This window comes from Centroberyx affinis, unplaced genomic scaffold, assembly GCF_046629955.1.
Source record: "Centroberyx affinis isolate AG114_WGS23_722 - 3 ecotype Tasmania unplaced genomic scaffold, CSIRO-AGI_Caff_v1 ptg000646l_1, whole genome shotgun sequence".
NCBI classification, from domain to species: domain Eukaryota; kingdom Metazoa; phylum Chordata; class Actinopteri; order Beryciformes; family Berycidae; genus Centroberyx; species Centroberyx affinis.
The window spans coordinates 1-111,035 of NW_027279272.1; the positions used below are offsets into that span (position 1 = coordinate 1).

General features: G+C 42.1%; 6 protein-coding genes across 9 annotated transcripts; 2 read left to right on the forward strand and 4 right to left on the reverse strand.

The window, feature by feature from the left end:
* Positions 1-503: 503 nt before the first annotated feature.
* Positions 504-4,134, reverse strand: LOC139643719 (ras-related protein Rab-15-like; the record flags this gene model as incomplete). Its single annotated transcript, XM_071518961.1, is given in 6 exon segments — positions 504-593; positions 800-877; positions 1,013-1,073; positions 1,179-1,239; positions 3,942-3,978; positions 3,980-4,134. Coding segments are annotated over 6 exon segments (414 nt in total), but the record flags the coding sequence as incomplete, so codon positions are not given.
* A 1,086-nt stretch (positions 4,135-5,220) lies between these two features.
* LOC139643717 (protein max-like) lies at positions 5,221-11,321 on the reverse strand. 3 transcript variants are annotated; one of them, XM_071518954.1, is made up of 4 exons: positions 11,187-11,321; positions 7,495-7,602; positions 7,141-7,264; positions 5,221-6,546 (listed from the first exon to the last, which is right to left on the reverse strand). In XM_071518954.1, the coding sequence occupies exons 1-4, from the start codon at positions 11,220-11,222 to the stop codon at positions 6,359-6,361; spliced, it is 456 nt and encodes a 151-aa protein (XP_071375055.1). In that variant the 5' UTR covers positions 11,223-11,321; the 3' UTR covers positions 5,221-6,358. The 3 variants fall into 3 exon arrangements, with proteins under 3 accessions (XP_071375055.1, XP_071375054.1, XP_071375057.1); XM_071518953.1 differs by having other exon boundaries at positions 7,141-7,279; XM_071518956.1 differs by having other exon boundaries at positions 7,141-7,281; positions 7,416-7,602; positions 11,187-11,222.
* A 2,857-nt stretch (positions 11,322-14,178) lies between these two features.
* On the forward strand, positions 14,179-22,403 carry LOC139643724 (hepatic sodium/bile acid cotransporter-like). The gene is made up of 6 exons (XM_071518969.1): positions 14,179-14,287; positions 16,204-16,646; positions 16,942-17,146; positions 17,981-18,159; positions 20,606-20,805; positions 21,969-22,403. Exons 2-6 carry the CDS (start codon positions 16,252-16,254, stop codon positions 22,022-22,024), a joined length of 1,035 nt encoding a protein of 344 aa, XP_071375070.1. The 5' UTR covers positions 14,179-14,287; positions 16,204-16,251; the 3' UTR covers positions 22,025-22,403.
* Positions 22,404-22,624: 221 nt separating this feature from the next.
* On the reverse strand, positions 22,625-30,929 carry LOC139643721 (sushi domain-containing protein 6-like). Of its 2 annotated transcripts, none has more exons than XM_071518965.1 (9): positions 30,736-30,929; positions 29,940-30,081; positions 27,633-27,824; positions 26,758-26,949; positions 26,038-26,229; positions 25,182-25,376; positions 24,903-25,035; positions 24,140-24,552; positions 22,625-24,052 (listed from the first exon to the last, which is right to left on the reverse strand). In XM_071518965.1, the coding sequence occupies exons 2-9, from the start codon at positions 30,055-30,057 to the stop codon at positions 24,027-24,029; spliced, it is 1,461 nt and encodes a 486-aa protein (XP_071375066.1). In that variant the 5' UTR covers positions 30,058-30,081; positions 30,736-30,929; the 3' UTR covers positions 22,625-24,026. The 2 variants fall into 2 exon arrangements, with proteins under 2 accessions (XP_071375066.1, XP_071375067.1); XM_071518966.1 differs by having other exon boundaries at positions 30,732-30,929.
* Positions 30,930-31,206: 277 nt separating this feature from the next.
* Positions 31,207-56,140, forward strand: fsip1 (fibrous sheath interacting protein 1). Its single transcript, XM_071518941.1, has 11 exons — positions 31,207-31,368; positions 31,495-31,546; positions 31,664-31,833; positions 31,969-32,050; positions 32,144-32,233; positions 32,910-33,049; positions 33,260-33,379; positions 36,067-36,228; positions 47,329-47,495; positions 48,312-48,411; positions 55,943-56,140. Exons 1-11 carry the CDS (start codon positions 31,207-31,209, stop codon positions 56,138-56,140), a joined length of 1,443 nt encoding a protein of 480 aa, XP_071375042.1.
* Positions 56,141-58,469: 2,329 nt separating this feature from the next.
* Positions 58,470-67,898, reverse strand: LOC139643713 (thrombospondin-1-like). The gene is made up of 22 exons (XM_071518947.1): positions 67,733-67,898; positions 67,521-67,604; positions 66,646-67,205; positions 66,338-66,416; positions 66,078-66,167; positions 65,861-65,970; positions 65,403-65,528; positions 64,810-64,906; positions 64,511-64,684; positions 64,240-64,416; positions 63,959-64,132; positions 63,589-63,869; positions 63,268-63,486; positions 63,055-63,162; positions 62,459-62,618; positions 62,232-62,350; positions 61,537-61,771; positions 61,134-61,361; positions 60,727-60,998; positions 60,527-60,624; positions 60,285-60,424; positions 58,470-60,177 (listed from the first exon to the last, which is right to left on the reverse strand). The coding sequence occupies exons 2-22, from the start codon at positions 67,582-67,584 to the stop codon at positions 60,170-60,172; spliced, it is 3,519 nt and encodes a 1,172-aa protein (XP_071375048.1). The 5' UTR covers positions 67,585-67,604; positions 67,733-67,898; the 3' UTR covers positions 58,470-60,169.
* Positions 67,899-111,035: the final 43,137 nt, after the last annotated feature.

Here is a 111,035-nt window from a genome sequence, read left to right on the forward strand (position 1 = left end):
GTGACTAGCATTATCCAAAATAAGAAGACTCACCTTTTAGTAATAAAACATAAGTAGTTTTTTATTATATGGTCTGTAGATTTCATACATTTTTTAAAAATTAAAATATAAATTTCAATATAGCGGATGTAGCTGGGTTCATTTTTGGAACTATAGGTGAGCCACTGTGCAGTGATTTTTAGCTGGACACAGTCTTGTAAACAGGGAAAGTAGTCCCTGGTAGTTTTTTACACAGTACAATATTTTTGTATCACATTTCCTGTAAATTTGACCAATCTCCTGCATCCTTTAAGATTATATACCATTTATCTTACTTTTGAGATAATGCTAGTTGCATACTATCACTCAACATAGTACTGGAGAGAATGATCTCGCGGGGACCACTCAACATAGTACTGGAGAGAATGATCTCGCGGGGACACTTGGATGATTTTCGTGTCTACATTCTCATCACATAGTTGACCAACCTCCCAAAAACTGCATAGAATGAGAGTCAAGCAAACCTTGCTTGCTTGTTCCTTGGTCACGTGCCTGTTCAGCTCCTCGTCAGACTTGTTCCCCACCAGGATCCTCTGCACCTTGTCAGGGGCATACTGTGAAAAAAAAAGACAGTTAAGATGGGGATAAGAGACTTCACCAGCTTGTCACTCACACTAAGCCGCTGGGTAGGGAGCAGGCCTCCAAAGTTCACTGAGAGAGAATGCAGATACTGGGCCACTCAGAACAATGAGAACGTGGAAAAAAGGAGAGTGAAGGACAAGGAGAGAGAGAGAGTAAAAAAAAAAAAAAGAGCACTCACTTCATCCACATCACTGGCCCACTTCACTATGTGCTGAAAAGACGGCTCATTTGTGATGTCGTATACAAGGATGATGCCCTGGATATGAATCAAAAGAAAAATACGGGACAAGGACAGATTCAAGAGCATATCACTGTAAAGCATTCATGAATGAATGCTATAGTAACCATAATGGTAACTTGACTCCAGTGACTGTTATTATGGAGGGATCACCTGTGCCCGTCTGTAGTACTGTTTGGTAATGGTCTGATAACGTTCCTGACCAGCCGTGTCCCTGCATATAAGACAAAATACATGTAAACAACTCAATATCTGCATCAGCATACATGCAGTAAAACACTACATAACATCAAGCCATAGTCAAAGCCATTTCACTTACCATATCTGCACTCGCACTTTGATTCCATCTATTTCTAATGTTTTCATCTTAAAATCAACTCCTACAAAACAGAAAGAAACAAATCAAAAACCTAAATAACAAGTTCAAACAAGATTCACAATCACTTAACCCAGCTGTGCCAAAATAGTAAAAAATCCTATTCAAGTTGCTTTGGGGGTATTTTGCATGGGCTGTTGTGTATTTGTGAGCTCTTGATGAGAGTTGCTTGGAGACGCTATTATCCCTAATGAATAGTATCTCAATCACTGCATAGTGTTCACTTTTAAATCATGTTGTCTCCCTGAGGGAAGCTGAATTGATGTCATTTACGATAGTGTTTTCCTTCTGGGTAACAGGACAAGGAGCAAAGAATGTGACTGCACAGCACTGGCTGCTGAAGAAAGAAATGCATCACTGACAAATCACATTATTAACAGTGTTGGGGAGTAGTGAACTACATGTAATTAAACTAGTAGTTTAACTACATTTTGCAGTAGCTTGCTGGTAGTTCAACTACATTCATATTTGCATAGTGATTCAAGTAGTTAAATTACTTTTTTTTGCCATTTTTTGTGTAGTTAACTATTGAAACTACAAACTACTATGGCACATTATGGTGGGTGGTGCAAAAATGTGCCATAGTATTGATAATTCTTACTTGGTTACTTTCTACTGTAATTATTGTGTACATTACTTTTTACTTATTGTGAGAATCTATGTTTAGATTTTATACTGCGGCAGCGAATGGGGAGTAAGCATTCCATTGTACTTGTTACACATGGCAATAAATGATTATTGCTATTTATTAACAAATGTTCAGATAAGTTGTTGCATGCTATTTTAGAAGTTACCTAGCTAACTGAGTAATCCTGCTTGCTGCAACACCCCCACCTGGACTCTAGCTCCTGGAAGGCAGGTGTCTGACTGATGGACATTGTATACAAAACCAAAGCTGACATTCCTTGCACTTTCCTGTGAATAGTGGGGTATTTTATTTTTTGGTTTATGTATGACCTGTGAACAAGTGGGCACTTTTTGCAATAAACTCAGTTGAGTGGCATTTTTTGCTGGCATGTGACTTTTTTGTATTATATTTTGTTATAATTTCATATCACATGTACATTGTCAATTTGATCATTTTTTTTACAAAGTAGTTTGAATTACTTTTTCTAAGTAGCTTTAGTTAACCAAACTATATTTCTCCCTAGGGTAGCTTTGCTGTAGTTCAACTACTTCCAGTGTTGAAGTAATTGGTAGCTTGCAAAGCTATGCTTTCAAAGTAGCTTCCCCAACACTGATTATTTAACAGTTAGAAGGTCATAGGTTTATATCAAAGCAAGGGAAAAAGAAATTGATTCCTGTTCATTTTTACTGCTGGCACCAGTTGATGGCTATCATTAGAGAAGCAGCCATAGAGTAAACATTAACATTTGTAGTATTTAATATAAAAAGCAGTGCTTCAAATTGTCCTTTCTAATGTATAGTTGACTTGAATATGATAACAACATGTACAGTAGTCGCCAATCAACTCAAAAGCCTTTCTAACATCTTGTCACTGACTGACTTGCATGCATATTAAAATCTGACAAGTTTTACATGCTTCACTTGCGTGGCTTGTGTGTGTGTGTGTGTGTGTGTGTGTGTGTGTGTGCCCTCAACAGGTCTGCCTAAGATATAGACCTAGTTATGCGACTACTTATGAGAGATGGTGATGCAGGTCTGGCAAATGGTTGGAGGCATCTCATGTTCACCATTAATCACAATATCAGAGATTGTTCTGTGGCACTAGTCTTTCTCTAAATAATCTAACTAATCCCCTGTAACTAAGTCCTTCCACCCAACACACTTCCAATCAGGAAGAGGAAAAAAAACACAAGCTTCCTTCAAATTCAGCTGCCCAGCTTACAGTCCACAGAGCTTAACACCCCTAAACTAAGCAACAGCATTTCACAAGCATGTTCTACTACCTTCACATAATCAACAAACTATAGCCTGCCATAGTGTTGATGTGCTGCTGGAGAAGAGAGTTACCAGATAAACAGAGGAACTTTATTTCTTCACTTCACTTTATTATGTGACACTGGGATATCACTTTCATCCAAATCATTAGCTTATCACATAGACAGGAAAACAGACAGCAGTGATATGGAGAACTAATGTGTTATGGTGCATATCAGTCCACACATTTGATTTTAAAGAAAGAAAAAAAAAGACATGCATGATAAAAATCAAACAATTTGAGAGCAGAAGAAAAATAATACATTTCCTGTTCCTTAAGACTTTCCTTCCCATCATTAACCTGACCGTGACACAGTGCACAGACCTGCTTTGACTCACCCAGCGTGACCGAGTCTACATGCACTGGTGTCTGCACACACGTCAATGATTTCTGTGTCTCCATTAGAGGATTTAATCATTTTATGATATGGCCCTAATCTGATTATTGACAATAGCTTCATGAATAATGCGGACATATTTTTAAAATCATTTTCAGAGGGTGGGATCTAAACGCCTAATTATGGCCTGGGGCAGTATCCACTTAATCTCATTAACTTCAACACTTGGGGCCAAAGGGAAAATTACAGGAAATTATGCTACGAATTCAACATAGAAGTTGCAGCCTCTGCATTCGTTTGGAAAACGTATTTTTGTTGCTGATATAAAACCTCCTTGTGTTTATCATGTTCAGACACTGTGTAGCCTACACGCACTCCCTGGCACTTTTGGAACAAACGTCATCGAATAACTTGTTGGATGGCTTACCGATTGTGGAAATGTGCGAAGGATGAAATTCATTTTCCCGTGAACCTGCGCAACAAACAAGTCTTCCCAACCCCGGAGTCTCCGAGGATCAGCAGTCTGAGCAAGACGTCGTACTGCTTAGCCATGGTCAACGGCTAAAATATAGGAGAAAGCATGACTCTTCCATGTAAATGTGGGCTTTTGGCCAACGTCTTTTCTCGCTGGTGCCATGTGCTGCCTTCACGTGCTCTACGTAAACTCCTACTTCTGAGATCGGAGTAAATGCCACTAGTTAATTCAAGTGCTTTTGGTCAGAAACAATGGCAACATGGACCGTGTAGCCGGTCAGAAGTAGTTACTGGTGACTTGGTTAAATTGGTTAAATTTTTAGAAATTTTGGTGCATTGGCAGAGAGGAGGACATGGTATTTGATGTTTTCATTAAAAACACAAATATATGATAAATAAAAGTTAAAGAGAGTGAAAATAGAAACAGAACAAAACGTTTGGACAGAATGCCAAACAATAAGCATACGTATGGGCCTGGCCTAATAATAATATACATCACTTTTACCATCAGTGTTGTCATGGCGTCATGGTCTCCCTAAACATCACATCTTGGAAACTTATGTATCATAGAAAATTATGACTTCGGTAGTTGTATTTACCACGTCGTTGGGTCGTTCATGTGCGTTCAACTCACATTTGTAATATTTCCTACGGCACATGAAGGCAGCATCAAATCTCCATCCCGGTCAAGGGGTTGGCTCCTTGATTTGTGGCCAGCAGCAGGAGGGTCAGGTGACACACATCACTGTAACAATGTGCTGAGCCCCTGTTAGTTTAAAGATGTAAACAAACGATAGGCACCAAATATGTCTGTCTTCAAGCTTTCCATAACAAATGTATTTTTAATTTCTGAAAATTAAGCCGAGTGCAAAAACAAAGACAAAATCAAAACCAATCGTTTTTTTTAATTTTTACTACTGACACCACAGTTGAGGGCAGTAAATAATCTATAATCCGTCTTTACCTAACTGAAAATGCAGAAGTTCCGTGTCTTCTCACAGTCCAGAAAATTTACTGATTGAGCTTTTGGTCTCTTGAATTTCATGAATCGTACCAGATGTAAGAATAGGGTATCCATTGACACTGCTGTTTATCCATCAAGAATAGAGTTAAATATTGCTCAATTAACAGTACAGTTAACTCCCTTTAGCAAGTCTACTGTACTTAGCCTATGATGACATCTTATTACATTCAAGTCATGTGAAGTCACAAATAAAGACATCCCAAAAGGATAAAATAGTTTTATTTATAGTCTTATAGTAAAGGTACGCCTCAACTTGCAAGACAATCGTTGGCAGTATGTACAACATACCTGTAATTTCCATGGAATGGAATAAACAAATATCAATTTCGTACACACTAATTTACCTCTGCAAAAAGGACAAAAAAAAGAAGAGAAACAAACGTTCCCAGCACAGGCAAATATTTCCAGGAAAGGTTTTTCTTTGCAGAACTGACAACATTTAAGAGTATACAGTGTTAAGTACTACACACTGATATGGACTTCTTCCATTAACAAAAATAAAGGTTACTGCCTTTTAACTGCATTGTGTAACATTCAGTATCCATTTGGGGAGGGTTTTTTTTTCTTATACCCACGTTTTATTTAAGAATATTAAAAAATAGAGGAAAACAAATAGTTGAACCTGTTAAGTGAGAAATGTACTAAAATGAGAGGTCAACTTGTTCATCCTCCTGCGTCCACAGAAAAATCTCAAGCCAAACAACAAAGTACAATATGGGATAAGAAATCAATTTCATCGTTTCACTTTAAATATAGGGATTCATTTGATTACACAAACATTTCAAAGACAAAAACTTCAGCCATCTACACTGAATCAGGAGGGTTGCAACTTGCATGACATACATTTTTTTCCAAAGCAACTTCACATTCTTTTCTGGAAAAGTACGAATATTAAAAAGGTAAACTATTTCTAAGGATAATTTCTTAAAGGTCTGTAAGTCTCAAAACTCTTCCAACAGGTTGCAGAGGTTGTCCAAAACAACAACGAAAAAAATAAATCAGGGTATTTGTTGTAGCTTTACTAAAGCTTTACACCTTGTCATCTCCACATTTGATTATGAATGGTTATTATGAGGTTTTAAAAGCATTAAGTCCTTCAAAACTGCAGAGCTGCCTCACTTTGGGGGGGGGGGGGGGGGGTCTCGAGAGTTGTTGCTGCGCCACAAGAGGAGTGGCAGGATGTTGGCCAGGAAAGAGAAAGGTAGAAGCGTTTTATACATAATAGCACCTCTCTCACACGGTCTCCACCTTGTCTCCTGGACTGGCATAAGAAGGCTGGATCGAGTGTGGACAGGTAAGAGGAGTGGGGGCTGGTGGACAAGAGAGTCTCTGGTGGGAGTCCGGGTCTAGCTGGGCTCCACGCGCAGCTTCTTTCTGTTGGGCGGCTCCTCCGGCTCCGACTCGGAGCTGGAGTCAGAGCCGCCGTCGAAGGCGGACACCGCGCTCCCTTTTCGGTTGGTGTACAAGCTGCTGTCGGGGGAGGAGTAGCTGGCCTGGAGCTGAGTGTTGCCCTTGGCCTTCTCAAGCGCACGGACTGCAGCGGCGCCCGTAGGACCGACAAGACAAAAAACAGGTAAGCACCACTCTATATATAACTGTAGGGATGGGACGATATATTTAAATTTAATATATCGTAATATAAAAATGTGACAATGCGTATCGTGAGGTAGAAAAAATAATCATGATATTACCTACTTTTTATTCTGCTGTAGCAATAACAAATGAGACCGCTTGCCCATCACAATTTCACAAACTCTCCATTAAAATTATATTATTTGCGCTTTGAAATTACATTTTTAAATTATTGTTTACATTGTAGTAAGCCAATGCCATTGAAAGATTTGTGGCTCAGAAATAAACATAATTCTGCACAGTCATAGTTTGTTGTCATTGAACTTTTATTTATTACATCGTTGATGTATCGAATTGTGAACCCCATATCGTGTATTGAATCGTACTGTGAGATAAGCATACTGTCCCATCCCTGTATAACTGTGTAAAACAATACCTCACTTGGTCACAAAAAGACATCCACAGAATCAACAAAACACACAAGGATTTCCTTCACCCTCTGCTGTGTATCACTCCTCTCTAGATGCCTGTCCCATCCTGGAATGGCTCCACTTACCCTGCTGCTCCAGCAGTGCGTTCTGCTTCTTCAGGTCATCAATGTCTTGCTGGTGGGTGTGGTTTTTTCGCCTCATATACTGGATGTACTCTGTGGCTTTATCTAGAATCTGTGCTCGGGAAGCCTGTTTGACAGAATTCTGTCAGCAAAAATTACAGAACTAAGCCATTGGGCAATGTTGCAGTTGACAGTAATATCAATTTGTACATTGACTTATAGCTATGTTTTCAGTCTTGATAATAAACAAAGGTTAACAGCCAAAGACAGACCTTCATGGAGTGTTTCCAACCAATTTCCTATTTCCACTGCTAGTAGGATTTTGGAATGTAGAAAATTAATACTTTTGCCTCTCACCTTCTCCCCTTGTAATGCAGGCACAGAGTCTCGTAAACTGTGGAAGCTGTCTTTAATGTGGTCCCTGCGTTTGCGCTCCAGCGCATTGTGATGTGCTCGCTTGTCTGCCTGCAAAAGGAGTCAGAGGTTATACTAGACATGGACAGTGCCAGCTACACAAAGATACACAAGAGAAAACAACAAGGAAGTCACAAGAAAGTTGCTGACTTTCTATGTGGTTCTTTTTGTAACACATAGGAAACAACACACACAGCTATTTAATGCTGCATTCTGCAACTGTTTTCAATATAAATGAGATATATTATACATTATCAGTCTGCGTCTGTCTGTGACCAGGTGTATACATGCCTAAGTCTCCCCATTTGCCTGACATTGGCCTTTCAATGGTGTTTGGGATGTTTTGGGGTGTAAACCATTTGCTGAGCGTGTTGTTTGGGCACGGCCAGTGATGAGTTGGGTTGTGGCTATCAAAGTGAGGCTAGTGGCTACAGAGCATGGAAGACATAGCAACAATGACTGAAAGCAGTGAGAAAAGAAAGAACAGCTAGGCTAAATGTGCAGCAGACAAGAGGCAATTGAGCTGCCTAATGTCCCGCTATAATCACCATGATATAGTAAACATAACCACATATGCAAATGAGGTTATTAAGTGAATTGGTAAATATTTCATGTCAACATACTTGTTTTCACATAACACATGAGCAATATTAATATGAACTCTGTATCTTAAAGCATTAAGCCGTTATAGTAGATTTAAGAAAATCTATTTTTCGTAATAAATATGTAAATTTCTGCAGCAAGGTGCTCCAAAATCTAATCAGATCACCTGTTCTATAGGGGGAACCTGTGGTGTCAGTATGAAGTTTCTATCATGTATTGTTCTGAAATTAGTGTGTTCAAAAGAATATGTCGACGCCTATGGTCGACGCACCGACAGACAGACAGACAGACATGACGACATAATGTCCCACATAAGGCTGCAACTAACAATTAATTTCAATGAATCGATTAGCCTAATCAGTCTATAAAATGTCAAAAAATGACAAATGTCCATTAGAAGTTACCAGAGCCCGAAGTGATGTCTTCAAATTGTGCACTTAGTCTGACCAGCAGCCAAAAAAACCCCCAAAGTATTGATTTTATGATATGAAATGGAGAAAAGCGAGCAAATCTTAGCATTTAGAAGCTGTAACCAGCAAATGTATGGTATTTTTATTTGATAAATGATTAAAACGATTAGCCTAGTAGATTATAAAAATCTGTTTATTTTCTGTTGATTGACTAATTGTTGCAGCACTAGTCCCACGTGCCGTATACCATGGTGGAGAGATATAAACACAGAGTGAACATCAGCATTGTTTTTTGGGGTTTTTTGCAGACTGCCTATGTTTGCCATCTGCTTCCTCAATGCCTGCGGTGGCTTTACTGATGCTGGTTACCTCAGCCTCAGGTTAGTTCTGTTTCAAGGTAGACAGCTCATCAAGATGACTGACAAGTGCTGCGGCAGGAAATTGACCAACTCAAGCGGAGGAGGGCAGGACTAACAAAACACTTCCTGCCTCAATGTGAAAAGTTGCATATTGTAACTTTAAATATCAAAGAGACTCAATTGGTACTCAGTGTGTTATACAAGTTATTCTGTTACTTAGACCTCAACACCTTGATTAAAGCCATTATCAGATTTTTTTTAAGGTGATCAATTACGTATGCATACACAAAGATTCTTGTATTGTAGGTCTTGTAGATTAAATAATTATTTCTTTGCAACTTTCAGGTCACATGTAACTCAAAGTATTGGTCCACTTGGCCACTTTACCAATTTTTACAAACATGCCAAACGTATATGTATGGCTGAATGGAATGAATAAACAGATTCGTTTTTATACACTCCACATGGTAGCATAATTGGGTACTCTAAATTACATGTGAATGATTTGTCACAATTATCTTCATGAACCAAACAGCATGGTTCTTTGGACTAAGAGCCAAATGAAATTTTGATGCTTTGCTTGTCACTCTTGTAATGGCCATACAACCATTAGCAAAATTTGCCAACTCAAATGTTAAATTAATGAGAGTAATAAGGGTAATTGCAAAATATGTAATTTTTTCCCCCATCATCTTATTAATTTAGCATAAAGAGATGTTGATATCAGTTGATCTGATCAAGAACTATGCATCACGTCACTGTTGCCCTTGTGACTCATATTCATTTAGCACTAACATGAGCTGACTTATCTAGGGTAATAATTACCAGAGAAAAAACATCCCAATTCACACAATTCTGAGCCTGCGCTCAGAGTAAGAGCCACTTGAATATTACATGAAAAAAATCAGCTATCCTTTAACATTACACAGCTTCACCAATGTAAGACTACTGCACCACTGTAGGCCAATATTGCCTAACACAGTAATATATCACAGCTCTGATCCAGAGCTGGAGATCCAGCTCCAGCTTAATCAAACGGGGGGAGGGGAATCCCTTGCTCTGAGAAATATCTGTCCAGATCAAGGATCTGACATGTTTTCAGATGCACACTCAAATAAAACATAAGAGATTTATACTAAATCAAACCCTGCAGGGACGGACAGCATATAGCTTCTAAATAAATGTGTATTTCTAAAGATGTTTGTTTGCATTTGGCAAGGACTATTATATTACATGCAGTGTACAGTCTTCTCGCAGGCAGCATTGGACTCTCGCTGTAGATGAACGATAACATATTTTTAAAGATCCAGAGGGTAACAGAGACACCACAGGCAAACTTGGCAGGTCTCTAACCCGCACAGCTAAACTGGCTAATCGACAAACATGAAAACATAAGCACAACCTCTTACATTTTTCTATTTTGGTTACAGGAGGACGCAAGTCCACAGTACTGACTGAATAACTAGTGTTTGGCAGCAACAACACATGGTAGTAGCTACACGATCAGAAATGAAAGGAATACGAACATTTTACCCAGCTAGTCTGCTAAATATAGCTTGGACGCGCTTAGGCTGACGTGATGGGATTACCCTTTCATGCGTTAATATAATATAATAATATAATATTTTCAGAGCTACGCGGTCTCATTACAACATAATTACAACTAACAAAACGTTGGGGTAGCCAAATACAACCTATCTTGGTTTTTATTCAGAACAACTTCGTGATAACAGCCACCTCGGTGTTCACCTCAGATGAGCTGACCTTGCTTGCGGTAACAGCTTACTGATTGTTTATGGTTGTCGCATCGCGTTTCAGATAATATGTCTGCAACTTCAACTTCGACATATTATTTCCTCATCAAACAGGTTTTACTAGACAAGCGACTTTCGATATAGCAATATCGACGACCAGAACTAAAGCTGTCAATTTATGTAGCGAGCTGGTTGTTGTCTTATACTGGGCTGTCCCATAGGAGCAATCAATGTCGAACGGCTAAAACCCAGGAAAAGCGAAGAAAACCGTTCATCAGACTTTTCTGCATAACTTTAATTTGCAAGCCAGCTAGCTAGCTAGCACTCTAACGCATTTTTGTCTGCCAGCTCTGTATTCTGCTTGTCCTGAAAGCTAACATTAGCCAAGCAGCCTAGCTAGCTAGCTAGCTCACTCAGCTAGCGTAGGTTGACAGAAATGTGAAAACACCGTTTGCTGTTTAGCTAACTTAAACTGGCTAGCTATTTCTAGAGATAACTGAATAACATACATCGCTGTCGACTTCGATGTCATCGTTGTCGCTCATTCTTCGGTGAGGGGTATGAGAAAATAAAGCAAACCGCTGTCAAAACAAAGTGTAGCAACAACTGGAGGCAAATAATGAAACCTAGCACGGAGTATAGCTGCTACGGCAGGGACATGACGATCAACGGATTCTCTACACGTGATTCGCCTACACATGGACGGGAAAACATACACTGCGCAGGCGCAACAAAACAAGGCTTTGTGGGCAACGAAGTTCCTCGCCTACACGCAGCTCTATTTGTACTTGTGCTGTTTTTGGTATTTGAACTATATTCCCCACAAGCCCCCGGGCTTGGACGCACCCACAAAACTCCACTGATATCTCCTGCAAGTTGCAAACACACCTTTTTAGCCTCAGGACCTTCAGTGTTATTATTTCAGGGGGATGATATTGTAAATGCTTTACAGTTGTAAAAATTATAATACAAAAACAGCAGTTAATGAAGTTGTTTTGCATAAATGGGTGACGAAATATGGCAGACATCCATATTTGTTGTAAGTTAGTCTCTGCAAACAGGCCTTCTAAGCATAGGCCTACATAATTCTATGTTAGTAAGCCTGCAGACCAAAGGGCCATTATGCTAAAGCCTACTTTTTCAGTGGTCATTGTCAGCAGGATAGTGTTAGGCCACCATAACTAGGCTTCTCTCCCAGCATATGATTATGAGGCCAGATGGTGGCCTAGCTTCGGCAGCCCTCCCCCACTCACCATCCTGGTAGCACACTTCCCTCCCTATAGGACCTTTAAACAGGCTATTTGGCTGTTTATGGAGTAGGCAGCACTACAATGATGTGCTTTATCAGTAATTTATGTTGTTTGGTTTGCAGAAAACTAAGCTCAACATTGGTTGTTTTGTGGTCTTCAAAAAAAGATACATTCATTTACACATAATAGTATGGTGTTTGATGTATGCACTGAATGCTGTAACATCAGGCTATCTGTCAAGTACTTCTGAAAATAGACACCAGAGGGTGCAGGCAAGGAATAAAAGCTGACAGGCTGTGTTTTTTAGTGTCCTCAGTATACCTTTAAGAAAAAATGGTGTCCCTGTTCTGCATCCCACTCAACCTTTACATCTGCAGCATTATGCATCACCTCCACTTTGATCATTATCTCTCTTCTCGCTGCTAGAAATATCCCCTCTTTGAATCAAGCCTACACAAATCTAAACAGAAAAACTGAGAAAAGTGTAGCCCAAGCACAGAAATGTGCTGTTCACATGATCAATAAAAACAGTATCTTAATGCATTTATAAAATAAAAAAAATAAAAAAGCAGCAGCAGAGGAACAAATAGCACAATGTTATGTTCACATAACACAGTTGGAGACCGCCTGTGGATACTGGTCTCGTGAGCTGCCTGCCTGGATCAGCTGACCTGCAGGATAGTTTTCCAGATGCACATGCCTGTTCAAGCTGCACACACTATGATCAGCCAGCGAAACTCAACTCCACAATTATCACAAGCAAGGGGAATAATACTGCACATTTTAAGCAGTGGAGGGTGAACATATAATAGCAGTGCCAGTAAGGAAAATGTGACTCTATACATGGTCTTCTGCAAAAGACTGAATCATTTATTGGCTTGTTTATGTGCAGAATAGATTCACGAAAAAAAAAGATTTCTTGTGATGGTGAGATGGTATTATCTTTGTAAAAACATAGAGTAGTTGTTGCAGAATTACACATAGTGATACCCATTTTGTGTCAGTGTACAATCACAATTCCATATTATAACTTTGTCATTACAGCATGAGCAGATTAGGAAAAGAATGAAGGCTTTACAATAGTGTACAACAATAGTATCAACAATAACAGTATAACAACATGTACTGTATTGTCGCTGTCAGGTAAAAAAAAAAACTTGTATTGCCCAAATGTTAGCTTTTTAGGAACTAAGAAAATCTGCCTTGGTTTCATATTGACCACGATGTACTTTTGAGTTTATCCAGTGGGGTTTTGAAAGGGTTTCATAAGCCCAAGCGGTCGTAGAGTTTTCTCAACCCATAGAAAACCATGTGGTCCTTCAACTTAAGTTAAAACATGAAAATCACCAAAATTGGAGTTACAAGGTTTTTACACAACAACAGCGGTATAATTCCCTGAAATGACAGGATTACCCATGTAAAGGATGATCACTTTAACCATGGCATCTTCAACAACATAAAACCTGCTTAAAACAGATTATAACAGGATGCACAGAACTCATATTGTTATGAAACATGACTTCTGTGCTTGGCATTTAGAGAAGCAAGTGAACATGAGTCAGGCTGCTGGTCCTGTATGGAATTCAGATTTGACAAAGTCTGCACATGAGGTACGTGGAGATTAAAATACACATGGCCCCCATGATCTAATCTGTACCATACTTTTGAAGATTAGGGCAAAGCAACATTTTAGCCTTATATACAGTATCTGGTCCAGTGTGTGAGTAGTGACTGGAAGGTCTTGGTTTAGGTAGCCCAGCCCCTTTGAGATGACTGATAGCATTGCCAGGCAAATTGAACCCTCTTCCTGGTTGCATAATATTCATTGATGGCCTGTTTACACGTGCAACTGCGACAAAGTGAATAAAGGGCCTCTTTAGTACTAGAGCAACAATTACATTCTGTCTACCTAATCAAGCCTGCTGATGCTAAACAGGGCTTTCCCACGGTACTCTGTGATGGAGAAAGAGGAAAACCAAGGAACAAGTAAGTGAAGATAGGAGGCAACACTTCCAGTAACTGCCGAATTCACTGAAAACAGACCCTTAATTAGAAACATATTTTTACTTACACTGGATGATGACTAATGTGTGACGAGGTTCCCAATACAATTCAGTGGAATTGATGCACCATTACCCATGCATCTGAAGGAGTCTATTGCTCAAACATTTACACCTCCCATGTGATCACGATCCCATGTGACAGGGGGGGTTCTAGACAGAGAGAAAAGGGGTTACAGAGAAGAATGTGCAGCGGGATGGGGAAGTGTGTATAAGAGAGGAGAATAGAGAGAGAGAGAAGGAGAGGGAGCAACAGGCAGGACCACCGATCCACGCAGCAGAAGCTGGCACACAATGGAGGTAAGAAAATACTTTTATCACTTTCAGTAATAGAAGTCGTCCTGACAATGAGTGTAAATGTTTTAAATGACTCTGAACTTTTACATTATTTACAATTGAATTATAATTTCAGTTCAGAGCAACAATTTAATCATTACTTATAGCTACTCTGGACTTATATGAAATATGAAAATAGATTTGTGTGCAAGGATTATCTCCATCTGCAGCGGTAATTTTTCATTGACCTGAAAACCAAGAATAACTCACAATCATCTTTTGCATTGTCTTATAAAATCATACATAGTTCTGTCAGTGAGAAAACACTTGGGGTACGGCAGAGACACTTTTCAACAGAAAAACACTTTCCCCAACTAAGGGCCTCTTTGATTGCATGTATAATTGGATTCCTTACTGTGTCTATTCTGTGCATCTGTGTGTTTGTGGCTGCCTGAATGCCACCATATTGGATGAGAGGCCCTACCAGTGGCTACCAAGGAAACAAGACAAGTACTATAAGCCTTGGGGACAACACAGACTTTTTCTTTGCCTCCAATCAGTCCATGTTAGTGTGTTTTCTTCAAGTGAATGATGTAATTTGCAATCATTATTAAAGTGAGCCAACCAAGTATTTCAGTGCTATTAGCAGCTGAAGGGTAACATTTAAATTTCTCGGGAGGAAAACCATTTGTTCCATTACTTTTATGGCTATAAGTGAATCATTTGTTGAATTCCAATAATCAGAACCTGTGAGAAGTGAATTAACAGAATGTCATTCACAGTGTGTTTCACACTGTGAATATTTCACTTTTGAAGTGTTTCACTTTTGAAGTTTCAGTGTTTCACTTTTGAAGTAAATCAGACTGTGAGTTTTACCAGATATAAAAGTTCAGTTAAAAATATGAGACACAGCAGGAAAGGATCAAGATTGTCTTCTCCAGTAGGTTTTTATATATATATATATATATATATATATATATATATATGCCATCCAACATATTATAAACATCAATAAAAGTGACGGGTCTAAAAGAGAATTTACTGTCAGTATGAAAAGAAGGATCAGACAAAGCTCCTTCTGCTGGGCCAGTGGTGAAACTTTATGGGGCCATAACAGCAGAAAGCTTGTCAAATAAAAAGCCAGAGGAAATAAAATGATGATTAAAAGCTTTAGCCATATCAGATTTGTTTACGATGGGACCAGTTTCACAGCTGATGTGAGGAGGGAGAGAAGTAATGCAGTTGTTTTTTTTAGAGATTCCATGACATTCCACAAATTAGTGGCGTTGCCACAGCAGCTTGAAAGAGATGTCAGGTAATAATCAGACTTAGCTTTCCTTATACACTGATTCTTCAGATGAAATTCTGCTAGTCAGCCCGAGGACCTGCAGTTCTAGCTATGGACCATGCTTTGTCTCTGATGTGAATGGTTGCAAAGTCTAACAAGACAAAACAAAAACAAAAACTGGACTAATACTATCTCATCTACTTGTTGTTTATCTCTTTATTGTGTGGACTATTGAGACAATTTGCATATCACTTTGCACTGGACTGTGTGGGCTGTTAATGTATTTGTCACCATGTTAGTGCTCCTTTTTACATGCTTTTCTTTGTCAGACTAGTCGTCTGAATTCACACATCTCTCTCATTCGCTCTTTAATAATTTGTTATTGTTTATAAACAATAATTATTACTGTTTATATTACAAAATACCTGTTGCAAACATATACAAAATACCTATTCTGAACTTTCTCATATATACCTTTACAAAAACCACCCCTAAAACTACAGCTGAAACTACCAAACCTTCACTGAAAAGTAAATAAAACTAAACTGAAATTGAAATAAAAATTGGAAACTATCTAAAAATAAAAACCAAATGAAAAATCCCAAACTGCATTAACCCTGCTGTATATGTATGTGTTTGCTTTGTGTGACAGAGCGAAGCCACAGTACAGTAAGGACACAGCTTTGGGACGAGTGCCACAATGAACTGGACAGAAGGACTCTCCACAGGAAGCCCCAGCCTCTATAATGGAGGAAACATCTCTCTCAATGGGAGCGCAGGTTTCCAGCTCCCCATCTCCCCCACCATGGACAACGCCATTAACGTCCTCCTCATCATCATCCTCCTTGTCTCCATGGTGTCCCTTGGCTGCACCATGGAGATTTCCAAAATTAAGGCCCACGTCCTCAACCCAAAAGGAATGGCCATCGCATTAATGGCCCAGTTCGGCATCATGCCTCTGACCGCTTTCTGCCTGGCCAAGATGGTCCAGCTGGGGCCCATGGAGGCCGTGACTGTGCTCATCTGCGGCTGCTGTCCAGGAGGAAACCTGTCCAACATTTTTGCCCTGGCCCTGGACGGTGACATGAACCTGAGGTAAACACTCATCGACGTATTGACCCCTGCTTCGTTGGAAGATTACAAATACTTGCACTGACTCGCAGCTGGAGCTGTGTCAGCACATTTAGCTGTTAGTCCACAGTCCGCAGACTGTGTAGATAAACAAAACAGAAAAATATATAGATCTTGTTTTAGATCCTAGTTTTGAATGCACATTTGAGTGCTTATCAATTTTATGAACTGCACTTGGGCAAGAATGCCAGTCAAGATTACATACTCTCTCTCTCTCTCTCTCTCTCTCTCTCTCTCTCTCTCTCTCATATCCTTCCAGCATTGTGATGACCACATTCTCCACTCTCATGGCCCTGGGTATGATGCCTCTGCTGCTGTTTCTCTACTGCCAAGGCTTCCCCAATCTGGAAAGTGCCATACCATACACTGGCATCACTATCGGCCTCATTATGATCCTGGTGCCTTGTAGCATCGGCATCGCCATTAATCACCACAAGCCAAACTATTCACCGTACATCATCAAGGTGACACTCACTCATGAATAGTTGGCCCTTTTAGTTATATCAAAGATTGTATGTGTTTTGGCGGATGAATCACTCAACAGTGAAAAACTGGCCTAACTTCTGGTCTGCAAGTGTGGGCGTTAACCACAGAAGCTGAATGGATAGCACGGTGGCCATTTTTATGAGTATCGTTGAGCTAGCTTCCATATAAACCGACTTACAGCAAGTCGCTGAGGCGAAAGGTGCTTCTTCGTCGCCTTGCTGCCATGGATAACTAATATGCTAATGTTGACTAGAAGAGCTAGTGAGAGAAGTACAGTCTTTGATAATGCTACACTAACCTCATTGCTAACGTTAGCTTTCAGTTTGCTAAGCACTTGTGCAACAGACACATCTGCAACGTTCTCAAGCATGTGTGATGGACTTTACGGCCTTAATTCCCAGGCTTGCACCATAGCAACTAACCCTTAAAATTTCAGAATCGCCATTTTATGCTGTACCAGCCAAATTACCATGGCAAACAGTGGAAGGACCGTTCTATCCATTCAAGTTCTGTAGCGTTAACCCCCACATTGTCCTCCTGCAATTTTGCCTCACAAAGTGACGGCATATACAAAGCCATGCATAATGCCACAGAAACTGATCTGTTACTGACCTGAAACCTGAAAAGTTGTCTGCCACAGTATTTCACAACTTTTCCTTTAATGCTGATTCATTGAGAGCAGACTCTGGTGCTTTGAGATGACATTTGCAGTTTCCAGCTTCACATTTGGATGTTTCAGATTCAAGTTACTTTTAATGGGGATAAACTGACTTTTGTGATATATGCTCTCACTCAAAGTGCCCTCTCCACAGGTTGGTCTCAGCATCTCGCTAATTTCCAGTGTGGCGGTCGCCATCATGTCCGGCATCACCGTTGGGGGGACGGTGTGGGTGATCCTCTCACCCCAACTTATAGCTGTGGGTGCGCTGATGCCACTGATTGGCTATACGCTTGGATATCTCATGTCCACCATCTTCAGAGTCAATCATCAGTGAGTGAAAATGCACTGATACACCTATCCATGACTTTATAAACAGTGGAATGCCTTTATCACTCATCACCCCACTATCAGTATATTTTCCCATCAACATTATCAGTATTTCTCCATCAGTATCTTTACTGATTTGTTTGTTGCATTCTCATTATATTTGATTGTTGTATTTACTTGTGCAAATGATTGCTGGAGACTATTGCTCAGGTCCAGTTTCTTTATTAGTAATAATACACTGGTTTGGAGTGTAAGCTACCAATTTAGTTCTGTTTTGTTTGTGAAAAATACACAACTAAATTAAATACGACCAAGGTTGCTCTTAGGCAATGTAGTTCCATAAAATAAACTAAAATAACCAAATCAGGCAAACAAAGGCTATTATAATGGATTACATTGTTTTTCACTAGAATTTACTCCACTCAAACATTTCAGGAGACCCAGATGTGCTCAGTCTGCTCAGTCATCTGTGCAGCATTTCATTAGTCATTTAACAGGCCCTCCTTCACTTCCCCTTGCTGTTTATAGTACACAGCACCATACGTCACGCGAGTGGCCACTTGCAGAGCAGGGGGGCGAGGTCCGAGGGGGAGCAGGGTATTTGAAACAAAACGTACTTGACCTTAAGCAGGCCTAATTATTAATCATAGTAAATAATAATAAAAAATACACAGAACAATGAGTAATAAAATATTGTAGATGAGTTAATTTCATAAATAGGTCAAAACTTATATTGTTCGTTTACTTACACTCATATATCACTTGTTCTGCCATAGAAGGTGGTGCACAGGAAATGATGAACTATCACAATGCATTCTGGGCAAGATGCGCTCCTGAAAGACCCCATGAAATGGCATCTTTACTTCCTTGATTTGATGCATTTCCTGTTCCTGGGTGGGACATAATTCAGTGAGGGATCATTCAAAAGTCTAAACCAATGGAATATGAGTCAGGGAGAGAAAAGCAATTTTATTTCATGGGAGGGGTGGAGGGGTGGGATTGTTAAAAAATCTGATGGTTTTATTAGTTAGAAATTTATATTTGCGCCTGCTAGTGCAGCATGAGGTCACCATGAAAGATACTTTTCCAGGAAGTAAAAGTTATTGGAGTTCATTTCATGGGGACTTGAAGTTTACATCGTTGTTCACTCGCCCCCTCGGCCCTCGAAGGGTCGATCTCAGAAAGTTCACTTGACTTCTCAGAGAAATGGAACGGCACTGAAGGTGGTGGTGGGGAAGTCAGTGAGGGCATGTTAACACGACTAATGAAATGGGGGTGCTGTGTAAGAAGCAATCTTGGGATTTGGGAGGGTCTTTAAAAGGTGGGGTTGGGGTCATGTGACCTTAGGGGAGCTGGGATTGGGATGACCTGACTGAAGGACGGAGTGTGGGATGAGAGTAGGGAAGTTACTTTACTTGATGCAAGGAATTTCCACAAGACAGTGTTGTGGAGATCTGAGCAATGCCCTTTGATAAACAGAATTAAACCATCTTAAATAGTGAATCTATTTCTTGGAGAAAATTAGGTCAAATAATCCCAGATGTTAATGAATGCTCTGAATGGTGGACAGTACGCATAGTTGATGAGGTGTCCTGTAGTCTGTCATACAGTAGCAGGAAAAGTGTGAAAGAGACATGATGCAGTTATTTGCAATTTCCCATCTCTCTCCTTATCTAGAACATGCAGATTTATTTTTTTCCATCAGACTACTTAAGTGGACAAGATGGGCAACAAGCAAGGGAGCTGGTCTGTATGTGTGGGTGTGTGATGGCAGAGACTGAGACAGCAGACCCAGTCTTGATAACCCTTGGCTTTACTTTATATTTGGCATGGAGTTTGACATGTGGCATTTAAAATATTTCATGATTTTCACAGTAGGACCTTTTGCACTGTGAATGTTAGATACTTCTGCTTAGACATGATGGCTAACAAAAACTGGGCATGTGGACAGGGTCATGCAAAACCTCATGAGAATTGGCTGAGCATGGAGAAAGGGGTATTAAAGCTGTTATAATGAATTAGATGAACAATTGAAAACTGAAAAACTGACACCCATCATGTTAGAAACCCGTAGCAAGCAATTACTAGCAAATCACTGCAGTGCATATTTAAAGCTGTAATAAAAAATAGTAAAAATACACCTATTGTATCAGCGTAAATTACAAAGTAGGGCTGCAGCAGAGAAGAGCGTCACATCCCCCCTTATTGAGATGCTGTAAATTTGCCCGATTTGAAAAATAAGTTCTAGTGTCAGGTATGAATATTTCTCTGCACACAGAAAGTGACGAATCTAAATGAAATGCACACTGTGTCTTGGCACTGAAGGACAGTTACCTCTCGCTGCCATTTGGAACCGCCAACATACAAAGTAGCCCAGTGCAATTAATTGAATAGATAATGTCCTACTATAACTAATAAAAAATGGCTCCCTTCACCATATCCTGTCTAGATGCAGGAGGACCATCGCCATGGAGACAGGGTGTCAGAACATCCAGCTGTGTGCCACCATCTTGAAGGTGGCCTTTCGCCCTCAGGTCATCGGACCCCTGTTTCTCTTCCCCCTGATCTACATCGTATTCCAGGGAGGCGAGGCCATTCTTTTCATCCTGCTCTTCAGATGTTACCAAATATTCAAGCCACCAGCTGAGGGTAAATGTCACAGCTGCCTGTGTTATTCTAGTATGGAGGCTGGGAGGTGGTGGGTTCAGAAGAGCGCACTCTCGCCACACATTTGTAACAACTGAGGCTTGTCTCATGAAGCAAGTTTAGTGGTGGCTGGTGGCTCACTTTTAAGTGGCGTACATCGCCATGGTAACGTAGGCTGCACACCTAACCTGCTCCAGGGCTGATTATGATCAGGCTATCAGATCAAAACGTATAAAAACCTGTTCCCTCACCAATCAGTGAGGGAAAAATCCTAGAGGATCCCATGGACTTTTGTAATAACCTTTATTGCAAAAATTCCATCTACAAATCCCTGTATGAACAGAAACATTGCATTCAAATTAGTGAGACAAGAAATATAAAGAACTGTGCAGGGGGATGCTATTGAATTAACAGATAGAAGGGCTGGTAGCCTGTGTCAGAACCCTTTTGCTTTCCATGATGATTTATTAGACCAGAGATATATTTGGATTTGATCAGGGGCGTAAGAGGTTCTCAAGGGGCGCGGGTGCAAGAATCGCTATGGGGCCCCCCTACCCCAGCCACATTACAAAATGAACTGAATGCAATTCAATTTCGTAAATAATTAGTACTAATTTTACACGTTTACGCTTTACAGTGAATATAAAATTGAAAGTTGTAAGGATAATTTTAACATAAGCACAGAAGAAAAATACTTCTCAAACAGTGCAGTATGCAGCCCTTCACATGCACAAACACAGAGATCTACTGCTACACACACTTTTGCCTTTATAAAATGGCCACCCTCCATTAATTCAGCAGCGCTTTTCAGATCTCTAATAAGGAGTCAAGACTGGTATGGAGTGAATATGTAGCATGAATTGATAATACTATATATGCATAAACCTGTATTGCATGGATGGACGAGGGAGAGAAGTAACTTCAGCCACACCCCCTGCACCCCTGGGATTTATACCAGTGGATCTGATAGCCTGAACATATCCTGCTTTGGCGCAGGTTAGGTGTGCCCCGCTTAAAAGTGAGCCACCATCGTGAGACTGAAAAAAGCCACGGTTAAGCCCAGTTAGCTCGCTAACCCACTAATCTTGCTTCATGAGACAGGACCCTGGTCCTTTGAATTCAGATCAAATAAGACAGCAATGTAACGTCACCCTTCTCTCACACAGAAAAGCCAGCATCCGGGGATGTTGATGGTAAACTGATGGAAGTGAAAGAACCTTAGAGGCTGGAGGGCAGCAAACCAAACGGAGAGGACATCACACACCACAGCCCAGCACTGGAGGGAAAGGAATCCCACATGAATATTCTTAGAATGGAACCAAACAAAACCCTCAGTCTGTTTTCTGTGCGTATTCCTCACCTCACTCACTCCTGAGAGACTGATTGAAAGAATGAAACCATCCAAGGGCAGCATTTGTTAAAGCATGTGCATCACCTATCATTTTTTAGCTGTTCTTATCAAGCCTCTGAATGTATGAGTGATAAGAGGGCAACTAGTTAATTTTGAAATAGAAATGTAATAATTAACATGAATAAAAATGTGCATTTTGTATTTAAAAAGGTTTAGGTCGCAGACTGAAATATTATACTATGTATTTTATGACGATATAAGAGTGGACTCTTTTAGATATTTTGATGAGTAAGGAATTAAATTCCACAAAATCACAATTAATGACAGGTGTCATTTGTTCTCTTTGTGAGTGGATATTTGTGTTAATCTCAGAAGAGAATGCTGGGTATTGTCTGCAAAAAGCATTACAATGACATCAAGTGAGAGAAAAATGTGAAACCCTTTTAACAGAGAAGGAAGGAAACAGACCAATTGCACACCTCAAATAATATTTAATCAAAATTATCACATGGTATATACAGAGTAAAATTAACTTAAAACTTTTTACAAATATTAAAATACCGTCTTCACACAAAATTCCATTGCTCAGTCCAAAAGGAAATTCAATGGAAAGTCAAACAAAGTGAACATTGACATTACACTAAGCTGTACAATTACTTGTTGTTTTGTGTGGGATTTACCCAATCACTTTTACAGTGTCACATATAACGTGCCTGCAGTAGAATTTAACCGAAGCGGCAAAGTCAAAAGACCTATTTTTAAACGTTTCCAAGAATTGTGGAAGCATCAAAAGGAGCCATGGCTGATCAACAGCATTCTGGACACAAATATATTAAATACTCAATTTAGTTTTCCTATTTAGACTTAATTAGAACAGGAATTTCAAAGCAGCCTGAATAAATTAACTGTATAATATTTTCATCAGGTGTACAAGTGATGTGTCTGACAAAGCCACACATAATATCACTAAGCTGTGGAGGCATTTAACTGACATTCATTTTTAAAATTCCATATTACAGATGCTTGTGCATAGAAGTGGAAAGCTAAGGCCATCGGGGGCAGGTGTATGAGCATGAAGAGGAGAATACATTTGGAGACTCGAGAGACGAGTTGGTTCAGGAGACATGGCAAAAGCAGGCCTGAAACACTGAATCACTTGAAATGAGCAGAAGAAATGTGTGTGCCCAAAATCTAATAAACAATGGAGCACAATCAAGGTGTGGGTGGAAAAGCAGCCTGATAGAGTGATATGTGGCGTGATGTGAATCATGATTAATAACACCTCAAAGTGTGATTCATTCATTCCTAATCGCAAAAGTAGTGGAAGAAAATGGTGTGAGTGGGCATGGCTTCATAGACAATCTAAGTTGTCAGGCCTTCATGCATCATTGCTAATGTGCGGCTTACATGATGTGATAAAAACATACAGTGGACAAGACACTGATGAGCTCCCAAGATGAGTTTGCAGCTTCATCCATTGGAATGAAATACATTAGTCTTTTTTTTCCCCAAAAGCCACCGAGACACCTTCCCTCAGAGGTGCTCCTTCTTTTCCTTTTTCATTTTCAAGCTAAGCCAATGGTTTAAAGAGCAAACAGATGTGTGTGTCAGACATTAGACATACATAGTGTAAGAATTCCTATAAAAAATTTTAAGCATGTATGTACATGTGAATCGCCTCTCTGTTCTCCTTTGGGATGGTGAGAGGAACTATTCTGAGTGACCCACAGCTTCACTCGGTGCCCCTCTTGTTGGGCTTGTCTGTGTTGACAGCTGCTGCAGCGACGGACTCTCAGGAGGCGTCTCTGCTCAACACTACAGGTCAGTAGCAACGCCGGTGGTCTCTGGTAAGTCCGAAGGGCCGCGGCGTGTTTCAGGCCTCCTTCAGCAAAGGCATATCTGCAGACAACAAGCAAAAACTCTGTGTCGATACAAAGCAGGGACTAATGCATGGATAAGGAGAAGTGTGGATGAAGAGGGCCTTACCATCAGAATAGTCCATCTCAGAGTCCAGGAGGGGCAGGGTGTGTTGTTCGCTGCCTGTAGAGGGCCTCCTTTGTGAGGATGGAGGAGCTGCGGCGCCTACTTGCTCGAGGCCCCAGCAGGAGGATGAGGGTGAGGGTGAGGAGGAGGAGGAGGATGCCGGGACGGGGTGGACCACGGCCATCTCTGAATGCTGGTGTTTGAGGGAGGAGGGCCGGGAGGGGCCAGCCTCTGGCCCCGTGGCGTGCTGACCCTCCGACAGCACTATCTGGACACGGGACTCGGAGCTGAGTGTTGAGGCCGAGGCCGAGGCCGCGGCGCCGCCTCCGCTCACAGCCTCCTCGTAGGAGGGCAGGGTCACCTGGACACCCTCCACCATGATTGACACAGGCTGGCCCGACACCCCCTGCTCCCGCCTGTGTGTGGGGGACCAGGACATTGTTAGCATCCGTCAACTTCTGTCACTTCAAAAGCTAGTTCCCTCCATGCACCTAGCTTCTGGTTTCAGCCACAGTTATGAGCAGAAACTGGTATTACAGTCCCCATGAAATGAACGTTATTTCTACTTCCAGGAAAATAGAGTATCTTTAATGGTGACATCATGCTGCACTAGTAGGCGTAAATATAAATTCTAACCAATAAATCCACCACAGATTTTTGAACAATCTCACCAATCTCGCCCCTCCACCCCTCCCATCAGCTCCCAAGATGCCACTTCATGGGCTCTTTAAAAACACTTCTGTGACGACTGTAAGGACAGACTCACCGATGGAAGGACTTGAGTTTGGGCTGCAGGAGCACAAACAGCACCACCAGGAGCAGGATGAGGGCCACTGAGCTGGCTGTAGATGCCACTATAGACAAGGTGGGCATCCCCAGTGGCAGAGTCGGATCTCGGTCTGTGAGATGGATAAACAGTCGACTTGAAATCAGCTATTCAATTTATCAAATGTGTTACAACTCCCAAGAGACACATGATATCCATGCTGATCTCTGTAAGTGTTAGTCCAATAGGCTGAACGTGTGCCAGCTAGTCTGCCTTTACCTTGGTCCATGAGGCAGCTGATCTGCATGGGGCTGTCCCATTCCCCATCCTGACAGGTCAGATATTTATAGTCTCCCTTCAGAATAAAGCCTTCATCACAGAAATATTCGATCACAGTGCCATGGGAAAGCCTTCGGCATGGGGATGGGTGGCAGGTGTAGCCCCCGTTCTCTGGCTCGTATGGGGGCAGGCATACTGTCCGTAAACAACAGGAAAATCATCATCAGATTGACTCCAATGCTGTATTTCAATGCTTGAAGATGTAACTATGGCCCTCTTTACCCTGGCATTAACATGTGTCTGCTATCCAGATTGAATCTAGATATGACTTGGCTGGATTATATTTAACACCTGGCATTAAATGCATCTCCAGTATTCACAGTGAAATCAGATTTCTCTTCCCCAAGCAAAACACAGATTGCCACGCACTATATTGTTCCCCATCCATGAGTATTCTGGCAATCCATTATTGACAAGTACGTTACAACATGCCAGCAAAAACCAAGGCGAAAACTAGGTGTTTAAAAAAAATTATTGTTAACTGAAATAAAAATAAAAACTAGACTGTGAAAAAACTAAAACGGAACTAAAACTATCTTATCTTCTTATCTACTATCTTATCTACAAAATTAACTAAAACAAAAATATGCGTGAAATATTTTTTGTTTCTGTCTTTTTGTTTATGTGTAGGATAAACTAGAACTGAAACTAAATGAAAACTAAACTAAAACTGTCAAACCCACACTGAAACTAAAACTAAACTATAATACAATCTGATCACCCGCAGGACCATGTAGATGCCAGGTGTTAAGGGGTCTATGTGGCTGAAGACAGGGGTGAGAAATGCAGACATTACCATCACTGCGTAGGCAGCGAGGCGGCTCGGAGGACCAGTGTCCCAGTGGGGTGCAGGTGAGGATGCTGGGTCCGTCTGCCAGGTAACCAGGGTCACAGCTGTACTGCAGCACTGTGCCCACAGGGAACGAGCCCCTGTTGGTTTCTGTCAGATTAGTCGAGCCGTGCTGCACCATGAAGGGCCTTACGCAACCTGAGAGAGGGAAGGGACAAGAGTTCCACAAGAGTAATCAAATAACTGTGACACCAACCATTAAGCCCAACATGCTCTGATCTTTGTGCATACAACAGACACCCACTGAGTTCTATCAGACTTGTACAGCAGCCATGCAAAGGAGGAGTCTCTACTGAAGATTTAGGACAGTCACGTTTTCATAGAAATACGCCACCCTACCCGTTTTCAATGCTCTTTTGTGAATAGAATCAGGTACTGTGTTTAACATTCAATAAAGAGACAAGAGCAGAGTTTTAATTTGAAATTTGCTCACTCATTTATACAATTGATCTTGACGTTTAGATGAAGTTTAGATGCTATTGCTTTGTATACAGCAGCATTAACTGGCAGCCAATCAGGAGCCTGTTTGATACAGAGCCATTGTTTTGCTTTGATCTGATTGTCTTACGGTCAGACAGTATGTACAGTCATCAGCAGGGTCAAAGTTTGAGAACAGGCAAAGACCAAATACTTTATATAGAGATCTGAGTTTGAGGACTGACCAACCTTGGCTCACACAACTGATCTGCATGGGGCCGTCCCACTGTCCATACTGACAGGTCAGGTAGTTATAGTCTCCCTTAAGAACGAAGCCCTCATTGCAAAAGAACTCAATCACAGTGCCATGGGAAAACATTCGACAGGGGGCTGGGTGGCAGGTGTAGCCTCCGTTCTCCGGCTCGGACAGGGGGAGACACACTGATGGAAAGAAAGAAACCGCATCATCATCAAATGTATGTATGTATACATGTGTGTGTTTAATGTGTAGGGTTAAAACATTTAACATACACAATCCATCTTACTCATACTGATCAGAGTGAAAATCATTTCAGTTAGTGTCAATTCACAGTGTTGCAAACATAACATGGGCAAATAGCCTGCTGCAAGCACTACTTTTTTGAGGTCTCTGCTGCAGTCTTCCCAGATTACCCCAAAAAAATTGTTGGAACTTGTTAGTTTTTAAGAGCACTACAAAAAAATAGATGTTTGGAGCAGAGCCTTTCTTTGCTGTGTTACAAGCATCCAATCATTCAGATGGGATCAGCTGTCCAGACACATTGTAATTACTATCCTGAGGCACTTACTGTCAAACTCAATATTTTCATGTTTATTTCACTCATGAAATTTTCAAGTTGTAACCAACACCAAAACACCAGTGGTGCTTTGTGTTGTTTTTAAAAAATAACAAGTTTGTAGCATTTTTACCGCAGTACACATTGACTCAATACCCTCTCACTACACGGATACAGGAAAGGGAGGAATTTTAACTTGCCACATAAATAAAAACTACAGATGGACTAAAAGTAAGGCTGGCTGTTTGCAACACAGTGACTCTACATAGCTTCATAGATCAGAAGACCGAGGGGGACAGAATATCTTACCACCACTGCGTATGCAGCGAGGGGGCTCCGAGGACCAGTGTCCCAGTGGGGTGCAGGTGAGGATGCTGGGTCCCTCTGCCAGGTAACCAGGGTCACAGCTGTACTGCAGCACTGTGCCCACAGGGAACGAGCCCCTGTTGGTTTCTGTCAGATTGACCCAGCTGTTTTGGACGATGTATGGCCTCACACATCCTGGAGAGAGAAGACAAAGCCGTTCTGAGAAACTGCTAAGGTTTTCACTGGAACTAAGGCTACAAATATTAGACCTAAGGCCTGGTTTGAGACACATTACACAATATAGCCAACTGGAATACAGCAAAAGAATGACCTATGTTAGCCATCTTTACTATAGGGAAGTCTCGCTAAAATCTATATCCGGTATACAGCCACTAGCTATGCTAGTGCGGCTACCCACTGATACCAAGTAGTACATCTTCATATAACCAAATTACACAATGTAGCCTACTGCTCCGTTCTCTTAAATTTTGCATGCTCTGCATCATAAACTGATGAACGATGTGTGATGTTCCACTGTCTTTTTCTAAAAATGTCGTAGGTACAGACAGGACACAAGATTATAGCTTTGGCAGCCATCCCAGAACCAAAACTTCATCCATTGTCTTGTTTGCTAACTTTAGGTAGACAGGCGAGGGTAGAATTACTGTTGACATGATGCGTTTTATACCCAATTGCCACCACTATAATGAGAAACACAACTGCTCTTTTTATAGATTTACAGCGGACGTCAAGGAGAGGAAGAGATTTGTCAAGTGCATCAAATGTATGATGGGAATTGAAGTTTTGTTTGTTCTCCGCAATGTTCAAATCATCAAAATTTGTGGTTGCATAGCTCTAAAATTCTATAAGTGGGAACATATCCCAAAATCCGATGTGTGTGAGGGAGAGGTGCTACTGTCCCACAACCAACTTATCTCTTTCGGGTTTTATTCAATTTCTTTGCAAACTGACAAATCTAATTCAGTCAGATGTGCTACTTCTTGCCAGGCTAACATAAACATAAAATTAAACAAGAAAAGTGAATTAAATGTCACAGATCACATGATTTTAATTATGCTTGTATGGCCCACTTGTAGTCTGCATTCCAGGTAAGCTATTAAGTAGAAAATCCTGCACAGGATAAATTATGCTCCATAACTGCAATGTTTTGCTCTACAAACAAAACAAAAAAAGAACATGAATGTGAAGAATGTGCTCTCTGCCTGTTTTTTATTAATTGAGGCACATCATTTCTTGATAGCGAGAGAGACAGTAGAAGACGTAAGCCAATACTACTGTCTCTGACAAATTCTTCCATGGCAGAGTGGAGAAGCCTCTGAGACAGCATTTAGACCATGATAAACTCTCCTTTGAAACTAATACAAGTTCAAATTGTTTAGGCAGGATGGCCTATGCCACCTACAGGGGAAAATACTGACTATATTTGCTTTCTTAAGCCTGGTCACACTATTGTCAGAAGTGTGATTTGTTTAGTTTATGTGTGACATTTTAGCCATAATAATTTGTCAGATTTTTATTTTGCAATGTTTCTTGTCAAATGTGGCAGGGCATGGCTATATTATAGACAATTTTCTTTAAAATTAATAATTCACTTCATAATTTAAAAGGTATTCCACAACTCTTAAGATTGCCTAAGCAAACCTACATGAGGGACAGATGAGCTGAGCTGTCTAGTGCTATGCCTATTTAAATAATTCTATATAGTTCATTAATAGAGTTACAGTACAGCTCAGTGTCACAATGTAATCACAGTGACACCTTAAGATAATTAGGCAACATCATGTGAGGCAGTTTTGGCTCTGTTATATTGATAGCAATTAAAAACATTAGTAGCATCAGTGAAAAAAGTTAGTCTGTAACTGTGCGATGATAAACCTCCTGAGATAAACAAGCATATTTTGAGACTTTTTAGGAGCTTGTTGATTTAGTCCATGCTATTGAGAACATGAGTTCATTTTCATATATTTTCATCAAAAACCCAGTCAACAGAGTACCTTATATAACCTAGCTGTGAGTCATGTAGCCAAGTGGGAGCTAATAGAGAGAGGGAGATCAACAGCCTCACACCCTCTCAGTCGTTCTCCTCTCAGCTCTGTGAGTGGGAGTGAGGCTGTATCCTCATATTTCCCCACTCTGACATTCAGCAGTTTGGTCATTTCTGTCCTGATTGTAAGTCTGTTTCCTCAGCAGAGTGGAAAGGTTAACGCGGTACAGAAATAACCTGTCAAGCAGTGCCTAATGGTACTGTGTGAGTGAGAGCAGCCATAAACCCCACCTAATGCCTCTTACCTGACCCTTGTCCAGTGGACACTACAGTCAGCACCAGCAGCAGGGAGAGGGACCGTTTGTTGGTTGAGGTGCGGGTCCAAAAGGCGTTTGATATTGACTCTGTCATTCCATTGCACATCTTCCCCTGCAGAGTCAACTCAACCTGGGAAGATCAGAGATGCATTTCAATTCAAAACGATAAATAAATACTGCAGAGCAATCAAACAATCCCGCATAGCCTTGACCATATGCTGAACCTGCCTGGCGCAAGTATTCTGCATAACTTGGACAGGTGCCAGTGAAATGGGTGTGATTGTGGGACAATCGTCAAATTTATGATGGGGAGAGAAAATGGGGAAAGGCAATCGTAGAAACAATAATAATCGTGAGGCCGTTCATTTCGCGTGCTAGTGTTATGCAAGGAGGTGTTATGTCGAAAATAATGCGCAGTCCTTCATTTAACGGTAGTCAAAATTATCGTTACATTAGCTTACATCCCCCACGTCTAGCTCTGGTTCTGAATGGTTCCGGTCTCAGCAGCTACACACCCATTTTCAGCGCTTCCTTGTTATGGTAGCTATAGAGAACAAGGCCAAAGCTAAAGACACCACATTTTCAAACAGAGTCTATATCGTAGATTGATAATTGGCTGGCAGCGGTGTTACCACTGAATTCTAGTGGGAATTACAGAAGGGCATCGATCACAACACATCGTAGCTGGCTTTCATTGTTAGCCTTTTAGATAATCTATCGCTATATTAGCCTAGTTAGCTTGCTAATGTTAGCTAAACAGCAAAAATGGCTCGTTGTTACCTACCACAGCAACACGGCCTCGAATCCTCCACCCTCGCTCACTCACACTGTGGACATTTATTAAGAATCCAAATACCTCAGATACACTGAAGACATTTACTAGGGGAAACAACTAAAACAAATTTTACTTTAACAAGGGGAATAGTGCTACTGCAGCTAACCGCTAGCTAGCTCCCTAATGGCTAGCTTGTTACCCGCTACGCTAGCTGCATTGATTGAAGCCCATCAGCTGAGCTGCCTCGATTTCGTTCCGTATCCATAGTAACCACTGCATATTCCCATAGCTACAACATCCGGGAGAGTTTGCGTCCTTGGTTACCAAATTCATGCGAAACATCACCACCAAGTCGCTATTAGCAAGTTATTTTACCTAACAGCTATCTAAAGTTGTTTGCAAATACAATACAACACAGTCTTGTTAACGCTGTTGCTAACGAGGGTGGATAAATTAAGCACTACTGTGGGAAATCCCGCCATGGAGATTACTAGAGGTAGTTTGGATGACATTTCCCGACCTGCATCGAGTGAGCTAACAGGTAGCCGAGTGTCTAGTGTGTCACTGCCTCAGGTTGACAGAACTTGTTGCAATACACCATTGTCCCTTGTTGTTTTGACCAACGATGCCGCTGATATTCAGGTAAGGAAAGGAGATGCAATTATACGTTGACTCTACGAAGTTAACCCCTAGAAATACGAAACTAGTGATTATTACAAAACTGGATGACATCATTGCATGATAACTTTATTAAACAATTCCCATTAGGACCAGAGCAGCTCAAACCCAAATATAATCAACTCCTCAAGTCCTGACCAAGGTGAGTGTACTATCTAATGTGCAGTGGACCTAAGAGTGGAAGACACATCTCACTTCCAGCAATACATTATTTGTCAGGATGGGCCAATCTATTATAGAATACTTTTGCTTCTGTCAGGTCAGTACCATGCAGATGTCACTGATGAAGAGAATGGAGATTCTAAACTGCAGGAAGCCACTGAGGAAATGAGAAGACTTGAAGAAATCCTGGCTGCAAAGACCTGCAAAGAAAAAGAAGTCAAGCGTCAAGGGAAGGAAATTAAGGAGAAACTCTGGCAAGAACTATTGGTATGCACAATACTTGGTACTTATGTGTGTTGCCCATGCACTAGTGTTCTCTTAGATTAAAAATAAAAAAAGATGGTCTTTCTATCACTTGAGATATCCATGGTGTGATGCGACACTTTATGCAATTTTCTGCAGCAGAATAAGCCCAAATGCCGCTCTGAATGTGCACATGAAGCTATGAACACAAGACTGTTTTTGGCTCTGGAAGCACCCAGCGGTAAGCATAAGCCATGGTATACAGATCAGCAACATTGTTACAAGACTTGTCATATGCAGTCACTCAATGAGACGTTTGTTTTTCTACTCAAAGGGCCCAAAGATGAGGCTGACTTCATGCCTGTGTTTGGAACTCAAGTTCCTGAACAAGAGTATGACAGAGACAGCAGACACACAGAACAAAGTGAGTTTGTGAAAATAGAACATAACAGAAAATTATAACATGCTTGTTTGGGCCATTGTTTTTACTGTCCTGTTAACAAGTATGCTCTGTTTTATTGCTGAAATTGTACACTTGATGGCGCCATGAGCTCAGGAAACTTACTGCTGCTGCTTTTGCACTTCTGTGCAGATCAGTGCAGACAGTATTGCACCAACTCTGACATTACTGTGGTTTTCCATATGTGAATTCCTCACAGTTTACCCACCATGCTACCCATGAACAATTTCCTGATCAAGATCTTGTGGCTTTTTGTATGATACTCTGTTGGTCCCCTGAAGGAGAAATTCCCAGCATCAGCTATAGAACAGCACCTCTGGAGCTGGCAGGGAGTCAGTGTATTGCTCAATGACATGCTTGCTGTCATATGGCCTTGAACCTGAAGGACAGTCTTCCCACTCATTCTGCCACCCTGCTGCCTAGCTTTAGAGTGGGCTAATTATTTACAAATCCTCCCTAGTTCTCTCTGTTTCAAGATTATTTAGACTGCAAAGTCTTTGATCATGTGAATCAGATGATAATATATAAACTCATACTTGAAAAATGACTGCGTGCTTTTTGTCAGAGTTGGCTAATGGTCGTTATTAGAGGTTTGACTTATGTTTTCCATATTTACCTGCTGGAATCTTTTGTCTATCAGATGAAAAGAAGCCGGCCAGCACGATAGAGTCATTTGAAGCGGGCCATGAGGAGACGGGCCAAGAGCAATCCGAAGGCAGCCACTGTGGAGCTTCCAAGGATAAGAAAAAAGAAAAAGACTTTGTGAAGAAAAATATTGAGGTATGTCCACAGAAGTCAAAGTTCATGTTAGGCCAAGTGCAGTGTCTGCGTATATCGCATGACTTTGAACAAGTCTCACGACTGTTTTTCCATTGAGGAAAATATTTATCTGTTCAAGAGAAGGAGAGGTTTAAGCATAGGGCACCATTGAAAAGAACCGCAGTGTGATGTGAATGATAATTTTCTTCCCCATGTTGTGAAACGTAATAGCTGGCCAGTGGCATGGGGGGCCAAGTGCTCATGACCCAAGCAGAGAGGGAGCGTCTGGCCGAGCTCCTCAGAGAGGTGGAGGAAGAGGAAGAGGACAGTGCCAGAGGCGCAGACAGCGAGGTAGGCGGACATGAAGCCATAATGGAGAACATATGGTGGAGGATGAGACCTCCACATCCAGCGGTCTTACGGGGAGCAGTGTTAAAGTACATGATCCCATCCACTGATTGTTCCCCTGCTTGCTCCTGAAATCAACATTTAGCTCTTACATTTACTATATTCATTATTTCATACTGGTTACAAAGGAGCTGTTGTTTCCATAGCGTGGTATTTAGTCACAGTATTTGATGACCATCTAGACATTTACGTTTTTTTCTCTGATCATCTCATTGTTGGAATATGTTTTACCATTTAATGCGATTGGCCTGTAAGATGTTATTAAATTTGAAGAGGCCCAGTAACTCAGCCACACACTGGCCCACAGAACAGCACATGGAGTAACATTGGTCAGATATCCATGTTTTGATGACCGCTTGGCAGCAGAGGCGGCCTCTGGGCAGAGGATTCCTCAGAGCAGTTCATATTGTGAACCAGATGTCAAGTACCGCATGCAGTTCACGTGGAACGTCGCATGTTATGGATCCATTATATTAATTGCGCTTTCACAACCTTTCCCTCTGTGGTGTTTTGTGTGAAATTCAGAAGCCAGGATCCTTCGTATAGAGCATTTTCACATGCTACACTTGCACTATAACTCACAGCGTGGGTGTGCCGATGGAGCGTAAAACCAAGAGACGGAGGCCTCTCTTTCCCTTTGATGATTCATCTGAGAGCTTTCGCCACCTGGAGCAGGAGAGTGTTTTGCTGTGCGCTCACCTACGCCATCCAAACTTCAAATGTTTTTATTTTCAATTGTAATTTGCCTTAATAGCCTGCTTGGCAGCTGTGAAGCCCAGTTTGAAGTCAGACGGGATGAAGCTTACCGGGAAGTGAGAAGAGACCTAGACTAGTACTTACCTCTCACATACGGTACCATTTAGTTTGACCCCGACAGCCATGCATCCGTGGGACAGCTTGCCAAGTTTTTTTTTTTTTAGACGTCTGGCTACTCTATTTATGATGTTTTCCTTGACTTTTAGAAGAATACTGCAGTAATTGTGGCGGCAGATACCAAATCGAGGGGAGCGCAGATGCTCAGGGTTCTTTTATTGGCTGGAGGAAGACTTCCTGTTATTGTGAAGCATGCTGTTATGAATGGCCGTAGAACAGCAAGCACATTATTTATGTCACCAGGACTTTGGCAGTGACAAGACCTTAGTTCTGTGGACTTCACCCAGATCTTGGCAGAATCCCCCAGGACACATCAACCACTAGCCGCTGCTCGCTGTTTGTCTCTCTCTGCTCTTGACACACATTTGTGATGCTGCTGCCCTGCCTCCTTTGCTAATAAGCTGCACAGCTTCATGTAGTACTGGTAACCTCAGGCAATAAAACAGTAAGTGTCAGTAACCTTTGTCATCTCCTGTATAGACACTCATCTCTTACCCCGGGCCTCCCACTGTAAGGATTGTAGACTGCAGTATTCCTCATCAAGGGGACTGAAGAACAGTTGTATGATGATGCCTTCACAAAAGTGATAATTGAGTATTATCGAACAGGTAGTTCCAGCCTAGCAATCTGATTGGTCAACGTGATGTTCCAGCTGTGCATTGAATTCCCATGCTTTATTAAAAAATGGAATTGCTTGATATACTAATGTCTGATAACCATGGAGGTAGTTATTCTTTCCTATGTAGAATCCCAGTGAAGAACACCCTCTCTGGTAATATTAATATGTTCTAGTTCTTTCTCTCGCTTATACGTCATCTTAACAATAGATCAGTTTCAATTAACATCTTGGTCTTGGCTAACGGGAACGTGTCAATGTGTCAGTGTGTCACATTCAGAGTAGTGCAGAGTATAGGGTAGAACTGTAACTTCTAGCTTTCATTTTGGCCCTTGACTGCATCTCACTTTAAGCGGTGGGGAAATTCTATTGATCCGTTATTGAGAAGGCATTACAATGGTCTAAAGAGGTGCAATGGAATGCAAAGGACCAACCAAACCCTGTGTGACATCTGGGAGTGAAGTGTCAAACCAAATCCAAATGAACTACTGTAATGGTTAAACATAGGAGTCGGCTTAGGTATAATCACAAAGGATCCATACATACGAGGCATATGAATGGAAATGCATTTGTGGGTCTCACTCGTTAAGTCTTGGCTTTGTGCTGTGCTTCGTCTTGTTAATCAACCCCTTTTGTTTGCTGATCTAATTTTCTCCTGCTCACCCATCACAGTCTGCTGAGGTCACATTTAAGAAGGGCTTGGCGCTCTCTGTGGGTTTGTGAGCTTCTTTGGCCTTTGAGCGTATAGCACCAGGACCGCAACACAACGCTTACCTCACCACTGGGCCCCGATGGGCTCACCACCCACCCGCTGTTTCCTTATGATATAATGGGAGCCTCAGTGGGACAGTCAGTCATTGTGAGGAAGAGGCAATTGTTAAATCCTTGGCATTTGACTATAAACTTGGCGAGCTGTGTGGAGAAGACTGATCAGCGCCCTGTTCACCATCCAGAAGTGAATACCAAGTGCTGGAGTCAGACGTTTACCTCTCCTCCATTTGAGACATCAGTATTGTGCTAAGTTATAAGCTATGGATAGATGATGTTTAATAGTCCACTGGGTTTGGGCTGCAGATAAATATATAAAGTGTGGGTTATGCCCAATGTGCCATCGCTTATGTCAGTGCTGTTTGTCTTCCAGGAGGACATGCGGGCCGTGTCGGTCCTGACAGGCCAGGGCTACAGCCCAGAACCATCGCACCTGGAGCAGCTGATTGACATCGACTCCAGAATCCGCCTTCTCCTTCCCGCTGAAGAATTTCTCTCGGTGCAAAGCTCCTACACGAACCTCAGCGTGTCTCAGGTATGTTCCCAACAGCCGTACTGTCTGCGCTATAATCGCTCTGGGTTCTCTTAGAGTGCCATTAACTCCTCCAGACACCATCCACGGCTGCTCTGAGTCATTAAGCCTCATTACGAGATCAGCGCAGTAGGGCATTGATGGCAGCGTCTTGTAAAATCTTTTGTTATTGACCCTCAGGGATTCATACCCCTCTTTGGAAATGGGGAAAAATAGTATTGTGTAAGGTTCTGCTCTAATTTGGAGCTAAAGGTTGACTCACTGTTTCCATAAGAAGGCTATACTATAAAGCTTCGTGTGCATCATTTGTCTCTAGTAAACTTTACAATGTATAAATATTTGCTAAAGCATCATTATGCTTTTTAATATTACAAGGATTATGTTGGTAGTGAAATTTCCAGGCAGGCAATTTCCAGGTCAGTGACAAGGGTAAGTTTTATACGTTGATGGATGCGTATTATAGTTATTCTATAATAACATTTGTACATGTAATTTAAATGCATATGCAGCAGCTCTAATCCCCAATATTTTGTCTGCTCCCGGTGCATGTATATGTATGTGATTATTAACTTTCAAATAAACTACCACGACTGCTGATGCTTGCCTTTTCAAATAAATAGCCCCAGTTAAGAATGTAATGCTGGTGTTGGCCACTGATCAGTACAGCGCATCACCACGTGTGAAAATGTACATCAGTACCACATCAGTAAGGAGAAGCCACTTAACAGATATTTATAACTGTCATATTTTTCCAGGCCTGGGTCCTGGTTTGGGCCTGCTCCTAGACGTGAGCTCACTCAGTTATCTCAGGACCTTATCGCACTACACTTTCAACGCCAGATGGCATGCTCATCATTTGCATAGACTGTCAGCGGGAAAAGATGTTTTTAAAGTCATAAAAATTTTACAATGAAATCTTTGAATCTAGGGCCTCATTTACTACTATCACTTTTGGATGTGGACAAGGAAAAACCTTGGTCCTTGAATCCCAGTGTTGGAATCGGCCCTATGTCGCAATATCCTGAATATTTATGGTGCTGGAGGGGGGAAAGATTTCCTGAAAGATTCGGTCTTATTCTTTTACTTTCCCACCACAGATTTACCCACCTATTCAAATTATATTAGTCTAGGCAAGTGTGAATGTCAGAGAGTCAAGCTGGTAATTTGAAGGATTCTGGTTTAAATCCATGGATCAGCAGGGAAACTCTAGATAGACGAAGTGAATGAGTATCACACTGTGCTGCTGTCATTGTTCCCTTGAGTAAGACTCTTATCCAAAATATACCAATGTTGGGTAAGACTCTTAAGTGGAATTGTTTATTGGCCAGTAGTACAAACTGTGGTAGTACTGGGCAGCTGCTGGATGTGTTAATTTGTGCAACCCTCCCTCCACTTGCATCTGCTTCTCTTACTGTAAATAAAGAGTGTTTTTAGTCATCCTGCCTGGTTAAAAACAGTTTTAGGCGAGGTAGAGTTCCTCCATCATCTATCCATCATCTGTTCTCCATTAGTTCTGAGGCGGCCAATGCAATTCCTTTTCAAATGTTGTAAAATATAAATTAAACAACGTAACACAAAACGGTTGTCTCTCAAATAACAGGTCGCAGATGATTCCTTGAACCAAATTCGAATTTTCCAAAAAATTCCTCTTGGGCCTGGAGAGCGGAGCTGTAGTTCATTGTTGCATGCAGTGTGTGAAATAAAACGTGGAAATTCTGTCAACGCCGCACCTGTAGGGTTTAAAAAATAACCATTTCTTTCCCCCCTGCCTTAATCATGTTTTACTATTGTGGCATACATTAAAGGCAGACTACACTCATGATAAATCACTTTCAGAGCCAGTCATTCATTCCACCTGAGTGGCGGTAAATCCAAAGGTGGTCGTAAAAGTAAATATGCTTTTGTTTTGCGGTCGCCTTTCTTCTCAGTAGTAGCTTGCACCAGTCAGATTTCCTAATTGAAACCGTTTGGACAGTAGTTGAGGAACCTGCTTGTGTGCCTGCTCATACCAGCACAAGCTCCAAAGTACACAACACACCATATCATATCTCAATTTCAACACCTCTGAATGTGTCTTGTTTCCATGTTATTAAAACATGGCACAGATTTCCCAGTTTGCTATTGGAATTGTCTCCTGGATTTAGCCGTATCAGATTGATGATGTGTCACGTTTTACACGGGAGAGGGAGTTATTCACCGCTCCTTAGTGAGCATTCACTCATAAAGGATAAGTCGGGGCTTGAATCTGTGACTGTAGACCTTGGCTTCACCCTTTTCCAAGAATCCACGATTGATATTCAGAGGAAAAACGCGGCCTGTGTTTTCCTGTGCATTCACCTCAGCGGCAGGCTCTCTCTGATGGACTGGGCCTTGGTTGGAGCCTGTGAGGGTGGATCCAGCCTGTGGGGCCTGGCACTGGCCCGGGTCCTGCCACAGGGGAGAGTCCGCCCCCCCGTCAGAACATAATTACAGGGCTGCTGAAGGTGGAGAGGTGCCAGCTCCAGAAAAGGCACAAGCCTATCCCTCTCATTTGGAGATATGAACACATGCAGTAAGGCTTACTACATGTGAAGGCTACAACTGGATGGGAAGACCGGTATCCCATCTAGCCTATATTACATACTTATCATCTACATATAGCATTACGTTTTTGTACCCACGCGTCCTTGCCCGCAAATGAATGTGTTTTATTTCATGGCAGCAGATGAAAAAGGCTTGGCCCTCTCTGCATGCTGCCTTCTTCTCAGACACAAGGTCTTTAGCGATACAACATACTGAGGCGCTTGAACTAGCTATTTGAAGTTCTCTCTCATTTCATCTCTGTAATGCTAACCACTGGCAGGTGAATACTGTACTGACTGAATGGAAGGTGCACAGATCCTTGAAAAATCCATGTCGTTACATGGACCATAAACCACAAGAGGCTCGGTATTTGCTAATGCTCGGAATCGGCCCTCACATGGACGTTTAGTGTGGGTGAGGCGTCTGGCATGGAGAGTTTACATGAGAAAGGCCTGTGTATTCCTTCCTTTGGTTGTTGGGAAGAGGTCAGATAGCCACACATCCTACTTGAATGATCTGGATTGAATGGAATCAAAACACCACTTTCTTCCTTGAAATGTGATGTTTTTCTTGGTGATACTGTGCCTGTGACAACATTGCCCTTTTGATTTCTTTCTCTACTTTTCTCAGGCTTCGGCTGAAGTAGCCTTTTTGTCATTAAAACCAGCTGTTGGCATGTAGCATTAATGTACAATACACCCCTCCTACTGTACCAGTGTGTGGTAATGCCTGCACCACCCACATGTTAAAGCCAGAAGAGCGGATTCTGGTATGAGAATCAGCTGGTGTGGGTGTTTGGTGGTGTGTGTGTGTGTTTGTGTGTGTGTGTTTGTTTCACAGATCACAATTACATATGCCATTCTTTTTAAATGTGGGTTCGAAAGTGTGGTTATGATGAAAACTAATGCATGGGATTAGGGTTTTCACTGTATTTGATTGCACGTGATCCCTCCCCCAATCAACACGGCTTAAACTTGTATGTTTGCTTAGTAACTCCAACTTTGTTATTGTTGTGTGTTGGTTGGCTGTCTTTGGATTTAAAGCCATGAGGTCACTTAGTCACATTATGTGGTTGCTGATGTGAACCCATGGTTTCACTACAGCGAATGGTGAGTCACAGACCAGAGACCAGAGACCAGCGCAGGAAACGCCCTTTTGACCAACACAGTGTGGCCGGCACATGAGGGTTGTCGGTCTACTATACTTTGCAAACATATCTCATTTGATTTTGTCACATCAGCAGCTGTGGAAAAGCTGCATTCATCTTATATTCATCTAAGATGTAGGCAAAAAAAGCTAGGACTATATAACACAAGTACTTATGTTGTATCACCGAGCCTAAGCTGTATTACAGTTCATGACAGATGAAATGATACACAATCATGATGTTTCTAAATGTGTTAGACTTGTGTCAAGAGTGCTACACAATGGTAATCCACATTTTTATTGTCTATCACATTAAAGGTTTGGTTTGATCAGTAATCTTCTTGCCAGATGTATTGTGTGCCTTGTCCTCAAAATAAAACTAAAACTAGAATATTTATAAGAAAAAATAGGGCTCAGCGTAATTTTCATCAGAACAATATGTTTCTATTTAATCACTAAGACAGCAGGAAGAAGAAGAGACATTTTATTCTCGGTGCCAAGGAAGAAACTGTCCTTTCTGAAATAAAAAGAAGATACTGTCCCCGCTGAAGTATTGAAAATATGCTAATCTGCAACAGAAAAGAGATGTGGATATGTTTTGTTCCTTGCCGATGGCTGAATTTGGCTGAATCCAACTCTCAGTACTTGTCACACTGGTTACCCACTTGCCATTTGTTTTAGTGTGAAAAACACTGGAAATTATGTGGAAATCAAAGCGTGTGGCACTCTGGTCTGATATCATCTATCGACCACTGTGGCCTAGCTGTTGTTCTGCAGGGAGATTCGGCTGGGTGGCCGGTGAGAATTGAGATGTTGTCATGTGGCACGCTTGCTGTTTTTCACAAGGGCAACTTGGCTAAAAAAGAATAGACTCCACGCCCTTCCCAACCCTATAATTCCCATGAGACCCAGTTTATTGTCTTCTTATAAACATCTCTCCCAGTGGTGTTAAGTGCTTTAGAGTGGCTTGTCCCTGTCATGGTTGAGATCTAACCTCTGTGTGTTCCCCTCATTAGTTTGATACTACACTGGATTATTCAGTCAAAGTCATTTGCTAACAATAAGTGAAGGTTAAAACATTCAGTAAGCCGTAGTTTGCCACTTAGCGGTTCTATAATGTTATTGACGTAGCCATTTATTTTGCAGTAGGACAGGAAATTATCACATCCCACTGTAGTCTCTATATGTGAATGCATGGCTTGGCCCACTATGTATAAAGCCTCACTTTGACGGTGCTCACAGTTCCAAAATCTGTCTTTAATGAATGAAAAGCACCGCCTCATTGTGCAAGATTGTTAGCAGCTGCAATGTAGGTCAGATATTGTGCCTGACACTATGTGTGTCACCAGAAGGATTCTAAGTGCAAAAAGATGCTTGAACATCTCTTCCCTCCAGATGCTTTCAATAAATATTTAAGATGGTGTGTTTCTTAAGCTCCTTCTTTGAATTTATTTAGTCTATGTCATATTTGGCAAACATTAATACTACTTTATATTATGGAGGGGAATGAAGGAAAGCGATGCTGGGTGGAAGCAGTCCTATGAGTCTTCCTTAACCGCAGCACAAGCCATAGACTGTGTCATATTTACATTGGTTTGGGAGAATCACAAATGCAAGGTTATCCAATACAGTTGATCATGCTTAAGCACAGAATTTCCACATCATGAACAGTAATGACATCAGACAGATCAGATCCTCAAATTGGACATTTCTCAGATCTTTGCCTGCGCTGTGCCCCAATTGTGTATTATGCTTGTAACGAGAAAGTGAGATTATTGTAGATATCTTAACGCAGTGTTGCATTCAGTATGCCTTTTTGATTGTTGGATGCAGCATGAGGTTTTGATCTGTGCAACAGTGATTGGTCCAGACCACCCTCACTTCCCAAAAAGCAACTATAAAGACCAGATGACCCACAAGTGAATCTTCTAATACTTCAGGAATGCTCAGCAATCATCAAGTCATCTAGCAGGGATCCAACATGCTGTTGTAAAAACTTAACTACTGGAGGGGAAAGACGTGGACACAAGCAAATATAATATCTGGGACATTTATAAGATGTTGATATACATACCTGACATTGTCTCTCATGGGGTGGAGTTTTGCCCAACTATTTTCTCTGTGGTAGATAGATCTGTGGTCTACTTCTGCAGAAGAATAGGGAGGGGAGGAGACTGCCATGGGATAGACTTTGCCTTTGTGCAAGGTGAGTGGTGCATGGTTAATGACTTGTTGTTGCATTACCCTTCTTGCCCAGGTATCAGCATGCAGGTGGGTATATAACAGGCTGACAGCTGTGCTACAGCACCTCTTCCAATGACTGCGGGCCATGATTGGGCAAGATGTCAGCCTGAGGAAGAGAGAGGGAGAGAAAGAGAAGTGAAGAGACTCCCAGCCGTAGCTTGCGAGCAGCAGAGTTCTCGGTGGGAGCGCTCGTGGCGAGGCATGTGGACAGGCCTTGGCAGGTAGCCTGGGTCCACGTGGCACAGCCAGAGCCTCTACTACACTCCTTCAGATTAGCACAGAGACAGAGAGAGCGGAGCATGCTGTTCTCAACAACACCAGCCATCTCTGTGTGAGTCAGCATGGCTGGCTCCTCTTTTCATCATAACAGCAGCAGCGTCCCTTTTCACTGTGCAGCCAGACCCATCTGAAGGCTATCAACAAGAATAAGTGTGCACAGACACGGGGCGCTGCTTTGTTGATTAGATTTGCAACTGGAATATAAGCTACATTTATTACTTTCCAGTCAATAGAAATCAATTTCTAGAGTAGAACATATTATAAGGAATTATCTTGGCAATATCAAAAGCAAATTGTTCACTTTCAATTTTTATATAAACTGTTCTTCAGTGAATAACACTCTTGATATAATGAAGGGCCTTGGTCAAGGGCGCTGTGCCATCCTCTTATTTTATGGTTGCTTCCCTGGAGTAGCTGCCTCAGAAAGCACTGGCCCTGTTCTGCTTGTCTTGAGTGTGTTGACAAGGGCATGAAGCACTTCCAGTGGCTCTTGTTGTTTTAACCTTGGTCTGGCTTCCTACAGTCCTCCTTAACTCCTAATGCCAGAAGCAGTCTGAAGCAAACAACAGCGGGCTTGTAACCCTGTTGCCACATATAAATATACACATAGCAGCAGGACGCAACAGAACACAATACATGTGGGTGACCCAATCATTTGTCTTGTTATTGTTGCTGTTGGTGAGCCGTATCCAAGAAGGCGCCTTTATCAGGGGATCCAGCTGTCGTATTTGGCGAAGCGCACCACAGATGCGACCCACATTGGAGCAGAGAAGAAGCTCCAGGCTACCAGTCTCAGTGGCTCCCTCCACTGTCTCGCAGAGCGACTATGATTGACGTGATATAATTATGTGTTCATTTTAGTGGGAACATCAAGATATAGTGCACTCCGTATTGACTGAGTACAATTGAGTGTCAGGCATCCAAGATTCATTTTGAATTAATTCAAAATGAAGTGTTTGGCATAAAGAGATCACTAGTATTTCTCCTATTTCGTCATACTGCACAATATTGGATCATCCATCAACCATTGCAGCTGTTTCACACTCATCAACCATGAGAACCTCTGGATGGAATGTAGTGCTATTTGAAATGTTAAAGTTGATCACAGGATATCAATACCCCTTTGATAAATGATCAATGCATGCTTGATTGAAGTTATCTCAAAGTCAGCCAAATAAAAGACTAAGAATGGTTTTGCTCTTGGCAATTGGCAAGTCATTGAATGGTGTTTTGTTTCATATTATGACAACAAAATCTGAATTGTGAGGTTTTAGAGAGCCAGCTTCCCAGGACTCACCATAGCATGCATGGAAGGCCTTTTCCTATATTTTTCCAACATTCATTCTGTATTCAATTTAGATGGCAATCGGTGTGATTTAGCTTACATATGGCATACTTTTAATCTACATTGCCACAGTTAATACCAATTTATGACCAAGAATGTAACATGTGAAATGTCAAGACATTCATTTGATATTTCATCAACAGGCTCACATACTTTGCTGTAAAACGCTAATCATGTTTGACATGCTTTTCATACTTAAAGAAAACAAAGTCCAGATCCTTGCGGCCTCCCAGAGATCTCGTGACCCAGATAGGTGATGTGATTATTGGAGATCTTCAACAGCATGTCAAGTGGCTGCTCAGTGGAGAGCCAATTACCAGCATTTTGCTGACGTTCAGATAACCTGAGCGCCGGTCTCTCCCTGCTCACTCAGTCTGACCCCACATTCAGCTTCAGCGCTCACACATTCCAGGAGTAGCCAGAGTGCTCTGAATAGGCACACAAATACTGTAATGTGTTAGAACAATAGCTGGAGTCTGTTAAGGTCAAGGAACATTATTCCCTCAGTATTCTCTGAGAAATGAATCACTACTATGATTTCACAGAGATTAGTCTACTGTGTTCCCTTGCCAGTGCCTTGGAAAAGGATTGTTGTACTTGTTTGCTATAATTGCTTATCCAATTGTATATCTAGAAACATTTTTAACCCAGAACTGCTGTGAACAAGTTACAGGCTGATGAATCTTGGGTGACAAGGAAGATGAACCCTACATCAATGTAACACCAACCTTTCAACCTTGTCTTTACCTGTACAACATAGCTAACTTTTGATCACATACAGTATATACAGTAGTCCTCCTTTTTCATAGCAAGCATATATTCCAAGTTTTCCAGTAATATCAAATCATGTTAGGTAACACACAATGTGAGTAATGAAGGCGATAATGATGTAAGGTACTGTTATCACTCCACAATTCAAGTTGAATGTCATAACTCAAGTGTGCAGATGAACTTATGCATTACACTGACTGATGATACAGATCAAATTTCTAGGGATAATTTTGATCCACTGGAGTTTAAACATTTTGTTGTTTGTTCAATCAGAGCATGCTGCTGTAAGCATATTGTAGAATTTTCTATGGAGAATGGGTTAGAAGTAAAAAAGAAACTGAATTGTAATATAAAGGTGGAGTCTTTTCCCTTTGACCCCCCTTTGACCCCACAACAGTCTACATGAGCAAAACATCTCCTCTACACTGGTTCCAGTGGGAGGGGAGAAAAGTGAGTGTTGACTGAGACCCAGACGTCATCTGACTCGGCCAACCGAAACACTAAAGTAGCATATATGACAAACCACCTAAATCCCTTCAGCTTTGCTTGATTTTTCTCTGTTGTTACTAATTTGTGACTATGAAAGAGCATTAGAAGATCCAAGGCCAGGACACATACAGCCAGGAACGATCATGTGTAATTTGTGGACCATCTGCCTTTGCTCTAATTAGGGTCAGATCAGTAGTGTATATACTAGTCATTGAGAGACACTGTGGACTTCATCTCTGTTCCACTGTGCATGTTCATAGCTGTGGTCTTACCCCTCTATTACATTTAATAGAAATAACAGGGTGTTAATTTAGCCAGGTAGAATAGGTTTAATATAAAATATACTGACAAGCATCCCGAATTGCATCAAATTTTGGTCAGTGATAGCTTCATCAATGCTAGACCCCGCAGACAATTTTGCAGTTCGCTGTCTATAGTTGTTGAAAAGTAGGGCAGAAGTAGCTGTCTTTTCCAAATGAAATAAACCGTCTCTACCAAAGATTTGGGCTTTTTTAGAAACATGCATTTAGTGGTGTGAGGAGGGTGGTAAAGCTAGACTTTAATTTTTATTTTGCCTGGTCGGTATGCTGTGTTTCTCACTCTGGTGCATGACAGGAGCCTGATCCCGCCGTAGTCCCGGCTTTTGTAGTCTGGATGAGTGAGTCTTAACTGAAGGGCTCTAATAACGACCACTTAAAAGAGGCTTCAGATAGAAGCTGTCATTATTTCTCTTCGGGAGACCCGGGGCACTGGTAGGTGAGGCCACACACACTTTGGAGGATTGGCATAGGAAAAATCTTAGGAATAGGAGGTTGGTGTTTCCACTACCGCAAATTTTCAAGTTAAGCTGCACTGGTATCTTTTAGTTGCAATATGATGTTTAATGGTATTTGCCTATATAGAAACTTGCTTTTTGACAAAGGGAGAAGCATCCACCCTTCTACTAAACCATACTGGCCAACTGACTGAGCTCTCCTCTTGTCCTGAGTTTAACTAAGATTACATCCTATCATAAATGTGTCATAACAGATTTAGTAACTTACCGTTTAAGTTCATAATTTTTGCTGGATCCAGCCTTCTCCTGTAACCTACCATTTCGCAGTGAGCAAGCCTCTATTGAGATGTCTACATTTCACGAAATATCCATCAATTTCAACATTATTAGATCATACATAGGCTTGCCCGGCATGCAGACTAACCAAGAGAGATGGAGATTTCAACCGCAGTGCTGGACGGACGCTCCAAAACAACCCGCGGTTGGCAGCATCCTCCCAGACCCAACAATTTTTTTGACCTAGCTGCTGTTTTATAGTGCTGTTGTGTATTTTTAGAGGTCAAAGTATGACATTACCACAGGTCATTCACTGGTCAGTGGTCAGTACTTATTTTGCCTTGCCTTTTCCATCCTAACTTGTAAATAGTTGAATTGGGGGGGCATATTACCAAGATTTGTCACTATAATGTTAGGCTAGATTCTGCAGCTACTGTCCATCGTGTTTTTACATCTGCAGAACCTATTCCTTCCTCACAGTGAAACATGTCAGTACCGGTGGGTTGTGTGACAGACTTACGTCCTATTTAAATATTTGGGACATCTAAATATGTGTAATTTGGACCCGATGACTTCATTTGAGATTGTTCTCTCTGTAACCAAGCCAAGTGAAAGAGATCCTTCCTCTGGTCAGAAGGTCTTCTCATCTATCAGCCGTCCATGGGATGGTCCTCCAGGCATGACTCACCCATTTCCTCCTGACCCATTTTCAACGTTTGCTTTGGATGCAGCTCGCCGCACTGTGTCAACCCGCTGCACGTGAATGCCATAAATGTGTGATTTATGTTGTACCCCATGTGGAGTGGAGCTACAGCTGAGGTATTGAGTTTTCTCAGCTCTTATAATGAGAATGTGTTTTCGCTCTCCATGCGTGTCAAATGCTTTTCCATCAATATAATGTGGGATACAGACATCAGTGCAAAGTTGTCCTTGGATCAAGCAATTCATCATTAGGGCATGCCACCATGATGACATTTTAACACAGATAGGCATACTGTGGCTTAATAATGACTGTTGGAGGAATGGGAAACTTTCACACAAAAGAAGTAATTGTTTTAAACTATATTATGGTTTTGATTCCAATTTAAATGTTTCAGCCTTGACCTGTGGGTGTCTGTGGGAGCCCTCCAGCACCTCTTGGGTCAAATGAACGCGTCCACGTGCGAGATGAGTTGTCGAGTCCCTGTGAGAACCGCTCCTCTCTGTTGTGCATCAGGGCCGTGGCTCAGAAGCTGGCTGGGAACTTGACGGGGACCCGCAGCCAGGAGAGAAGGTCCTGCAGGATATAAGGGAGAGGAGAGGGCAGGAGAGGCGCCTCCAAGAGATCCAACAGCAGCTGGAGATCCTGGGCCAAGGCCAAGAGATGACTGTGAGTTCAAAGCAGCTATGCTCATGCGCACACACACACACACACACACAAACAGACATGCACACACCCTCGCATGCACACAAACACATGCACAAATACATACAGGCACACACATGTACACACACTTTATGCTATGCATGTTTACACTCCTGCGCACGTGCATGAGAAATGAATACAAGCACACAACTCATTCTCAGATTTTCTCACAGATAGATGATGAAAACACATGCATTCGACGTGTCTCTGCAGGCCTATATTTCTTTCCCATCCTCCTTTTCTCTCTCTGTCTCTCACTCACTCACTCACTCACTCACTTTAATGTAAGTTTTGTTAGTTAACAGTTTAACGTAAAGTTTATCTTAGTTTATCTTACAGCAAAATAATGTCAAATGCGGCTAACCAATTACACTTTAGATTTTCTCAGTGTGGAGTTTAATTCCTTGCTCTGCTTTGTTTTGTTAATGGACTTGATTTGAAGGCCAGGATGGTCATTAACTCTGCTGATGGCCTTTTATCCTCCATGGTGTTTAATGGCGTTCTGCCCTGGGATTCGATCTCAGTGTCCCCTGGAAACCATTGAGCCCGGTCTGGTTTTAGGACCCTTTGCAGAGTTAGAGCCACAAAACTGTCACACTTCCCCAAAACCCAGTAGCTAAGCACACAACACAAGAATGTTTCAGGAACAAAGGTGGATAGGCCTGACATTTGTGACTTTAAATTCTGTGTGTAAGAGAAGGGAACATAAGAGATAGATTTATTGGTTTGGCGATGTCATTGTTCAATGGGGTAGCCTTTCCTGACCTTTCACACCCGGCTATCTGTTTCAGCAGGATCCTCTGTGTGCTTGGTCACAGCTCTGCCGTTAATGGAATACAACTCCAAAGATGTATTATTCCTCAGCACTGTACCAGCGGATCAGAGCTCACCATGGTGAGCCACAACATGATGTATACATGCCTAATTTAAACATAAAAAGATGCCCTTCTCACTCACAAAACTGCGTGGTGATAAAAAGTTACAGTCACAACCACACCCTTACATCAAACAAAGCCCCATGCCATGCGATGGAGACCTATTCTTGGCCTAATTAAGGAGAGACAAATGGATTTTTTTTTGCTAATTAAGTTGAGCTTCGTTTGAGGAAACTGTTCTCTCATTATGATCACAAAACATCAAAACCACCAGTCTCTTAACGACTGGTGTTGCTAGACGTTCATTGCGCTTAGCTATGTGTCCCAAGATTTTATATGTTACTATCACTAGACATTGAAACCCAACAAGTGACTGCAATGTAAACGGCACACTCACTCATGTATATTCTTAGTGCTATATGGCTTATTTTGTGGTCAGAAAAGATTTAATTGTATAGAATTTCTCTGGGAGCGCATTCTTAAACAGTTTCACACAGCTACAGCACACTCATAAAATAGTTGACTTTGATTTGAGAACATTGCCCTAACTCAAATGTCTGTTCACATGACTGCTTCTGCGGCTTCAGTGTGTACCGACTGTGCGGGTGTGTGCATAGCTCTCTGGTGGTTTCCAGCACAATAACCAAACAAGACTAGGTCAAAACCTAGTATATGGCTGGACCGTGTATGAGTGTGCCACGTGCCACGGCCGACCAATGGTGTAACTAACTCCGCTGTAGACTGCTAATACAGAATAATAGTCCATACATCCATACTGATCTCTGTTCTAGCACGTCCCGTCTCTCTCTCCACCGCTGTCGTCTCCACCGCTGTCGTCTCCACCGCGCCCACGGGCACGTTTGTAGGGCTGGCCCCGCTGTTGCGGTCCAGCCAAAAAGGGCCAGTTTGTGAATAAAATAAGAGTTTAATCTAGTATGAATATGATGACAATAGATTAGAGTGAGAAAAAAGAATTCAATTACAAACAGTTTAGCATAGTCTTTGTCTATATGAATTAAGCAATTGAAGTCATGAAGCAATTTAGGAAAGGGGGGCAACCGTTCATATTAATAGAGCCAAATCAATAGATCCCAACATCCTAAAGCATTATTTAGCTTCAGTTACACATTTTCACTTTTTTAGCAAGCAGAGCTCCAGTTCATATTAGTCAACCACCAATATTGCCTGTCATAGATATGAGGTGATATCACTCACTTAGAATTATTTTGAAAATGTAGTCCCAGACGTCATACTTCTAACACATATACAAACTATGCTAATATGACCCAGATAATATTATTTATTTCTGTGCTCTGTGTCAAACCTTTTAAGAAATAATTTTGGCTGCTAACGATCACTGAGAGTTGGGAAACAAAGCCTTAGTGCCAGAGGTGTCTACATTCCACCGGCAGCTAATGTAAGAGGTTGCCTGTTCATGAATTTGCTTGAGGTATGTATGTTTAAAAATACAAATGTTTTACTGAAGCGAAATATCACTATAAACTACCTGGAATTGATGGATTGGCTGTTGGATGTGTTCCCTCTGAAGGCTTTTAAAACAGAGAGAAGTATGCAGCCCCCGAATCATGTTTAGTCTGGGTTGCTGCTGGAGTGTAACACCTTTTGTAAAGGTGGAAAATCTTAAAACGGTTGCTCTCCTACATTGTTGATGTAATTCAGGAATGACTGTACTGTAGGTCTCTTGCTCTTCTCCAGTTTGATTGATTCCAGTGTGGTATTAAGTCTGTGCAATAGGATTCAAGTGTTAGTGTAGAGGTCTACCTGATTTACTTCTTTGCAGTGATTTATTTATACAATAGCTGTATTGTGTTGGATTCAGATCTGAGACCAACATGATGTGCGTCATCACCGCTTCTACTTCATCCAACTCCTGAAATATACCCCCACTCCCGGTGAAATTCATCTCTTTGCCAAGGAATCTCTCCTCTCGCCTCTGATTTTCCAGCTTACACTGTTGATAATATTACCCTTTACAGCAGGACCTTGGCCTTACTGATACAAAGGAAGCAACTGTCCCCAAGCAATGTTCTCTAGTGTGTGATGATGATTTTCTTTAGAACTACAACAAAAAGGACTGATTTGGAGATAACACAAGTTCCACAGGGCTTCCCAACAGTTCAAGTGAAATCTGCTGTAATGGATGCTCAAAAGCTTATTTGGTGCTGGTTTTCCTGCCACCTTGTTTGGCTGCGTTCCTAAATCAACTGTAGAAGGAAGGACAATCCCAAAATTTACAGCAAGGCAGGATGGCTCCAGCAGGACACCCTCGGCCTCGGTAATCAGGCCAATGTCATTAATCATATCAGTCTCACATTAGCCAGGATCTCTAGTGGCAAGCCTGACTTCTTTATATGGTTTAAAGATCTGAGAGCAATGTGAGCAAAAGTGGATTTATGTGATTCCAGATCTGTCACATTATGCATCCTGGTGTGATTGGATGATAAAAGACGCCATGAAACGACAAGAAGCAATCATAGCGTATTAGAATGAAACCAATACTATTAGAATGAAACTGATAGCGTATAGAATTGAGCTAGATGATGCATGAGAGCAGAGCAGGTTGTAGTACACACACACACACACTTTCAACTCAAAGTTGGCACCCGACCACGGCAGGTTGAAGCTGGCCTGAATCTGTTATGTTCGCTATTGTTGGGCCCCGTTGTTCTGCCAACTCAGCAGTTTCGCAAAACACTTTTTCCACAGAAGATTGGTCAAGCTCGCCAGAGGAGAGGATCTAGGGGGAAGAGGGGATTCTCCCCTCAGCCTCGCTCATCCTCCGATCTACTTCCTTGCCCAGACGGCTCTTGGCTTTTGGCTATTGACACTGTCTGCTACTGTCTGCCACTGTATGATCCCCTGAAATAGAGAATGCAGCTTCGCACCATTAGTATAGCAGCAGGTGGCTTTGAGTGCTTGGACATCTCATCCATGCACTCATTCATTTGGTCAGTCACTCTCCATTTCATCCTGTACTGCAGTGTTTCCCAATCCAGTCCTCAAATCCCTGTGCTGCAAAATAGTGTTATCATGACGACAGATGGACTTAAATGAACTGCCCCAGAAAAGGCCTCTAAGGTTCTGAGTAAAATGACCACATTATCTGACATTGACGCAAACCTGTTTCTTTCTTCTAACCTGTAATGACGCACTGACAGCAACCCATTGCACATTGATGTCATAGGTATGCTATAGCAGAGAATAGCACTGGCTTACCTCGTGAGTAAGTCTCTATTATCTGAACCGGAGCACACAGTATGTGCTGAATAGAATTCCTCTCTCTATTAGTGGAGCTCTGGCCCCCGGGTCTCTTTGGCCGAGAAAGCTGAGGTATGTGACTGAAGTCAGTGACCCTGTAACACGAGCAGCCCACGCTTGTGGTAAACTGGCCCTGAACCCTGTGTCTACAGGAGCCCAACAGTGAGCTGTACAGAGGTGGTGGTCCGTAGTGGGATGGATAGCTGGAGGGCTGGACAGCTTTGGTGTTGTCACATTCATCCCCTGCTGGGTAAATGAGACGGGATAGTGACTGAGAACCTTTATCTTGTACTAAAGGTCTGGGGTCGGCCCACCCTGCCTTTGTTTGTTGGGAGAGGAACCGGATTCCTCTGTCTGGAGGGCGAACGACACATTGACCCTACCTTCATTTCAGTGCTATTCACGTGCACAGGGAAGAGAAGTAAGGGATTTGCAGTGTTTCAGTGTGACAAATGCCAGTGCATGGAGTCAAGATGACAGCATTGTCAAGAGTCGCTAAACAGGGACTGGGAGCAGAGGTCTCCCCTTGCACTTATTTTCTCTGCACGTGGCTTCGTGTGGCTGCAGACCAGACTGAGATGTATACGATAAATTAATGTTGAAAAGGGAATGCATGGGCGAAGCCAGCTGGATCTGGATAGCAGGTGGCAGAGCTAGAGCTCAGGGAGCAGGGAACAGACTTGCTAGAATTCTGTTAATAACCACCAGACATATAGAGCTTTAAGATGAATTTGACACCACCTTTGTCTTTTCCAAGACACACTGATCTCCTCTCACTAGATCAGCCTACGCCCAAAAGAATCAAACTCAATTTCTCACATTTTCCTAAATAGTCATTAGAAATCATTTTACCATACTTATTTTCTTGTGACCAAATTAGTCATGTTCAGTACGTCAGTGTTCAGTATAACTGAGGGGATATGAGTGTTTCCAGAAAACTGTCAAGAGCCATAACTTTCCCCAATAGGAAGCATCAGTAAGTAGGATCTATAGATTCTCCACCTCCAGCTTGTATTTCACATGTTTATGCTGGAGGATGTATGGCTGGGAGGACGTCTGCCTAAACCAGCTCCATGCACAGCAGCACCACACACAGCTGCACTCTCCCTTTGACTGGGGGCTGGTCGTGAAAAATTGTGAATTTCCTTGTGCAGTCTCAGTGTGCTAACATGGATGCTCTTACAACAGCCACTCATGGCAGCTTACAACTGCCAGCTTGCCTAGTTCTCACAAGAGTTTTGTCTTCTGCTCTAATCATCCATTTCCCAGTGGAAATTGAGTCTGATAATATCGCTGTGTTTTACAAGTGTCCAACTAGGCGTTGACTTCATTGTTCCTGTCTCGGTGATAACCCTATGGGAGAAGGGCACTGTCCAGAATCACTTCAATCAATCAAACAAATCACTTCTTATTTCCTTTGGATCGCCTTCCTGTAAACGCAGCACTTTCCTGTGCTGTTTGCTGGAATGAGTGTGGTGTCTGGGCAGCTGAAACCTGGCGCAGAGTGGAGCCCTGGACAGAGAAGGGCTGAAGGAGCTTAAACACTGTTGCTTAACAGGCTCTGTAGAGAGTAGACAGGCACTGAGACAGACAGACAGGGGAAAACACACATCAGTCACCCAGAGACACCCCTGGCCTGCCTAGCAGTAGGGGCACCTGAGGTCAGCCGCTTTTGAAGAGTCACAGCACTTTGTCACGGCAGTAAAAAAGTGCTCTTTCTTTCTTGCCATCTCTCTCTCTTCTCTTTTCTCTCTCTCTCTCCATAGGAAAGGCTAACATGTAGTTCCCATCTCCAAGACGGCTGGTATTAGTTAAAGGCATTTCTGGCCATTAATACACACAGGCCAGTGGGACACTTTTTTATTGCTCCATTCATGAACAGTCAAAACACTGACAAGCCTGTAATTGACCAGTGGATTTTAATGCCATGGGTTTCAAGTTGCAGTAATGGCTCAGTTATGGTTCTGCACATTTGTGTCAGAGTTGCCATTCCGAACACAATCTTTTTCTGTTAGCGAAGCCTAAACTGCACCTATTAAATTATAGAAGATAGATGGTTGATGGAGGGTCAAGCGTATCTAATATGTGCACATGTTAAGTGTGCCAATGTGCTGTCAGTGTGTGAATTTAGTGCATGCTTACAACATACGTATGTTTACATACATGAACACACACACACACACACACACACACACACATACATTTACCAAGCACATGGGCTTTTTTTCATCCTCCTTGTTGGCCATTGAGAGGTGAAGGTCAAGTCCACAGGCAAGTGGGCGTGTCTTGCCATGTCAAAGGACAAAAACATGGAGCACTGCAGCAGGGGGCATTAAGGCTGGAATGTGTCCGTGGTGCCTGTGGTCTCCTGTCAGTTGGAAGAAGACGATATGCAGCGTCGGGTAATTGTGGGGGTCGTAAATGAGTAACATGGCCCAACCCGTCATGACCTAAGAGGTGTCATTACATTCAGGAGGACTTTGAACATGAACAGGTTAGTCTGGGGAGAGATGTCTGTCAGCAACTGGGTCCTGGCAAGGGGCTGGGGGGAGAAATCCAGATGATCGATACAGAGTATTCACCTCGGCTAGGGGGGGATAGATGAGACACAGGAATTTGAATTTGTCTTGAGTGGCTCAGTGGGATGTGGGGACAGAGGTGAAAACAACTGCATGGACATAATCGTCTGTCTGGCTCAGGACAGAGGGCCTGAGATGGGTACCACTGTTATAGGAGCCAGCAGAGGTCAATTAGGGCAGAGACGTTCTGCTCAGGGTCAAATGGAGAGGGAGAAAGACGGCTGCACATGCTGAGAGAATGATGACAATGATCACTATTAACCTCAAAGGTTTAAAGGTCCAGTGCAATAAGAGTTGCAATTCTCAATTTCATGGTACAATTTAATTAACAAAGGACCTTTTAATGTAAAGCTCCCAAATTATTACTGTCATTATTACTGTTATTACTGTCAGCATTGTGGAAATGGACTAACGCCCTTTGAAAAATTCTCCCTCTGGTTGTCAGCAGAATCAAATAGATTTAGAATTCCAATCTACTTCCTGGTGTAAATGACCACCTACACCCAGGTTTTGAATGCTCTGATTGGTCAACAGTGCATAGTTGATTAGGTGACCGGTGCCAGCTACTTGCCAAACTAGCCAACAATTGTTGCTGGGTGCTGAAGTTCCAACACCTGATTGTTCCCCAAAGATAGGAATATTGGCCTGCAGTGGAGGCACAATCATAGAGAAGGTTAGGCTCACAGTGCTTCATCTAACCATCAAAAACTGAATAGAATGTTTATTGTGTTAGAAATCAGCATCAAACGTTTCCTGACTGTTGAGTTGAAATCATTGCACTTGGTCTTTAAGGGTCAAGCTCTCTAAGACAAGTTTTTGGCATTATGCTCATGAAAGTTAATGAGTTGATATTATTGGAACAATTGGGCTCTTGAGTTGCAGCTGCCTAAACAAAGTAGTGTGTTCTCACACCACGCAATGGCAGCCATCTTTGAACACTCTTTCATAGGTAAATTAGTCATCCCTCAGCGATTACTAAGATAAAGAAATTAACACATATCTGAATAAATTTGAGAGTAGAAATTCCGATTGCATTTGCCAAATAATTCAGTCCGTGATATCATATCACTCACAGGAATAAATATTGACATTTGAATTTCTGAAGCCTGTCCTTATTATAACCTAGTTTGAGAATTTTTGGCTCTTCTCCTTGAACTCGCATGCAGTCCCAGAAGGCTCCCTGTGAAGAGTCAGACTTATCAGTAGAAAAACAACAGTCATGTCCAACTGGAAGTGTTTTAGGGAACTCTGGGAGTGTTTTTACCCGGACACCATCCAACTCTGCACAAGGGACTTCCACGGCAGTGCAATATATCATTGCAAAAATACCACTGTTATCATTAGGTCATACAGTAATGCAACATTTTCATTGGGATTTGTCAAAAACTGAGTGTTAAGCTCAGTGAAGGATGTTTTCAGTAGGAATAATTCTGAGGAGAATGTTGGGGAGATAGCAGCAGTTGAACTTGAGCTGGAAAGTATTCTGTCTTGACTTCAGTAATAACAGGAACACATTAATTTGATGCTGTTTGGCTGTCAAATGTGTGTCAGATGTGTGTATGTCTGGGGGGTGGAGGAGACACACACACACACACACACACACACACATTCATGCCTTTGTGTGGGTATGCATGTGACCCAGTGCATGCATGTGTGTATAGCTGAACTCATGCATATATTTGTGACTTACAGAGGAGCAGACTCAGCCTGGTGGATGAGTGTGAGGTGATGCAGAGGTGGAGCCAGGATGTTGAGACAGGGGACATGACACCGTGGGACCCTAACGGAGACACAGACACCCCTCTCTCTGAAGCTCTCCTATCAGAACTGCTGCAAGGTGTGTATACCACCAGCTTCAGCAGGCTGGAGAATGGGACCTGTGCGGAATAAGACCCACTGGACCACTGGAGGGATTATGTGAAAAACAGCACTGGATGTGTACATATTTCACTGCTTTTCACAGTGTACATTTTTAACCCAGTCAATCCTGAGTGACAGAGTGTGCAGTGTGTAAAGCTGTATTGGGTGTTCAGAGGGTCTAGGAAACTGTGTAAAGCTGTGCTTCATATTAATGTAGATACATGTAACTATAGCCTAGCTTACATCATGCAGAATGATTATGCAGGCTTCTTACAATGTGCCAATATTCCAAAAATAATTTTGATGCAGTGTGTTTGTTCTTATCCTCAGTTTGTCAATAAAATGAACTATACTTGATTCTTTCCATTTTATCCTACAGTAAGTGGTCTCCCTGTTTTTCTATATGCTGTTGTATGGTGTGCTTTTGTTTGTATTTGTGCTTATGGCTCTGCAGGAAAGAGAACAGCAGGACCTCCCTTTTTATTAACCTCAGTATCGTAGATGAGAACAGAACATTGCTGTCATTAAATCTAATAACTGGGTATGGTGACCGCAGAATGTTCTTCTGCACACATTAACACTAAGCCATAAGCAGTGGGCATGTGGGGTGAGGCGTGTTTGAGCACTACCATGTATTAGCCTAAGTCTTCTATCATGAAATCTAGTGTGTCTGTGTTAGTAATGAGTGGTCAGACATCAGACATGGCTGCTAGCGGGGACAGAAGGATGATGGTGTGCTCCACAGGAGCGATAGCCAGACCCAGTTCAACTCCCACCCCTAATATGCAAGGCATTCCAGTCATTCCTGCCTCTATAGGTGACCAGCTTCAGAATGGGATCAGATTAGTAGGATCTTCTGAAAGCGGACCTCCTTCGATCTTAATGTTTCATTATTTTGAAAACCAAGATTCCAATGACAAAAGGTTGCCAGCTTTGAGAACCGATGCCTTTGGTTTGTTTTGGAGCTTTGTGGAGCTGTTGACATGGTTCCGATTTGCTCCTGCTTGCATAGTGTGAGTAGCTAGTCTGCACCTGGCTGACCTCGGTCCGGAGGTCCTGCCTTTCCTCTCTCCTGGCACTGGACACCTACGGGCCTTTACGTCTCACTCTTCACCTCACCCGCACATTCTGACCCTGTGCTCTTAACTCTAAGCTGCAGGAATTATCTCACATTCCATTGGACTGAAAACACATTGGCCAGGTGAGACTCCAAGGTCAAACCCCAACCCGAGCCTTGCTATCAGTGAAGCCTGCAGTACTATCTGTCCAGGAATCTGCATTGCAACCTCAGACAGGTCCACATGAGCGCACGCAAACACTTAACCAACCGAGAGCACTTTCTTAGACCGCCTGCCATATAGAGCACTTTGATTGCAATAGATCAGATTTTATGGAAATCTTTGCCAGAATAAGAAATGAATTAATTGCAGACTTTATACTAATCACATACTGTAGATTTTGTAGTGATTCAAAAGAAATATGTATGCAGTACCTGTGTCTCTATTACAAATATCATCTATGTAATCCGTGCAATATTTTTCCAGCAGGGAAGATATACTACACATTTGGGGTAATGGAAACACCATGAGCTCAGTATATGGTCTACTAACCTCCATTCCATTAGAATGAGGTCAGTTCTAATGTAAAGAGACCTGCAGCGAACTGAGGCTGTCTGGGTTTTCTGGCATGACCCTGAGTGCTGCTACAGACTACAGCACTGCTTGGCTCTGTGAATGATCTAAATGAACAGTCTGAGTTCTGTTTGCAGATGATATACCAGTGCAGGGTCAAAGACCTGCAGGCCTTGTCTATGGAATACCTCATCTAGTTTGACATCCTTTTCAAGTTTTATTCATTTTTTATGAAAACTGTAGAATTTCAATGCATATACCGATTGACAAGAGTGGAGCCATAGCCAGCCAACATTGACATAACTTAAGTTTACTTTCTTAAAGTGAGTGAATTTATCAGAGTGCAGCATTCCTATGTCTAGTACTCACGTGGAGGGTTGTCATTTGAAGGTGTAAGGAGATGCCTCTGTAATGTGTAATCAGATCTGGATGGACGTGCTGTTTAAGTGGGCTATACTTCATGTTGAGTTTTCCTGCTGTTGACTCCCAAGGATACTCCCTTTCTCCAAGGCTTCACCAGACTCAACTAATGGATTCCAGTTGGTTGACACAGCATGGCTCGGCTCCTTTTGCTTTTCTAGGGAGTAGACCTCAGTCAGTAGATAACATGGCCAAGAATCACTGAAAGTGAAGCTTAGGTCTCAAACTGTTCAACCAATCATTTAAGTTATTGTCTGTTTCCTTGAAAACCACAGAAAGACACCTACAGACTGTTTTTTTTTTCCTGAAGTGTTTATTGTTCAGTTGACATTACAAAATAACTGGTAGGAGTATAAACAGCATTTTGTGGGTAGAAACTATGGTACAAATGTTTATAGAAAAGCTTCACTAATAATAAAAAAGACAGAAATACAAAACCAAAACAACAAAGACATCCTCATGTCAGTGTGCAAATGAGTTTATACAGACAGAAACGCTTCCGTATGAGGCCACGTTTCTTGATAAATTATTTAAATAGCATATATCTACACAAATGAAATAACCTCTTGACATAAAACAAACATAATAATTTATCAAAACTGCACAGGACATACATATAGCACAACATATTCAAGAAAACATTTCTTTCATCCATCACGTTCCTGTTGGGGCCTTTTTTGCTACAAAAATATCTTACATACAGCATATAAATGATTGTACTAAAGTCTTGCTAAAAAAAAGAAGAAGCCAACCAATTTATACTCTGCTGCTAAGAAAAGATATTCTTGTGTTTTGCTGGCCTCAATCCAAAAAGAAATAATGAGGTAATATTTGTACATAAAGGGTTTCCTTTGATTTTCCCTTGTCAGAAATGTACACACATGCTCAGGCACACCAGTCATGCATACTGTGCAGAAGAATGATATTTAGAGATACGTGATGCCTACCTTTTACTTTTCTGGAAGATTTTGGTCAAATGTAATTTGCCATGAGAGGACTTTATAAAGTATTAAAGATTCCAGTTACTTGGAATGGGTTGCTGACAATTTATAGGATGGCAAGATGCAGAGATGCCTGAAAATGAAATACCCTCTGACAACTAAATAAATAAGAACTTATGTACAACCATACTAACAATGGTCTGGTCTCATGACAGGAAATAGACTGGCCCTTGCTGTTAACGTCCCTTGACACTTTCAGTAAAGATCAGAGATATCATATTAATAACTATTGTTCCAAAGCAGTGTAGACCTGCTTTGGGGCCCTGTGCTGTCCTGAATTTTGTGCTCGCTCCTTGTTTCTTCCTGAGAAGACTAGTTATACTCTCGTGGGCCAGCCCTAAGCCTTGGCTAAATTGAAGACCTTGTCTGGTCAGGTCTGCAAGACTGTGGGGTGGGGGGGTCATCAAAAGAAATCAAAAGAAAATTTGACTGGTTGTCTTCATTACTATGCTCTCGTTGGGAAACACACATGTACGCACACACAAACAACATTCACTCTCTTTGATAGTAACAGTCAGTCCATACTGTCCATGGTCCCTCAACAGTTCCTTCAAGGGGCATTATTGCCCCAGCCTAACCAAGTTCTGCTTTCTTCATATTGAAACAAGTATCTTTGAGTCCACAGCAGATCTGAATTAATGCTCGAAAATAAAAATAATACAAAAAAAAACAACTCTTCCCTTTGGACCCCCATCCGGAGAGGAATACCACCAACCGACTACAGCTCAGGAGTGCATAGCAATTTGTATGGCCCTCCTTCAATGCAGTTTCTTCTGAGCAGTGCTATGCTCACAATCTGTGTTGGGTGCAGTGGTGCAGAATCATAGAACTTTCATTCGGCTTAAGTCCTGAGGTCAGTTTACCTCACATCAACTCACTTGCTCTCCATTCCATCAATGTGCATTTCTCAAAGGAAAGATTTAAAGAGATATTGTCCCAGGTCTCATATTATATATTCATACTGACACAGACAGGTACATTCGTCTGGAAGGCTCTCTGTGGTCCGATTATGTATCTGAAAGAAATGAAGGACAGAAAACATGTTACGATCAATGTCGAAGGTCATTACAGCGTGCAATTTGCATTTCAAACCATCTCTAGTGTGCTGCACAAGACTCTTACCTCTGCATTCGTATTTGAGGTCAGAGAAGTAAACCATCTCCTGAGAGAAGACGTACAGGCCTAGTCGTCCACCAGCGTACGTCTTGTCATAGATGTTTCCAGAATCGGCCATGATTCTCTTGCCTTCATACATTACCACTCTAAATAAGAAACAGTAATCACATTAGTTCATCAAGAGTAATTGTGCATTTTTGAAGGCGATTGAAAGGTGTTTTTCAGAGGAATATGGGATTTGAACTCACCTAATAAGTCCAGTCTTGGGTCTGTGGATCAGATGCCATCTGTAGGCAGTGTAGTCCTTCCAGCCAATGTTCTTGGGGTCGTGCCACAGAGTGCGCACCTGGAGAGGAGGAATTGCAAAGGTTACATTTTGAAAAGTGTAAAATGTTGTACTAACGTCTATCTTATGTCTCTAACTTTGGGCCATTGAATCTAAGCTCACCTGTCCTGCAGTGTCTCCAGTGTGCCAGAGGGCATTCCTCAGGTGCTCACCGGGCCCTGTGGTGGAGTTGACCACTTTGATGGACAGGCCAGAGTAACCCTGAGCTCTTGTGGGCGTGTGTGACCAGTACGTCTGTGTGATCTGTTTCCACATCACTGTGTAGAAGCGGGAGCTGGACTGGTAGCCAAACACGAACCCAGCGTAGTCATCATCTCTGTCAGTGTTGATGAAGAATGTTCCACTGAAGTCCACTGCGTTGAACTCATCATAACCTGAATAAGAACAGGAGATGGTTTAGAGTTGGCTAACTACTACTTGGCATCTGTCTGTTTGCAGTATGATGACTGTAACATGTAATTATTGGGGTTATTCCTGTTGTTATAGTCTGTTGTATGTGTATTACGTACCAACAGCAATGCCAGGGTCACAGTTGACAGTCTGCACCAACTCCTTGCCCTGATGCCGAACCACCCAGTTGGGGTCAATCTGGGATGTGCCCTTGGGGTCCAGAGGAACCATCTGGAACCTGCGGAAGTCTGTTTCACTGATGGCAAAGTTCTCTGGACACACATCATAGATGTCCAGCACATTGTCTTGGTCAAAGTCATCTTTGCACACGTCACCACGGCCATCACCTGAAAGGAAAATATAAATACTGTATTTAGACATGGGAATCACAACAATGGAAATTATAGAAAAGATTTTCTATAGGAGAAAGTCCAATGCTGAGGCATTTTGTGCATTGGCCCAGTGAATGGCACCAATGTTTCAGAAAACCGCAGTTGAGCCAACGTAGAGAGAGTGACTCACCATCAGAGTCCAGTTGATCAGGGTTGAAGGCCAGTCTGCAGTTGTCTTTCTCATCAGGAATGCCGTCATTGTCATCATCATGGTCGCAGGCATCACCCTTGCCATCTTTGTCATGGTCTGCCTGGTTGGCATTGGCGATGTATGGGCAGTTGTCCAAGTTGTTCTGGTGACCATCCTCGTCAATGTCTTGGTTGTTGTCGCACTTGTCTCCCACGAGGTCTGAGTCAGAGTCGATCTGTAGGAGAATGGAATTCCTTTATTACGAGATTTCTCAAAGACCGTCTCTTACACTATAGAATGCTTGTCCTCACTTCAATAAGCCTTCACTGTTTTTCACCAGCCTCAATATGAGATGTGCTTTTCTGAACATTTTTAAATGTAGCCCCTTGTCTTTAGGTATGCTAGCAATGTCCCTTTAGACAAGAATCCAGTGTCCTTGCACCTTGGCAAGATTATGCACATGCATTCATATCTGTTCCAAAGGTGGATGAATAGAGGAGAGGGAGCAAAGCACTCTTTTCCCCTCAACGCTTTCACATTCCTCTCTCTAATTAGGGCAGAACACAGGTGCAATCTGTGGCCTTGATCCTGTGTCCAGGGGGAGCTTCTGCATAGTTACATGAGAGATTAAGCTATCTGCCTCAGGGGGACTTGTAATGGAAAGGTGAGAGGTGAAAGGTGAGATCTGACGTTACCTGATCAGGGTTGTGCTCCAGAGGGCAGTTGTCACAATGGTCTCCCACCCCATCCCTATCGCTGTCTCTCTGGTCCACGTTGTAAACGTATGGGCAGTTATCACTCTCGTTCAGAATGCCTGTGGGGTGAAAATATGCTTATCTTGGCGTACTGAACCGTATGAAGGCTTTCAAGGCTAAGTAAGTCATGTAAGATACAGTGGGTGGAATTTGGAGAGATCACTTACCATCACCATCAATGTCAATAGCGCAGGCATCACCCTCCCCGTTGTTGTCAGTGTCGGTTTGATCGGTGTTGGCCTCAAACACACAGTTGTCACAGCGGTCACCAATATCATCTCTGTCTGCGTCATACTGGGCAGGGTTGTACACTCTTGGGCAGTTGTCCTAAATTTATAGAGAAATATCAGTAACACAATTCAATTTATAACATGATAAAATGATAAAATGGTCAAAATGTTGCTACATGAAGAAGACATTCATAGGAACAAAAATGTTGTTTTCAAGAACGTCTTTGTGCTGGAATCTAATATTCCACTGTGAGTGAGCTAGTATTTGCTAACCACAGCATTTTTTTTGCCTGATTTTCCCAATCCACATTAAGAATTATGGGCAACAAGCCACGTTGCCTGGCTTCACGCCCAAATTATATTATACTCTTTATATGCTACTGGCTTTCCACTTTGTCTCTCTGATGGAAGCATGGAAACATGGAGACTAACATTCCTATTGCCCAGAGGAAGGAGGTCTACTCCTGATTGCCGTGTCTGGACTCTGAGGCAAACAAGATCCTGGGTTAAAAAAAACTGTTGTGATGACTCACCCTATCATCAGGGATCCCATCATTGTCATCATCGTGGTCGCATTCGTCACCCAGGCCATCTTTATCATGATCTTCCTGGCCAGAGTTGGGAAGTCTGGGGCAGTTATCCTATAACGGAACAAAGGATTGGTTAAGGAGGCAATCATCACAATAATAGAGTGGGGATGGGTAATAATGGCCTTTTGTATTTCTGTCCATGTGGGGTCTGGCTACCTTCTTGCAGTGGTAGGTGGCATTCTCCACACATAGCAGGTCAGTGTTGGGCCATCCGTCCAAGTCAGTGTCTTCTCCACAGATGTAGCCATTTCCAGCATATCCTGGCTTGCACTCGCAGCGGAACATGGAATCGGAGAAGACGCCCAAGTAGATGCAGTTGGCGTTTTTATTGCAGTCATGACTACCGTCCTCACAAGGGTTACGGGGTATGCAAACCTAAAGGAAAATACAGAGGATTAAGAAATGGAAGCAGCTAGCCTATTGGCCACAAATGCATGTGCCCATACACTTGAACAGCAAGAAAGTAATAGCTCAAACCTGTTTTTTAGCGGTGGCCTGCTCCACTCCTCTTCCAAAGGGCTGAGGACCAGAGAAACGCGGGGGGCAGGGCAGACAGTTGTAACCTGGCTCACTGTTCTCACAACGATGGACCCCGTTATGTGTGTAGCAGGCATCAGGGACCTGTTTACACTCATCAATGTCCTTGCAGGTGATACCATTCCCGGTGTAGCCAACTGGGCACTTGCCACATTTGAAGGAGCCATCAGGGAAACTGGTGCACTTAGTGCCAGCAAAGCAGGGGTTTGAGAGACAACCATCTGTAGAGAGAAGAAGTAGTACCTTTAAAGGCTAATCTCTTCTGCATTGCACCTTATTTCTTCGTAATTGTTAAATCTTGGGTGCTTACCAATAGGGCAGTCTTGCTTGTTGCACACATGAGACATAGTGGCATCACCAACACAATCCTTTCCTCCATATTTGGGAGCAGGGTCAGAACAGAGACGTTTCCGGGTCTGGATTCCTCCACCACAGGTAACAGTGCAGGTGTCCCACAGTGACCAGGGTCCCCAACCTCCATCAACTAAAGAAACAGAAAATGCATTTAAATAAGTATTTCAAAAAAGAACATATATTTTCTTGAACTTAGACACTCTTACATACATACTTACATACTGAAATTCAACTTACTAGGACAAGGTGACTTCTGGCAGATTTCAGTTTGACGTCCTTGTCCCTGGCAGTCCCTGCCACCCATCTGGGGTGTGGGGGAGTTACAGAGGCGGATGCGGGTGATGACGCCCTCACCACAGGTCACAGAGCATGAGGACCAGGGAGACCAGTGGCTCCAACCACCATCCTGTTTGACTGTGAACAATACACACACAATTAATTCATTATGCTATCAAACTGAGAATATGTTTAATTACAATGGCCGTGATAAGAATGGTAAGTGACTTACAGCGTTTATCACATTCCTGGGGGTAGCAGTCACGGGTCTGGACAGAGGTGCCCTCACAGTTGCTGTTGATGCGGTCGCAGGAGCGTCCACGCTGCTGGATGCCCCGTCCACAAGTCACTGAACAATGGGTCCATTCAGACCAGGGAGACCAACCGTCCTCTGCATAGTCACTCGCTGTAGGGGGGAAGACATCCAATATGAGGACCATTACTTTGGTAAAAGGGCTTGGAAGGAAATCGGGCAAATACAATAAAAATTGTCAAGGGTGCCTAAGATTCTCCTAAATGAACAGTGCTTACGTGTTCCACAGCGAGGACAGCACTCTCCATCGGGTACGGTGGCATTAGCACAGGGCATCAGAGGGCAGGAGATTTTGCGACACACTGTAGCAGAGTTCTGTACAGAGGAACACTTGAATTAGTACAAGGATAATGACTAGGGCTGACTGGTTGGCTAGCTACAGCAAGAAAAAAAAAAACTAACAATAGGAAGTACTGCTGATACTGTGCCAAGCCTAATTGCTATGTTTCTGAACAATGGAGTGATCTTTATCAGGGACGGGGCGCTCCTGCTGTGTTGATGGAAAAGGTAAACATCACTAAAACTCTCCTCCTAACACCTAACTAATTACGCAATACATGAGCACCCTTCACTATGTGTTTTTAATGTTGCTAGGACAAAAATGCCCCATGCTGCTTTGTTGATAGTCTCTGAGGTCTGTTGATGGCTTTCAGACAGAAGCTATGTGATTATAACGAGAGGTGGTAACATAAACACTAGAGCCTATTATCACTTCATTACAGCAGGGATACAGGAAATGCAGCTATGTTTTTGCACAGCTGATTCCTGGCTGGTTTAAAGGTTGCATTCCAGCAGGTGTGATGACACTTACCTGGCAAGTGCACTCAGTACAGCCATCCACAGTCCACTCATCTTTGTCATTGTGCACAATGCCATTGTGGAGGCAGACTCCACTGTGGATGTTTATCTGGTTCATTAGCAGTGTGTTGTCCTGAGACTGGGAGAGAAAGAGAGAGAAGGGGGTTCAGACACGAGGATGGAAAACATTCACATTGCCAAGGTTCCAATACGAATGAATCACAGACCGACACCGTGATTAAGACATTGCTTGACTCTAGCGGAGCAGTGCAAATGCAACCGACAGCCAAACATATTTGTGTATTCACATGGGTCTCATTAGGGACTTGGCCAGGGACTGCCATTACAGCGACAAGTGGCTACGCAGTGGGAATGCATTAACTGGAAGTAGAGGGAAAGACAAGGAGGAGAGAAAAAGAGACAAGAGTGAAGGATGACAAAGAGCAGACCCAGCTGGCCCTTGGTGCTTACCACTTCGCGGAGCTTATTCGACAGCTGTTTAACAACCACACCAAGTCCCTTGAGCTCTTTAAACATGCCGGCGATGTCCTCACAGGATAAGCCACAGACAGACTGCAGATCTGAATATAGGAGAGAACAGGCCAGTCAATACCTCACCTCTAATAATTTATATCTGACCAGTGGAAGAGAGACAGTGACTTTGTCTCTTGAGGTGAAGAGGTCTTACCTTTGGCTTTGTGGCCAGTGTAATCAGTCCTAATGGCAGGGCTGGAGCCGTTGACTGGGTTGTCCAGGGTCATGACATCAGTCAAGGTAGCTGCAGGGAAAAGAGGTGGGAAGACAAATGAATTTCCATTCACTGCCTTGTGAATTGCAGTACAGATTACGGCACATTTCCAACAATGTGGTATTTAGAAATAATATACTCTCTTACAGATTTTGCAGAAGCACTCAATTTAACCAATTTCATCTATTTTTAAGACTTACCTCCATTTTGGCATCCCTTGTTTCTCAGTATGGCGTCCAGAGTGGTCCCAAAGACAAAGCGCACATTCTGAAGCACTCCCTGAAGAAGACACATTACATTTAGAGATGGTTCAAACCATTTAACTTTTATTTACTCATATCAATTACTTCATTAAGAACCAATATTATTAAGCTGTATGTTAAATGCTCTCTCAATACAAATGGAAAAAGATACTAAAAGGCACTAAAACTATTTGTTCATCATTAGACAAGTATGTATTTTTGTTTTTTTCATTTGAGCCAAAACAATGTAGAACTTTGATATTTACCATGAATCTATCCTTCACAGCTCCCTTTCCAATCCTTAGCCGGGCAATGTCTGCGATCTCCTGGGACAGCACTTTATAGATTGGCAAATCCATCTCTGATACATTGATCTCCTCGCAGCCCACGAAAAGTTGCGCGCGGTCATCCTGAACGAACAGCGTGATGTTCTTCCAGTGTCCGGTGGCCAAGTCCGCATCTTCTATGGACACGACCTGCTGCTGGCTCGTGGTGGAGTAGACCACATCCAAAGTGTTGGCCTTGCCGTTGGAAATGATCTCGAAAATGGGTCCGGATCCGTCATTCTTCTCGATAGTCAAAAGGCTGCCTCTTGTTTTCTTGGCCTGCTTGAAGTTGACCAGGAGGAGGAAGCCCCTCTCGGCCTGGATGGAGTCGATGAGGTCCCTGAAGGCGTTGTCGGGGACGGGGGGGATCAGGTCTGCGTTCAGGATCTTGTAGGCAGGGCTGTATGGATCTGCGCCTTTGACCATGGTCACTCCGTGGTGTCTCTTGTTAACCCGGGCAAGCTCAAATAAGTCATACACACTGTTATCATCCCCACTCTCTGTGAAAGAAGAAAAAAAAAACATCAACTTTTTTCCCCCCTAATAATACAGCGGCCCTCAAAACACATAGAAAGCTCCTCAAAGAAAATCCCAGTCATAATGATACTAGGCCTATACAAATATAACCGCAAAACTGAGGAATATTATAGGAATATTATAGTGATACCATAGAGTGATGAGATCACTATAATATCATTTTTGAATATCAGAAACACTTTATGTCTCTAAAGGAATATTAGAATGATATCTTCGTTAGAGAACGTCTTATAAAGTTTTAACATGTGAAAGAAGAATATTTTCCATTGCCTACTCACCTGCCAATCTTGCGCCTTCACAGCTCCAAAGCATCAACAGCAGAAAGATGCCACACAGCATCATCTTGAAATCTCAAGTGAGCCCTATGTCAACCAAAGAATAACATACATGTTTAATAACAGGCTGAGGATACATTAAAAGGAGTAGAGAAAACAGACATTCTTAAAATATGTTCATCAATAAAATAAAAACGCACTAAAGATGTACAAACCTTTAAAATAAAAATGCCTGTTGGAAATAGATTTTTTTTTTTTAATCAGTCCTTGCTTGTCCTCAAGATTATTTATCCCGTTTTCTCTTCCTTCAATTCTTGGAGAAACACACTGGATAGTTACAAAGTCTCTCTCATGTACGCAGAGTTCTTGTTCTGTCCTTATTCCGATGCTTGGACTTAGTCTACTGACGCTATGAATAAGTGCTATTTAAATAGTTTAAGGACATTCCTAAGGTCCCGTCTCGACCAATCGGAGCGCTGGAGGAAAAAAGGGACGGACTTGTTTTCTTACCTCACAGCCAGTCAGAGTAACATCCGAGACGCGCACACAGGGAAAAAAAATGCATTCCAGAGCTGAATTTCCATCACCGGACAAATATTTCATACAGGCGCATGGGCCAAGTCGTTTCCTGTTAAAAAAAAAAAAAAAAAAGTTAAGTTATTGCTTAAATATTCTTCATTCTTCTGACTGACTGTCACCTTCTAATAATATATATATTTTTATATTTCAATATGGCCCAAATAAGAAATTATTAGTCCCTAGGCCTGGAAATCAAAACCCAGTGTGAGTGCATCTAACTGAGCCTTAATTATAAAAACGCTTATAAAAAAGACTAAATGATATTCCATAACCTACACGTGTGTATTTATACCAGCTCATATTTTAGCTATGATATATTCAGTGGTTTTGAAGCACGTCTATGGAGTGTTTCTCATCTTGCTGTTCTGAGTTTAGCCGCCAGGGGCCTCAGTGAGCCTTGAGGAAAACTTGAACTCCCTGACAATGCAGACTGAGGGTGAGGGGTATGTGCTGGGGGGCTGCTTATCTGGAAGATTCCATTGTAGTCTAATGCCTTAAATTTAATAATATATGATAAGGATGTAAACTGTGTCTTTAGATTTTGTATTTTGCGCATGAATTTACCAATAAAAGACGTGAAATTTGAACTTATTCCAGTGTAAATATTTGCTCAAGCATTTACTTGCCTAGATTCTTTCCTAATCATGACATCACCAAGCAGATGAAAGGTTAAGTTTATGGCCAGACAACCTATGACCCCCCCCCACCCCCACCACCCCCCCTCTCTCTCCCCCTTCTCCCTCCCTCCTATCTGGCCTATCTGCTTGCCCAGACCACCTCCATGTCCCAGGAGCATTCTCCCGTCCTGATAGAGACTTCTTCTGCCTTTCATCCCTGGCCCAACATAGAAGACTTTTTTTTTTTTTTCACTGCAAAATCAATGTTAGCTAACTCTTGGAATCGTACCACCATGCAGATGTGTGGATAGGGAGCAAAGCTGAGGAGGGGAGGGGAGGGGAGTGTGTGACAGAGATGGAAGCATTCTGGAAAAAAACAGGAGACCACTGCGCCGCCTACACGCTCCGATGACTTACACTCTAAAATAGAGGGGGGTTGCCTAAAAATAGATGAGATATATGGACCCCTGATAGTGAGGAGACACCACATCTGGATGCAGGCTCGTAAGCCAGCGTATACATACCGCTGGAACGCAAGCTCTTTATGACCTCTGGCGTCTCCGTGACATACAGGATTTACAACACTAGTGCTCACCTTGTTGAAACATACCGGAAGTGACAATGCAGTAATGATGCTGCAGGGGTCAAGCTGTGATTCAAATGGAAAAAGGCCTCAAGGTTGCGATCTGGGATGGGGATGAGGTGTATAGACGGGGACTAGGTTCTCAGGTTTCAGAGGGGGTAAACATTTTTTTTGGAGGGCCCAGGTATCATAGGCAGGTGTGACCAGGCCTGGCTGTGTGGGCGGGCGTGGCCGTGACCTCACAGCGTGGGAGGTGGCGTTGACAAGGCCGTGATGGAGTGCAGGGAGTGCGAGTCGGTGGCAGAGAGACGTACGTGCCAAGCGCTGATGAATGCCCACCAAGCCGAGCCAATTCTACAGCGGAAACAGAGCCATAGATAGTAAATGTTTACTCTGCCGCGTTCTCCCCCCCGCTTCTCCCCACGGCTTACACACACACGCACACACACACGTCAGGGCGGGTGAGATGTGGGAGAGTTCCTTAGTGTTTAGTCGTAGAATTTCTCTGCTGCGTTTCTGCATCGGCTGTCTATAAAACACATGATAAAAACAGGCAAGAATTACATAGAATACCATTTTATGAGTGCGTACCTGACCATTAAACTGTCTATATTTAGACTGTTCCTGTGCCTTAATGCATGTGCTGCCATAAAGGTTGCACATTAAAGTAATAATCCATGACATTTTCAAATACATTTCCATTATGCTACTCTGTATCACCACCTGATAAAACACGATAGTCATTCAACCTTTACCCAGTTCATGAAAGCTTTTCCATTTGCTGTTCTACACACCCGGTGTCAGGTAAAGGTCTTTCCAGGGAAAAATCCTCTGGTGCACAGGGGGTGATGCGGTTTACGTTTTCAGCAGCAGCAACAGGAATTTGGAATAAATTGAGAAAGAACTCAGGTAGTTAGCATGTGCAGTGATAGCCGCCATGGCTGAACAGACAAAGAAAAGAGATACAGAAACAGTATAGGAGCTAGAGAAACAAACAAAAGCAAAAAAGGCATCACAGTTACTGGTGACACTGTTTACTGCCAAATGATCTCCGGGAAGCGCAGTGCAAAACACCACTGCAATGACCGCTTAGCCCCAAAGATGCTGCCAAAATAAAAACACAAGAATCTTGCAGATTACTACTTTAAGATAGTTAAGATAAATATCCCCCTCAGTACCTTCTTGAGAGTGTTGTGTTTTGAATGATGCAGGTCCAGGCATGATAGCATCTCTGGAAAATCACCAATTAGCTGATTAGTTGTTACCCTGACATATGTGGGTCAGAGGAGCTGGACCAGACCGATCCATTAACACGTTAAACTAGCTGGGGAAATTACAGAGACAAAGTCTAACATGTGCATCGCCCTTATTTGCACTGATGATGTGGTTCAATAAGAATCAACAGCTGCTATGAAGTTTATGTGAACACCTGTTAGTGATAGTGGCGGCACCCCTTCCATATTACAATCCTCATAACGTGGGTTATCATAGTGAAAAGAGTTAATGCAATATTATAAATGCATGGTTAGTGCACTGATATAAGAGCTACTTTATAATTATGCAATATGTCAATCAGAACGATCAGTTTGAGAGCTTTTTTTTGTTCTGATGAAATCCGGACTTCTTAATTCATTCACTCTGAGCAGAATGAGCCAATCCAGGTTTTTTCCATCTTTCAAGCTGCATTGGTCATGTGTTTATGACAGACTGGAAATAGTATGCTGAACTGGAACATAATCTGAGGATAAACAGTTTATGGGAAATTAAAGTTTTATATTAGATAGTGCTTGACGCAGCAGGCGAGTCTTATCACACTGGCAGGTAAAGAGTCTCGCCCTTCCCCCTGGAATCCACTATCACTCCCACCATGAGTAAGTTAGTCAACATTATAACCTGGATGGGATTCAGTGGAGTCTGTCGCCCGCAGCTATACTTTTTATTGCAGAAACCGTAAAACATTTCTTACGAAGAAAAAGGTGTGCCTCAAAGATCAGCGAGTAGTCACAACTTTCTTTTGGCTGGCAGCAGGCCATTCTTGGACGCGTCGTTCTTCACTCCATCTGTCACACAAACAGCTCGGGGGTTTGAGCTCCTCAGCGAGCACTTCAGCAACTCATCTCTTGGGGAAGAAAAAAAGCTAGTGCTGCTATGGAGTGAAAGTGGAAAGAGTCAGTAAGAGGCCTGTATGTGGTCTAGTCACGCAGAACAACACGAGTCAGTGACACTCCAATAAGTTGCTGTGAACCCTTTAGAGGATGTAACCCTGAAGATGTATAGATTATTGAATTCTACATCATCTTGGCCAATGGCTTTTTGACACTGTTATATCCCAGCTGGCCAGGTTAACACTGGGCACACTGCAGTCACTATCTGTCTTATCTGACAGAGTGGCTCTGTGTTCTTCCATGGATATTTGGGAATAAAACGTTATCATTTATGAAGGGAAGTCGAGGCAGTTTGTTGCCAGACTTGGCCAAAAGTTGTTGTTTTTTTTCTTTCTTTCAGCTGTTTGCTCTCTGGAACATGCCAGAACCCGAAAATGAATTGGAGCTGCTGGCCATGGTAAATCATTGATCGTAATCCACGCTCGGTCTCCAAAGGATAAAGGGGGAAATATGGATATTACCGGTGGCTTTGGAGCTGGCGTAGCCTGGTAAAAATTATGTTCTATGAAATAACGTTATAATAACCTGCTCTGTCCATGGTTAAAACACACACTTTTGAAACACTTTATCGAGCTATTCTGTGTGTGGACTTCTTCCAAGAATTCCTTATGCACCTGTAACATGAATCAGGCATGTTTGATGCGTAAACCTTTGGCTGCATATTCACAATTTTACTTGATAGTTTCAGGGTTAAATCTCTATCAAGGTAAACACTGAAGCCAATGCAAAGAAGCAGAGAAGGAATTAAATATTATTGGTGGTATTTAGCTAGCTCATCCTTGGATGTATGCGTGGAAGAAAATGATTAATTGGTTGCAGTGACTCCGCTCGATTCCGGCAAGTGATGTCAGAGTCTGATTATGTTGGATGGAGCGCGCCGCTGTGCTCTGAAAGCTTGTCTTCACTTACTGTTACGGACAGACTCCAACTCATCCATGGTACTCCTCGCATGCCAGTTCTACAAGCACAGAGCGCTCAGATTTGCTGAGTGAAGGCAATAATGGTCGGAGGCCTCGTGCGCCGCTGTGCTGCGACCAGCTCTCCGGCTAAATGCACACCTTTGACTAATGAGCCGACAGACCACATGCCACTCAACTCTCACAAGAAAACTGTATGCAGGAATGTTAAAGGTCTTTTGAAAGCGGCACGAGAAAGAGAGAGAGAGAGAGAGTGAGTGTGTTTGTGGTTTGTGAAAGCGCTGAGACTCATTACAAGATGTCAGCCAACAAGAGGTGTCATCACACAGGAGCTCCTGACGACCACACAAGTGGATAATGACTTTGTGGAAAGTGTGCCTTGTTTGAAAGAGCTGGTACATGGAAATCATATCAGTGCTTTAAACACAGGAGACCGCAACAGCGTTGGCTATAGACGAAAAGGCTGACCAGCTGTGTGTGAATGGTTTGAGAGCTATTCTTACCACTTGATGTTAAAGGAAATGTCCACCCTGAAGCAAAATAAAGATAGTATTCATGATTCTAGACCGTTAAGAGTATCGGAGCTTGAAAAAATAGAGTTAAGACTCTTGGAAATGTCAAGAAGAAAGAAAACCTGGACTTGCCCTATTGATAGAGATATGACTTTGTGGATATAAGTACACAGGGTGATTTAAGGGAAAAGGAGCACATTAATAACTGTTAGTAAATGACACTTATTTGGGTGAAAAAGCACAAAATTCCAGATCAATCTCGCGTTAACCTTTAAGCAGCTCCAAGTTTTATCTCTAGATGAAATTTCAGATAAGAGTCTTGGATCTTTGGTTTCCAGTTGAGGGAGAGAGCTTTTTATGGTCACACATGTTGACTGATTCTGTCTTACATCGCATGTAGGTTTTAAGGTGGAATTTCTCTTGAAGAACTGATACACTCCAGTGGGAGATTCAACTATTCTCCACATATCTTACACCAGTATTTTTGGGATTTGGGGATATTTTCTTTTTTGAAAACTTGTCACTGTTGAGCCTAAAATGTTCTGTCTTAAAATGAAAATGTTCAGTAGCAAGTCACCATGTTACACACAGTACAGTATGTGCAATTTGGCCAGCAAGATTAGCTGCTGGGATTCTTTCAGCTGCAATCACTGATTGTTCGGAACATATCCGGTTCGATTGCAAAATACACGATTTCCCAGATAATTATATTATCTTTTATTTTTTCCAAAGAAATCCACTGGTACTTCTGTCGGAGAGGACCACTGGAGACTTGTGGATAAGGTTTCACTTCATATGAACATGATCTGAACATTCCTTCTGGAGTAAAATTGGTGCACTGTCAGTGTGGGGAGGTTTGTGAGGAGAGAACCCATGCAAACCCTGCAAACAGAGCACCATCAGAGCCTGTCTCTCCCACAATTCCTCACTAGGAAGCAGGCAATGCAGATTTGTAGAAAATACCTCACTGATGGTTTTGTGCATTGGGGTTTACAGAACAAACCAAAGGTTAACAGCACTATTTCATCCGCCCACACACACACACACACACACTTCCAGTTCGGTTTGCTATGCAACCCTGCTTTTCTTGGCCTTATCCCCTTAAAACTCCACATTGATTGTAGGAAGTGTGTGTTAGACTCTTGCCATGTCGACCCAGAAGGATATTTAGACTCGTAGTGAAACGGTCTTGAATGATGGCAGCCGGGAGAAGCCAAACCTCTCCACGCTGCCACCTCCCCAGACACGGAGCACCCGTTTAAAACGTAGCGCTCCACGGTATGCCAGTTTGCATCATTCCCATGACATCATAGCGCTTTGCTGATGTAGAGGGTCTAGTTCTGTCAAAACCACTTAATGGAGCTGGATATGAGTCCACAGGGACGCCTGGCTGCTCAATGCTGTACAGTATAACTTTAAACACTTCCATTGCTTTTTATTGGGCCCTTTACAGGAGAACTGAGCTTTGGATGAAGTCAAGTGTGTGCAGACTGAACTGGGCAACCCTTGACCTAATTTCTCTTCAAACGTTTTGGCTAATAAAGTACGTTAATCAAATATTAATGACTATGCAAGGAAGAGGCAAAGAAATATTCTTTTTTTTTAGATTTTCCCATCCATTTTACACACTATTTTTCCACACTTTTGCCATACAGCTTTTGCCAATCACTGCAACCTTACATATTGGCACTGAAACATCCAGTAAAAAATTAGAAACATGAATCATTCTAGCAACAAAGGCAATGGCATCCTGACCCATCCATGTAATGTCTAGTTCTAGAAAAGCAAGCCTATAAAGCCATGCATCATCTATATATGCACTTCAGAGTCATATACAGGTGAGTTGGGTCACTGCCTGTGCTTATGGACTGAGAGATAAAGGCAGGTTACAGTCCCAGACCCCAGAGGCCAGAGTATCTCTTTCATCCCAGGTGTCAGGATTTACTCACGTGTGCTCAGGGTTAACAGGGTGTGCAAATCAACCGGAGAACATGCTTGGAAAATATCATCGCTCATGTACAGGAAGCACATTCTTTACTATTTAGGTGAGAGGATCAGAGAGGATTCCCACTGAGCCCGGGTTTAGGAGAGGAATCTCCCCGCCTTTACCCCCCAGTGCACTGAGGGACGACTGGAGGTGAGATTGTGTCGCTCACGTTCCTTTTCTGATTCATGGCACATGACTGACCTACTTTGGAGATAACTGGAGAGAAACTACCTTTACTGCCTGAAGGCATATACTTTCAGTTTTGACCTGAATAAATAAACCTCTGAAAGTGCAGAGCTGTCGTCCCCTCCAATTTCTGGGGTGCTCTGCACGAGTCACGCTGCAGATAACATTGTTTGTGTATAAGAGCTGCTGATTAAAATCTTTTTATGATGCAAAACCCTAGGTTTGAAGGCGAAAACTGCACTATATTTGTAATTCCTTACATTCTTGCAGATGGTTTTGCTGAGTAGAAACAGGTGGCACTTTTAATATTTTCCAGTAGCTTCATTGCACAGATTTGCCCCTAAGCTATAGGTTATACACTTAAGCAGGAGCCGTCCTGGAATTCCCAACTAGCTGCACGTGACTCAGGTTTTGTCTCTCGCAGCATGACCTGTTTGGAGATGAGGGATTTTCTCAAAAGTGCAATTTACGGATTTGAGTGCCACTTTCACCATACCGCACATAGCAGACATAAACATTGCTTGTTTGTTTACACATCGTTCCTGTCCAGACGTTCACCCATGAAGATCAACTGAATGCATTCTTCCAATTCTGTGGCTTTTCCTTTCAGTGTTTCTCACTATCTGGCATCTCTTTCAAGCTCTGTAAATGTAGCATGCAGTATTTACTGCTGATTCAAAACAGTTGGCTTTGCAGCGCAGTGTCCACTGGGTTCTGGGGAGTGTGCCATCTCCAACCATTCCACTGCTCCTCTCTTGGAAACCAATCAACAGAGGCTGTCACGGTCATAGTGAAGAAGCTAATTAATGACAGTTTCTTTTTATTATCATCTTCATCGCTCTTTATAAAGAGGAGAGCCGTCTTTATTTACTGCCTGCTGTGTTGCTCTTTCCAGTCAGTGGCAAGAGGCCTGCCAAGCCCCACAGGCAGAGCATCAAACACATGAACTTCAATTCAAAAAGACTTCTTTTGCCATATGGCATAGATACACACAACAAACATATATGGACTATTCTTATGGCAGCACCTCCACTAGAGGTATCGATTTGAGATGGTTTCTTACTTCCAAAATGTTCACATCTTGTCTGCTGTGACATGGACAGCCTCTCATTCATGGCATTCACCTTTCATTCTTTCCATCAATCTTCTCGGACAGTCTCGGACATGTTGCTCTGTTTTGAATAAAATTGGCAAATCCAGCAGCGACTCCAAGACTCACAGAAGCCACTGTTGGTGTCTGGGAACGCTGCCTAAGAATCTACCCAAACACAGATATTGTCCTGGCTTTCTTTGACTCCAGTTGAATCCTTTACCATCGGGCCTGTGAGGGCCTCGCTAGCAGCTTGGAGAATACTTAAAAGGGAAGTGCTGACTACTGTTTGCAGTCCCTACAGCTTGAAAATCTATCATCGCATTTGCTTCAGTTTTCTTCCTGCAGCTGCAGGGGGTTGTTGAGGAAATGCGCAAATATAAGTCAAGCTGAACGTTCCCAAGTAGAGATGGAGATGAGTTATTACCTTTCTTTTTAAGGTATAATTTTACTAATCTTAGTTAAGTGGTTTGGGCTTACTGAACAATGATGAATACTGAATACTGTGCAGGAAAGTTAACATGGCTCAAACACTTGATAGCCACATGGATTAAGTGAATACTGCAGTTGACTGCCATACAGCTAATATTGTTACAATGAGCATTACAGCTATATTACCCAGGCATAAGACAACATCAGACAACTTTACTCATGTGATCCACCACTGGACAGCCTGGGGATCATAGCTTGCAGGCAGTAACTCATCCAAACAGGGTTCCTGTCCAGTTTCAGCCTGGGGTGCGAGCTCAGCCTCATGTTGTCTTGGTTGCTCAGGAGGACACTAAAACAGAGCACTTTTGATTATTTTTCTTTCGGTTCATGATCAGTGAACCAACACACAGTGTTTAAAAATATTGCAGTGCCTTTGCCTGAGCATGACTTTCAGTAATCAATCATTTTCAGGTGAAAAAATGTAGAATAACACATTGTACCTCTTCAGATTTTTTTTTAATGGTCATTTTATGGAAAGCTCCAGACACATATGAAGGATATACAATTGTATTTGTGTGAGAAAGCCAGATTTACTTCAGTGCCATACTGGCAGACATTGCCAAAACATGCATCATGGCTTCTATTTGAATTCCCATGATACAGTAAATCCATTTAAGTAGGGCGTCAGTTTCTCCAGAATTCCCGGCACCAACAACAGGTGTTACCTGTGACCGTGACGTTGTATTGCTTTTCCTGGTGAAGCGTCTTGTTGGATATCTGCTGTCATAGATTGAGCGTACACCATGTCCATGAATAAGCATGTTATGAGTGTGAAGCATATAGTCATCATACATCAAACCAGTGAAGGTGAGTCTTGTTCTGGCTGCAGGCTGGACAACATGCGTGTTGTGAAAACTGATTCATTCCAAAGTCCATTGAGCCTGTCTCACTGGGCCTGTGCATCACTTCCAGTCATTCATCATGTGAGACGTGCCAGCTGAAGCAGATGTTCCCTGAAAGCGTCTTTGCGCTGTAGTTTGCACACATCAAGTACTAAATACGAGTGCTGAAAACATTCTTTTTTTTTTTTTTAAATGAGAAGAAACTGATAACATCTTTCCTGGTAAAGATGCTAACAAGCTGTTTGGTGTCTTTTATGGAGAACAGTGGAGTGCCAAACACGTGCAGGGTGTTAAACACGGGCTGATTGGGATAATCGTCGGGCAAAATACGTATTATTGTGCTAAATGTTTCTTAATGCTTTCTTTTATTTAGTCATTACATAAAGGCATTTATGGTTTAAAAGAAATAGTTTTATAGTTATTTGGATCAACAGTCATTGCACATTTGAACATGTTTAGGGTTGATTAAGTCTCCAACCATGTGTTTGCCACATGTATGGTGAATTTCCTCAAAAATCAGGCGATGAATACCTTCAAGTGATTTCTCCAGCTTTTGGCACATGAGTGTGTGTGGTGAGAGGGTTTGGTGGAAACAAACACGAGACTCAAGTGTGCCATAAAAATGGAAGAGAGAGGGATGAAACACAAACTGGTTGAACACCCCCACTAGATTTACTGGAAAAAGCAGGAATCTGAGGAATTTCCCACACTTTTTTGGGGGCTTCTCGCTTCTCTGACCGATAAAAAAAGGGTGCTTTCTCAGAAAAGGACATGAAATATTGTGTCTTCACCCTTTAATAGTACCGGGAAACCCTTTTTTTCCCCCCTTGTCCGAATCCTGCTCTCTCCATCCCCCACGAAACAGAGGATCCCTCCGCTGGCGGGGGCATAACTCTTGTTTTCATGTCAAAGCGTTTACGGTAAAGCTGAGGCATGCACAAGCTACGTCTCTGGGGACCGAATGGAGATCCCGCATTTTTCTCCGGCTGTTTAGAAGTTAGGTGAGAGTGTGGGCGTCAGTCTGGATGACAAACTAAGAGGCTTTCCCAGATGAAGAGCGGAAAGGAGGGATAGTTACCAAGTTAGGAAGGGGGTTTTCTCTTCAATACTGTTGCAGCTCCCTTGGAAGAGATGGCATATAACATAAAGCACTATTTATAGAAAGTCCCTGCTTCTATACAGTGCAGTGTGGGATTCCTCAGGGGCACATCTTACCTTTAAAATCTTGTTTTTCTCACACAACTGTAAAACTAAATTACAGAATTTAACTTAAAAAGTGCGTTTATGCTCCATGACAATTTATCAATGAATATCTCAACTTGGAGCGGTGTAGTTCCTGGAGGTAATCAGTGTATCTTCACTGACCTGCCAGCAACAAATGTTCAGAGCCAAATTTAGCCGTGTGATTTGTTCAGCACATGGAGAGCGCTACAACCAGCCACCAGACAGCTGCATGCAACATTTTCCAATCGGGAGCTTTGGCCGTATGCACAATATAAACATGAATTAACTTCAAACTCATTGAACAGAGGTTTGAGAGTTGTATTATGCGTTTACTCCATTAGACCTTGATGTGGGTTGACGTCGGGCATGGCCGTAGAGCGGTGAAGGAATTAATGTAATCCCCGTCTCTTTTTTTGTCAAACGTGACAGATAGTGAAGCTAAACAAGAACACATGCTTAGACACATTCCTGCATTTGCCCCTTGGCGTCCTGGAGGTTTTAATGGATTATTCTTCATAATTCTTTGCACTGATTTAGCTATACCTTATCTCCACCTCCACACTAAAGACACCAAAACATAAAACTGTCCAACAGTGAAGATTTGAAAGCTTCAGTCCATGGTCATTTTGGTTCATGAGTGAGATCACTATCAGTGAACATAACATTTTCCGACTTAGCGCGGCCCCTCTCTACCAGGGGGGATAAATTGTTCAGGGAGCTTCATTCTGTAAAGCAGGTCATCGGTGCTACTTCATGGACCAAATCCATCTCCAATAGTCTAAATTGAGATTTCTTTAGCAGATGACACCAGACTGAAGAGAAAGCAGAAGTCCATCAAGAAGTTTAAAAAATAGCAGGGGATGAGTAATGTTCCAAATCAGCAGAAAGGTCAAAGCCTCTTTCATCAAACTCCTCTAACTGCTGATGAGGACGAACTGGTGAATCCATCAAAGGTTGCACTCCTGCTCTGAAGCCCTTTTGTTTTCCTGCCACTTCCACAGACAGCACTGATTGGACAAGAAATGTGCCAGGAAATATCCCCAACTGCCATGTCAATTATTCCGGATATTTCTTCTAAAATGGATATTAGATTTTGATATTCTCATCAAACAGCTCAGAGGCTTTCCACAGTACGGACCAGAACCAGCATCACAGCCACAGGTTTAAGCCTGAGATTTACCAGGCTCAGCATGGCTCAGAGGAGCAGTGTAGCTGACAGTCTTAGCATGCGATGGTGCCCATGGTGTGTTTACAGATAGCCGGGCCTGTGAGTCTTGGCCCTGCAAGGCCATTTTGTCATCTGCTGAAAGGAGATGTGATACAAGCCAACTGAGGCTGATGGATGAGACTTTCAATACGGCATGACACAGCACAACAGTTCCACTGAGGGAGCCAGTTTCATAATTACGAACCCATTCATGTCCAAGTCTCGCTGGGGTTAGCACTACCGCTCCCCTGCACGCCGCATTGTGTTTGAAACTGCACTGGAGGTCCTGTGCAGCGGGCACGTGCCCTCAACTTTGTGCTGTGTCAGTGAAAGTGGAGAAACAGAAGCTGAGTGTTTTGGTTCCTTCAGGTTGCGGATGGCGAAGTCTCCTGACTGACACTTTCCGGTGGTGCTCCCAGTGGGAGGCATAATACAGGGGTGCGCAGCCTGCTGGGCCGCAGCAATGAACAGCAGCATCTAGCGGAGCCCCTTGCTGGGATATACGTTTTCCAGACCCCGTCAGGAGCCAGACACGCAGCCAAGAAAAGCTCTGCTCGGGCTCGGAGGCTCCACAGAAGATTTAAAGATCCCATATTATTCACTTTTGGTGAATTTGTTTTTTACTATGTCTCGGGATAAGAATAACATGCTTCATAATGTTTTGCAAAGAAACGTAATTTAGATAATAGGGTATTTCCTGAATGAAAAATACACTCTCACATACAGAGCACTCACTATACTGGGCCCTGCTTCCTCATTCACATGATGCAAGCCTACTGAGTGGAAGCAAGCCAGGAGGAGGTTCAATGCAAATGCTGCAAATAATAATAATAATAATCATGTAATCCCTTATTGGTCCCTGAAGGGAAATTCTGTGTTACATTTCCAATAATTACCATATGTATAGTACAATTCTAGTACAATTATACAATACAAGTATAATGGCACTCATAAGGAATTCAAATGCATATAATGCCATATGACAGTGCTTAAAGGAATGCATAATGCTTACTAATGTATTATATCAGTACTCATAAAGGTTGAGTGTCTTATGATTGTGTATAACTAGTAATAAACATTCAGAAAGTGCTTGTATGATATAATGCATCAGAGAGCATTATGCATTCTTACCAGCATGATCATAAGGTATTATGAGTGTATTATAATTCCTCATGAGGGACCTTATAATGCACTATAGATGGTAGTTATAGAAATGAATTAGATTTACCACTTGGACCTATGTGTTTGTTTTGTTTACAAGACATTGAATATATCATGGGCTGCAAAAGCTGTAATGTGTTATAACTAACAATTGAAGTGAAGTGTCTTGCTCAAGGACACCTCAGCAGGACAGCTGCTTGAACAATTGTTGCACACTCAGAAATATGAATTTTATTGGCAGTTTGCATGACTCCTTATTCAATTATGGCACCCTAATCTTCAGTGATTAATCAGTTGTAAATGATTAAAAGAAAAATATCTTGTCTTGCTGTTCTCATAAAATGCATTCTGAGACCAGAAACATGTTACTGTATCCTACATAGTCTTGTAATCGGGACATGTGGGTATGATATAGATACCATCCCAGATTATGAGAGCTGAAACACAAGCCTACTGACCTGGATTGTGAAGAGAGGCAGCTTGCTTACAATTTATGTAGTGCTCAAGAGGTCAAGAAACTAGAAGAATTAGCCCATGGTGCCCAATCAATCCTAAAATGGCTAACAGAGCCAAATTACTGTCCATAAATTACAATCTGAATCCTATTTTCATATTTTATTTGTAAATTTGCTGGCATCGCTGGTCAATACCAGAAAACCTATCATCACATGACCATTAGTGTGCTGTTGGGGGATCTGAAACTGATAAATAAATGGGTCAACATAGCTGTGTCAGTCTCCTAAATCAATGTGAACTTTGAAATACCCATCACAGAAAAATAAAAACAGACTTTTGACAGGCCTTAGAATTAGGAGACCTGTAGTTACTTTCCAGCTGTTGAACCCAATTCCTGAGCAGCTTAATGTGATGAAGAGGCAAACCACTGACACAGTAATCCAGAAAACTGACAACAGGGGGCAAAGAGATGACAATCAACAACAGAGCTGGTATGGAAACACACAAATTGTATTGTCAGTTAGGGAAGCTGCACTGAAGAGGAGAGAGGAAGAGAACATCTTTCTTTTGTGGATTATGGGTTGTGACGCTGAAACTCAATCTCAACACTTCAAAAGGTGATGCTGACATTTGAAGTGTCAGAAAACCCGAAAACAGCGAAATCTCTAAATCCTGCCCTAGTTGACCTCCTTCAAACACAGATCAGGGCGCTGTGTTTGAAACGTCAAACAGATTACTTAGAGCTTTGTCCACTGCCTCTATAATGTTGTCTATATTTTGCCTCAAGTGAAACCGGGTGGATGATAAATGCTTAATGGTGTGTACATGTTCAACTCTGTGCTTTTGCCAGACAAACCCACATCATATCAGTGACAGCTCAGTACTATGTGTTCACAGCCCTGGGTTGTTGAAGCACAACCTCAGTCTCATTGCAGCAAATCCATTGAATCCCACTGCAAGAAAGAGGTGTTTGAAAAGGCTTTGATTAAATAAATAAACTTTAAATAAACTAAATAATTTGCTTCCTTGATTTTATTTTATGACTTGATTTGAACATGTTTCTTTTTCTTAATCAGGGTCAAAACTTTTTTGTTTCCTTATCAGCGGTAAGGATGTTCTGTATCAACATAATGCTGCAATCAACATAAACTGAAAAGCCAAATCCCTCTGCTTTACAGCATATGACAAGCAAATAAAGGCTTAATTTCATTGCATTTACAACATGGAATTAAATAAATAATCCTTTGCCAAAACTGTGCATTAGTAGCCCCTAAACAAATAGACATTTTAATTGACCCATTCAACTTTGCTCTTGGAAAAGCAATAGCAGTAAAGTAGTTGACATTGAAATCATTCACAGTGTTGAGTACAAAGAAGAGTCATGACAGCTGAGTGTTTTTAATGGAGGGGAGTTTTTATAGAGCTCTCTCACGTCGCTCCCTCTCCCCGGGCCGAAGGATTTATTAGAATCCCGTTTTCCTCCTGAGGGGCTCTCATGTTTCCAATCTAAAGCCACTGACTGTTGTCTGTACTGGACTCCTGGGCTACTGTACACCTCAGCAACACAGAGCCATAACCTGGAGGGGTGTGTGTCTGTGTGTGTGTATGTGTGCTGCTGTGTTTTCTAGTGGTTGGGGTGGAGGTGGGAGGAGGGGGAAGATTCACAGTGCAACTGCCATGCCTAGGCGTCCATATAAAATGTTTGCCTGATCCTCAAACATTTGTGTTTAACAAGTCAATTAAGTTTGACCTTTTAGTCCCCAAGAAACAAATGTGTTTATCTGTCAGGACCTTATCAGGACCTTATACCTTATTATGTCTAATAATGTAGAATTGATGAGGCTGATGATTAGGCTACTGAAACCTGTAGAATGTAGTCTCCACTCAACGTATAGCTTTTCACCCATCTCATCCATCCAGTTTAATGCTGCTTATCCCATACTGTTTAAAGGAATAATAATATTAAACAAAACAACAGAGCTGTTTCTTATGAGGGAAACTTAGATGACCGCATCAGGACTCACTATGGCGACAGATTTTTCAGTTCATATCTCTCACACAGTTTGAACTGTAATGAGTCGTTTCGGCAGGTCTGGTCTGAGTGAGACACTAAGCGTTCTGACAAACTTGGCGCCAACACCTCCTTTGTAGCAAGGCTCACTGAGTCACTTGTATGTAATCCTGTTACGGTTATTGTAAAAGGGAGTTTGTGTGAAGAGACATTTATCTGTCTCGCTTCTTTGTTGGCTGGCCATGTGGCGTGCAGTCTCTCTCAAGGTGTAGAACACACACGCTTTGACAGACAGTCTGGGTGAATGGGTGTCTACTGGTAGATGGGTGTAGATAACAGGTGAGGTCCCCCAGTGTAGCCCACCAAAGAGGCTGTCGGTCAGGTTCACCACCAGGTGATGTACAAACACGTCCCCCTGAGTGCAGCCCCTGGAAAACCCTTCTTTGCCATATTCAAAGAAGAAAACATGCTACTCCTTGTCTGAACTCTCCAATAAAAGAACAATATTAGACTTTAAATCAAATATTGACTTTTTCACCTGCAACTGCTGTAGTAGTAGTAATAGTAATAATCTAATGTTTATTTATATAGCACTTTTCAAAACACAAAAAACATAAAACCAACAACAAAAATCAACAGTAAAAGAAGAAACATAGAAACAAGGCAGGGTCATAAAAAGGGAGGCCAAAGCAAATAATAAAAGCCCATTACATAAAAGCAAATCTATAAAAATGAGTTTTAAGAGGTGATTTAAAAGATGATGCACATTTAGCCAGCCTGAGCTCCTCAGGCAGGTCGTTCCAAAGTCTAGGAGCCCTCGTTTTAATCTACAATCTTAGGGATCTGGCAAGACCTCAGGCTACAATCTGGCCCATATAGGGTTAAATGGTCTGTGATATAGATGGGTGCCAGAGCGATGCATGCCTTAAAGGTGATCAATAAAATCTTAAAATCTATTCAATGTAAAGGTGAGATCTTGAGATCTTGTCTTTTTGTTCCAGTAAGTATCCTAGCTGCTGCATTTTGTACAAGTTGGAGAGGAGAGAGACACTTTTGATTGAGGCACGAACACAGAGAGTTGCAGTAGTCTAAGAGAGAAGAGATAAAAGCATGGACAACTTTCTCCAAATCACTAAAGGATAAAAACAACTCACTTAACCAGCTTGTCAAAGCTCAAATTAGCATCAAAAATTAAAAAGTTTCTTGCTACTGGCTTTGCGTTGTAGTACCAAATTTATTGTGAATCAATTTAATGGATTTGGGTGGGCCAAAAATGACTATTTCTGATTTGATTTCATTTAGTTGTAGAAAATTTCTGCGACAGACCACACTTAATATCTGCAAGCCAGTTTTTGAGTGTAGCTATACTGTGAGACTCATTTGGTTTTACAGGCAGATATAACTGTGTATCATCAGCATAATAGTGAAAAGTTGTGCTTGCGGATAATATGTCCGAGTGGAAGCATGCATGCTTCCACTAAGATGGGGCCCAAAATTGACAAAAATAAACAACAGTGTCACATAGCAGCACTCAAGTAGCTTCTTTCTGTAGTCCTTTTGAAGTAGAAAGGACTTCAACCTCCAGCCAAAAACAAGTCTGCCAGACATCACAAGGAGCATTTGTGACATTGAGCAAATCAGAAGGGAATAAACCTTTCTTGGCCATGTACTGTCTGTAAAATAAATGGGATCTTAGCACAAACAGCCTTTTGGTCCTCCTAAGGGAGAGTGGGAAGACATTGTGTGTGTGTATGTGTATGTGTATGTGTGTGTATTGCGTGTGTGTGTGTGTGTGTGTGTGTGAGTGTGTGTGTGTGTGTGTGTGCAATTGTGTGTGTATACAAAGCACATTTGACTGATCCTAGATCTAAGAGACAGAGAGGAATGCCAGCTATCCAGTAGGACAGAGGGCCCAGTAAGGTATCATGCTGCAGACCAGTCACAGCAGACAAATAAATGTCCTTCACATCCCCGATCGAGCACATGAATCACTTTAACATCTGTTGGTATGACCTCTCAGACAATAACTGCTCTTTTACCTTGCTCTAGCTTGTGCTTCTGCCCAGGTTTCTTTCAACACCCAGCAACACGTTTGACAGATGTGTGATGTTTGAATTTGCTTACCGAACAGTAGATGAGTGCTGCTTGTTTGAGGAGGGCCACTTTGGCAAATAAACTGAGCTATCTATCTGCCAAAGGAAAGTAGTATCAACACAACTGCTATGGGAAAATGGTTTGAAACCCATAGGTATGTAGAGAGAGTATAAATGGAAAATGTTGCCTTAAAATTCATAGCTTCGTAGTTTCAAATGCAGGCACAGCTAGTGTTGCTCAGTTTCCATCATAATATTGTTTCAAGCCCATTGAGGGATTGTGGTCAACTGCTCAGTATAAGAAGAGTGAGTGATATTTTTATGCAATTGTTGAAAAATGGGGATGCAGTTTTCTGTGGCTTTTGTTCTTAATCTAAATACGAACTTGAGTTTTCCAAAGCAGGGATTTCCAGAGTTCTGGACATTCCAGGCTTTGAGATGACAACAGTGTCAAGAAGCAGAACCAGCTCCTGCCTAAATGTCATGACAAAAATGACAAATTGAGGGAAGGAACTGTCACAAACAGTAGTGGAAACACTTTAATGTGCTGTTGGAAAATAAAGGACGGACAGTGGTAACTGGTACCTGATGACTGGGAGTCTCTCTTTCATTAAGCTGAAGGTTTTCCAGTGAACAAGACTCCAACTCGTAGCTGTCGTTCCTGTCCACTCTGCAGAGGTGTGTGAATGCTATAGTACAAAGAGCAAGTCAACCCTATTTACCTGCTGGCTCTTAGCTTAGATATGCAGGAGAGAAACCTAAAGGTCACCAGCAGAATCCAAACAAATTAGTTCTTTTTGTTATTGTCCATATTGTCATGGTGGAATGAATAATGAAGATACAAACAGAAACTGAAAAATAGAAAATTCTTATCTTATTATAGGGAGTGGAACAGCAAATACTACTCTGCTACAGAGTGACTTCTTGAGCCAGATGCCAAGTTGCTACTGGATTGCATTTTCGGTGGATGTCTTGAAACGACGTTTGATTATATATGATCTAGTGAATATTTTGGGCATGGTATGGAAAAAAGTGGACCACACTCAATCATTTTCCTGCCATATGCCAAGCACCAAAGTATGGCTTAGAAGTCTGCTGAGTCTTTGAAAACATAAAGGGAAATCAATTGCCCTGATTTATGGTATTCTCGTTTTACGCAACACTTCCCACTCTGTTACATAAGACTGTCCTGGCTTAAAAATCTGTACATTTCAGTATAGGATCTGTTCCTTACCTGTGCACCATGGGGAGAGACACATAAGGGTAAGTAAATAGTGATACACCTTTGTACATAAAACAAGCTATTTCCAAACTAGGCCCACAACAACAATCTTTTAAATTGCTGACACAGCACAGCGGTCGTATAGCTCCTCAAGAAAAGGTTGTTTTGAAACAGCTGTAGAGTGGAAAACAAGTTAAATCGACTGGCAATGCACTTGATTGATTTAGTTTTTGACAATGCATGCTCACGCTCATATTTATTGAGCGGAGAATATATTGTGCAAGTTCACTATGTTAATATGGTGCAGTGCACCCTAGATAAATGAAACATTTATTCTGGTTTCCCTGTGCCTGTTTTATCCATGCAACTTTATTAGCAAATCCTTGTGAGTTATAGTTATAGTTAAACGTGAGTGCGTTATGTTTGCTACAAATCAAGGCAAATTCCATGGCGTGACTCTGAACCATCTGCACTGACCAGTGGAAGCTGTAGCATGCTTGTGGCCTGAGGGGTCTTTGGGGAGATTGACCTCTTTGATTGAAGGGGAAGGTCTAAACACACAAGAGAACTTGACCTGTGTGCATCAGCTGTCAACTAAAATATGCTGACGCTGCTCCAGGGGGCAAATTTATCTGCTGAGAGACAGCGTTGTGCTCCTCATCTGTGAAACAGTTTAGCACTGGGAGGCTGTGCTGGAAGCAGATCAAGGCATTATTGACTTAAGCAGTTGGATGTATACCTGCCGAGCTTGTCTACTACTGTAAATCAGGGCTCAGGATCCTGGACTGAGATTCATGTGATTTAAACTGAAAAACTGTTTGAGCACCCTTTGTTGTATTAAAAATACTTATATAAACAAAGATGAAAGATGATTAAATACAGCCATTTGTCCAGAGGGCCAAAAAATGTAATAATCAGCCTTATCTTGAAATAATAAACGTAATGCCTTCATGGATTAATAAACATGGGAAAAGACTTGGAATGTGTACAAGATTGCTTGGGAAAACATGAACTGAGAGCTGAGAGGAACAACTGGCTGCAGTCCCTCCGCAACACCCAAAGAGAGGGCCTCTCTAGGCAGACCGGCTCCCCTCCAGGGCAGCTTGACACAGTTCCACAGTCCAGATGAGTCCTGGGGTCAGACGAGTCCAGATCCTATCACCACATGAACTCTCAAGATGATGGCAAAAAGCTATTTTGGGTTGATGGTGGGGAAGGGGGAATAGTTCTGTGGCAGCCTTTGCAAAGATAAAGGTCAGAATGGACAGCGCAAAACACACAGAACACAAAACTATCACAGGACATGTGTGCTCTTTGCTGGATGATGGAAAAATGCAAAGTGCGGGATTAATGTGAAAGTTAATACATGCAGTTATAAAAAAGGATGTCGTACCACACCACAATATGCAGGATAGATCTGGATATTCACTAAGATTTCAGCATGGTCACAAGCTTATTGTGTCTTAACTTTATGACTGAATGAACTGTGTGCTCTGAGTGAACTGACAGGACCTGGTCATGGACTGGGTGGTCTGAAAATGGCACTTATGGTTACGGTGTTTATCTTCAGCAGCAGCCGGCAAAGTCGCTCTGTGAGCCATCATCAGCGATGCCCCTCTAGAGTCCTGCCAGCAGCCTGCTGATGAGAGACTGAAACAAGACTCTGCCGCTCTGATCTGGTGTTAAAACCTCTTTAACTCTTTAAACTGGACATATGTGTATCTTATTTACAAGCTTTCTGGAAGAAACTTCATCTTCTAGAAACCTCATCATAGAATCTGATCGCAAAATGATCAAATTCTACAGTCAAACCTGCTGAGAAATGTCATAGCAAGTCAAATCTGAATACATTTGTTGGGGGTCTTGATAAGTGCAGAGATTTTAGGGGAGGAACAGAATCCCCCTGCGTTATCCCACAGGACTCCTCCGAAGGATGAAAAACCATTAAGCAACACCACATCAATATTCTACGCCGTTGCTTCGTCTCCGTCCAGTTTGACCTGGGACAGGAGCCAGGCAGTAGCTGCTGATGTCTGATGCAGATTGCATGTGGAGATCAGTGGGGAGGGTATATCATGTGGTGTGTTTCCTCCACAATGCAACGCTGATTTCCTCACGACTCCGCGCTCCCAGTGCCGTTGCAGCGCACGTGCGGAAATGGATAAGAAAATAACACGCTGCGGCAACGTGATGCTCGCAGGACTGTGGCTAGAAAAGTAATGTGCACGTTTTTCTGCTCGAGACTTCCATCTGCGATGTGTTCCAACATGATACATCCTCTCTTCCCTCTATGAAGAGGTGTAATATTTCCAACAGGCACATGACAATCCTCTGGATGCTCTTCTAATCATGAGGGTGGTTACGTTGTCAACAAAGTCAGTGAAATGCAAGGAGGTTTAAGGAGCACTTGAAATAACAGATTTGTTGCAAACAGTTTGTCCTCTAACTGTAAACAGTCTTGTGCTTTTTCATTTGTTTTGAGAGCTTTTGAGATTGAATGACAAAGTTTCCCTCCTCATGTTGCTACTGCAGGACAATGAATCTGAATCAGGTTGTTCTGATTAAGATTCATTGTAATGATATTAATGAAAAATGATTACAACCAATTAACAAAAAAATCACAAAAAATATTATAAATGAAATTATAAGCAAGCTAGTCACAAAACAGAGTTCAGATGCGTTATGGAAAAAAAATAATAATAAAAAAAACGTTTGTATCAAGCAACATCCGATGCTGGCAACAAAATATCATCATTCTCATTAATTTGACCAGATATTCCTACTATATACTATATGCTTCAAACTTACCATTTTGCTACATATTCTATTACAGAAGAAGTTGTGCATGTTTGTTTAATACAACAATGTATCTAACTGCTTATTTCAAAAACAATTTTAAGAGCAAACCAGTGAAAATCACAACACAATGGGGCATGCATTCGTCTGGTGCCAGTGCTGGAAATGTCACCCATTCATATTTATAGCTTCATTGGAATGATTGGGAAATGACTGGTATAGGTCTGAAACAGCTGGACCTGTGGATATATTGAAAGCAGATGTGGCCTGGAATGTCCGCCACATGGAAAAGCTGATGGTGGCTATACCTCTACAGTAATAGAGGATCCAACTGCACCTACAGCCAACAGTCTACACAACAGAGCTGCGAAAAGAAAAAAAAAAAAACACACTGGAAAGTTATCTGAGGTGGGCTGAACACTTAGCGCTTCAGACAGCCAGCGCAGCCTCCTGTCCTGCGTCGAGCTATTTTCTGCGGTTGTGTTGCCCTCATGGGTTTCTTAGACATGATTTTGAAATTACTTTGTTTTTTTCTGATCTCCCATGTTACCCACGAAGTTAGAACACGCAACAGCTGAAAGCAAGAATTTACTGTTGCGTGTTCTGCTGTGGTCTTATTGGGATTATAGCCCCACAAACAACAATTTCATATGTTGACTGTCTGGACTGCAAAGTAGGACTACTATACATATAAAGAAATGTATTATGTTTGTTGGGATGTTTCAACCCCAGTGTCCTTCTTCATACAGATGACATCCTTTACCTTACAGCAGAGTTTATGTCACAGTTGTAACACTGTGAGGAAAGTCATCTGTTGCTCAACATCAGAACACAGAGACAGCAGGGGCAATAAACATGGATGTAAACTCAGGTGTACTTCACCTATTTTCCACCGTCAACCATCGTAGAGATCCCCAGCTTCAGTGAGCCACGGCCGCACACCTGAACCTGCCTGTGGACTGTAGATACGCATGTGGAGGGCATGTGTGTCTGAATGAAGTGCCGAACACAGGCCAAGCACCAAGTGCTGCTGCCAACAAGGCCGTGGTCATATAGATTCGGTCTGAGACACGCTGAATGTCTGATGTCCCAGATCCCCCCTAGTGGTGCCGGCACCACTACGCCACTGCAGGCAAATGGCAATCACACCTGGCAGCGCAGCAGAACATTTTACCTCGGTCTTGGCGGCTCAACAGAGAGGGATATTTATTGTGATTTGAACATGCGATCATGGAAAACTTGCTAGCATACCTCTGTGCAACCACCTCTGTAGACAAGCAGTTTCCTTCTGCTGAATCACTTAGTATACTGATAGCTTCAGGGCCTTCGTGTTGATCTAGCTCTTGAGACGCAAGTCAGAGGAAGAGATATCCATATACCACAAATGCTGGGTATCGGGGGCCGTTAATGATTTTGACTTGCTGTTGGCCGCAGCGTCATGTTAATATTTCCGACACAAGTTTCTCAGCAGGCCAAAAGAATTTAGCGAATGTGACAACTGCCTCACTCTCCACTAGGCCTAACCTTTTATGATGATTAACATCTACGACAATACCGTCTTGGATGATATTACAAAGTGATCTGCAGGCTGTGTGCAGTGAGGAGTAAAGCTGTAATCTGACGGGCTTGAGAGAGTTGCAGAGTTAGATCATGTCTTTGGGAGCGTCCAGCCAAATCTCTGTGGTCAGTGTGAGGGGCTCATTAATGTAGATTTGAAGCCTTCTCAATGGCCAGGTCGTCTCCAACACGTCATGTCTGAGGCTTAGAGACCGCTTCACAGTGGCTGTTTGTGAGTTTGCAGGAAATCACTCCGCTACCTCATTCAAACCAACACTGGGTTCGATGTTTTTCCATTTTGTGGTTCCTTCATAAATAGGACCTTGATAAAAGACGCCACACTTGGACCACAACAAAATGAGCGGAGGCTATGATTGGTCTCCATCCGTCATCACACGTGATATTGAGACACCAAGGAAATATATTTCAGTACATTAGGAAATGCATTTCAAAAGGTACAGCTCACAGAGTGATGGCTCCTCTTCAACCATTACATCCCTTACAATAAACAACCACCAGGTGACACGTTTTTGCACTGATTGGCCCAGAGGGAGACTGCATCATTCACAGATGATGACATATTTACTGTTGCCTTGTTCTTTATTTAGTTGAGACATCTTCAACTATGCCGTAAAAAGGGAATATAAAAGTTGGTAATGTTACTATTCTCATGATACCCTCAACTTCCCATATTAACAAAATCCCACGCTCATGAAAATGTGTTTAATAAAGATTTTTTTTTTTTTTAAATCACATGATCACCTGTGGATAATAAACAGGAGGTTTTTAGAGCCGGACCATTGATTCTTTACAGATATACAGGTAAAGCTGGACCACAGTTCTTCATTAGAACCAGATGGTTAATGAGTAATTAATATGTGGAGAGCTTTAATTAAATAAATGCTACAAATCAATTTTTGGACACATCCTAATCTTCTACATATGTTTATATGTTCATTGCTGCTGGTAGAGGAATACAAAGGGATTTTACAGACTGCAGCTATACCTGCTGCTGGTATCATGATTTGCATTTTGACGCCACAAGAGAAAAATATTGCCCTCCGTACTATTCTTTAATGTCTATTTATCTGCCATGAATCATTACAGGCATAACATTTTGCAGTTGAATAAAGACATAGGAGCGTACTGAATGCTTTGTTGGTGGAATCAGTTTCAGAGTGTGTGAAGAGGCCTGTGGCTTGGCCTTGACAGTGGAGGATCATCGCTTGTTTGCTGTCTATCAACAAGGCTCTATTGTAAACAAATACAGCAGGGGAAATTAATGTGAGACTGATAACCGCAGGCGCTTAACTCTCCTACTTAACAGGGAGATTTTCCATGGCTTAAGAGGCTATTCACCACGAAATTGCACTCCATTTTATCATGTAAATGCCCTTGGCACAGGGCTCTGCTTCTCAAGAGGGAAGGCTCATAATGAGTGGCCTCTGAGGGTCTAATGAGATGTCTGGAGGAGCGTGTTACGTAACAATTAGGTTTTCTGTGTACTTTGGGTGTTTTTAGTGGAGGGAGGATGATGGCGAAGGCTGTCTGGATTGTGCGATGATTGATATGGTGGAAAAAAGTGCCTCAGGTGGCATGTGTGTGTTCTGAAATCGTGACTTTTCTTTAAGATATTTTCAGTTAGATCTTCTTCTGATGCACACTGAATTAAACATTCAGTTAAGGGTTAATACTGTATACTGTACTCATCCTGTGACTTAGGGACACACTGAATTAAACATTCAGTGTGTCCCTAAGTCACAGGATGAGTACAGTATACAGTATTAACCCTTATTTTTTGGGGCCTGGTTAGTAATACTGACTTTCGATTAAAACTCAGTCACCTCAGTTCTGCTGGAATTAAATCATTTTTGTTTTTTCTACCCATGATGCTGCTGGAACTTTCTTTTGCTGAAATTTTCTACTTCTGGGATTTCATTGAAAAGCAAAATGTTTTGTTGTCTCATCCATTCCATTCACATCACTCATTTCCCTGTTATCACAATAGATAAAATATGTGATCACAAATAGATAAACAATCACTCATATGAACAAAAAAAAATCAAGAATAGTATACAGTTGTATTTATTTTCATTTAGCTTAGATCAACCTGACACACATTAAGTGATCAAAGCAACAATTTAGCAATATGGTGTGACATTTTTTTCCCTGTGTATTTACATTAAAGTGTTATTACCTACTACTGTTTCAGCATACTGTAATAGAAGATATTTTCTCAGAGCTCAGCACTGTCACCAGTGGAAAAGGACAAACTTCAAAGACATCAGAACAAAATGATGAAAAGCAGGTCTGTATAATATTAGTTTCATACTGAATGGACTACTGTATCTATCTTTATATTGCCTAGCGACACAAGCACAACAGTGTCTGTCTGTCTGTGAAAAGGAGTATATTTTATTTGAATATACACATTAATCATAAAGGGAGCAAATTAAAAAAAACACTTGGTCACCAAGCTAAAGCTGAAGTTTAAATAATGAACCCTGGACCTGGAATTTGCCTTCATGCGACACTGAACACAAGCAAAGGATTTAAATGAAAAGGTTTTATTGAATTCAGAATTTGCAACCTGCCATGATAATTGCCTAAGAAAATATTTTTTGCACATAAAAGTGTTGTATTACAGAAATAAAAACGTCTCCAAGGCACGTGTTACTCAATACTCCACATGAATTATTTGCCTTACAAAGCCAAAAGAAAGTCCATAATACTTGAAAAACAGTCTTTTCAGTAAAAGAAGACATGATCCTCCTCAAAGGACCAGACGTTTCATTTTGAGACCAGTCATAGCTATTGATTCACCAAAATGCGATATACTACAATACGTTTTCCAGATTGTTAAATAGAGACCCTGGTTAAAAATATTAGATCATTACCTCATTTGCATGATATTCAGACCAAACCTGCATTCTAAGTAAAAAGCTAGATAGTTGAGAAGAGAGGGGAAATGACTTGGAGCTGTGAAGGTGCATACTGCCACCCAAAGGGAACAAATGATTCATGCAAAATTAATTTGCATCTCAGCAATTAGAGATATTATACATTACAAATGGGGTATATATAATGTACAGTAGTGTGTTTTCAGCTGATCATTCATTCACTACTTTAGTCATCACTTCCCCTTCTCTACTTCATTTAAAATCAGAGAGGGAGAGAAAGAAAGTTTTTCTAATATTTTATAGAATGATTTGGAAAATGTCTTTTATTCACTCGCAAATAGCATGTGGGCCTTCAGATAGCATATCCTCTCTGACATTTATAAGCATGCCACACACCAGGCATTAAAAACCACACCGTCTTTAAAGTTAAGGCGTATCACACTACCGGGATTTCATTTCCCCATAATGCTCTCTCCACGGACCTGTAATTATAACATATAAAAATCTTCCATTTCCATAAATCTATTGTATACACAAGGCAAGGCTCCATCTGAAACAACAGCTTTTGCAGTCCAGTCATATTTGTGATGAATCAATAATTGAATCATTATCAACATTGGATTTTCAGACATTCCTTCACTGAAATATAAAAAATGCTCCATATTAAAAAAAATACCATACATGGCAATGTCTTTTTCAACTTCACACCATTTTTCTGGGTGGCTGAATGGTATAGTCATCTGGACAAATGGGATAATTATTTGCGCGTTCTTGTCTGTCTGTCTGCTCCTGTGGCTTGTGCACATAAGCAGGTATGACTAAAACGGTATCTGTGGCAAGAATGCTGTGGCTAACCACAGCTATGGGAGCAGAGCGGAGACCTCACATAAACAGAGTCCCCTTGTTTTAATCCAACTTTCTATACTCCAAACAAGGCCGCTTTAATACTGTATATATCATGTCAGTTTTATCTCAGAGCTTTGAGTCACCCGTCTGACTGTCTGTTGACTTTCCCTCACATTTTCAGGCAGGGGTCACAGACCCGACTCCCCGCCGATTCACAAATAGCAACCTGTGAGTTCGTCGGTCTGGAAAATAGACCAGCGACATTTCACTAACTTCTGGGGATTTCATTTCAACATGTCATTAACTTTTTTTCTCCTTGTTTTTCTAATCCTTCATTCTATGGTGACCTCCTCTCAAAGTCTGTTTGTGACAAGGCGATGTCAGTTACTATGCAAATTGTCTGGGTGAATATTGTAAACCAGCCTCTGAGGACCCACCGGAGACTAAAAAGTAAATTATAGCGCTTTTCGCTCATTTATCATAGCTAAGGGTTCAAACTTCAGTTGGAGAGACTTTTCAGACCGTGGCCAGGATTCTTCTCAAGAACAAACACGCTGCCAACAAGTACAGCCACAGCTGGAGAGGAAAATAAAGCCTCTTTCTTCAACATGAAATCTGCTGCGTTGACTCGGTGTAACATTTTGCTGCATTTATATCTGAAGTGGGTACCCAGTTCTGCAAATTCCCTCTACAGACTGAATGTCCCACCTTGAAAGCTTCACTTCAGTAGTATGCATGTGTGACACTTTACTTTACAAAGGCCTTATTCCTGTTTAATTTACCCATGTTAACCTAACCTAAGACTTGTAAACACACAATAATCCTCTACTATAATAATGAATGAGAGATATTTCCATTAAGTACCTACAAAATATTATTATATTGTATATCAAAGTGTTACCTATACATGGAATGTTTGGAGTTTAACAATTTGAAAGCAAAAAGGCAACTCATTACATATTACTTTTAAAATGCAACTCATTAACTTATTATTACTGATTAGCTGCTTAAAACTGTTTCAGGCAATTAACTACATTACTTAAAGGAAAGCACTGATTACTTTGATTCACTATTCCTCCAAAATATATGAAGTTAAATGGATAATGGGTTCAAATTTATAGAGTGTTATTATGATCTTCTATAGTATTATATCTATTAAATCAAGTTTTTGACCATTATCACATAATATTTTCATTAACTGTTACAAATATTTTTAGGTAATCAGATTACTTTAACCACATCACATAATAATCATGTAATCTATTACTCAACAACTGGGCTAAAATAATAATCCTACTAACCCTCGCGCTGAGGAACACTGTGAACTCTTGATGATCTCCCATACAGAGGTTTTAGTAAGCGGCTGGACTTGAAGAAAAGCAGTTCCAGTAATCAATAAAATAATGACAAAAGGCCGGCCTCACTTTCCCTTTCATCAAACATTTGCACTTCCCTTGGCAAATTCCAAAGGAGTGACTTCTCCAATAAAAAGATGAAACATGTTTTTACTGATTGGCTGTTGTGAAATGCTGCATCCTGACCGGGAACAAAATCTGACATTTATCTTTTACATCCAAGCTTAACTGTTGATGTCTGGCTGAATATTGGTTAATGAATATATTTCATATCGCATGTCCAGTGTTGACAGATTCCTCCAAAAATAGGAATGAGGACAGATCACTGAAAGTTCAAAGTTGTCTGTCACTAATAACTGATCGCTTGTGCTTCATGCTCCTAATTCAGTAGGAGCGTTTTTGGTGCAGGCCTGGTATGATATTCAAATCAAAAAGTGTATAACAAATAAACCAGAGTTTACAAGTCTCACCCTCCTCTAGTGTCTTCAACCCTATCGTTTCTTGGACCTACTTAGAGTGGCCTTAAAAGAGCTTTTGTCCCACTAATCTAGATACTTAATTACTCTCCATACCAATTTCAAAAATAAGGTGCTTCATATATGGCCAATATTTGTGCTGTTTTCACTTACTCTCTGTTCTTGTGCTGTGTGTTCTGCTCTTTCAAATTCTGTTGCATTTTTCCACCTCTGAAAATCATAGTAATTAGTCAATAAGTAGTCTGAGATGTAACTATAATCTCCAGAGAGTATTCATAATCAGATTAGAGTCTTTGAAGTATCTTGGTCTGATTGCTGTTATTGTATTTATGGACTTCATGTATTCCAAGGAATTATGGTTAGTTACTCCCTAGAACTGCATATATCTTACTGCAAATGTCTTAGTAGAAGGTGACTTTCAGGCCAGTGTTTGACTGTTGTAAATAAGATGTTTGCTGGAAAACTAGCTGAATCTGATGTAAGCCTATAAAAATCTAGATATATCTGATTGTATATTTGCCCAAACAACAATAACCTACTTCCCTTTTCCCTGAGTTTTCCTCACTGCATAGCAACTACTGTTTATCCATGCCTATCAACACAGATTGCCAAAAACCACGTAGTATTACAGTAAGTAATCTGCACTTCTTTATTTGGCTATGTTCTTATATGGCTAACCAGTCACAGATGACAATGTGTGTTAAGCCATGCAATTGCATAGGAAAAAAAAACATTTTTTTTTCACACATTCTTCTCTCTGGTATTAAACTGTGAGTGTTTCTATAAAACCTGCTGGCATTTTGCAATAAACTCACAACTATTTCTGGTCCTGTCTCATTTTTGGAATCAGCGTCATCGTTGATTGGTATCATTTATCATAAAATGACAAATCACAGTATCACTCTGGACATAGTGTTCCAAAACGCGTGTATCAATCAGCTGCCAAGCACTGACGAGTATACAAAAAAATAAGTTTTGACCAACACCACATAATGAAAACCTGCCGTTCAGTTTCTGAAATCTTCTGACATGGCGATTTCTGTAAACCAATCAGCAGATAATCACAGACACAAAGGGCCTCTTCAAACGCAACAACCAGAGTGGAAAAGCTTCGTTCGACTGTACAGAAGTCATCTTTCGAGAAGTATGAGGCTGTGAAACTCCACTGCTATTTGACCTCCACGGTCACATTTCTAATGGTATCAGTGTCAAAACTCACAGTCACACATGTTCATTAATGCCTATCTCTCTTTTTGTTTGAATCGGTTACACAAGGTTTAATAATTCACCGGACCCAACAATAGTGGCTTGTTTGTTCTTTGCTGGATTAACAAACAGCAAACTGTTCTTTTTATGTATGCTGGTGGTACTACCAGCCATACCAGACATTCCACCGCCTGCATTGACAAATCCTGCATGGTTCAAGGTTCAGGCCGGCGCTTTAGCATGCAGACTTATCCATCGCCAAGCCTGTTATGTAATTTAAGTCTGCTGCCCCTGAGGCTTTTCCAGTGGTTGTCCCTCTTGAAGCAGGACACAGTGTGAGGACACTGGCTGCCATATAAGGCCAAGGCTACTGTATCATCGCGGGGCTTCCCATAACCATAATCTCCTGACGACACACTCCAAGGCAGCGACGGTATGTACAGTACCTGGAAAAAATGATGACCTCCATTTCCCAGCTGCCTCCTCCTTGTTCTCATATGTGTCTGTACTGCATGTTATACTCTGTGGCTCTGTAATATTTGTGTTTGTGTCTGTTTGTTTGCGTGTTTGGATACACAATAATGCCTGTGTTTGAGTGTGTGGTCGTCGTGTGTGAAGGCTGATCATTTTTTTGTATCTCTGAGTCTGTGAGAACCGCCAGCGTGTTTATCTTGGGAGTTTTCTTCCCAAGGCAGTCATCAGCTGATGTCATGAGATTTTTGCTCACTAAACGTATTGATAGATCGCTGTCAGGGTTGAATGTTATTCACAGTGGCCATTAGAGAGGTGTTCACTGGGCCTCAGGGACATTTCGGTGCATTGTCTGATGGTGATTAAGTCATGCGTGTTTTTGAAATGACCTTCCCCCAGTAGTGGAAAGAGCTTAATCCACCAGGAGATGTCTGTAATCACAGGCTCGCTCACTGGCTTTGTGTATGGAGGGCCGATAGTACAGAAAACTCATGAAAGCTCCAAGACGGTTATCACTTGGATTTGTCTTCAAAGGCAGCACATAATAAGAGCTGTGAAATCAGAAAATCTAGTTAGAATCCCATCGCAGTGGAACGCACAGTCAGATCTTAAAAGCCTTGTAATGCTTCCATGATCCGAGAGCTTTGACCCATTCTTACAAAAAGGAGACGCTCTCTTCCTGGGCTCGAAAGGAAGAGAGAGATCTGTGTCACATGTGTGACATCACAGTGTGTGTGTGTGTGTCTGTGTTTGTGTGTGCGTGTTTGTGTGTGTGGGACCAGGGCTCTCTGAGGTGAGCCAGGGTTCAGGCACCGGGTTTCAAGCCAGTGCCTGAGAGAGAGAGCAAGAAAGAGAGAGAGAGAGAAAAAAAAAAAAGAGAGAGAGATTGTATGTACATTTTTGTTTTTATTTCACACTTGCTTTGGCAATGTAAATCTATGTTTCCCATGCCAATAAAGTCCCTTTGAATTGAATTGAATTGAATTGAATTGAGAGAGACAGAGAGAAAGAGAGAAAAAGAGACAGAGAGAAAGAGAGATGGAGAGAAAGAGACAGAGAGAAAGAGAGACAGAGAAAGAGAGAGAGAGAGAGGGAGAGAGAGAGAGACAGACAGACAGACAGACAGACAGACAGACAGACAGTTGGGTTGCTGTTATTTAGCCACCAGTGTAAAGGTCAGTCAACACACACAACCCTCTCTACCAAGTTTCAACTCTGTCTCTGTTTTAGTACATTCATCATTATAAATAACCAAAAGATGAATAGTTTTCAGATGACTTGTTCACCACATCTTATTTATCAACCAAATAATGGCATTGCAAAACGCTCCGAGCCCGGTGCCAGGAGGAAAGGACAGTACAAACTGATACAGCGGACAGACATTGTTTAGTGAAGTGTCGTCTTGGCTGCTGTCCCTGCTGGAGCTGGCCGCGTCTGTTCTTTGTCTGGGTGAGAGCTGCTTCTCTCCCATTTCCTTCTCTCCTTCTCTGCTTCTCCCTGCTGAGGTAAAAATGAGTCACTGAGTCAGCAGCTGGTCTCCGTCATCCCCCAATATCTCCCAGGATTCCACAGGAGACCGGCGGCTGAATCGCTACACTCTGACAACATCACTTCCTCTTTGTCCTTCTATGGGCATAGCCACTGCCAGCAAATAAAAGCTCCATGACGATAATTTAGATCTTGTCCATATAAATCAATCTGTAATTTACATGTTCACTCTGTATAGGTTACAGTAAGCGGCTTTTCCTTCTAACCAACCCGGCGCCCTGTAGATTCAAGAAGCACAATGCTGCACATTCATTTGGCCTGAGATTTACTGTCTCCTATGGAGAGTGTGTGTTGTCCGTCTGGCTGCTGTTGACGGTGTACATCACAGAGATCAGTGCTGTTTTTCTTTCAGAGGCCACCTACATCAGCTGGCCCTAGCAGCAGGGCAGGTGGTTAAAATAACACACACTCTTAAGAGGCGAATGCCTGAATGACTCTTTGAGGACCTCCATGTGACACTTTTACAATGAGTTTGTCTCTCATCAGCTACTCATCTACCTCACATCTGTAACGTGATATATATAGGCATGGGAAATGGAGGGCAGTTTTGTTTGATTGTGACATTCAATCCAGCTGTCCATGTAGATGGAGACCATATTGATTAGGGATGGGACGATATGCTTATCTCACGATATGATTCAATATGTGACATGGGGTTCACAATTCGATACAACCAGGATACGATGTAATAAATAAAAGTTCAGTGACAACAAAGAATCCAAAATTAAGTTTATTTCTGAGTCACAAATCTTTCTAGCAATGGAACTGGCTTGCTAGAATGTAAACAACAATTTAAAAATGTCATTACAAAGTCCAAATAATATAATTTGGATGTAGATGTAAACTGTGATGGTCAAGCCGTCTCATTTGTGATTACTACAGCAGAATAAAATGTAACTAACATATTGTCACATTTTTGTATTGCAAAATATTGAATTTCGCCATATCATCCCATCCCTAACATTGATATTGAATGAAACTAGCGCTCGCCCAAGGCAGCTGTGCTCTGTCTCAGCAGGGAGGATGCAGAGAACCTGTGACTGGACTACCTCACTTTGGCACATTATCCTCAGAGTTGGAGCTCAGAGCGAATAGTTGTTCTTTTTTTTTATATATATATTACGTTTTACTGAATAGGCCTAAAATGAATCATAAAACAGCGTGAGGTCTCCATTTGTCAGGGCTGTTGTTTACGGATGAGTGGATTCCATTATTGAATGTTTAAACCAAGGTGTTTAGTTTTCCCATTCCACTGGCTGAACGGACAGTCAGGTCTGTGTCTTGCTCCATCTCATCTTCCTTCCCCTTTTCCTCTCTGTGTGTGCGAGGGGCCGTGGGCTGCTTATTTGAGGAGCCGCTATGGAATCTCCTGTCCCTTCTATTTTGCCCGGGCACGGCAGGGAGATGAGAGTTGGATCGGTCGGTGAAACATTGACAGTTCATTTTCAGACAGCCGGTTCTGCTCTTGTTTATCCACGGGACCTAGTGGAAAATAAAGCCTGAATTCTTGGAGACAGTCTGATGATCTCTCTCCATCCTTCCACCTGTTTTGCTTTCCAGGTGGAATACTGTTGGGCCTTTCTCCTTTCTGTATCTCTCCGCCTTGTCAGTCCTCGCTTTATGAGAATAAAGCAAAGGAATGTGTCTTGATTTGTGGAGTTAAAATCGCTACAATGTAATTAATTGTTGCTTGGAGCTAATGTGAGTCTGCACATTTCTCAACAAAGATCTTGCTTTATTGACTTAGGCATGTTGCAGATGTTTTAGTATCAGAATACAGGGCACCATTGTTTTTCAGCTCAATACTGAGCCATATCGCCTGAAGTAAAGACACTCATCATTGATCCAAAAAATTAACTTTGAGGATTGGGCACAGTTTGGTTCAACAGATCATTCCTCTCTGACTGAGAAGTGGTGTCTTATAACAGAGGGCTTTTCGGTATTAACCCGTAGCAAGTGAATATAATCCTTCATTCAAGTAGAAGAAGTATATTCTGCCAAAGTGGTAGCCCGCCATGTTCTTTGTAAGTTAATTTACTGTGTGAATGTTTATGCTACCGAGCGTAATTAATCACACGCGAAATACTAAATTATGTTGCTTGAACAACATTTTTCAGACAGAACCCACATTACACCAAGGCTACACACCATTCTTTGATTATCAAGTTTACCGACTCGTGCCAGAAGCCATTCCATTTCCATAAACAGATTTTCGGGTCGGGGTGGATACCAGGCAAGGCCTCACTCTAACAAAATACTCCAGGACAAGTTGTGCTAAAAGCTACTTAATCAGCTACAGCATTAAACAACAATCTGACCACAGCATGGATTTAATAATGATGATGTTTGGGTCTATTACAGATAAAATCCTAAGTTCTGCCATGCTCTAGGTGAATGCTGATTATTCTCAAATGTAATCACTGCTAGTGCATTAACACATAATGATCACTTAAGTGTAATTTGTGACTTTGGAGGGTTGATTGTGTTGAGATCCCTATTAGCAACAGTTACTGATAATGAAGGTATTATTGTTGGACGCAGCTTTGCTTTATAAATAATAGCCTGATGTGGGCGGTTGCTAATATTTAAAGGGACTTTTCTGGTCCTTGCGGGATAGAACGAGTCGGGGCCCCTCCCTGACTCACCCATGCTGCTCTGTAGCGCTTGGCTCCCAGGCCGTTATGAGACCATGCTTCTGTACACTGGCCAGACTAGCGTTCCCTCTCATTTGAGTTCAGTGACTGCTTTCATTATAGTTTTATATTCTATTTTGTGCAGCGCTGATGGAGGGAGAGCGAGGGAGGAAATGAGTTTGAGGCTCACGAGGAAAGAAACGGGAACGCTTTTTCTGCAGCATCCTCAGGAGAGAAAGTGGCGGATTAGAAACTCTCGAAACACTCTTTTTTGGTCTCGGGATTCTGAGGTCGTTTCATCTCGACCTTCTCTCACCCTGTTCACATCCCTCCACACACCCCGTTTAAATTAAATATGCAGCAGTGGTTAAAGCCTGTGAGATCAGTAAATAAAGAGACTGACAAAGGCTGCGCTGTGGAGACTGTCTTGCATAATCAGTGTCAGTTAGCATCCAGTGTGAATCCAGACTAACACATATGAGACCTCGGGGCAGAAGAACAAGCCGAAACATCTGCAGCTCTGCTCCTCTCTTCCCATCTTCTGAGAAAATATGGCAATCGGAAACCCCACAGCCGAAAACACCTTCGCCCCATCATCTGGTCCTCTTTAACACCCGGCAGCGGACCCGCCCATTTGAGTTTGCTCTTATGTGATATTTAGCTGGACTTGGCAATATTTGGCTTATTTTTTTTTAAATGTTGGACCAATTTGAAGGAATTTCACTGAGCTTTTTTTGACCGCCACCTCATGAAAGAGTCAATTCTTCACTTTCCAAAAACAACGATCTGCATGTGTCGTTTCTCACCAGCATTGTGCCTTTATCAGAATGATTTAGGCGATGCACTTCAGTGTTGATTAGGAGAATAAAACGGAATCAAAAAGGGAATACAACCGATCCCTTCTTGTAAACGACTGCAGATCATCACACTTCCACCGCCATCTGTTTGTCATTTTTTAACGCCGCACACCTCTGAGTTGCACGTCCCCGTACCGTTGCTATGTGGACACGCAGTATACAATCCCACAGCTGACCAGCGGGAAGAGCGCCGTCCAAGCTGGACGTGGGTCAGATGGCAGCCGTAACTCCGCGGAGGACAGTGGGAGTGAGCCCGGGACATGAGGAGGCAGGGAAGAGGGCTTTGAGTCACGCAGCGCAGAGGAGTGAATCACGCCTCTGCAGGCCCGGCCGACTGACTGGTGTTTGGATCCGCCACAGCCGTGGAAATGGCTGGAATTCTAAGCCATGACTGGAAAGCCACTCCACATGTGTATACTTGACAAGAGTGTGCGCTGATGAGCCCACACACTCGCGCAGTCAAAACAGCACAGACACACACACACACACACACACGCACGCACACATGTCAGAAAGGTTATATTCTGGTTACGGTTGCATAATGCTCATGCATGATCCTTAATTAGGGAATATTTGTGTGTTTATTGTATTCCTTACAAAAAAACAGTTAAAGATGGATGTGATTATTTATCTCACTGAAGCAGGTTATATTTCATTTTGTATTCTGGTAATCTTTTGCAGCTAATAAGTGTTTTTTAACAATAATGGATACTGGATGATATTTATCATGTTAGGTTCAAAGAAGGGCCATTTATCACTTATATTAGATACATATATTAGATCCTTTCATCTTCTAGTTATTCCTGAAGCTGTTGTTGCGTGTCGGGCTATTTTGTCATCGCCTTTTGTCTGCCCTTACCAGAAGGGAGAATAAGATATTGTAGAGGGGAGGTTTGGTCCATGACAGTATACATACCGCAGAGGAGAGAGATCATGTGGACTCTCAGAGCAGAGACAGGAAGTACTAAACCAAACACAAGAGGAATATCTCACCTTTACGCTAAACCCAAAGCTGACCCCATGCCAGCTTCAGGTCGAAACAGACAAAGCTAAGATTAGACGGCGAGGGGATAGAAGAGGTCTGTGTTAGAGGAAAAGACGTGACACTGACACTGTTTACTCCTCCCACCGCTTCCTCAAGGCCGGCAAAAGTATCCTCTCGCAGAAATATTGTTATATAACTTTCAACTGAGCTGAAGTCCACAGCTTCTTCACAGAGGAAAGGGAGTCTGCTCGCTGCCCGGTCTATATGTCCGGTCCAGCGTCCGACCCGTCATGTGCATTCCATATGATAGCCTATGTCTCTGTCGCTGAAGAATCAACCTGTCCCTTTCTCCGCCACAATAACCAGATGCTCAGAGCTGAAGACAGACGGTCATTTTATTACACTTTTCATATGAAGCTTTGGAAGGCATTCTTATTGAAGCTGGGTCATACTCATCGCAGACTGCTGAATCTGGGACAAACGCTCATTGACCCGCTTCGAGATAAAGCGAAACAGATTTCCACAAACATAGCGGAGCGGTTTCATCACAGTAACCTCTGTGACTTTCTTTTGAAGGCGATTGCGCTAACCACAGCAGGAAGGACAGCCAGCATCCCTCTCCAAAAGTATTTAATCTTGCTCTCTTATAGGCCGGAATGTGGAGGATAGCCATCGTTATACAGACTGGGAAGTCTTAAATCACCAACAGAAGTTCGCTTCTATTCTGCAGACTCACGTTTTCTCCGCTCTGTCCCGCTTTTTCTGCCTCTGTCTCCCTCCATACCTTTGCATTATTGAGACTCCAGCCATGTTGTCACTGGTGATTGTTTTATTTACTCCCTGCAGTATAAGCATGTCTGCCGTAAGATTTCATGATTTGCACCGGCTATTGTGTTCACAGCTGTCTCAAACTCGGCCAGTTGCCTGGAAATTCCAAATTCATGATGGATTTTTCTTATGATCAGTACTATCTAAGGACACTACGAAAGGTTAAAGGTCAATTGGAAAAGTATGTCATTATGGCAAAATTGGCATATCATTTTAAAGCAAAATTGGTGCTTTTTTTTTTTTCAATTTCTGACAAAATTTCATTTTTTGGCTTTTCATTCTGAATGTTAATAGATGATCATGACAATAAGCAACAACTATTCGAGTATCACCAGAAAGCTGAACATGGTGCAGTTTAGCGCAGGTGGCCTCAGCACAAAATATTTTTTCTTTACATATCCTTCATCCTCACACAGAACAGCAATGACGAAAGAGATTTATGATCAATTATGTGCAACACCCATAAAAACTATCTTTATTTATTGATAGAAAATAAGAAGATAAATGGTTCATTAACTTGGTTTATTTTACTGTTTTCCAAACATGGAGTCAAATCCAAAAGAATGTCCACATAAATTCACCAACACAAACATTTTAAATCACATTTATTGCTTGTTTGTAGACACTTAACTTTTGAACTCGGACCATAATCATTATGTGAGGATGCATTTCAATCACGCTCAAGGCCCGCATTTTCGTAGTATAATGTTTCCAACACATCAAGCATGTGAATATTACGGATTTTGAGGAATAACACCCAAGCTCTTGTTTTTTTTTTCCTGTGGAAACCCTTTATATCCAAGAAAATCTACGTGGCGGAGCGGTTGTAATACTCGATAGAAATGAGAAACTATCTTGCGGAATAATAATGTTTCGTTTTCTGAATGTACAATGAGGCTGAATTGCAAAGCTTGCTCAGTCTTAGGCAGCGTACAGATGAAGTGGATCTTCACTCCTTTTGATATCCGGATGCTCTTCTTTGCTTTGGCCTGGTCCAAGTTAGGAGGATCAAAATGTAGCACCAGGCCTAGTCTCCATCAGATAAAGAGTCCCAAAAACCTGAGGACATTCCTGGGGTCACCATGTGGTCTCCTCTGCATAGAAAAGCCTGGGGAATGCTGGGCCTGAAGATAAAAGTTACCTGGAGGGTCACGGGTCGAAACCTCTGCAGAACGGGTCATATCGGGCCAGAAATGAGATTATCTCGCTGTTTAATGCATTCTTTGGGGATGTCATTAATATTTCAGATTCTACCTAATATCAACTGTCGGTTATTCTCAAACTATTTCAGAAAATGGACATTCAGTTCTAGAGATTATCTGAACAAAATGTCCAGAAGTTGCTTCTTTGTAACCGCACTGCAGTTCCCACTACTGTTTTCTCTGCCTATGCACAAAATCCTAAAGCTCTGTTGGTCAGCACGTGTCAAGCACGTGTAAATAGCTCATGGGTAAGGGGAATCAATCAAATCAGCAAATATATTCCAAAACATAAGTATCATGATATTTAGGATGCAATCCAAACTCACCACTACCTTACAAAAACACAAACCTGCTTTTAGCTCTGCGCTGTTCTCTATCCACACACTCATGTTTAATTGAGATGACATCGGAGCAAATGGCAGAACAGGTTTGAGGTGGCAAGAAAAATACTTCAGGCTGCCTCAGCACTGTAGATCCTATACTCGTGTTGGTTTAGGTTTGGTGGTAGAACAAATAGTGAAGTTAGGTTTAAGGCAGGATCTCCTGGACCTCCTCTCCCCAGAGCTTACATAAGGAGAGGGCAACCACAACATCCCTCCCTTTCTCTCTGCTGCTTTGGGACGCTCTCCCTCTCAACCACAGCACACCAGCCTCACTAGACACTACATCTCGTATGACTGCTGTCAGCATGGTCATTAAGTCTTTCAGTCTGGGTCTGTTTAAACAAGCTCCTCCGGCAGCCAGTGGCCACACAAAACCAGCTCCCTGACACGGGAAGATTTGCCTCAGTTTGCCCAGATTCATGTCTTGGTCCATTTAATGGTTAGTCAAACATGCTCATTGTAAGGTAGAACAAACACTCTGAGCCATGTTTTTGTTAGCCTTTTTGGCTGCTTGTGAGAAATGGGTGCAAAAACTGCAAACACCTGCTTTCATCAACAAGGGGTGTAATATACTGCCAGTGTGTGGTTTATATTTGTTTTTGTGGATTCTCTAAGAATAACAGTGCAATGTTGTGTGCTTGTTACTCGCCCACAGAAAGCCCCATTATGCCTAGAGTGCTTCTGTCCATGGATGGCACTGAAATTACAGCAAAGCCTTGAAAAGTCCTTGCCAGACTCATCCAGATGGTCTAGGTATAGACAGATGTAAGGTAGCCGCACGGGTCTAGACAGGGGACATACCTGTGTGTCTGAGTCCAGCTCTAGCATGTCGCAAAGCCAAGGACATCAAGGTGCTCTAACGACAAAAACGCCTGCTGTTGTTGGACAGATTGTCTGAATACTTTCTATTCTGTGATTTGAGACATCTGTGTTTTTGCAGCGAGCCAGTCAGTCAGTCAGTCACTGTGCAACAGGCTGGTGAGGAGAGGAGGTTTTTTTCAAGGTACACTGGAGACCTACGCCGCCCATTCCTCTGGATCTCTGAGCTCTCCGTAAACATTCAGAAACCACCTTACCGTCAGTGAGACAGCCTAGTATGATCACACTCTTTTCAAAAACAACACCGGATACCTTCTCCCGAAGATGATTACCTTTACAGCCTGAAATGTGGCTTTGAGGACGGAGACAGGGTTCATTGCTGCCCCTCATTCCTCTCCATTTTCCCATTTGCTCAATTACAAGCACAACTCCCCTCACACACACTCACACACACTGACTTTTCTGACCCCCCCCCATCCAATTTGACCAGTGTGTCAGCCAGAACCAGGGGTCATAGAGAGCACTCCTGAGTGTTTGAGGCCGTCTGAGTGCTCATGGCTGCCCTGCCAGCCAGTGGAGGGGAGATGACAGTCTCATGTGCCAGACTTATGCCTCAGGGGGAATGGGAAAGGAGCAGCGATAACTGCTTTTTTTCCCACATGCCGTCTTTTTGCTGATCGCTGAAATATCCATCAGTGGCCACTGTCCTGTCAGTGGCATGGTGGATACCACTGGAGTTTCTAAAGACAGATCCCACATCAATTTCCCTGTGGGAAATAAGGTGATGAAATATCGCCTAATGTCTGGAGTCAGGTTATGCCCTTGTCATAACACTCTTGCAGAGCTAAATGGTTTCCTTTGGACACCGCTGGGCTTGCTTACCACTAGGTGAGTGTCGTGTCAAATAGAGGCAGCAGGCAGTGTTTAAAATGCTCGGAGGGCTTGTGGTTTCCACCACTCTATTTGTTTCCTAATGTGAGGAGTATGAAGTATGGCCTCTACACGTGCCTGGGAGTTCACAGACACTTGCAGAGTCCTCAGACTCACTCTGTAACGTTTTAAAGGGGCTGTAAAAGTTTCGAGTATGACATCCATTATGACTGTTTATCGCCTCATTCCTATCTAAATGGCTTCAAAATCAGAGCCTTGCAGGACGTCTTGTGTTACCACTCCTGCAGCACTCTGGACATGTAAACCACCCGCTGACCTTTCCATTGCCAGAGCTCAGATCTCGAATGCCGATAGAGTGGCGGCTTTGTACCTGAAACCACAAAGGTGGACCATTCACCTCAGCGTATCCCTGTGCTCTACAGTAATGCAGATCTGACAGCGGACACGGATCAACAAGCACATTATGCTGTTAGCAATGCTTCGACCAGTGAAAGGTCTCCCTGATGTTTGGAGCCAAGTGTGAGAACATAACAGCAACCAAAGTTAAAGGAGACAGAGAGACTGCCTGGCATGAATGATATTCGGGGCAGAGGATAGGCATAACAAGCTTGGCATTGTGCGGTGGCATGCTGCATTCTGTGAAAGCCTTGGTTGGCAGTGCCAACCTGTGAGAAGAGGCAGCCCTGCCATGCCGTTTGTCTTACCCACATCCCTACTGCAGGCATGACAGAGCCCCAAGAGTATGTCGTTAAATGAATTGGATCCTTGTGTCCTGGCATATACTGGCTTCGGGATAAGGGTGAATGTCTTGAGCAGCAGTTGTCTTTATCTATGATACAAAACAACAATATCAACACGTAATAACACAGTATTCCAGAATTTCAGTATGTATTATAGGTGTGATCACCTTTTCCTCTCAAACATGCAGATGCTGTGACAGCAAAGTATTTACCAGGTGATATGAAACAAGTCCATAACAAAAGTTAGTTGCTATGAGACAAAAATTATCCCATAGCAATATGTGACACGTAAGTGAATTAATTGAGTCAGTCACTTGTGAGACTATGTCAGACTACATAATCTTGCTCATTCCAGCATAACCAGCCTTTCTTCGTAGCCAGTCACTGGTGAGAAGTCCAACGTCATCCTATGTGTTGGAGACAGGCAGATCAGGCTTAGACAACTCACCTTCCTCAAACTAGGCAGGCTGCTGAATGAGAATTTTTTGGAGTTAACAGACCCAAACATGGACTTCTTGTACCCAGAGACATGCCCCAGTGCTGCCTGCCAACAGCAGCCAATTTGGTAGCATACCCCTGTTGTCGTTCAGCTCACAAGGCCCCTCAAGTGTCGAGGCTCAAAGTTAATGAGTTGAATCTGTGCCCCCTGGCACAAGGCATCACTTCCTGCAGACTGAGAGGACTCTCAGGTCGGCTTGCCGTAGGTTCAAGACTAAGCTCGTCTGTATGGAGAACAGCATGACCAACGTATCCTGAAGACCTTTTCTTTTGCTCTGTGGGGAATATTGATGAGGTATAAATGAGAGGATAGGAAAAAGAGGAGGAGACAACAAATTAGAGGAGCATCCTGTTCACTGTTAAATTGCGTAAAGCAGATGATAATGGGCCCTGTACTAACTTAATGGTCCTTGTTGCATGGCTAAAATCCAGCTATTGCCTTAATGTCTCCCTGATTAATTGCTGCATCACTGACCAGGATGGATGATTGCATGAGCAGTGCCACAGATGCCCACAAGCTCAATTTTTGTGTTGGAGTTGCCTGTTCCTGTGCTTGTGGTCAGAACTGCATGGAAACTTTTCCATCTGTAAATAATCATACATACTAGTACATTATAATTGGGAGAAGGGGGCTGAGTCAAGGTCAGTGTTAATATATTCTATACTTCTATACAGATTGGACCTTTACATTATTTCCAGTTGAAGCTAAAGGTTAACAGCGGAGGCCAACTGTAGGATTCAGTGCACTGACACTCCCACAACGTAACTCTATCCCTGAACAGTGTCTGCTACATTGGTTCTTTCTAATGGTAACAACTTACATATGTTTAAGGCAATCAATCAAAGCTGCTCACCATTTGAAAGTGGACATGTGTCTCCCTGTTACACTGATGTGATTTACACCCCTGTGTGTTGGGGGAGACGGGACACGTGCTGTTTGACTCCCCATCGCGGTCCATCAGTGAAGCTTCTTAGGCTGCGCTTTCAACTCTGTTATTTCTCCCCAGGCTGCCTGCCACCCATATCTCCAGAAATAATATACTGCTTTCATCAACCCTCCCAGTCTAATCCATTTCGGTTTACATTTTTCTTATGGGGAAAATGTGTCTTTATTTTTCCCACACACTTCGCATGAGTGTAAAAACACAATACAGTTTCGAAGTGGCCGCCACCGTGTTTGCCT

What these genes read in the sequence shown, in the direction of transcription:
- LOC139643721 (XM_071518965.1), bottom strand. Translation starts at nt 30,057, where the DNA reads ATGTGCAATGGAATGACAGAGTCAATATCAAACGCCTTTTGGACCCGC. An exon ending in TCGCTGCATACGCAGTGGTG is followed by an intron (nt 26,950 to 27,632) that starts GTAAGATATTCT and finishes TCTTTCCATCAG; the next exon opens with TGTGTCTCCCCCTGTCCGAG. An exon ending in TCGCTGCCTACGCAGTGATG is followed by an intron (nt 25,377 to 26,037) that starts GTAATGTCTGCA and finishes GTTTACGGACAG; the next exon opens with TATGCCTGCCCCCATACGAG.
- LOC139643717 (XM_071518956.1), bottom strand. Translation starts at nt 11,222, where the DNA reads ATGAGCGACAACGATGACATCGAAGTCGACAGCGAT. An exon ending in AAATTGGTTGGAAACACTCC is followed by an intron (nt 7,282 to 7,415) that starts ATGAAGGTCTGT and finishes ATTTTTGCTGAC; the next exon opens with AGAATTCTGTCAAACAGGCT. An exon ending in CGCACTGCTGGAGCAGCAGG is followed by an intron (nt 6,547 to 7,140) that starts GTAAGTGGAGCC and finishes GCGCCGCTGCAG; the next exon opens with TCCGTGCGCTTGAGAAGGCC.
- LOC139643713 (XM_071518947.1), bottom strand. Translation starts at nt 67,584, where the DNA reads ATGATGCTGTGTGGCATCTTTCTGCTGTTGATGCTTTGGAGCTGTGAA. An exon ending in CCAGAAGTCACCTTGTCCTA is followed by an intron (nt 64,133 to 64,239) that starts GTAAGTTGAATT and finishes CTGTTTCTTTAG; the next exon opens with TTGATGGAGGTTGGGGACCC. An exon ending in ATGGGATCCCTGATGATAGG is followed by an intron (nt 62,619 to 63,054) that starts GTGAGTCATCAC and finishes CTATAAATTTAG; the next exon opens with GACAACTGCCCAAGAGTGTA.
- fsip1 (XM_071518941.1), top strand. Translation starts at nt 31,207, where the DNA reads ATGGAGATTACTAGAGGTAGTTTGGATGACATTTCCCGACCTGCATCG. An exon ending in CCAGAGGCGCAGACAGCGAG is followed by an intron (nt 33,380 to 36,066) that starts GTAGGCGGACAT and finishes TTTGTCTTCCAG; the next exon opens with GAGGACATGCGGGCCGTGTC. An exon ending in CGAACCTCAGCGTGTCTCAG is followed by an intron (nt 36,229 to 47,328) that starts GTATGTTCCCAA and finishes GTTGTGCATCAG; the next exon opens with GGCCGTGGCTCAGAAGCTGG.
- LOC139643724 (XM_071518969.1), top strand. Translation starts at nt 16,252, where the DNA reads ATGAACTGGACAGAAGGACTCTCCACAGGAAGCCCCAGCCTCTATAAT. An exon ending in GACGGTGACATGAACCTGAG is followed by an intron (nt 16,647 to 16,941) that starts GTAAACACTCAT and finishes ATATCCTTCCAG; the next exon opens with CATTGTGATGACCACATTCT. An exon ending in ATTCACCGTACATCATCAAG is followed by an intron (nt 17,147 to 17,980) that starts GTGACACTCACT and finishes CCCTCTCCACAG; the next exon opens with GTTGGTCTCAGCATCTCGCT.